Below are 144,179 nucleotides of genomic sequence, written 5' to 3' on the forward strand. Positions count from 1 at the left end.
TAAATAAGGCTAGGTTATTGGCCAAACAGGCCAAACAAATTCTTGGAGAAATGTTTCTGAGGACAGGCACTGCAACAGAAGATATACTTTCTGGATCCCACCAATAACATTGTTTACATGATAGGATCTGGAGCATGCCAACTCTTCCAGATAATAAGAATTGGCAGAAACTACAGATGGCAAATGATCCCTCAGATGACAGCTTCTATGTCATTTATAAGAGCATTGGATGCAATTCATAAATTGTCGGCTCATTTCTGATGCTTGAAGTATAACGCTAACCCTAACCCTTCCTCTTTCAGAATGGAAGTACAATAACAAATAGGGATTTGAGTGATGTAAGTTGCATCTATAATATAATATGGTCAATTACTTTTTGTAATATGGCTGCTGGTTTTATTTGACATTTGGAAGTATTTCTAATTAAGGGATATATTAAGGTGTTGGAATGATTGGAGGTCTTGCCCTAAGTCTTATTTGTACTTGGGGCATATTGTATTGTGTAACTGGTTTGTCTTTATGGAATTAGTAAATAAATAATTTTCTCTGTTTCAGCATTCCTATGGAATGTATGAATTGACTTGCAGGAGTCACAAATGCAACTTCTGTCCAGGATTTAATGCCGTATATCTTGAATATGAAAACCTGTGATGGAATTCTAAGGAAATTTAATGACATATATTTAGAACCCATTCTGATTTGGAATTCACAGGTAAAAGAATTCTCATCTGGGAATAATCTACATGGACACCCCCATGTTTTCAGAATTCTGTTCAAGATTCTCATGCTAAACACTAAAGAGACCTGTGTCCAGGAAAGAGAAGAATGTGGATTGGGTTGCGTATTTAATTCACTTTTGGTGCCTCAGTATATCCCTTCCAGCTAATAAAAGCAGGAACAAGTTGGCATAATAGCCCTATGCCTTTCAAAAGCAGTTAATTGCATTGCACTTCATGTCTTCATAATCAGTACCCGAGATGTTCATAACTTCTTGCTAAAATTATCAAATAGAATATTTTTCTACAGTAATTTTGGCAAATGAAAATTAACAGATACAAGTTATCTCTACAATCTCTACAAACATCTATAATAGATGTAGAGAAAGAGTGTTATATTATAGATTGATATTTACTGATGCATATAACACTTTAATGCAAACCAAGTAAAATACACGAAGTATTGCTCAGAGGTATATTAGTATATTAATATCTGCACTCAATTTACAATTGTTTAATTATAATCCCCATGTTAACATTAAACATGAAATTGGCAGTGGAAACTAGTACTAGACTAACCTTTTACAATAGGACAGAGATGGGGAGATAAGACTATTCATAACAGTATCCAATTTGTATTTGGTGTTCTAAAATGTACACAAGCTTAAGTGTTCAGAGGTTCACAGGCTAGTTTAATTGCTAAATTTCCTCCCTCCAGCGAATCGTGTAAAGAGAACAATTTCTGCACTCAAGAAATCTGAAATATGATGAACAAGTACTATTTTAAAAAAAAAAACATTTTTATTTAACAGAGTGAGAAATACTTAATAGTAAGAGAAATTGCAGCGGGTGCCTTAAAAGCTGGAAGTTTTGAAGATCGTGCTGCCTGAAAATTAAGGAAACTAAAGTCTAAACCTCCCGGAATGCATCAAGCCCGGACGTTCCCATTGTTTGTACATAAGCATGTGAAAACATTGAGACGAAGTTAGAGGTCCTTGACGCGGATCATTGGACGATCAATAGCCGGACTTTGTGACCTCATAAATGCGTGCACTCTAGTCCCGCCCACTAAGAGCCTATCCGGATAAAAGGTCCTCGGGGCTCTTCTCTAACTTCAGAGGAGGCTCCGGCAAGGGGCGAGGAAGGAGCGATCTCGTCGCTGACAAGCGCAAAAAATTTTAAAATAGAAGGTTGGGGAATTTTCAGGACAACCGCGGGACTGTCGTGAGAGGCTTGCTCGGCCTCTTACGCCTGGCACGGTATCAAGAAGGAGGGAGGGCAAGCGGGAGAGGGAGGCACAAGCCGTGGGACCCTTTCGGATGGGTGTGCATGGGCGGAACGGGGGAATGTGCAGCAGCAAATATAAGAAGTGCCACCCGAGCCAGCAACGCATACAACCGCTTGGACACGCACACTTGCCAAGCTACGATGGCTTGGCCCGCTAGACACTGCGCTGGTGGCTTGGCTGGTCGACGTCTATTGCAGGAGTTCCCGCCTTCGCAGTTTAGCGCTTAAGTAACTTTGCGCGTTGTGTACGTTTCCGAGGGCAAAAATCCTGAAACCTTAAATGTTCTTTCCTAAGCTGGCATTCTCTAGAGCCGTCGCACAATTCCCATCATCGGTATTCTGGGGCCCATCACTGCTGAAGGATCGCTGGGATAGAAAGCTTTGTATCTCAGGCAGAAAGCTTATTGTAGTTGCCAGATAAGCTTGGGTGTGTGCGCCTATGAGTGTGACCAACTCCATAAAGTGACCATTAAGAAGGTAGTACTCGGAGTTAAAACAAAGTGCCAGTGTTTCAGGAATGTGTGAGAGGCAATTTCACTGCCCAGAGTCATTGGGTGGTAAATACACTTCATAATAAATAAAATAAATATACTCTCGGAAGAGTTTTACCTATCATGAACACTAATGACTATAAAGGGTATGATCTGCTCCAAGTTTCTTGATGTACCACAGTTAGCAGTTATAAGACCAGATTCAGAATTGAAAAAGAACATTTAAACTACTGAGTTCCACTCTGTTCCAGGAAGAAATCCAAATGAAAGAATCCTGACAGATTGTAGAAACTATGTAGTTTCTGCTTAAATACTTGCAACGTATAGCAGCACCTCAAAACCATTTTGAGTGGTTCCATTGTCAAACTGCTCTTACAATTAGGAAGGGTTCCCCCCTTACAATAAAAAAACTTCCTTTGCGTAAGTCAAATCACTATTCCAGGTCTTATCAGGGATGAAAGAGTACAGATGTTGACATTCATATCCTTTCAGGTATTTGAAAATTGCCGTCATATCCCATCAACTTATTCCATCTTCTGAGGGCTAAACATTTATAGGCTTGAGTGAATTTCAGTCAATCTGCTGCACTGAAATGCTTGGCCTCATGCAGGTGTGCAACTGCCTCAACATGCAGAAGTAGAACTGGGCTGTTTGTCTATACAATATTGCTCCATATCTTGTTGGAATGTCTGTGGTTTTCTTTTAGAAAGCATGACCCATATTTTCTCCTTGGTTAGGGGGGTAATAATAGACTCCAACAAGAAATTTGTTTTTATTTGTTCCTCTATTTAAAATCCAGATAAACTGTCTGTCTGTCTGTCTGTCTCTGTCTGTCTGTCTGTCTGTCTGTCTGTCTGTCTGTCTCTATCTATCTATCTATCTATCTATCTATCTATCTATCTATCTATCTATCTATCTATCTATCTATCTATCATCTATCTATCTATCTATCATCTACATTCACACACATTAATTAATTTGGGGTTTTGAGCAGGGTTTATTTTATATAGCAGCTTATAATGCAGTTTCTCATTCTTCTACTGCGTTTGTTCCTCTGAACAGGGATGTCAAATTTGCAGCCCACAGGCCAGATTTGTCACACGCTGGCCACCCCACCGCCATTTTAGTGAAGGGGAGGAAATAGCAATATGTCATGTGACAACAACATGATACCACGAGTGTGACACCCCTTCTCTAGAATATATTTGATTGTTATATTCCAGTAAGACTTATCTCAGCAGGTTTGTTTATTTATTTGATTTGTCAATTGCTTACAAGATACAGGAATAAGAATAAACATAGTTTTGAATACATCAGATAGATACTTATAGGAAAAATAAAAAGAAACAATAGGACAGGGACGGTAGGCACGATTGGTGTGCTTGTGCAGGTCCCCTACAGGCCTCTTGGGAAGGGGGTGAGGTCAATAGTAGACAGTCTAAGATTAAAGTTTTGGGGGTTTGGGGAAGAAACCACAGAGTCAGATAGAGTATTTTGAACATTGTTGCTGAAGTCGTATTTTCTGCAGTCAAGTTTGGTGTGGTTAATCTTGAGTTTGCATCTATTGTGTGGTCTTGTATTGTTATGGTTGAAGTTGAAATATTCATTGACAGGTAGGACATTGCAATGTATGATTTTATATACTATATTTAGATCGGACTGAATGCGGCGTAGTTCTAGGTTTTCTAGGTCTAGAATTTAAAGTCTGGTGGCATAAGGTATTCTGCAATGAGTAGAGGAGCGGAGAACCCTTCTTGTGAAATATTTCTGGACTCTTTCAATTGTGTTAATATCAGATACATGATATGGGTTCCAGACTGATGAGCTGTATTCAAATATATGTCTAGCAAATGTTTTGTATGCTCTAGTTAGTAGTGTGATATTACTAGAGAAGAAGCTATGCAGGATTAGATTAACAACTCTTAATGCCTTTTTGGCTATGTAGTTACAGTGGGCTCTAGCACTTAGATCATTAGAGATGAGTACTCCAAGATCCTTGACAGAGTTTGGATCTCAACAAGGTCTTGACTATTTAGCTTGTATTTTATTTTCTGATTTTTTTTGCCAATATGTAAGACAGAGCATTTATTTGTTGAGATTTGAAGTTGCCATTTGATTGACCATTCTGATACATAGCCAAGGTCTTTTTGGAGGGTAGTAGTATTGTCTGTGGTGTTGAATAACTTTACAACATCAGCGAAGAGAATGCAGTTGCTCTTAATACGATCACAGAGGTCATTTATGTAGAGTATGAAGAGAGTTGGTCCTAAAACACAGCCTTGGGGGACACCACTGTTGACAGGTACAGAATTTGATAGGACGCTTCCAATTTTGACCACTTGTTGTCTGTTTGACAGGAATGCTTCTATCCAGTTATGTAGGTGTCCAGAGATACCATAAGATTTTATTTTTAGGAGTAGTTTGTCGTGTACCACTGAATCAAAGGATTTACAGAAGTCTATGTAGATTGCGCCTATTGCTTTGCCCTGATCGAGTTGTGTAGTCCATATGTTTTTGCAGTGTAAGAGTTGCAGATTACAGAATAGTTTTTTTCTGAAACCAAATTGTTTATTTGAGAGTAGGTTGTTTGTCTCTAAGTAGAAGATAATGGATTAGTTAATAATTGATTCCATGACTTTACGGGTGACGCAGCATAAGAAGATTGGTCTGTAATTTTCCACTAGGCTGGGGTCTCCCTTTTTGAAGATGGGAATGACTGTGACTTGTGACCATAGTTTTGGCAAGGAGCTGGTCCTGAAAGATTTTTCAAAGATTATGCTTAGAGGTTCAGCTATGGCAGTGGATAGCTTTTTTAAGAAGTAGGCACATATTTCGTCCAGTCCAATAGATAGGGATGGTTTTAGATTGCGCAGTGCTTTTTCAACAATGTCTTCTGTAAAATCAATATGTATTTGATCATTGTCTGTGGTTCGACTAGGAAGCACTGGGCTTGCTCCATTGCTATTTACAAATACTGAGCCAAAGAAGGTATTAAAGAGGTTTGCTTTGATGGTGTCATCGTTGCAGTCTTTGCCATTAGGTCCTTTCAGGGGTACGATTATTATGGGTCTCTGATTATTATCATATTTTTCTCCCTGTGATAAAAGTTCTTCCATTCTTTACTTTCCATATTCTGTATATTCAAATGTAAGCCTTAAGCTTTACAAACAATTTTTCCTAATTTTTCAATTTGTGATTTAACTACAACATCATTCACAATTCCTTTTAAATTTGTGATTTTACTACACCACCACCAATTCCTTTTAAACCGTATATCTTTGTTTGATATCCTAATTTCATTGTTTTTTTCTGGGTTCACTTTAATGTCCTCCTGATCAAGTTCTCTATGCTTCAGTTCCACATATTTTAACTGATTTATTTGCAATTGTTTTAATTATTTACCATGTATTTACTTGCAATTTACTGCCATATTCAGAAGGCACTTATTCATGGGAATTAGATTGTACCAAAAGTAATGAAACATTGGTTTAAAAATTCTAAAGGAATTCTAAAGCCATTAAAGTTGGTCCTGTCTTATTGTTTCTTTTGTTTTATATTATGTACAATTTCAAAAAGTAACACTTTCAGTTTAAATCTAACTTTTGAAAATAATATTCTGACATATTGATCAACTCAATCTGAGCTAACATTGAAGTTACCTTATGCCTCACTGTGATTTTTGAAATGATTTGTTAAATGATGACAGAAAACAAATTTCCACCCAAAGTTTGTGTGCACTAGGATTTTTCTATCAGTCAATTCATCAGCCAGTAGGAGAGGTGCATCTAAATGCACATGAAGCCAACTTGACTGGATTTGATTCATAAGAGCTCTTAGGATAAATCTTCAAGTTATATAAAGATGAATCCACAAATACTATAAGGCTAGATTAATGCTTCCTGATCTGGTACTTTCCAAATATGTTGGATCTTAAAGTCCTCTAATCTTACAATCAGTCTAAGATTATAGCAGTTTAAACCCAACACATCTGGTACTACTGGCTTGGGAGAGGCTGAAGTACAGATTGTTGGGGTGCCACAATCCTTTTTCATCCCTCTTCTTTCCTTTCAGTTGTGAATTTGCAGTTTCATGTTCAACTGGCAACAATGCATACTGCAAAGCCCAGGATGGTGGTCCCATATGGCCTCAAGACTCTACTTGAAGGAGTGAGCAGAGCTGTTCTCAAAGCTACTCCCTCCAACATCACTGAGTTTGCTGCTGAGTATTTCAAAGAACTGATAAATTTTCGAGAAGGTTTGTCTTTTTTGTTTGTTTTAAAAGGTTAGATATCCACCAGTATAAAGCAAACCAACAATCATTCAAACTAGCATGTCCTTATATTAGCTCTGATAGGAAATGTGTTTCACATATCAATTTTGTACAAGCAGAGATTTAGGTCCATAAATTGATTTCCTTTCTCCATCTTTTCTTTCCAGAACATCCTAATTTAGATATCAAAGAACTGGTGAGAGAATTTCATGTGACAAGAGGTATGAGATTAGCACTAAAAATGATTTGTGGCCAGGCTGTACATTATTTAATGTAGCTTGTTTTCTTTTAAGGGGATATTTTAAAGAATATATAAATATAGTTGCTGAGGCTGTGATTGAAAGTGGAAAAGAAGGCTCTCCTCCTCCCTGACATAGTTTTTACATTAAAAACCATCCACCCTTCCATCCATCGTGGTTAAGAGTATAAATCTGAAAAACAAAAAGTGACTTAAATTTGTGTGAATTAAATATAACAAAGAAATTCCTAATTAAAAAAAGATCAGCTGGGCAGTTGGTTGAAATAGCAGTAGAGTGAAATTGTTGGTTCTATAGATTTGTGTATTTGTCAAAGCCTAATGCTTCATACTTTTGTTCACTGAAACAAAAGATGAGAGACAGATTGGTCAGACAGAGAATCAGTGGTGGGATTCAAATTTTTTTACTACCGGTTCTGTGGGCATGGCTTGGGTATGGCGTGGCTTGGTGGGCGTGGCAGGGAAAGGATACTGCAAAATCTCCATTCCCTCCCTACTCCTGGGGGAACGATCCTGCAAAATCCTCATTCCCTCACCACCCCACTAACCTGCTTTCCATCTCCCTTCTCCTGTGCAGGGCAACAAAAGAAGAGCCAGCTCGAGAGGCAGAGAATAGATGGGTGTGAGGCCAGTCAGAGGTGGTATTGGCCAGTTCTCTGAACTACTCAAAATTTCAGCTAGCGGTTCTCTGAACTACCCAAAATTTCCGCTATCGGTTTTCCAGAACTGGTCAGAACCTGCTGAATACCACCTCTGTAGAGAATGTAATTTTAGTGCAGTCCAGGGATGTCCTGGAGACTGGAACAATTTCTTGAGAGAATGTTGAAGGGTTGTTAAGCAAAGCGAAAAATTTCGAGTTTCTACCAGGGCTGAGATTGTACTGTATCACTATGGGAAAACTTTATGTGTTCACATATTCCTCATCAGTCCACAGTTATCTAACTGAGACTTGGGGTGCTAGGATGATTAAAACAGGGGAATTCCATCACTGTGGAAGTGTGTCACTCTTCAGGCACCCTGCAAATCTAGAACTCTGTGATTCTTCTATGTTTCCTATCCAAACAGTTTTTGAAAGCCTTTTAGCTGTTCTGAATTTTTCATTTTGACTGCAACTCTGAGGATGCCATGCAGGGATCCCACATTTTTTGAAAACTAGTATTTTTACTTTAAATAAAAATTGAGTATCTGGCATCCTGTAAAATAGGGATACCAATCTTCCTTGCCAAAAATGCCCCTGGATTCCATATGGGTCCCAAAGACATTCACCTGATACAAAAATGCTTTAGCCGCAGCCAAATGCAAATATGGCTTCTGTCATCCATGTTGAAAAACGACATTTTGTTTAACAGACTTGGGTGAGCACAAACTGATTTATATTGGTGTGTGAACCCGATTGGCCAAGTATTTCCCCCCTCCTTCTCCTTGCATCTTGCTTATGGTTTACTAGGGATGAGGCTTATACTAATTGGTTTTACATTAAATGATCCCAGCAATTTAGGTTAGCTAGATACTTGCATTTAATAAAGTAATGCTAGCTTCAGACTGGGCAAGATTCATGGATGGAGATAGGATCTCAGTAGCCATAATATTGCTGTCCATGAAATGCTCAGCTCACAGAAAGACTGGTGTGATTTGTGTTTGTGTATGAGGCAAAAGGAGTAGGAGAAAGAAAGTTGTTTACATTGTATAGAACACAGTCCTGCTGAAGATATCTATTCCACTGTTCTGCATTTTAGACATGGCAATGTTGCAGCTTTTTTAAAAAAAGAATCGGCATATTTGGAAAATGAATATTTCTCTTTTTTTAATTCAAATTTTTATTTTATTCAAAAAAAGATTAAAATACCAAACTCCCCCAAAATTAAAGAATAGAAAACAAAATGCTGAAAGTAAGATGGATGCCTTGACTTTTGGACCTCTCCCAAAGGGAACTGAAATCTTCAAGACTCCACTTCCCAGATGCGGTCCATGGCTGGGGGAATATTGGGAGTTGAAGTCCTCCAGGCTTAAAGTTGTCAAGGTTGGAGACCCTTGGTCTGGGTCATTCTTAAATGTTCCCATTCACATCTAGGGAGCAACACTGCTAGAGAACCAGTTCTGGCAGCAAAATCAGCAGATCATTGGCAAGAAAGAGAAAAATTCCTACCATTTAGCAGCCATCTTGGGTGTGGGGGTGTGTGTTCTTTTTATCTCTTTGCACATTTCTCATTTCACTTCTCAGCTCTATACACTACACGTATTCTCTTTTTTGACTACTGTACTAGTGACAGCTGCCAGGTTCCCACACCATGGCGGGCAAAAACACATTTGTGACTCAAGATAACACTGTTGAGACACCATGCCTACTCACAACTTTTATCTACTTAATATTTCTGGATTTGCAAAACACACCAAGCATAAATTAACCAAAAATAACTTGGTGGTAGGACAAGCTAAACTAGTTTGTGGTCTGTTGCAAAAAAACAAAACAAAACTCCTGTGATCTTGAATTTGTCTTTCACTCTGTTTCTGGTAGAAATTCCTGGATACTTTTATTGCTCTCTGTATAATGTAATAGCTTAAATCAAAAACGTTTTGTGGTTCTTTGATTGGCTAACCTTCATGCCTGCATGCTGTCTTGCTTCCCTTTGCTGTTTTCCCCTCTTCATACTTCAACAAAACAAAACAAAACTTTCTCCCACCACCAGAGGGACCTCAGGTTTAATTGATCTCAAATACTTTCTCCTTTCGTCTTGTTCTGCCCTGTCATATTATAAAATCACTTTCTCCAATTTATTGCCCTTCAAATAGGTTGAGCTATAACTATAAATCCTCTCCTAGTTCAATGGCTGGCAGTTATGAAAGCTGAAGTTAAATACATTTGGGAAGGCAGCGAGTTTTTTAAATATACACCCGCCCACCACTGAGAACTACCTGACATTTTAGGCATGGTTTTTCTAAAACCTGAAATCTTGTATATAAGATATTTATCTTTGCCATAAGTTAGTACTCATAATTGGGCTAAGATGTGGCAATAGTTAAGCTGGGTTACATAGCATACTACTAAATCATTAATGTTTCTGTCTTAGCATAATATGATTTGTAATCATCACTAATGGTTTAAGGACAGTTAAGTTGAAGCCTGGTTAAAGAAAACATTACAGTCAGATGTGTGAACCTGGATTATAGATTGACCCATAGAAATGAGCAGAGCTTAAATTAATCATATAAACTTTCCTTTTGAATCCAACTGAATTATAAATTGACCTATAGAAATGAACAGAGCTTAAATTAATCACAACAAACTTCCTTATTGATTTCAAAATTTTCCCTCAGTAAGACTAAATCTGAACCATAATTGAAATTATAGCAGGTGGCTGTACCAAATTGACTCTAGCTGACTTTGAAAAAGTTAAGTAGGGTTGGGCTTGATTAACAGTTGGATGAGAGACCATGATGCATTAATGCTATGGCAGACCACATCAATATTGTTGCCAGGAAAAAACAGTGGCATATCCTTGAGTTAATCAAGGGTTAGGATTTTAGGATTGAGCAATTTTTACAGCAATATTGAGAAAATGTCGAGGTATTGTTCATTACTCATTTACCTTTTGGATTATCTTGTGGTTTATTTTCTAGAAGGGTTTCCATCTTCACAGAGAACCTTACTTTATATTTATTCCAAACTCTTAGGATGGGATTTCCAACAAAGTGATTAGTGAAATCAACATTTATTTTAACTTTATCATACCATAAATATCCATGCCATCCAAATCTTAATTCATGGCTCTCCATTTCAAGTAACCTTTTATTTTGAAGAGCCATCCATTCATTTAGTCAGACCAAACAACAAGCATCAAAATACAATTTCAAATTGGGTAAACCGAAACCCCCTTTTTCCTTAGCATCTTGCAATAATTTATATCTAATTCTTGGTTTTTTCCCCTTGCCATATAAATTTAGAGATTATCCATATGCCATTGTTTAAATAGAGTATCAGTTATAAATATTAGTACTCTGAAACAGAAAAACTATATTTGGTAAAAACATTCATCTTAATTACAGAGATTCTACCTATTAATGATAGTTGCAGTTTATCTCATAAGCATTTTTTAATATCATTCCAAAGAGGCACAACGTTATTTTGAATCAATTTAGCATTTGTATTTGTCAATATAACCCCACTTTTTATTTTTTTTCTCCACCTTAAAACTCGACGTTTTAGTCAATATTTTATAATCCTGAGAGATCATATTCTTAACAAGCACTGTTATTTTCTGCTTATTTATTATAAAGCTGACTAATGCTCCAAACTCATTTAATTTCTTCATCAGACATTATATATTGGGGTTTGGGTCTTACAAAAATATAACCAAATCATCAGCAAATGCTCTCAATTTATAAACTTCCTTTTTGATATTTATACCTTTTATTCTCTCATCTTGCCTAATACCCCTATTCAAAACTTCCAGAAAACATTAGAAAAATGAAGTAAAAACTGAAAGGATGTGTTCACCAAAGCATAGCAAAGGAGAGACTAACTGTAAAGCATAGTATATACAGAAAATAGCTGTAGAAACAGTGAAGTTCAACAGAGGACTACAAATACATGAGAAAATCTCAGTCTTGTTCAGTAACTGAGAACTCTTCTTTAGCAAAGATATTCCCTGGATTATTCTGGCTATAGGTCCTGGCTATAGCACCTTTCCCATATAGATTTGTACTGAGCTCATCCCAGGTAGGTTTCCAAAACCTTATATAATATGCTCTAGCAATTCCTCATCCTCCTATTAATGCACATTTCTTATTTATACTTCTTGCCCAGTAGTAGTTATAATGATTCATCTGATTCATCTCCTCTCTGCCAGGTGTCAGTCTTTGACAAAGCAGTTCTAGAAGAAAAGATAATCTTCTGGAAGTAAACTGCAGTAAAATGGAAAGAGTTCTAAAAGCCTTCATACTAAAACTAAAATTACTGTGACCAACTGTCAGAATAGATAGGAAAACATAAGGAAAACTGGGTTCCGCCATTTCAACCTCCTCTTCTGCAAACGTCTGGTTGGCTGAATAAATATGTAGGATCAATCTGTAACCTCTAATGATAGGACACAAAGTAAGAAATGGTTTGCCAGCATGGAAAAATCTCTAATCATTTCCAGGGCACATAGAATATGGGGCTCCAAAGATATTTCATAAGAACTTTAAAAAGAGGTTTCTCTATGCTGAATCTGATGGAATATAAACAGTGATGCTGTTGGTTTGAAATCTGAGCGTGGCAATTTGCTTGCAAATGTTTTGTCACCATTCAAGGAGACATTTTGAGTTGTGCTCGTCTGTGAAAACTCAGATCTTTAAATACATTTTTGTGAGATGCAAAGTAGTCTGACTGTTGTTTGTTTGGATATTTCTGAGTCATGGTCTGATTTCGGACTGCTTGATTGGCTGGCTGTTGTTGCTGGGCTATAGTTAAGTACTGTCTATGTGATACAGATTAGGATTAGAGTTGTTTATCGGGGTGCTTCTGACAAGCACAACTCAAAACGCACTGACGATGTCTCCTCGAATGATCATGAAACATTTCCAACTAAATTCCCAAGCTCTGAGTTCAAACCTACAACCTAACTACCGTGTTTCTTAGAAAATAAGACAGGCCTTATTTTTTTTAGACCCACCCCCCCAAAACGGCTAGGCCGTCTTTTTGAGGCGTGTCTTAATCTCCCTCCCGCATGCCTCATCCAGCCACTGGGCTGCTTCTATCCCAAGGAATGCCCCACGTGCCTTGCCTCTCCAACGGGGCCCCTTCTTTAGCAGCTAAGAGCGCCCCATGCGTACCCTTGCCTCTCCACCAGGCCGCTTCTGTAGCAGCCAAAAGGAGCCATTCCACAAGCTTAGCACAGACTGAGGGAAAAATGGCAGGCAGGAAAATTCCCCCTCCCCATTTTTCTCTCTGTTCGCCAAAAAGTCTCAATTCCAAAACTTCAGCGTTCGGAATGGAGGGTTCTTGGCAAACGGGAGGAAAATGGGGAGGGGGGATTTTCCTGCCTGTCATCCATTCCTCAAGCTCCTTCTCCCTCCCTATTTTCCTGCCTTTTGCAAAAACGGCTCCACTCCGAGCCTTCAGCATATCCCAGGACCCTGCAAGGCTTGTTGTAGCGTTGTGCATGCGAGTGGCGGTATTGCTGTGAGGTTCCTCACATCGGAGCAGCCTCTTTGAACAGGACCCTGCAAGGATTGCTGTGCCGTTGTGCATGAGAGCGACGGCACCGCTGCGACTTTGGATACACTGGCGCAGCTGCTCATGGTAGGATGCCAGCTGCACCGGTATGATGAAGCTTATGGAGGTGCTGCCATTCATGAGTGCAACACCACGATAAGCCTTGCAGGATCCTGCTGTAAGAGGAATGGATAACAGGCAGGAAAATGGGGAGGGAAATTTTCCTGCCTTTCACGACAAACGGCTCCACTCCGAGCCTTCAGTGTATCCCAGGATTGCAACGCAGAGGTTCCATTCCGAATTTTCAGCATTGCAATCCTGGGATATGCTGAAGGCTCAGAATGCCTCTGCTTCAACGCTGAATGATTTTCGCCCCTCTCTGCAGCCGGACACTTGCCTCCCCCCCCCATGCCCGCGCCACCACTCATGCCGGCCATGCCCATCCCCTGGGCTTATTTTCGGGGTAGGGGTAATATTAGGCCCACCCCCCAAAAATTAGGATTGGGCTTATTATTGGGGTGGGTTGTGTTTTATGAGAAACATGGTACCAACCCGAGCTACTAATACTTAAACACATTTCAATAAACAGTTACGTTTATCGTACCTAGCAATCTGTCTAGGTCATATTTCTCAACTTCAGCAAGGTTGAAATGTATGGATTTCAATTCCCAGAATCCCCCCAGCCGGCAAGTCAACACTTTTTAAAATTGCTAAGGTTGAGAAACATTGCTCTAATTTTTAAAGAAGGCTTTTTTCCAACCTACCTCTCAATAATAGGCATTAAAATCCATTTCTAGGGCAAAGCTGGCATTCGCAGCATCTGATTCTTCTGCTTACATTTTTTTCAATACAACATTTGAACATCTGGTGGTCAGACACCAAATCTCTTCCCATGTGCTTTATGTATTTTGACTTCTTTTTAGAATGGAGATTTAATTTTTGTTTGTGTTTACTTCTGAGCCATGCCACCCAGAGTCACCTTGCTTGCATCGATTGGTCTTATAAATGTGTGAAATGAATAATTAAAGAAATACACAGAATGAACGTGAGAAACAGCCAACCTTGCTGTGTGATGGGTTATTAGAAAAGCCTGCAGACATTTTCTCATCTGCAGCCATAGACCAACGTGTGCAGTTAAATGAACGAAGTGACCTCTGGTTCCACCAATCATGTACAGCCTTGTATTAGCAATAGTAATAGACTTAGACTTTATATACTGCTTCACAGTGATTTACAGCCCTTTCTAAGTGGTTTACAGAATCAGCCTATTGCCCCCAACAATCTGGGTCCTCATTTTACCCACCTTGGAAGAATGGAAGGCTGAGTTAACCTTGAGCCTGATGAGACCCGAATTGCCAAACTGCTGGTCGCCGGTGACCAGAAGTAGCCTGCAGTACTGCGCTTTAACCACTGAGCCACCACAGCTCTTACATGCTTTCTCTAATGGCAGATGAAAGACAGATATTTAACTTCCAAAATTGACATGGGAGTCAGTGGTTTTTCTTTGTGTTGATGGGCATCTCTTTTTACCTCATTTCCTATTTATCTTCCCCCAGTGGAGGGATGGGCAGAAGGACCAGGAGCAGCAACACAGATGCCCCGTTCTAAAAGGGCAGACGTTGGAGATGCATTTCGGTCAGATCTTGACACGATTCCAATTCATGATGAACCCAAACGGAAGGAGAAATCGACAGACACAGAAGAGGACCAGATAAGCGAAGAGTCTCGTGAACTGAGCACCAAAACTACTCAATTCCCATCTACTGTTGACGAATTTGTAGAAAAAGTTGGAGATGACAAGGGAGCAGGACTCGCTTATATCCCAGCCGATCCAGCTCAGCTAGCATCACAAATGCTAGGTAACGTTGAAACGATGGGTGCTGAGCCTGAGTTGAAGGATGTGGCCATCTCTGTGCAGACCCTTCCTACGTTGTCCCATACTCCCAGTGAGGCAATGGCCGCGATTGCACTTGGTCAACTACCTGCTCCGGCACCTGCCCTAGAGCCTGCCCCTGAGCCTGCCCCTGAGCTTGCCCCTGAGCCTGCCCCAGCAGAAACAGAACCTGCTGAAGAAGAAGCACCTGCCCCAGCAGAAGCAGAACCTGCTGAGGCAGAACCTGCTGAGGCAGCAGCAGCAGAACCTGCTGAGGCAGCAGCAGCAGCAGAACCTGCTGAGGCAGAAGCAGAACCTGCTGAGGCAGAAGCAGAACCTGCTGAACCTGCTGAGGCAGAAACAGAACCTGCCCCAGTGGAAGCAGAACCTGCCCCAGAGGAAGTAGAGCCCGCCCCAGAGGAAGCGGAACCTGCCCCAGAGGAAGCAGAACTTGCCCCAGCGGAAGCAGAACCTGCCCCAGAGGAAGGGGAAGCTGCCCCAGAGGAAGCAGAAAACAGAACTTCTGCAACTTCTCTCAGGGCTGGATCAGTCACTCAAAGTCAGACCGCCGTCCAGGAGGAAATAGCTATCTCGGGCAGCCTGGCGGAGCAGCCACCTGCTGACCTAGTAGAACAAGCTTCCTCAGATCCCTTGCAGGAAGGAGAGCCACCCCCGCCGCTACCACCACCGCCTCCTGATAAAGACCTGTTGCCAGAGGGTTGCCCAAGTGAAATTGAGCTCACATCAGACATACACATCACACCTGCGGGTGATGATGACCCCAGCGCTGGTGGAGAGCCTGTACCACCACCTTATGTGGAGCAGTTTCCACAGCAGATAGTCATTCCTTTCGTAGACACAGTAGCCTGTCTCTTAGATCCACTAACAGCTTCACTAAATTCAGGCCAGTTTACTAGTATTCTAGATCCATCTGCAGATGATGCAGAATGTGACCCTGACAGAATGGATACTACAGAGCAACTGAAACCAACTGACCCAGGTTTTATTATGTCAGGTAAGAAAGTCAAGATATTTCTGAATCCTTCCTATTCCATGTTGTAATATTTTAGCTCCGTAAATAGTAATCATTTCCATCTCCTTGGGCGCATTTATGTTGGTAAAAGCTGGCAATAAATTAGCAGGAAAGGGGTAAGTTCTCCAGCTACAGCTGAACTAGAATTGCCAACAGTCTCAGCCGTTACAGTCAGTACTGGGAGATGTTGGATATTGTAGTTCAGCAATATCTGGAAGGCTACAAGTTTCTCCACTCCTGCAGTATGGCTTTGGCCAAGAAAGTGCCTCAAGGACTGGAACGTATTTAAATGCAAATAGCCATGCCACTGCAGGGTTGAAGTAAATGAAGGTTACTTTTGTTTTGGGGTGTTAACAGGCCCACAGCACTTGTCAGGCAGATTGTGCATGTGTGGAATTTTTGCCTGTGGGATGCTTCCAGATGTGCAGTGGATTGTGAATAAGCCCTAAAGTTTTCTTTGCACAAGTTTGCCCTAGTTTCCTGTTCCTGTATTATATTCTTTTTGTACAGAGACGGAGAAGCAGCATGGGATGAAATTCAGCAAGGGAACACTGGTATAGAAGATGCTTGGCCTTTCATTTTCCTACCAGAAGACTTGCTCACAGTAAACTGCACAGCTCGAATCAAAATTGCACACATGCCCATGGCAGCCGAAGGAAAATGAGGTGGTGACTGTGACTAATTTCTTTTTTAAAAACATAGTAGACTCAACTGTGGCATTGACATGGTTTTTGCATTTAAAGGAAATGGTGGTGGTTGCCTTCGCTTGTCCCGTTAGGTCCAGTCTTCTCCAGATGCCTACAGAAGGTGGACTAGTGGCTTCTTACTTAGAAAAGTGGGATTGTTGTAACAGGAGGCCTTGCTTTCCTCCCTGGCAGGACCTGTTCCAAATGTTTTCTCGCCTCAGTAATAAGTGTCTAAGCCACCATTGTTCACAGCTGGAGAAAGATTAATGTTTTTTTAAAAATCCATTGACCTCCAATTGCCAAATCTCCCAAGAATCATGTTCCGTTAGAGAGATAGGTAGGTAAGAAACCAAAGCATGTTAACAGAAGAGAGAATGCTGAAGGGTTAAAAGGATCCTGAAGCTTGTCATGGATGGATTTTTTTCAATATTTTAAGCTGCCAGTCATTTGAGTTTGAGTTGATCATCCAACAGCTTTTGCACTGACTCACTGGAGAGCTGATTAAAATGAATTCATACAAGACCCTAAGGCTTCACCTGTGGGGCAAGCCTGGAAAATCTAGCTGACTGAAGTTATGCTGACAAAAGGACTCTGACACATGTTGAATATTGGCAATTTCTTGTAATGAATGAATGGCTTGAATTGAAAATGTGCCCTGGTTAGCCAAATCAACATCTTTCTAAGCTGAACTGCAGCTTCAACCCCACGGCACTTTGCTGTTGTCCCTCTATTTTCAATAGATCAAGATCCAACGTTTTGCCTCTACAGACTCTCTCTTCTTTGTAACATGCTTCTTTGCGGCATAAAGTTGTTTGTAAAGCTATGCATTATGACTGCAGTTCATGCATCCTAGTAGATGGTCTTTGATGCCAGCAAATTTTTCTTTAAATTTTTATTTTATAGCCATGGCAACAAGCGAACCAGGACAGCCACCACCATATTCTAATGTGTGGACTCTCTATTGTCTAACTGATTTGAAACAACAAGGTCGTAAGTCACCACCACCTCCACCACCCCTTCCACCTGTTGGAACTGGTGCTACTGTTCCCCAAGCAACCCTATTCATATCTAGTGGTAAGGACCAACCGCAGTATCTACAGCCGCAGATGTTACAACAAGGTCAACCACCACAAGTGTCCTCTCCAACTTATGTGATGATGGAAGATGGGAAGAAGGGAAATGCACCACCTTTCATTTTAGTGGGCTCTTCTGTTCAGAATAAACAGGACTGGAAACCTATCCCAGGCCATGCTGTTCTCACACAGCCGGACGCTGCTGGTACTGTGAGGAGGTTCGCTACAATTCCCGTACCAATCGCCAGGGCAGCGGATCCAAAAATGGCCAACCCCAATTTTAACCCTGCACAAGATAGTGGCAGGCCGCCAACTCCAGTTTTTCTTTCAGTTGCCATTCCTCTGGAAGATGTGATGAATGGGAAGAATGGCTCAGGAGCTGGGGATAAAGCAGCTTTTGCAGGCAGTTACGGTATAGCAGGAGAGATCACGTTTACAACTGCCTCCGTACGCAGGACAGAATAGCAAAACGGTGAGTGGATATTCAGGCTTTGGTAGGACCGTGAAGCTTGATAAAGTTTTCAATGCACACCTTTCAAACCTGGTGTTTTTCAGATGTGTAGCCTTCAATGTCACTGATCCTCAGTCAAATATGGACAGTGAATATGACTGGAATTATATGAGAGATGAAATCTGACACATTTGTCTGAAGAGGGCTCGTAATAAAGATGTTCCTTGGTATACTTGCTCTACTGCCTTTATGAAATCTTTGATTGTTCCCAGATGCCATTCTAAGGGCACAAGCCAAAGATCAATGCCAATTTTAAGGCAGAGCAAGCAGCTTTTCTTTTCTTTTGCAATTGAATAATACTTCTACCTTTGAGGGGGAGGAGGGATGCTCAAGATTTGACAGGGTGCTGACATGTTATGTCGAGTTCCTCCGTTTTCTTAGGGCAGGGACTGAAGCAAGTGCAGCTGCTTTAGGATGAACAAATATCAGAATATAATGTTTAGAGATAATGCCCCTTCCCAGAAAGAAAGTTATAAAAATATTTCTAATTTTATTTATATCCCACTTTGTATAAAAGAGTGCAGGGCAGCATACATAATCCTCCCTCCTATTTTTCTGACAAGAATCCTTTCAGATAGGTTGGGCCAAGGGAGACGGTCCAAAGCCACCGCAAGTGTATCCATTAGATCAGTGTTTCTCAACTTCAACAACTTTTAAGATGTGTGGATTTCAACTTCCAGAATTCCCCAGCTGTATCTTAAAGTTGCCATGGTTGAGATTCCTGCACTGAATTAGTACTAAATTTCTTTAAAAATCTCACCTTTTATATATAATTCAAAGGTGCAAACAAAACTCCTAATTGCCTAATTTTCTCACAACTGAAGTTGGGTTAAGCAGGGACAAGACCCGGGTCTCCCTGCTCCTAGACCATGCAAAACGTTACACCGAACCGGTACTAATACCGTTTGAATCCCACCCCTGCCACTTAGTGTTAATGGCTCACTAAATGTTAAAAGACGTATTAAATAGCACTATGAGGCTCTGGGTTTGATGGTGCACCGGTCTGCAACCTATTCAAGCAGCCATATTGTTTTCCTGACATCCTAGGGCTGCCTTCCCAGTTGTGCTTTGATTGCAAGAAATACATTTTGATTGAGTTGCAGAAGAGCACTTTATTTGGGCCTCTTTTCAGTGTCTTTTTAAAACTTAGGCTAAATCTGCTTCCTTTGAATTAAAAACATGTTAGCTAGCTTTCAACAGAAGCACTGATACATACAAACCTTTGGGGTGCATTTTTACCATTGTTTTCCTTTCATGCATGGTGCTCTTTTACCAGACTCAATGGCAGACTCCTGCAAATTTGTTTATTTCCAAGTTTAATAATAAAGAACAGCTGTTCTAGCTTGATTTTCCTGCCACTATTATAGGTAAACGAGATAAGTAGGGCTGTTTGTAAAATTGACTGAAGGCCCCAGCTTACAGAGTGTTTCTGCACCATATTGATGGCAATAGTGTTCTCACACTAATTGATATATGTTTGCTGTATAGGTCAGAACCATTCAAGCGACACTTGTTCAGAAGTGTTTTTCCTGAAAATACTATTTGCAATGCAGATTTCAGGTTTTGAATCTTGTCATTGCATACGGTGTGTATGTGTGTGATGTGGTACACTGGCTAAAAAGATAGAATAGAAATATGATTATAAAGCAGTGGTTTTAGAAGATCAAAGCATCTAAAACCACAATGAAGGTTTAGTGGGTTGAGCCATTGCTAAATGTACTGAGCTAATGTTTTTTTCCTCCCAGATTGAGAAGAAGTGCTGTCCAACATTTCACCCCAGAACGGAAAGCTGCATCTTTAATTTAAAATTGATTAACTAGTACAACCAATAAAGCAGTACAAGGAATCTGAATCTAAAGACATTTTTTTCCCTATTGCTTAAGACTGGTGGCCAATTGGCATAAAACTAAAACCAGGAGTTTCCTTATGTTGATTTCCTGTACAAATTGAAAATTTAAAAATGATTCTTAGTAAAAACATGGTAACTTTTACTTCAGACATCTTCAGTAGAAATATATTGTTACCAGACCATTTTATTAGATTTATGGAAGCTTGTATATAATTTATCAGTAAGACGAGAGACAATTCTGCTTTGAAGTAGCAAAATAGTAAACAGTGTTTCAAGAATGAGAATGAGGGGAAAACCCCCCAACCCAGATGGAACCAGAACATCCTTGCAGGCTTGAGCCCCTCTCAATGCCATCCTTCCAACATTGGGCCAAGAGACCAAAAAGAGGTTTTGCTTGTAATCAATTGAGAACAAAAAATCAAACGGCACCTGTCACAGGACAGAGAAAGCCTTTATTTAATAGCAATAAAATATTCAGTTAACACTATTTCCAAACCACAATTAAATTATACAAGAGCAGCAGTCTCTCTGGAAGTTCTGTACTCCATATTGTACAAATATATAATTTCATAAAGGTTAAAGCACCCCAAACATAGGGGTAAATTTGCTCTGTACAGTAGTCTCTCAACTGCTTTTGAAATGTACACACTTCCTTCTAGGATTTGCTATCACAGCATAGACCCCGGTGCATTTCTTTTCATTGTAATGTCCCCACTTAATCTCATGTAGCGCGGAGCACTTTGTGTGCGGATATGGACTCTGTGGCCTTCCCGGGTTGAGCCACAGCTCCCATCATTCTTGACCTCTCAATATGCTACCAGGGCTGAAGTCCAACAATATTTGGACAACCACTAGTCCCACATCATATATTAGTGCACTGCAGGCTTTTTTAAAAATATAATTACTTTAGTTCAAATTAAATTTTTAAAGATTTAAATGGCTCTTAATTCCTTAAAGATAGCATGGTAATAAAACATGAAAGAAAAATTCAAAACACTGCACTAAATAGGAAAAGACATTGCTAAGTGATTTTATGCATTAATCCAATTTTAATTAATAGTAGTAGCTTGGTGCTGAGAGTAAAAAATAAAATTATAAATGAATTATCTATGATCCTGTATTCTATTAATTAATGGAATGCTGTCTTTAGGAAGTTGACTAATTCTTCCCCGAAGTGTTATGCTCTTCTCATGCTTTAAGCCATAGAGTATTATAAGTCATGGATGTTAATTTGTTACTGAGTTGAGAAAAAATGCCATGTTTTTCATTATATGCTGCTATAATTATTATTCACCAAAGAGAAAATCAAACTCAAAGGCATTTTTATTTTCCATTTAACCTGTAACTGATCTTTAGTTCGCAAATATGGGTAGCTCCCTGTCTCTCCCAAGTAAAGCACCAGTGATTATGTGCAAATACATCTCGCAATCTAGGGAAAATGCCAAAAACCCCAGCACTCCCAACAACAGCCTTGAGCTACGCTGTGACAGGAGCACCAGAACCATATTCAATTGCAACCTGTCAGATTTTAATATTTTTCTAGGAATATAGGCATAAAAAAAGCACTGAAAACTGATTTAAGACTTGTATTAGGCTCAGAATTTCCAATGCATTTTAATAAATATCTGGCAGACTGAAGTAGTTTCTGTCCCAGTAGTTCCCAGAGTAAATCCAGTCATGTCCACCAGTGTAAGGATTAGGACCTTGATGAAACCACCTGAAAGAGAAAAAATGCTTAAGGAAAGGAAACTGGTACATATTCTCATTTTTGAGAAAATTTAAACTTCCATAGGCCCACAATAACTGGAAAAATCAGTAAATAATCATCATCCTGATCCTTAGGCTTTCTGAGCTATTTATTGCTACCGATCTGTTGAAACAAAGGAAAGGAAAAATACAAAGGAAACTTTTAAGGAAAACGTGCAAATGTACAGTGTACTGTGGTAAAGATAAAAGGCCTTTGGGCTAGTCCTCATCTAGTAACTGCCTTGGATAGGTGATTGGAAATACAACAGCAATAAACTGTAATAAAATTAATATCCCAACCAAAGCAGGCATTTACAACAAAAGCTTTCGGTGTCAATTTCAGGCACAGCAGTGGCCAGAAGGTTCTAATGAACTAATTAAATTCACATAGCTGAGCTTGTTAACTTTGGATTAGTGCTTCTTGGAAACCTGGACTGTGAAGAAAAGTAGCTCAGGAAAAGATAGCTTGTTTAATGTCTATGGAGATTCTCAGTCATCCAGGTCAAGGTTCTTTTTTCAAGAGGCAACTGGACTTGTTTTTCTTTGAAAACATTTTGCCTCTCATCCAAGACTGGCTCTGCTCAGCTCTGACTGGATGGTGCGGAGGATTCCTTGCAGACAGCTGGTCATTTTCATTCTTTTAGAGAGTTCTTGAGGCCACTTGGAGTTTTATCTGTCCTCAGGATCACCTGAGTAGTGCAAATGGGTATAAAGCCTTCTTGGAACTACTGAAAAACAAAGTCCAGTTGCCTCTTTAAAAAAAGAAACTTTGGGATAGATTGCTTAAGCAATCTCTCTGCCTTATGAGGAAATAATGAATAAACAAAAAGCCAAATAGTTTAGGCACAGGACGCTGTACCAGAGAACTTAATCTGAAAGAGAAAATCTTTGCAGTCTTTCAGTCACATGTTCACTTGATGACTATTTTCCTTAATAGCTGAGTTGCAAGAACCAACTGAAATCACTAAATGAGAACTACCTGTATTTTATCAAACTGGTAGAGCGGGACATTTTGGCAAAAACTTTGCTGTGGAAGCAGCTTTCCCTTGTGAGTGCTGGCTTTACTTTTCCTTTTTATCCACACACTAACCCCCAAGAGCTGGTAGGGCAGGGAAAAGTGTCAGCTCTGAGGCCGGATTAGGAAGAGAGGCCACAGAAGTTGTGGAAGCTGCCTGAAAAAGTCCACTAGATAATTTTAAGCTAGTAATTCAATGAAAACCAAAGAAGCGAGTTTCTTCTCACATTGGGAGAACAGAATCTGGTTTCAATAAAAAAAAATGCATCCATTATTAAATAGAGAACCTGATAGGACAACAAAGATAATCCTTGGAAGAAACAGTAGGAGGACTAGTTGATCAGCAAAGAAAAAAAAAACTTCACGATAATCTCAGCTGAATGGGAAACAAATAAATTAGATAAAAGGAACTTTATTAATACTCATGGTATCACTTGTTATAATCTTAAGTCTTCAATGAAAATCCAAACATGTCAGCATAATAACAAAATAATATTAGAAGAGAGTCTGGGCCACTGGTTGGCAAAACATAATACATAATACACAAGATCAAAACATAACACACTGAATTTAACAAAGTATTAATAAACAGCTAAGAGTACAGCCTGTTGAGAGAAATTCATGCCAACCTTTTAATATGGCAACTTTTTTAAATATGAAGGCCAAGTCAGAAAGGCACATAAAGCTATTAAATTGAAATTAGGTTCTGACATAGAAATAGAAAAACATACAGAGGCAAAAAAAATGTTCAAGACTGTCTATAATAAATTGCTAATTTATAAATCAGTCCACCCCAAGAATGTCAAACTCGAAGTGCTTAGATCTGGTCTGCGGGGCCACCTTGGAAACAGTGAAGGACCGGCCCATAGTCCCTCTTCCAGCGAAAACGGAGCCAGGGCCACATCTGGCCCTCCCAAGCTCTGTTTTTGCTGGCAGGGGGTTTTAGGAGCTTCTTGAGGCTGAAAACAGCTTGCAAGGGCCACGCACAGCCTTCCCAAGCTCAGTTTTCACTGGCAGAGTGCTCGGGCCACCACAGGTGCCCCTGACACTGATGTCGAGCTGGCCACACCCACCCCAGCCATGCCCACTCGGTCCCACTAGGTCAAACAATCCTGGTGTGGCCCTCAAGGAAATCGAGTTTGACAGCCCTGGTCTACCCCATATACTAGAAAATAAAAAGAAGCCATGCATTCAGCAACTCTATCCAAATCCTCACTTGAGGCTCCTGAAAGAGAAATTTAGATTCCTACCTTATTTCTGGATAAGCCTATTTAAACTTTGAAGGTTAAAAGACCTGCAAATGTGCCTATAGGCTTCTTCTTGGTGCCAGGGGAACTGAAGCACCAATGTCAATAACACTGTGGTGGTTGTAACACGCTGCTTCAGCAAGCCTATTTTTCATGTTCAAGCTAGAGACTGTTTGCTCCAAACAGCAGCATTGCATGTAACATACCCAGCATAACATATTACGGGCTGAAAGAAGAGGCTAATCTCCCAGGCTATTTCCAACATCCTTGTATAACATCTGTAAACAGATATGCTCTGCAGCATTATGAAGGATTAAGAAATACCCTAAAAAAACACCTTTTAGAAGTCACAACTCTGCAATTCATAATAATGAATAAGATATATTTATTTACTTATTAAATAAATTAATATGGCCACCCATTTCATACACCGTGACTCTAAAGTTTGGAGTTTATTTAATACAAAGAAGTTCGTATAAATATACATATTAAGGAATAGGTTTGCACTGGAATAAGCAGGGCTTTTGGAAACCTTAAAATGATAAGGCCATTAAATTTCTTGGCAGATGAGGGCGTGAACCTTGATTCCAGCCTTCCAGCCCACTTTAGAATGCTTGGCCCTTTGTTGGAGATGACAAGAGAAACCCACAGCACAATCAAAGTAGTCATGTTTTTGTGGAAATCAACAATGAATCATTGTTTTAGTCGCCTCCTGATTTATTGTAATCACGATGAACTTGTGTCCAAACCTGAATTATATCATGCAGTACTAAGAGTAGCACAAAGGCCACATTTTAAAAAAATCATGATGAATGCTTCTCTTCACCAAAGTAAAAACTAAGAACATCTTCCACTGTAAAGGCAAAGGAAGCAAACTAATTCCAAAATAAATGTTGAGTGCTAAGCATGGCACTGAAATGCTAAAAAGGCATCTTTTCCACATGATGTTTCTTTCAGTTGTTTTGCAGTTAAAACTATTCATCCCAGCCAGGATTATCCTGTTACGTCAGCACTATCTGCAAGCAGTTAAAAGGCTGCTGAAAGGATTGAAGGAAAAACAATACCACTTCCAAGTCCAAATTGAAGCCGCTTAAAAAATGGAGCATAGGAAAGTATTTGAAAAAAGATCAACGGGCCCCTCTTTGGTTCCCTATAAATATATTGTTTTTTCTTATTTTATATGGATCAATATATTTCATACATGGGGGTTTACAATATCACTCTATGGTTTTATCCTTATAACTTCTCTGCAGAAAGAGATTTCAGTTTCTGATTTTAAACATTATGTGATCCTCCTAGAATTCTGCAGAAGATTCAGAAGATTACTATTTTGCAACACTTTCTATTCCCTATTGCACCGAGGAAACACTTAAGAGCTACCAATCTGGTAACAACCCCCAAACTAGATCTGAATAAAAATGCAACCTGACTGAAATATTTTATAATCTACTTTATCCATAACAGCAATATTAGAGCAAAGGCATGAGCAAATGGTGGTAATTGCGTAACTATGAATTTTTTAAAAGAAACCTTAAGCTATTAATATTGTACCTTTCTAGTGAAAAATGTACAGATAGTCCTTGCTTAAAGACTGCCTCATTCAGCAACTGCTCGAAGTTACAAAAGTGATGAAAAAATAATTTTATGGCCAAAGGTCATATTTATGTCCCTTGCTGCATCCTCAGTCAAGTGATCACCATTACAGTCAATACACCTTGTCCTGTGATTGACAGTTGCTTTTCTACCTCTCCTTGCAAAGAGGAGTGGAAGGAATGGAGAGGAAGGTATTACAAGAGAGTAAGCAGGCACACAATGGGGAATGCACTGGGCTGTTTGCTAAGTGTGCTGATGCCTGTCAACTCTACCACATCAATGTGTAATGTTTGCCTGCTTGTAATCTCTTCCTTTCCAATGAATGCTAATGCAATCACATTAATTCTCTTCTTGCTAATTCTTGCTAATTGTCCCAGTGAAGGGAGTGGATTAGGAGACATACAAAAGACAAAGACAAAAGTGGAAAACTAATTAATCTTGTTAAAGTTTTGAACCAGTATTTCTGGGGTGAGTATTCAAAGGGCAGGGTAATGGGGGAAAGAAAAGCATCGTCTGGTCGCTTAATATCCCATTTAGTGATTGTTTCACTTAACAATAGAACTGCTGATCTCAACTGCGGTTGCCCAATTCAGACTACCTGTACTTCAGATGCTTAAATATAATGTTTTAACCTAAAGAGCATTACTAGAGAGATTCAGAAGTGCCCCTTCCAAATATATCATGGATTGAATGCAGAGTAAGATAAGTTTCCCAAGAGAAAGCTCTTAAAGGGGTAGCCAAATTTGTTATTTTAAGCAGTACATTATTTAAGCAGATAGTCTTGTTACCCCCATAACCACAAATCAATTATAAAGTCCAAATTTTAATTCGTATGATTGTGTACAATTACATAATCACACCAACTGTCCAAACTCAATCTTATTTAGTGGCCTTCACAATTAAATAAGAGTGATTTTCTGATAAATAGCAATGAAATTCAAACTTTTCTCCACTGAATCTGAAATCCATTTACCCGAGTTCCAATAAATTCAGGGTTTATAATATTTCCGTAAGTTCTTGAGTAATTTCACTATAATAAGTGATTGCGTATTGCTAACCAAAAAGTTAATTCTTTTCCTGAAAAACCAGAAGGTAATGCTAAATCTAAACCTTTTAAAAGCTTTACGTGAAGCAAGAGTTACTATATCAAGAAGCTCTGGATCAAAGGAACAGACTATTGACCAGCTATTGTTGCACAATGTTTAAGATACCACAAGAAGGTGAGTATTGCCATTGTTTAGAATGATAATTCCAAAGAGCACAGCACCTCACAAGCAATGCATCTTTTAATGGTAATATTAAACAATGGTAATATTAAGAATATGCAGGCAAGAGGCTAAGTTCAAAGCAATTTGTCCATTATCTTATCATAAACATAACTCTTCTCTGTTTACTAACCTTGTCTTCCAGTCTTCCTCTGACTTGGACCTATTTTTACGAGCAGCTCTTTGTTTTTCTTCAAGCCTTTTCTTTTCTTCACTGGCTACATCTGCCAAAAGTTTTTAAAAAGGGGGGAGAACAGGATGTATCAATTATAATACACTAGAGTAATACTTGAGTGATAACAATGTATAAATTCAGTAATAATTCATAATTTTGATTAGTATAATTTATATAAGATTTCTGCATATTTTCACAAACTTTATTATGTAGCAGATAGTTCAACAATAAATTAACCTTTTTATCTTCCATGCTCCAAATAAATGGGTTGGCTAATTTGAAATATTTGGTATGTACTCCTCTTTTCAAGATTAAATAACAGCTTTTTTCCTTTATTCATTTACAATATTTTGTACAATATGCATTTTGTTTATATAAAAGCAATAATTTTAACAGCATTATTGGTACCAAAAAACCAAACAATCCCCAATAAAAAAAAATATCAGTTTTTCTGTTTTCATGAGAAAGGCAAGCTCGTGCAATGTTTCTCAAACTTGCACCCTGACCCAAAAGTTGAACTCATTCTTAAAATTGCAAAGTTTGAGAAATACTGAGCTAAATTTCCCCCAAATAGGCAATACTTTATCGTTTATATATGAAAAAACACAAACAAGCTGCCTTCTTGATTCTGGCCTGGAGAGATCCAATGCAAATATTCTTAAACAAGGCTTCAGGTATTTCCTAATAAAAACTAGAGATAGGATGACTGCAAATTCTTTGCAGGGAAATTGTAGAAGCATGTAAAAAAATAATTAAAGCAGTTGTGTCTTTTTCCAGGTTTATGCAGCTACTTCAGAAGTTGTTTCCAGTTTCTTCTGTCAAATGCACATATGGAAAAACAGCAAGGAGCAGCTGTGTGAATTCAAAAAGATGTGACTGTTTCAATTATTTGAAAAGAAGAGCCTTGTGTTCCAAAGCTCACTCTTATTGCATTACTTTTTTATTCACCATTGTATCAACAAGTTGCTCTGTAAAACATGATTGCCACAATAGACTTAAATATTTCAACATTCTTATGTCAAGAAACTTTAAACCCAGACTATTGAGTTACCTATTTCACCATTTTCCATAGCTCTTACATCTGGCCTTAGCCTGCAGTCAGTTTTAGGAATAACACTTTCCATTTCCTGATCCAATTCATTCAACATCATAGCAAAGGTGGTAAAGTTGTACATCTACAAATAAAATAAATAGCTTTAGAATGTTCCATTTATAAAGAAATATTAGTTGTTAATATGTTTGCAGCCTGTAAAGAAAGTGTCCAATCAAATAGTTGAGGAATCAGTTCAGGACCTTTTTCTATATTCATTACATTAAAGTGGGCTAGAACAGGGACCCCCAACCCCTGGACCTTGGCCCACTACCGGGCCATGAGCCATTTGGAGCCAGGCTGCAGAAGCAGTGGGCGAACATGCACACATGCAAATCTCCACTTGTGTGAGCAGTGAGCAAGCATGTGCTCCATTTGCATGAATGGGGGGTGCGTGTTCCCTCCAGTCCCACAAACGGAGCTGGGTGCATGCTTGCTAGCTGCTTGGGCAGAACCATCCTCTTTTCCTCTCCCCGCTGGTCTCCAAAGCTGGAAAGGTTGCGGAACTCTGGGCTTGTTTATATTCCACCTTTATTATTTTTACAAATAACTCAAGGTGGCAAACGTAACCAACGTATCTTCCTCCTCTTATTTTCCCCTCAACAACAACCCTGTGAGGTGAATTGGGCTGAAAATGACCAGCCCAAGGTTACCCAGCTGGCTTTCATGGCTAAGGTGGGACTTGAACTCATGGTCTGTGGCTTTCTAGCCTGGTGCCTTAACCACTAAACCAAGTTGACTCTCTATTTCTATATATGCAAAATATGCAAATAAAATCAAAGTTATTGAAGAGGCACGTTAACCACAGAAAAGGACAAATTAGACGAATCAGAAAGTGGTAGCAGGAAGGGGGTGTTCTCTTTAAAGAAAAAGTGGGTAGGATTTTAATTGTTTTCAATTTTGAGAAAGTTTTTTGTATGCATTAGAGCCCAAACAAAATATATTCCCCTCTAACACCCAATTTTATTTATCTTCCAGGAAAACTGCATCTTCAGAGTTTTCACTTTGGAATTTGGCAACACAATTTTGGCAGCTCTAACAATAAGGTTCAAAGGTAACCCCTGGACGACTTCTCACAAATGAAGAATGGGCTTTCCTGCATATACTGCTGTTTCAACTCTCAACGTTAAAAAAGTATAATCCTAACTAATATTAAGAGGAAAGAAAAATAATTCAAGTGATAATCTTCAGACAAGAAGGCTACTAACGCAATTCTACTAGTAACTGCTCCCATGAAATAAACTAATTATGTTTAGGTAAAGAGTTCACTTTTTTCCACTTTCTTCACTGTGTAATTTCCAACAGCAAGACTGACAAAAATATAGACAAATGTTTCTCGACCGTGGCAATTTAAGTGGTTTGGACTTCATCTTCCAAAATTCCCCAGTTTGTTGACTGGGGAATTCTGGAAGAAGTCCACATATAAACTGGCTAAGGTTGAAAAACACTGATGTATACTATTGAATTCAAGGCTTCTCTCACCTCTGTCGAGTTTGAAGGCCTTGGAGCTATTTTCCATAACAACACACTTCCAGGGATCACACACATACTCTCACATTCTGGCAAGGGCATCTCATCCGGCTCATCAGAATTGCCTGTCTACAATGTAGTGTGAAAATCAGCACATTACATCCAGAAATAACATTTTAGTGCAGCTCTGTAAACATAATGCAGCTCTATATACAACTATATAAAAAGGTTTCCCGTGTCCAGTTGTGTCTGATTCTAAGGATTGGTGCTCATCTCGGCTTCCTAGCCAAGGAAACTAGCATTGTCCAATGATGCTTTTGTGCTCATGTGGCTGGCATGATTATACTGTTACCTTCCCACTGATGTGGTATGTTTTTATCTACTTTGCATTTGCATGCTTTTGAATTACTAGGTTGGCAGAAACTACAGCAAGAATGGGAGCTTCACCCTGTCACATGATGCTTGGGTCTCTAACTGCCAACTTTCTGATTGACAAGCCCAGCACCTTAACTGCTAGGCCACTACGCTTCTATACAACTATACAAATAACTGCTAAAAGAACATCTAGAATGTCTTAATTTTTTTACTGATACCATCTTTACAATGACAAACCAACCTTTAAGGCAAATGGATAATAAAAATGAATAATTCTGAAGATTTGATGAGAAGATCTCTCTTTCCCTCTGAGGAGGCATGTCCAAGTTTAGAGTATTTCACTGGTTGGCTGCAGTATTGAATTATTTGCTTTGCCTCTACTGGCAAATGCACAAAAAAGCAAACAAGTTAGCAGAGAAGAAAAGGGTCCTTTTTCATTAAGCAGGACTAACACCGTCCTTCCTACGGCCAGCAGAAAAAGGCAATTGATTGGCCCTCAACTAGCTTCTGAAGAAGCCAGAGAAAGATAAGCCCCTCCTTGGCAGTCAATTCAGAAATCAAGAGTATATGAAGACTGTGACTGACCCCTTCATTAGATAATTAGACAGTGGGTATGCTCTAATTCCAAGGTGAACATTCCCCAAAACAAAAGCACTGCAAAATGCTAGTGGGATATACTTGCCTAATCTGATATAATGTAATTGAGAATAACCAACGCATGTTTGTAAATTTCAGCAAGTGTTTTGCCACACTCTTCTACTTGCATTTTTTGTTTCTCAATTCTTTCTTGCTTTTTAAACCTTTTTGTTCTGCAGGTCCCAAACTAGAAATACCTGTCCTGCTTTATTTGTTTTTGAAGTGTTCAGTTCCTCCCAGGTTTTAAGAAACAGCTTAAAACGCCTTTGCTTCAATTAAATTTAATATGTGCTGGTACTGGCTTTTTACTTTTTCAGATAGCAGAGCCATATTTATAAATAATTTAGAATAGTACTTGGCTCTATGAAAATATTACTAAACAAACATCTCTGCTTCAAATTCCAAGTACTTTGGTTACTTCTTTTGTTCATGGACCTTTATGTAATGTGGTGAAAATTTTGGTGTCATATAGCTTATAGAAGAGATATCTTTTTGCAATTACTCTTCCATAAAAAGTCATGTACATCATTAGACAACGCTTACTCAAACAGCCAATTCCCATGGCAAATTATTGCAACTAAGAATTTCAAACATGAAATTTTATTATAAAAGCCATGACCCAAATATATAAAATGCCTGTATGTACCTAAACATTTTGAATATATAATTTTTATAGTCTCCATGAAACAAACAAACCTCATTTATCATACTTCATGTATATGGAATATGCAAATTTAAACTCCCTCAGTTATAATTTATAGAGTCAAGTTATGGTACATTTAAGCCTTTGTAGTGGGCGATGAAACTAGAACACTTCAACAATTTCTAAAAGAACTTCAACTTTAAATCTCTCCCATAGATTGAGCTGTGATATTCCGTATCTTTTCTGACTATATAGTACTTCAGGACCAAGTCAATGCTCTTATTGTGGGTATTTTGCTCTGAAACTAGCAAGTTTTTATTTAACCATATTTGTCAAAGTATGTAAGAAGAAAAGCATAGTATGTCCTTATTCCCCTGGAATCAACAGAAAATTTTATAGTCTTTTTGTATTTAGAATATCATTAATATATGACTGATGATACAGCTACCAAGTAAAGCAGCATTTAAAATGAAGACATTCTAAATGGACATAAGTAAATACCCAATTTGACTGAAAACATAATCATCCAAAAGTGAAACCATTGAAATCAAAAAGAGTTAATCAGCTTTTGGCTGGATTACCTTGGTAAATAAAAATTACCTTTATTTTAAATGTACTTTGAATAATGTCATAATCTAAATGCTTGAGGTCTTTTATTTATTTATATCCTGTGTTTATTATTTTTACAAATAACTCCAGATAGTGAACATATCCAACACAACATCTTTCTCCTATTTCCCTCACAACCACCTGGTGACTAGAATTGGGTTGAGAGAGTCGAAGGTTGTCCAATTGGCTTTCATGGCCAAGGTGGGATTTGAACTCAGTCTCTGCTTTACAGCCCAGTGCCTTAACCACTAGACCAAATTGGCTTTTTTCTGCATTATTTGATGAACCCCATAGCAGACATAATCTGGGACATTTAAGAGTACTACAATCCCCTATCTTAAAAAAGAACAAAGAAAAAAAGAAATTCACAACTTTTAATGATAACCTATCTTGCAATAATTAATCTATGGTCAAAGCAAATAACATCACAAATGTAATGGAAATAAGGCCATTGCCTATTTTGAAATATTTCCAAAGGTTTCTAAATTTATACTTACTAGGTATTAAGCAAGCCATTCAAGCCACTAGTTTGAATGACTATCTGAAGTTTATTAATGTGAATGCTAGCATTCCTCTTACCTGTTTTCTGTTTTTGTCTTCAGTTTTTATTTTAATTTTATCGGAATAATTTAATAGAAAAAATGTAAGCCAAGTTCCATGTGCGTGTGTGCTTCTGTCTATCATCTATCAATCTTCTAATCTAATTTGTTTACAAGATTTTACTCTATTGCTCAAAAGTTTTCTTCCTGGCTACTATGTCAAAAAGCCATCCATTCACCCATTAATTACAATATTGGCACCAAATTTGCTGGCTTTCATGAGGAGTTCCAAACTAGTATGATATAGATTTTACAGTATATCAAAAGTGGAAAGTAGTCTGATGTTGGTTCACAAGTGAGATGAGAGGAAACCATGGTAATGAAATCTCTAGTGGTTATCTGAATTGGCCTACAGTATGTGATAAGTCATTGGAATCCCAGAAAAGAAAACTTAACATATCTGGAACTCTTTGAGAAAGTATGGAGTTTATGGAATAATTTTCAAAATCGTACATATCTTCCAACAGTTATTTCAGAACAGAATACTTATTCTTTCAATATTTAAAGAGAAATTATGGTTGATACTCTATTTTTAGTATTATTAATACCTGTTTATTGTTTTTCTTCTCTTCTGTGTTTTTCTTGTCATTCTTTTTGTAAGCTTCAAATGTAGCAAGATCGACACTGTACAAACACTCAGTCCATTTTCCATAGAGTGCACACAGTTTCTTTTTGCTGTCAAACCACCCAAAAACAATTCATTTTAGAAATATGACTGTTTTGGATTAGCTAAGTTCCTATTTTGTACCAAAGTTACACAAAGCAGACTCTACAGAATGTTATCAATACTGTATTTGAACCACATTATCAAAATATTTACATCCCTGAAATATTTCTCCCCACATATTTTAGTAATACATGGTTTTATTTACCTTTTATCTTGAATATAGCCTTCAACTTTGTGTAGTTCTTTTCCAAAAAGGCCACAGGGCTTGAAGTTTAGCATGCATTTTTCACCAGTTCTATGAAAGAAATATTAAACCGCTTAAATATATACATTATCCTTGAAGTGTACTGCTAATGGAACTTAAAAAAAACTACTTTGATGTTCAGCATGGATACTGGTTTTCTAATCTACTAGTGGTTACTATTTCTTTACAGTGACAACATTACTTGTTGTTTATTGTTGCCTTGAAATTAAAGTAGTTGTTCTATTAATGTTTAATATGAAGCAAATTTAATTTTCAAACCAAATAGTAAATTTCCAACTTACTTGTGATTGGTTATTTCCATATTTCCATATTGCTCAATCCAAAGTTTGCCCACAATAATATTATGTACACAGCATGTAGGATTCGTCCATGTATATGCCTCATTGTGTCTGAAAAGGAAAATAATAAAACTAATTAAGATTCATACAAGGCTTTTAAAATGACCATATGGTCTTACAAAGTGCACAAATCAAGATATTATTCTTTCCCATTATCAATATAACAGCAAATGTGATACTATCAATCACACACAAATGTTTGTTTTTTATTTTCCACACCACAGATAATCCAGGAAAAAAAAGATCCACTGATAGAAGATTGTTTTATTAATATAATAATATGAATTCCTAAAAACATGGCCATTTCAGAATAGTTCAGTTATTTTCAAGCTACATATGTTACTGTATGTAGTTTCCTGCTTGTCAAATATAGATTATTAAGGTCAATTTATTATAAGTCACATAAAAGCGATTTTAGTAAAACAGTCATATATACTTTACTATTATTTGTGTTCACACAATGGATTAAATTCCATTCATTCTATGTCTGCATTGCTTGCAATTTCTAATCTAGTCCAAGATTAATACTGACCAACTTACTCAAGAAGCTTTAGAGTTATTATTCCCTTTGGTTCTGCTTCAACACTCTTTCCCCAAAACTTGAGTTTAGGATATATGGAACCATGAAATATGAAGTCATTATTCAGTCCTTCAGCATAAAAAGCACTGATTGGTGGATGATGACTAACTTGTTCCGAAATGAGTCTGAATCCAAGATCCTCTCTATGCAGGAAAATAAAGTGATAATTAGCAATGTTTAACTACAAAATGGGGTAAACACAAACATTTCCATATCAATTTTTATCACACAAAAAAAATCAAAATTTTAATTATTACTGGAATATTTGAGGGCAAGTTATGTTTTCTTAATATACCAATAGTACTGAACTACACAGAAAAAACACAAAAGATAATTCTCAAATGAAGACTTTAACTAATCTAGCTACTAAGTACGGAATCAATACTTTTAATACTGCATAAACCACAGCGGGCTAATTTTGTCTTTCCACTTCATGCCCAAGAAAGAATACCCGGAAAAGTTTAATCATGCATTTATTACCTGACAAGTTCATATGTCTCTCCAAGTAATGGATTGAATGGCTTTCCTGTACGTTCCCACTGAGAGGCTACAGCTGAGACAGCAAAAGCAGCTACACACTGTTGAAAAAGCAATTTTATAACTTATTTCTATTGACTTTCACTAGAAAAATCTTATTTAATCTGCAGCTTTTGGAGCATTCATTCTCATGAAGTCAAATCCGTCTCATTTGACTCATGTTCAGCTTCTAATGACTATACAGACACGTTCTGGTTCTCTTCTCATATGAAAAAGGTAGTGAGAAACATTTAAAATGTTAAAAAGGGAGATTAAATTATCACCATTACTTTTTAAGAAGATAAACAAACCTGCTTAAAGCTAAATTGCAGGTCAGACATTCAGTAGCTTCACTTTTATAATATCACTGTAAAGAAAGATCTAATTATAATTTATTTCTTCAAATAACCTTCACTTAAATTCATAAGGTTTTCTAGAAATAAACAACCCAATTGTTTTCCAACTCTTGAGATAGAAGTACCTTCATTCTTTCAACTGGGTCAGGAAGCAAGCCGGCTTTATGAATTAAGTATGTATGCTCCATGTATTCTGTCAGTCGCTGTAGGAAACTCAGGGGCTCATTAAAAATTACTGGCATAGTGATCTTGGACAGCTCCTAGAAGAAATTTAAAAGCAATATTACAAAGTGTGTGTGAAGGTTTATATAACTTATCCCAGAATAGTTTTGGTTTACCATAAAAACAAAGTTAGATTATTAGCAAAAGAAGTAAACATAAACCTAGATATAAATTTATACTACTAACTTAAAGAACAGCCAATATGGCCTAATGAGTATCATATTCAAGTCTAGATAAAAGAATTGTATATCCATACTGAATCTGAAGATTGTGATTTTGGACCACTGTACTCACAATCTGATCTCTTTCACAGGGTTGTTGAAATGATAAAATGGATAAGAGAAAAACTATGTATAGCATGAAGGCAAGTTAATATATACACTATACTATTGTAAAACCAAAGTTACATAAGAATGGAAAGATCAAGCCCTTATTAGTCTCTGCTTTACAGTGTCTAACAACTACTTGAGCAAATATTTATCTTTAATATGTTATTAGTGCAAAGAATCAATACTGACTAGGTGATTTCACTTAACAGGCACTATATACCTTTTTTTAAAAAAAAAAATCCAAAATATTCTTCTATTAACATGCATGTAGGATATTTAATATATTCAAACAACTTCCTGGCTGGCAGTACAAATCTACAGTTTCTCAGTGATCTTGCCTGAAGCTAATGGAAAATGGAAGAAAGTATATTGAAAGACTGTACTCTCACTCCATGTTTGTAGGAAAACACTACAACGCCTAGTAAGTATATTAACTTTCTGAATAATTCTTCTCTCCTTATATCTCTTTACACTGCCAATTAGTTTTCCTAAGTTTAAGTGGGCTGAAAATAAAACACTGGAGATTTTATAAATGAGTAAATAAATGGACAAAAAGGATTTGACAATGTGATGGAATGGACTAGAAGCACTCTTTAATGCATTCTATAGGGATAAAAAATACACAATAATTTATTTCAGAAATGCTGTGATTAAAACATAATGAAACCATAAACAATACAAATTTGTTAGTATAATAAGGCTCTGTTAAAAATCATATTTACCTACCATTCCAATGCACTTTCTCAAGATACTCCAAATACTGAAGTCATTTCTTGAAAACATTGGAGAGGGCAAGCTTGTCCTAGATTGGAGTGGAGGCAAGAAAGTTATTTAATATGCTTCCGGATTAATTACACAGAATATACTTTATACTATTTAAAATAAATCGTGAACACAGGCCTATGTACCTTAACACTAGAAGCCAGGTTTTAACAACTTTTCTTCCACACTTCCTCACTCATGACGAATACATTCTCAAACCAGTTATGCATCCTATTATAAAACTTCCACCTGCTTTGTGGGAAGCAAAAACACACCTCTGGTTTTGAGACAAGTGCAGATAAGGGTTTTGATGTGAGCCTTATATATTGGAGCACTGGAGACTCCTTCACCTTCCTTATGTGGAAATCAATTCCCAGAATTCTCAGTCTCTTGTGCTAGCTAGAATTCTAGAAGCTGCTTTACACTACAGGAATTTGTTCAATTTTAATTACTTGCTTATAAAGACTTCTACCCCATTCAGTTCCTATTCCAGATTGCTTTAGACATAAAAAGTATTCTAAAAACTTGTAAGTTACAGATGCCAACATGATTATTGTATTATTGGAGCCTCCCATGAGTGAGTGAGCATGTAGTTAAATAATTTAACCTTTTGGCTCCCCCCGCCCCAACTGTGGGTAGGTTATTAAGGGCTTAAACTAAATGCTTTTAAAAGTCTGAGCTTCTTCAAAGCACTAAAACAGTTCCTCACTCCACCCAATTTTGGAATTCGGTCTTTGACATAGTATGCAAAGCTTTATGGAATACCTCCAAAAAAGAAAACTGTCCATTCCTGAAGTAAAACTGAGGATCACAGAGACTTATCTGAGACTTATCTTAATGTTGATTCCCCCAATGTGGTTGCAATTTACTAAATTGTAGGATTGGTAAATTGTGTTAAATTCTTTGCAATCAAATCCTTTCAGTGGTATTTAGTCACAGTTAATATTATTAACAGTCAATAGTAACTGAATTCTATTACTGGAAAAACTAATTAGCTAGGGAATACCCACTGTTGGGAGGGCAAAAATAGTTCTGGATAGCCATCCCTGCCTCCCAATTTGAGAGGACTACATAAGTACATGTTTTTTCTTACATGTAAGTTTATAAAATCTCCAAAACTAATCTGAAATTGTACAAAAAATAACGACATTCCTGGTCAATTGTTTCTTGCAAGAGTCACTCCAGAACACAGATGAGCTTTGCAGCATAACTTGTCATGCAAGATAACTGCGACCTTCCCCAGTTATAGCTTGAAGCAGAGAAGCCCAGAAAACTAGTTTCATGGAGCCCATAACGGTCAGAAAAAATGAACATGCATTGTGCAGGCTGTAAAAGTTCTTTATGCCTCTAGCTCATCTTCAGAAAAGCTTCTTTTTTACTTGTCTGTACTGGGCCCAAATGCCTTCAACTTTTTGCAAATCAGGAAACACTGATTTTTTTTTCATCACTAGAACTTCAAAAACCCATCACTCATTCTAATAAATGATTAGCTTTTAATCAGGGATATTGGCTGTGTATTCCTATCTTCAAATGCTTCATTCATTCTTTAGATGGATAGGTTAAAACCACCATGAAACTATCATTCCAAGTGAAATTTATTTATTTACTTATTTATATGTTGCCCATCTCACCAATAGGGCAACTCGAGGCGGATTACAGAAAAATACAGAAAAGATAAATAGAAAAGCAGAATTTCAAACTATGCGTAAAACAATGCAATTGAAAGAGAGAATTTGGCCACAAATCCTTATGGTACAGAATACATTTGCAGAACTAATCTCCAAAATACATTAAATACCAAAATCATGGAATCAAAGTTGGAAGGGATCTTAATTTTTTAGTCCAACCATCTGCTGAGGAACAAACACTGAATGTCCAAAAAAAAAAAGTAAAAATAAAAAAGCAATATTTCATAAGCCAGGCATTCTGAGTATATTAAAATAGAAGATAACCTTGAAGAACATTACTTACAGTAATTTCATACATTACTATGTATGAAAAAAATTCTCTAAAGGATAATTTATTCTGTTTTTTACTATTTGACTTGAGGAATTGTATATACTATATTAATTAAAGTAACATAAATGAATTGCCTCCATATAATTCAACGGATGTTTTATGCTTTGGGATATTACAGGAGAAATGTACTGTTATTCTGGTTGAGTAATCAAACAATTTTCAGTCCCAGCCATTGTGGAGACATATCAAACTAGCCCGATGTCTACTGTAAAAAAAATATTGTTTAAGCCGCAATTACTCAAAATCTTGGAAGGGACCACATTTTTACACACATTATTTAAACTCCCGAATGGCATGCAGTCAACTCTGCCATCTCAAATAAGTCAAGAAGGAAGAGGTAGAGAAGATTTTCTACCATCTCTTTTAGAACTTCCATGATTATCTAAAACAGAACTATAATGCTCTGTCCCACAAATTTTCAATTTTTTGCCAAACCCTCCAGTGATATTTTTCTAGACTTCTCAGCTGAGGTTGAGGAAAGCTTCAAAAAACAGTAACCTTTTATTCTCCTTACTCCACAATTGCATTTCTGACTCTTGTAGGGCCATCAGAAAACCACCTTAATCCCACTGACCCACTCCTAATATTTTTTATAAAAAATAATTCCAACGACTTCCTTCTTAAGTTCAATACTTCAGCTAGCTCCAACCCTCAGCAAATGTCCTCCTTTGGCTGGTTTTTGTCCAATTACTAAAATGATCCTACTTACATTTTACTAGCAACACTATTGAGGAATCACAATGAACAGCTTACACTGTCACCTGTATCCTAGATGAGTACTAAGGTCATTCTCAAACTACTATTATACTACTATAACTCTATTCATTTCCTGCCTGCATGCTTCATTGCAGATGATGCATGTTCAAATTTTCATGATGTCATGTTTAGCACTGAGTAGCATAGGAGAATCCAAGATGCCAGAAAGAAAAAGCAAATGTGATGGAAAATATAGACGAGTTATTAGTTCCTGCAACCTCTGATTAGCAAAACTGTTAAGACTGCATTAGACTAAATAAAAAAAGAAACAACATCATTCCAAAAGTGAAGACAGAATTGATCAGTGAATGGTCACTTTTAAGATTGCATACAAATACAGAAATTGTTTTTGGCAAAATTTAATCGCAGGTTCTTTCATTCAAAAGAAAAAAAAGTTTTTATATTATATACCACATAAACTACATGTACATACAAGGCAATCCCTTGTTACATCTGTGTTACTTGAGTCCAATCAAACTTTATTCAAAGAATTTGATGGACACTGAAAAACCTTTGAAATGTTTAGCCCTTGAAAAATATAAACAGATCCAGGCTATGTAGGTAGAAGTCATAAAACCTATATTTAAACTGTGAGGTATCTTCTTATGAAAATGTCTTCCCCTTCCATTTAGAGGTTCTACCTTGAAACAGTCTGTTAGCTAATTTACAAATACTATATCTGTGAAAAAAGCAGTGGTCCTTTCATAGGATAGACCTGCATCCAGTAAACATTTTGATCTACTTGAAGACAGACAGGAAGTCCCTTTTATAGGACAAGTCCTTGATCCAGGATATCTGAAAGAAAATTCACAAGTGAGAGAAATGTTTTCCATTTCAGAAATAAGCTGTATGAAGATCATCAGAAAGAAAATTATTTGCATGTATTTTGAACTGTGGACCAAGAAAAAATATTTCTCATTTCTAGGATCAGGTTTTTAATGTTCCTTATTAGTATGGAAACATGACAGTACTTTATAGTTGGATATTTTTTTTCTTCACTATTAGAATGCATGAGAAGATATTATGAATCAAGATACTAACAAAATAAATTATTTATAAATTACTTCTTATGCCTAACTAGTACCAAAATAAATTTTGAGCTAAAGGTAGCTTGCTAAAACAGAAACCACATGTGCATTTAAGGTGGCAGAAAATGAAATGTTTTAAGTTTTAGTGCCTGTTTTAATGCTTTTAATCTTATTTATTTATAGTTGTTTTATATTGCTATTTACATTATAAGCTGCCCAGATTTGCTTGATAGTGAAGTGGATGGCATATAAATTTAATAAATAAACTATAAGATTATGTCTTTAATTTCAGGAAACACATTTTTTTATGATTAGTTTAGACAAACTGCCACAAAACTATGTTTTTGCAGTACAGTAAAGAACACACCTTAGTTTTTAGTATCCCAACTTGGAAAAAGGATGTTGTCCATTTAAAATAATACTTCAGAGGTGCTTCAAACTGAACTATTCCAAATATTTATGACAGTTCCCCATAACTATTTTCAAACCATTAAAAACAAGAATTGTGATAAAAAAATATTTCAAATTGGCTAGAAAGATTTGGCAAGCTAACATATGTTTAGACTACACTAAATTGAGCAGATCAATTTGATCAAAAAGATGGAATATAGAAAAAGCAAGGGAACGTTAAATTGCTAGTGCTCATGAGAACTGAGCAAAAAACATTCAGTTAAGTTAGTTTGGAGCTTAATGATCATAGAACTGAGACTCTTGATAGGAGAGTCCAATGGCGGGATATAAATGAAATAAACCAAAAAAGCAAAATCAAACAGCAGTGTATCAGTCATAAATTCAAGATCTGGTTTTAGGCGAACCTCTCTCCCTCTTTATATAATCACATTTGAGTGTTATTCCCATAAAAATGGGCCTCATCTTTTGATAGTAAAGAGCCACCTTCAACATTTGGAAGGAGTTCAGAGCCATGGAGGGTAGATATTCTGTGTAGGACTGTAATGCTGGAAACATATTTTTTTCATGGCTTTGGGGAAAGTTGTAGAGTTGTATACTTGTTTTCTTAAACTACTTCATTTTGTGGCTTACACTAACATTTTCATGCACTTTCTGCCTCAAAATGGCAGTGACTCATATCATCAGTCATTGGAGTCAAAGGGGATCCTGGGTGTGACAGAAAAAGGGACTCAGATATTTTGGGATGAAAGGCTCTTTAATATGTGAAACAGAACTATTCTTGTTTTTTCATTATTACAGAACAGAATCTACTACAAAATGTTGTAATATAGTGTTTTCAAACAAGTTGGTACCTGGTTATTTTTTTCAGGATATTCCATTTCATCCCTTTTATTTTTCTTCTTCAACTCAGAATTTATGGCCATTGTTTAGTTGCTTTTTTCCCCTTTTCTACCAACTTTGGAAATTTCTTTCTTATGTTTAACTCATGATCTTCAGGTCTCAATGGTAGTGCTATTCATAGAATAAACTTCTTAGTGCATAGACATGCCAAAAAGGCAAACTTCTGAATTTCGAATGAAAATTCCCTCTGGAAATAGTGAAGTTGGTAAGACAATGTTACCCATCAAGTGGAAAGTATTGGTTTTGTTCCTCAGGGTGGACATAAGATGCAGAACAGTAGCCATCAATGTTGGTCATAGTTTTAGTTTTGCAAGTATTCCTGGTATTCTTAGCTTTTTCAACCATGTACTTTCAATATTACATATGTAGAGAAAAATAGAACATGAAAACTATCTCAATAGCTTAGTAATGATCCAAGATTGTATCAGTGAGCCAGGAGGGTAAAAAAAGCACAGTAAATCAAATAAACCCTTCTTACATGAATTCAGTTTTAGCTCCACCACTGTTCGTATCCAAGTCCATCTCTAACATATATTAATTCAACCCTTTCAGGATGTCTTTTGCCTAATTGTGGTTTGTATGGTATCTAACTTTCCTCGACATAACAAACTATGTTTTTATTCTTGGTTGAATATACTTTCAAATCCTGATCTGCTTTACCATGGCTTGAAATATTTGAACTTAGAATTCTATCTTGATCTATTCTCCCCACCTCTTGCTTATCTACAAAGCAAGTGCAGCTTTAAAAAACTGAAAACTTTGTGTGCCTATTTCTTCTTGTTTCTTCTTCAGTATAAGATTATTCAATCTCTCTCTCCTCCCATAAAGTGTCAATTTTTATAGAAGGCAGACTAGTGATGCATAGACAGTTACACAGATAAACACATAAAATACATACTGAGTTCCCATAAAAGCATGTCCACATAAAAACCATTTCTCAAAAATATGCAGGAAAACACATGATACAAGTAAGTATTCTCTCTGTCTGTGTGTCTGTGTGTCTATCTAATCTATCTATCTATCTATCTATCTATCTATCTATCTATCTATCTATCTATCTATCTATCTATCATCTATCTATCTATCTATACACACACCTATATATACACACACACAAAATGGATACAAAAGGCTTATTCTACCCACTCAACCTCAACAAAAACTCCAAAGCCAAAACAACCTGCACATATGAACTTTACCTCCCAAAATGTATTCAAAGGGTGAATGGACTTTTCTAGCTTTGGGGCGTTTGGATACTAGTGGAACAAATCGATAGGAAACTGCTGAAACCATTAAATTTGTTTGGTTTGTTGAGCAATCTGACTTGCTCAGCAAACCTTAGTGACAAATCCTGACTTAGAATGATAAACATTAAAAGTGATTTCTTGCATTTTTTTCCATTTCATATTGCTCTACACTCAGACTAATCAGGACCAATCGTTTCACTCTGATTTTGGTCTTAATCTAGGTTTGAGGTACTTTCGAAAGTTAACTATCTTGCCTTCTAAACAGAATGGCTTGCTTCCCTGTTCTACAAACATTTTACTGCTGTGGCCCAAATGTGAAGAAACTAGCTTTATATGTTATAGTAGTAGTACTAAGTTTTCTGACAGAGCCTAAACTCCTGTCAATGGTGGAGCTTCAAGATGCACTTTCCCCCACCTTCAATTCTTCCTTTAAAATGATGTTGAAGAGAAAATCTGTCAATTCATCTCGGGTGAGGTGGAGGTTCCCATAGAAAGTGCTGTAATCTACAAGAATCAAAGAAGAGGAAGGCAGAAAGAACCTTATCCGTTCTACCATTAATTTCTGCTCTCACTGACAAATGGCACTCCTTCACAGCAGATAAATAAATCAACTACTGATACCATCAACAAAGCACTTGTAAACAAAGAAAGTGTGCATGGAAACTGTAAAAATCCAACTGTCTATTCTTAGGGAGTTCCTGGAGCAGTCCAGATTCAAATTTGAATGCTTGAGATAGTAACTGGCCAAAAATCACTCAATTTAATAAATTTCACAGAATTGTTTAGAAAACAGGGTAAGTAGGAAATATATGATCTCTTATCAAAAACAAATGTGACAGTTTTTACACAATCCAAGGAGAACCATTTTTTAATCCAATATAACATAAATGTGCACAGATAATTAATTGTATGTTGTTTAGCTAGTTTTCTATACTGGTTCAAGTCCTGCCTTGGGCAAGAAAGCTGGCTGGGTGACTTCAGGCCAGTGACTCTGTCTCAGCCAACTCACCTCACAGAGTTGCTGTGGGGAAAAGGAGGAAGGGACATTATGTATGTTTGTTGTCTTTATTATAAATTAATAAAGGTAGGGTAAAAACCTGAAAAACAAAAGACACATTTGGGAAGCTCATACTTAATGTGTTCTTTGGCTTATGTGTTCAGTACTTTTGAAGTAACATTATCCAATATGGCTTTCTTTGTAATTATTTTTAAAGAAGTGTTTTAAAAAGTTTTACAGTATATTTTTTTCTAAGTGAAATCATATACTTCTGTCAGTAGAAGAAGTTTCAATTTATAGGATCAGTGTCTATAGTCAGTGTCCCTGTTTATTGTGGGCTGGTGCCAATAGAGCAGATTTTGAGGGTGCATAAAAATTGTCTTCCCTAATAAAAAATGTCACAATAGCTTGAATCCTAGGTTGTGGCCAGATCTCTCTTTTGTATGGAACATAAACAATACTAAAGTTGTTGTCATAATAAGTATTTATTACTTTCACCCAAAATATGTTTAGAATTAAAACAAAACAGCTGCACACATGCGATAACACATCTTGCTTCAACCCAAAGACACAATTATAAATATCCCACCCCTAAGATAAAACATTCACATATTTATGTTATAAATGCAGTGTAATTAGATGACAAGACGAGCAACCCATATAAAAACCCCAAGATAGCCAGAAACACTGAACAGCTTTATCTCCTTGGGGAAGTTTTCTGCAAAGCAAAATTTAGACTTGTTTTCCCACAGAGGCATGACAATTGACATCAATATGCGTGCAGACATCAGTTCCCTGAGTAGTGCCAGATAAAGAGATCAAATACTGTAAATATAGTTTGGAAGAAGGCATTCAGCAGTAATTGAATTGCACACATGCGGTTCAATTTTACTTCTCAAGAAAAATCCTAGCTCAGTGTTTTCAAAATGCTACCCCAAGTCCATAAAAAGTCAGTAATAATCTTTAATTGTTGATAAATACAAAAGAAGAAAAAAGGGAAAAGGAGGAAAATATGGGTCAAGATTAGAGATGTGAAAACGTAATGATCCAAAAGCATAATGAGAGACACTGTAGTGGAAAGTAAAGGAACCTCAGAGGAATAGGAAACAAGAGCCTGGAGGCTCCAATCACCTCTTGTTTACACTTTTGGCAATGGCATTTTACGATGTTTTATGGACACTTGCCAAATTACTGCTTGCTTCTAATGCTTAAAACAACATTGAAATTACCACTGCTTGTTTACGCAGAAAAAGCAGCCAACTGACTTAAGAAACTTAATTATTATTTATTTAGAATATTGTAGAGGTTAGAGGATACAGGCATTTTAGGGATATCATTGGGAGAAAGAATACAGGATATTAAGGATGCTACCATAATTAAGTGAGGTAAGAAGAATTCCTGGCTTCATTCAACCATTTTAACTTGCTTGGGTTTAAAAATATTTATTCCTCCATCTCCACCAGCTCTATTCAAGATCATTAATGAAGAAGTCATAGTTTCACTTGTCTTTCTTTGTAGCTATACTGTTCTCTGAACAGAATGCATTACTGAGGCCGGCTATAAATATTCAGCTATTAATAGATATGAGACACAAGGTTAACTTGCTTATATAAATCCTATTTTCATTATATAAGAAAAAAATCATTATAAAAAGTAGAATAACAAATGACAAATAGAGATTCCTTTTAACTGTATGCAAACTGGAAGGGAAAAAGTACACATATTAAGTTCTCTCTCTAGTGAAACCTGAGAAACTGGGTATCGTTACATGTAACCAAGGAACGATTGTTCTTTGTTACAGATTAAAAAGAACAGATGAAGAGCAATATCTGAACGCAACTCTTCTACCTAGGGTCACTTTTTTTGTTCTTAATGTTTTTTTTAAACATACATTGAAATTATAGGTTAGCTCTAATTGGTATAAACAGATGAAGGCGATCAAGTTAACTGGAAACTAAAAAAGCAGCAGTGACACATTACAAAAACATGAAGAAATAAGAGACACTATTGATTTTAAATAAGACTAATTTAAATGAATTAGAAACGTGCATGGTTAAGAATTCCTCTATTTAGTTTGCATTATGATAAAATCATAGTATTTTTCATTTAAATTTTCTTCCCCAATATTCATAAAAAAAAGAAAAATGTTCTTGTTAAGGTGCAGCTGTTATTGTTCTTCACTGTTCTCCAGAGAAGAGGCAGCAGTATCCCCAATTATCAGTTAGAGATATTGGATGAGCTTTTGTCAGCACAGCAATAGAGGCTACCTCTCAGGATACTAGGCAAAACCATACCTGTGTTTTTTTATGCCATTTGATAGAGTCTCTCGGTTTTTATTTGATTTTTCTTCAGACATGTTAGCTGTTATGGTGTCACTAGAATCCTCGCTGTTTTCCAATGAGAAGCTAGTCACGGTTTCAAATCCAGTAAATGATTTTTCAGATTCTGAATCTACAAGATAGACAAGTGTAGATTTATTCAGCTTCAGGGTTAATCTTTCACAGACTAATTAACAGAATCTTCACACACAGCACAAGAATTTAATAGCCTATCAATGTGATACGGATGACAGCATTTGACCAAGTCAAAGCAGCATGACTGGAAGTTTTATAACATGTGATGGTCAAACTGTTCAGCATTAAGGACTATCACTTGAGGTTGCAGGTGAGTAATTATATGTCACAGAAACACAGTTTTGAAGGCTATTAAAAGGCTAACCTAGGCTATTGTGACCAATCCCTGCCCAACACAGGGAACCAAATTAATGCCAAAATCCATATTAAAATATTCCCCAAAAGGTGGCAGTTCAGCTTCTAATTGACAATAATTACCCAAGTTATTACCATACTTTTCTTGAGAAATGATTCCATTGTCTAAATGCATTTGGTACAGTTGTCTAATCCAAGAATAGAGAACCATTCTGGGCTTTTCTTTATTTCTCAATCATAGAATTAGAGAATGTGTAAGCTGGACAAGTTCTTATAAATGATCACGTCCAGTCCTTTGCCAACTGTAAGAATTTATAAAACCATCTCTGATAGGTAGGCATCCAGCTCCCATTTTGCCAAGGAAGAGGACTTCCCAAAACCAGAACAGAAACTTAGCTGGCCAGAGGAAATATCTGGAAGTGGTTATTTACATGAAGGGAAATCATTGAAAGGGTGCTCAAAATTTGCACATGCCATATTCATTGAATCTGCAAATTATTACACATACATAGTAAATATGCATTAGGCTGCAGAAAACATGCTATCTTTAATTTTGCACCACATTGCCACTGTGTCAACTTTTCTTAGAAAATTATAGAAACCCACAATTTGACCAAAGCTTCCTTAAATTTTACACACAACTGTCTGTACCAACCATGAATTCGGCACAATGCTTCTTTTAATGCACTGCATTGTTCTTTCTAATTCTGCCTGCTGCTACTTCCTAATGTTCAGCTGGTAATCAATAGTACTTCTAAATCTTTCTTATTTATAATACCATTAAAATATTGACAAAGTTTTCACACATTCCTCTAGAGAGGTTTGGCTGACACACACAACATATAACATTTTGAGGTCATGCTAAAGCAGTAGTCGCCAACTGGTGGGCCATGGCCCACTGGTGGTCCGCGAGAAAATGTTGGTGGTCTGCAGAGAAATGTCACCCCCAGAGCACCCCTCTAAGCAATTAATCCAGGCTGCATGGGAACACAAGGCTGAACCGCCCACATGGCCTGCGGAAACCCTCCCCGCCCACTCACTCCTTACCTGGCAAACTTGCTTGCTAAGTTGCTATTTTTCCTTTCCCCCCCAGACTATCAGCTGTTTTGCTGTGCTGGGAAATTTAAATTAAGTAGAAAGCAGGAAACCATTGGATTTCTTGCTTTCTAGCTCATCTTTAGATCTTCGGTTCTGCTTTTAAGCAGAGCTGAACCTCCCTTAACACTGAAGCTTCTATTATTCAGTGCAGACTCGGGTAGCAGATGGCAGAAAGATAGATCTCTGAATGAATCTGCCTGCCTGCTTTGCCTGATTTTGGGTAAAAGTTGCTCTTTTTTTAATACAAAACTCAATATTTACATACATGGTGTGGTATGAGTTAATTTTATGAGTTTGCTTGCAAGCAAATTTTATGTGACAGACTCAGATAGCCAATGGCAGAAAGATAGATCTCTGAGTGAATCTGTGATTCTGTGAGCAGCTCAATCTGCCTGCCTGTTTTGCATGATTTTATGTAAAAGTTGCTTTTTTAAATAAAAAAATTAATATTTAAATAAATATTTATAATATTTACATACAAGCCCTGTCCAGCCAGTCACATGTCCACCAAGACACACCCACAAATTAGGCCATGCCCACAGAACCAGTTAAGAAATTTGAATCCCACCCCTGCCTCTGTGTATTTGTGTGTGTGTGTGTGTGTGTGTGTGTGTGTGTGAGAGAGAGAGAGAGAGAGAGAGAGAGAGAGAGAGAGGGAAGGAGGGAGAGGGAGAGAAAGAGGTTAGATCAGATATCTATCTATCTCTCTCCCACCAATGTCAGTAAGCCACCATCAGTCAAAATTCATATTAGTGGTCCCCGGGATTTAAAATTATGAGTTTTAAAATTAAAATTAGTTAAAATTATGAGCTTGGTGGTCCCTGAGGTCCAAAAGATTGGTGACCCCTATGCTAAAGCAACACAAGTAGTCTTAGGGCAGTGTTGGTTGCTTCCTTCTTAATTGCTGCCCTTAATTAGGATTACAAGTTACTATGGCAGCCATTTGTTTTAACCATGTCCCTTTTATGGTTATGGTTGTTATTTACAACAATGTAAGGACTGCAACAACCACTACGTAGGACAAACAGGCAGAAGACTGGCAGAATGTATTCACGAACACCAAATAGCACTCAGAAGACATGATGAAAATTCTTTTAATTTCACAACATATAGACAGATTTAACCATAGTTTCAACTGGAAAATGTGACGATCCTAGTCCAATCTAAGTAAAAAAAACACCAGGGCATTTGTAGAAGTCTGGGACTCTGACAAATCAGCCATCAATAGATACACAGACATTAACAACATCTATAGACTAAACTAGACTGCAAAAGAGTCCCAAAAGGAACAAAAAGACCCAAGCACCTCCCCACCAGCACCCAGATAACATAGATTAACTCCAAGGTTAACATCAGACCATCAATCAAGTAAACAATACCACAATCAAGAAACTACCAAAGAAGCCAACAGCCAACAGTCCAATCAAATAATCTCTTAAAACCACCCCCACCAATACTGACATGATATAAATTAACAGCAAATAGCACTCCTTACTACTGGTAGCAATGATGATGTTATCTAGTATGGGTAATGAAACATCTGCAAGAAAACAGGCAAGCTTACAGAGCACCAAGGACCCCACTTATCAAATCAGTTATTTGGATCAGGTATACACTATATGGAATGGATGTTTATTTAATTAAATATAGTGAAACTATTCTTCACTCATCTATTTAACAATGTGCTCCCTTTTGTTACATTTCAAACCCACAACTTAAAAATAGTTTTGGGAATATATCAAGGTTTTCCAGGTTTCATATTGGCCTAGACCAGGGGTGTCAAACTCACGTCGTTGCATCACGTCACGTGACCTATCGGGACTTTTTCCCCCTTCACTAAACTGGGTGTGGGCGTGGCCAGTGTGTGACGCATCTGGTCTGTGGGCTGGGCATTTGACAGCCCTGACCTAAACTATTTCATATTGCCATGTCTTTGTTCTGAAATGTGAATTACTGGTAAAGTATTCTTTTAAACATATTTTAATGTACTCTTAGCATGTTAAATCTAAAGAATCCTTCGTTCGAATCTAACCAGAAAATCAGATTCTTTGATTCAAAAATTCATGAAGGTTCACATAATCAGTGCTCCTTGTTCCCAAATACACTTTTTTTGCACAGAACAAAATGGTGCCTAAAGGGATATCCTAAACAGCTACCAAAATGATAATAAGCAAAGAATAAGCCAAAATATGCCTGTCTGTTGAGGCATATTTGGATTTGATATTTGGATTTTTTGCAAAAGCAAAAAGCAAGAGCAACATTTGAATCTGGTAAGTGATTTTATTAGAGTTAAACTGATACATTTTAGTAATACAATCTTAATAACTACGTGCAACATGTCGTGATCCGTTTTCATAAATTCAGCACCATTTTTTAATTTGGTGCCTGAGCTGGTAGTTACTGTACTTAACTTTTGAATCTCACTCATAAATTTATTTTTAATTAAGCTCTTAATTTTCATTCAATAAATTGAATGGGGATTGCAGATTATACACTGCTCAAAAAAATAAAGGGAACTCAAAAATAAGACATACTAGATCTGAATGAATGAAATATTCTTATTAAATACTTTGTTCATTACATAGTTGAATGTGCTGACAACAAAATCACACAAAAATTACCAATGGAAATCAAATTTAGCAACCTTTAGAGGTCTGGATTTGGAGTTACACTCAAAATTAAAGTGGGAAAAAAACACTACAGGCTGATCCGACTTTGATGTAATGTCCTTAAAACAAGTCAAAATGAGGCTCTGTATGACCTCCCTACAATGCCTGGGCATGCTCCTGATGAGGTGGCGGATGGTCTCCTGAGGGATCTCTTCCCACACCTGGACTAAGGCATCCCCAAACTCCTGGACAGTCTGTGGTGCAACGTGGCGTTGGTGGATGGAGCAAGACATGATGTCCCAGATGTGCTCAATTGGATTCAGGTCTGGGAAACGGGTGGGCCAGTCCATAGCATCAATGATTTGTCTTGCAGGAACTGCTGACACACTCCAGCCACATGAGGTCTAGCATTGTTGTGCATTAGGAGGAACCCAGGGCCAACCGCACCAGCATATGGTCTCACAAGGGGTCTGAGGATCTCATCTCAGTACCTAATGGCAGTCAGACTACCTCTGGCGAGCACATGGAGGGCTGTGCGGCCCCCTAAAGAAATGCCACCCTACATCATTACTGACCCACTGCCAAACCGGTCATACTAGAGCATATTGCAGGCAGCAGAACATTCTCCACAGCGTCTCCAGACCCTGTCACATGTGCTCAGTGTGACCCTGCTTTCATCTGTGAAGAGCACAGGGCACCAGTGGCAAATTTGCCAGTTTTGGTGTTCTCTGGCAAATGCCAAACGTCCTGCACGGTGTTGGGCTGTAAGCACAACCCCCACCTGTGGACGTCGGGCCCTCATGCCACCCTCATGGAGTCTGTTTCTGACCGTTTGAGCAGCCACATGCACATTTGTGACCCGCTGGAGGTCATTTTGCAGGGCTCTGGCAGTGCTCCTCCTGTCCTTCCTTGCACAAAGGTGGAGGTTGTTGGCCTCGTCCACGTCTCCTGATGTACTGGCCTGTCTCCCGGTAGCGCCTCCATACTCTGGACACTACGCTGACAGACACAGCAAACCTTCTTGCCACAGCTCGCATTGATGTGCCATCCCGGATGAGCTGCACTACCTGAACCACTTGTGTGGGTTGTAGACTCTGTCTCATGCTACCACTAGAGTAAAAGCACCGCCAGCATTCAAAAGTGACCAAACCATCAGCCAGAAAGCATAGGAACTGAGAAGTGGTCTGTGGCCACCACCTGCGGAACCACTCCTTCATTGGGGATGTCTTGCTAACTGCCTATGCTTTCCACCTGTTGTCTATTCCATTTGCACAACAGCATGTGAAATTGATTGTCAATCAGTGTTGCTACCTAAGTGGACAGTTTGATTTCACAGAAATGTGATTGACTTGGAGTTACAATGTGTTGTTTAAGTGTTCCCTTTATTTTTTGGAGCAGTGTATATTTGTGTGTATCCACAATTAACATTATTAACATCTATATATGCCTACCAATCATAAATACATTAGTGCAATATATTTCAACACACTTACCAGATATAGCATCATAGAACTGTTCCTCACTAAGGATGCTAAGGGGAGGTGACCCTTTGACTAGCGATTGCTCTAATTCATGGTGTTCAGTGGCTAGTGTTTCCAGAGCTTCAGATAAGATCTTATTTTTCTCTTGCTCATGCTCCAGTTTCAGATTCCTTACCTATAAGTAGAAACACGTATGAATAAAATTTCATCACTCCCAAGAATGTGAGACTAGAAGATATTTCAAGAATAGGCTCCAGTTTACAAGCAAAACATGTCAACAAGCTTTTAAAAACCAGATTAAAAGGTAATGAGGTATATTACGCAGTTGTTTTATGATTTTGTCACACTGCAGCATTTCAGAACATTACAAAATAAAAATGTTTAAGAAAAATACTTCACTAGGTGAAAACTGATAACTAAATTTAAAGCATTATGAGAATACATATTTGCAGAGCTTAATTATACAGTTATTAACAGCTCTATGTAATGCATGGAACTACCATAGTGAACATCTGCCTCCCTCTGCCTGAGCATTTATCTAATGCTTTCATAAAGCAGACAGTTTGCCCATTATCAGTCTGTAAAACAAGCACACCCATGCTATTCTTCTAATTTACAAACACAACTGTAAGCAATTGTTATTGGCCTTGAGTATGTAACTCAATTCTAAATGATCTTTTCATCACTCTGAGCTTGGGTCACAATTTTACCTGAAGATTGATTTCATAGAATAGGCCAAACTACTGAATAGGCCTAACTTAGAATATACTCTCAACAGGAAAATTTCCTGCCATTTAATATGGATACTAAGGATATGGCTACTTTCACACTTCATAGCAAAGACATTTTCTAAATCATAATATCAAATAAATTGTATTATCATTAAACATATTATATTTGAAAAAAAAACACAATTTGTTTTGAATTCAGTTGTCTAGTTTTTACTGACTCAAACCATATTATGCTAATATTGTAAATAAGCGTTATTACCTGGCAGTTAATTTCCAAGCTCTATTCAGAATGTTGGTACTGATTTTTAAAACTGTGAAAAGGGAGCCTAACATATCATACTTTAGAAGCTTTCAGTAGGTGTGACCTGTAGGGAAACCCTATTTTCAAATTCTTATATACGCAGACCTAAAATAGCATTTTCCAAATGTAGGATCTTTTTAGTAGTGGTGCCTTCTACTTCTGGAATTCCACAAGATCCACCTCTTTTGACAGTATGGATTTACACTGTTTCTATGCATTTTAATAACACAATAACACTTTTATTCATGATAAAAACTTAAAAAAGCTTTAAGCCTGCTTAAGAAGCAAAAGCCCTTGCCTTTGTTTATATAAATTACCTTCTAAGTAGCTAACTATACAAAACATTTTTATAATTACAAATTATAATCTGTTTATAATTCCATTCCTAAGAGGTCTGTAAGGGGTGTGCAAAAGTACACAATCGTGCTTACCGTCCCTGTCCTACTGTCCCCAATTATTAGTTCCTATTTCTTGTATTTAAACTTACGTTTATCCTTATTTCTATCATATTGTAAGTGTTTGACAAAATAAATAAATAAAATAAATAATATTCTACCAAGCTATTCATTAAAAACTCAGAAAAATCTAGGGAGAACCTAGTTTGATGCCTAAATTTTAATAACTAGATGCATATTGCTGGAAAATAGTTATTTTAAAATGAAAATGCCTTCATAGAAAAGACCCTTTCCCTGTAGCCATTCATATTATGAAATCCATAATGAGAAACTGAAAGAATGAAAAGGAACTGAAACTTAACTGATGCTGATGAAGGAATTCAGAGTTGGAAAAGACTATCTTGAGTAAGATTAGGAGAAGTTTGCTCATAGTTCTTGGATAGTACTAGTCACAGTTTTTTAGTTTTCCTGTCGCAGGCTATTATGTAAGATGGCAAAAGTCAACAGCCTGAGCTCATAGAAAGGATTCATAATAGCCATATAACAGCTTCATTCATTTCCCAAACTATGGTTTGCAGTGAATGAACACTGTGTTTGCATACTCCCTTTTTTATTTTGTCCTCTTCCATATTCCCAGTATATTTCATTATCTAAATTAATCATTTCACCATCAGATCTAAAACTATAAATTACAGTTTGAGTTCTAACCTCAATTCAGGCTTGTAAACAAGGTCTGATCCTAGTTTCAATTCAGAAAGAATAGCAGCTTGATTAAATTAAGAATTAAGCTTTGAATGTGCAAAGACAACACATAATCATCTTCATAATCCTTTTGATATAGCCACTGGAATAACAGTTCTGTTTTCCTATAATACTATTCTAATAATCTCCAACTGCTGCTACTGTCAACCTATTCTATACAGCTCAAGCAGAAATAAGTCTATTTTCTGGCCAACAGTATGATGATCTAAATATAGCAAGCATCCAACCTAGTTTTCTCCATATGATCCTATACATGAATATATGATTCACTAAGCAGAAAACATAATATCCTTTAGTCACTGCTGTAGTAAACTGCTGCAAACTTGTACTACTATTTAATTTTTTAAAAATGGTTCTAATTTCTGCATAAAATAGTTACTAATTGTAGCAATTTTCACACCATTTTATTAAAGACTGCAAGTAATATTAATTATACAATTACCAGCAAGAGTAACAAACCAGACGTTATGAATCCAGGATAAATTCTAGTAAATTAGTGGGCATCTCCCATAATGGCCACATTAAGAAAGGTTTCTGCATAAGCTCAAGAACTTCTATAGGATTCCAAATTGGCCATATCCGCTATAGTAAATATTTTTATTTCCTATTAAATGAATCCTGAGAAATAAGAACCTACAGTACTAAATATCTAATAAAACCCAGGCAAATAAGAACCCACACTGGCAAATACTGTATTCAATATAATAGCTTAAGATATCTAAATATCTAATACAATATTTAAAGAAAAAAATCTCAATTTTTTCTTTAGATATTGTATTAGATATAAGACGTAACATTATACTGTATATCCTTCTTGCAAATGAATACCTTTTCATTTTTGTTTTTGCTAAATGAAGGATTTCAAGTAGTAATACTAAAAAGGCAGTGTGACCATGGAAAAGCACTTGCTTATTTAAATTATCAAAGCTGGAACAGGTGCCCTGTAATTTGATAATAAAGTTTTGTATATCCAGCCTGGGCATGAAATAGAAGACTAAAACAAAGCATTTTTCAAATAAACATGTTTTGTACGGCATTAGGTCTCAGAATTATCATTTTCTAGTAGAGGATTGTGGCATCTGAAATAGGCTCAAGACAAGCACAACAAATTTATCACTAAATATTCCAAAGCAGATTTTTAAACAGATTATGATTTTCAACCTCATTCTGGAGACTACACTAACAAAGATTCATTAGTAAAGTTAATGCACAGCCCAGTGAATACAGGTAGATTTCTGGGCAGATTACTATGTGAGTAACAAGCTTAGGGACCAGCAAGGTATAATTGATTTTTTCAGCCAACAGCTGAAATAGAATGAAATTAATTCAGCTGGATACTCAAAGCTGAAATATTAACAGCTGTTCCAATACTAGCTGATTTTTATTTCTAGGGAAAGTTTAAACAAGGCAATAAATATGTGATCAAACCTACATGTATGTATCAAATTTATGATAAAACAAAACTTGTATGCAATTCATTTTACATGTTGCTAATGAAATACAAAGTGGATAAAAATGAAATAAAAAAAAATAAAGTGAGAGGTTATTCCTAGGTACCTATAGCCTCATGTCAGTGTATCTTTTAGAATCCTTGCTAAGTGTTGACAGAGAACGATCCTTAAAGCACACAACGTTCATAGTTAAGAGTTTATTCTAGGAAATACAATAAATAACCCTACATAGTACAATAAATCAAGATATTGAACATGCTTGGGAGAATGCAAATGTCCAGCTGTCTGCAAGGAGTATAAATCCTTCCATTCCCCACCATCCAGCCAGAGGCCATCCTTGGATGAGAAGTGAAAGGTTTTCAAAGAAAAACCAGAAAGTCCAGTTGCCTCTTGAAAAAGCACCTTTGGAACAACCATGATCTGAATGACTGAGAACCTTCATAGATAACATGCTTGAGAGATCTTCATTTGGTTTTATAGATCTGAAATATTTTTTCCGAGGTTTCTGAGAGTTCCCTTTTTAAAACCCTTAATGCTTTTATGGGACCTTTTTGTATATTCTAAACAATTATCCTAAAAGACAGGATTCTACAAAGGGGAATGTAGTAATTCTTTAAAAAGTTTATAATCAATGATACAATGTTGTATTTACATATTCACATACATATGGTGGTGTTCTTATTTAGATTTCTACTCCATCTTTATTTTCTTAAATTTCAAGATGGCATGCCTGTTGCTACCTCCTATTTTTCTCTACAACATGTGTTCGACTGAAAGAGAATGATTGGCCAAAGTCCCCCGGCCAGCTTCTGTGCCTAAGCATAGACTAGAATTCATGATTTCTTGGTTTCTAATACAAAACAAAACAAAATGAATAAAAACTGGACTTTGCTTCCTACAATTTGAAAACAAAATTTGGAATCAAAGCATAAAAATGCTGTAAAGGACGTAACAAGAATAAATATAATATTGGTTAGTGCTGAGAGGCTTAAATGACAAAGGCAATGTGACCTCATCAGGAACTTTATAGCAGATCCCTTTGCCTTAGAATCATTTTCTGGTAAGCAGTAAATTATGTCCAAAGGCACAAGCATTTATGCAATCCAAAAGGGCTATATATGTTTGTTGCCAGCTGTGGCTTCCCATCATACGTGCATAATCTAGGGTATAATCAATCTATCTAGGAAAACTTCTCAAACTTTCCCCAATGATGAAAAAGAAGCATCTAGCCCTCACCAGACTGTGTCTATTTGAAAAAAAGGAGAGAAGATTTATAAATGCCCAGCCTTTTCTTGATACAGTTAAAAAACCTGAACTGCACCTCCTTGGATAATCATCCAAGTATCCCTCTCACCCCTTCCATCCAGAACAGTCACACACATGCACAGCAGTCCTGCATCTTTTCTCAAAACACCATTCTTTCCATTGAGACATCTTTATGTCTATCTAAAGCAGGGGTCTCAAACACAATTTACCTGGGGGCCGCTGGAGGCAGAGTCTGGGTGAGGCTGGGCTGCACATAGAAGTGTTTAGCCAGCTAGCGACGCATGGAGAATGCACTAATATTATACTTTCATATCATGGTGGGGGCCAGAGGATATCGTCCTGCGGGCCGCAATTGGCCTGCAGGCCGCGAGAATGAGACCTCTGATCTAAAGTACACCGCATTTGGGCTGCAAAAGTCTGGATAACCACCCATTGGAAGAATATTTAGCATATCCCTCTGCTAGTCATCTGGATATCTGCAGCTTGGATATAGTAGCCCAATGAGGTTTACTGAAGAAATGGACAAGGTGTGATTTCTATGCCACTGCCTTCCCTTCCTCTTGTATATTTATACCATCCCACGTAACGTAAAGAAAAAGCCATGCTATCATTAGTAGTGTAACAGTAAGTAGTTATCTGTGTAAGACATTCTTTGTCAAAGAAATGGCTACAAGACACCAGGTCTACAAGAAACAAAGAACATATAGTATCTGAAGGCCAACACCATCCAACATCTGTCTGTTAACAGTCAAATCTCCAGCTAGTTATGCGCTACTTGTAAACTGGCTATATGATTCATGAATATTAGCATACCGATTCAGAATCTGGAGGTCTTACTCAACTGTTAAATTATCAATATGTATATTATCTCATAACTGTTTCAACTTAGCTGAGAGAAGCGTCTGTTATCTAAAGCACTAAATAAAAAAAAACTTTGCAGAGGTGTCAGAGCACTCCAAAACAATGCCAAGGAAACTGTATGGATGGAAGCAGCACAAGATGTGTGCCACACTTTAATTTTTTTTAGGGGCAAGAATACACTACCAGAACAGAATTGGGGAGACTTGAATAAAAACATCTCCAGTCAGCCTCTTGCCTTTCATCCACTTAGTATGACCCAAATAAATCTATTACCAAGAAATGTTATAACACAGAGAGCAGGAAGTTAAAGGTGAAAAGTCAATGCAGCAAATAGAAAGAGAAGCTAAAACAAAATTTTGCTTATAAGTGATTAGAGAAAACTAGAGTAGATCAGATTAAGCAATAGCTTTTTAACAAGTAAAGCTGTTAGTACTTCTCATCTTTCGTTTCAATTTTCCAACTGGGAAAGAATACTATTTATATGGAAAACTCTAGTAAACAGAAATTATAAAGATTAAGAGTATAATTCTAAACACATTTACTTCCCCAAGACCCTGAAATTACAGAAAAATGCTTTTGAGAGGATATGGGCTTGTTACTTGATTTTTCTGCAATAATTAGAATGACATGAAACTGTCAGATTTCTAGTTTTCATTTCAGCACCTCTTTCAGACTTTTTAAAAATAAAAACCCATTAATAAACTCAACTTCTGGGGTGACTGCATCTATATACAAGTTTAAGGTTGGCATGTACAGCTTTCAAAAACTAATTAGTATAGCTCAATTCTACAGCTCCAATACACCTGGCAGCCTATTTTTCACTATCAATATATTCCTACAGTAATAAGACCAAATGATAAATGCCAATATTGGAATTTATCTTTAAAAACATCTTCCAGTTCTAGTTGAAGGAGACGAAGAATATGATATTGTGTTAGCCAACACAGCATATCATGATTCAGCCAGCACCCTAAGTACCTCTTCGTTACAATTCTGAAGCTTTGTTTGCAGCCAATGACTTGATTTTACAGTAGCATATTTTGGCTGTAAACACGTGTAGACGATATGTAATTTATGAAAACTAAGCCAGAGGTTATTTTTTTTTAAAAAGTATAATCACTCCAGTGCAGAGAAGAGGAACTCCAATGTCAAAGGAAATCCAAAAAGGCAGCTATTAACTTCCAAGCAGTTATTTGAAACCAAAGATCAATAAAAGACATTAGCCCCTCAATTTTAAACACGACCTTCCAGGAGAGGAAAAGACTTGAACATAACTTTTCCAAATAAACATGTCCCGCCTTAAGGCCTCCGAATCAGGTTAGTGCCCAAGTCTAGCCCTTCGTTCCTCCCATCTTCTTAAAAACAACTACTCCGCTACTACCGCAAAGTACCAGAGAGACTCGCACCCGACGCCAAGGCGGACTTGCCGTCCTTCCTCAGCACGCAACTAATCGCGTCACAACGCCGTCCCGGCCAGTATTCGCCCCTCCAACTTCGTCAGGACATTTGCTGACCCTGCGCGCAGCAGCCGGGGGGCTGCTCCTTCCCTGCCCGCCTCCCTCACCTTTTTTCTCCGTTCGCTTCTCCTCTCCTGCCGACCTCTGCCGCTGCCCCCGGACCGACACCTCTGCGGGGTGTATCGCGAGAGTAAACCCGACCGGTTCCCCCCCACCCCACCCCCGAGTCCGCCACGGATTCGCCGCTCTCGGGCGGCAGGAAGCCGGAGGGGCAGAAGGCTCAAGCAGGGCTCCGGACGCGCGCCTTTTGCCCTTAAACGAGGGAGGAGGAGAGTGATGTAAGCCGGCGCCGTTCCAGCTTCATTAGGATGCCTGCAATTGCACCACACCGCCGGTAAAGCCCGAACTCAACTGCTGCTTGCGCGCTGCCAGGCGGTCCCTGCTCCTCGGGAGGGTTGGCAGGCGCGAGCCGGAGCGCGACGCTCTTACAAAGAACTTAACTCCTCCGGGACAAGAAACAACGGCCGGGTGCATCAAAAGAAACTGGATAGCGTCGTCACTCAGTAACACAGTTCGGAGAGAAATATTCCTGCCGGGTCCTAAAGGGATATATAACAGACAGACATAGCATGGAAGCACCTGCCTTCTGAAGAATTGTTTCCCAGGTCTCCCGTTTAAAGGGACCCGAAGTAATTTGTTTTAGGAGCGCCAGAGTTGTCCTCCCTATTGCTTTGCGGCGGACAGTAAGCCGACTGGAACGACTTCCTTCTGAATGTGATCATAGAGGATCAGTCATCTGGTGAACACATTTGATAATATTGTAATAAAAAATAAGGTTATTTTAAGGTTATTTTAAGAGCTGGCCACATCACCAGCATATTATGGAATTCTAGCATAATCACAATACAGGTATGTGATGTTTGCCAATGCTGGCCACTTTAAATTGCGTGGACTTCAACTCCCAGAGTCCCCAGCTAGGATTTTTTTAAAAATAAAATATTTATTGCTTTTAAAATATATTCTTTTAAGATAATTTTAAAAGGATGTGTGTGTATACATATATGGGATATATGTTTTCTTAAGTTTTTAAGAAACTCTTATATCTATCTATCTATCTATCTATCTATCTATCTATCTATCTATCTATCTATCTATCTATCTATCTATCTATCTATCTATCTCCACACATACACACACACATATATACACATACATATATCCACACACACACACTCATATATCCACACACACACATATACATACATATACCGGTAGTCCTCGAGTTATGACCACAATTGAGTCCAACATTTATGTTGCTAAGTGAAACATTTGTTAAGTGACTTTTGCCTCCTTTTACAACCATGCCACAGTTGTTAAGTGAATCACTGCAGTTGTTAAATGAATCTGGCTTCCGCATTGGCTTTGCTTGTCAGAAGGTCACAAAACCTGATCATGTGACTCTGGGACACTGTAATTGTCGGAAATATAAAGTTGCCAAACATCTGGATTTTGATTGTGTGACTATGGGGCTGCTGCAATGGTTGTGTGAAAAATGGTCATAAGGCATTTTTTTCAGTGCTGTTATAACTTTGAACGGTCAGTAAATGAACTGTTGTAAGTCAAGGACTACCTGTAGATAAATATATAGACAGCTACATACATACATACGGCAGCCTGTTCACACCTATGATGTTTCCCAGATGCCCTGCAATCATCTGTTCATCGTTTGCAATCTTCTCTGCCAGCTGCTCCAGAAAGTCAGTGGGTTGTTCACAGAAGTGAATTCCTCTGCTGGGGTAGTGAAAGGAAGCAAGAATCCCGAAAAGCCAAGCTTCATTCCTCTAGCCCACTGAAGGAATTCCTTTGTATGCATGTGGGGTGATGGGAGTGTGCTGGGTTGGAAAACGAAGCCGGGGTGGGATTCAACCGGTTTTACTATCGGTTCGGTGACTACGTTTTGCACGCGTGTGTAAAAACACCTTAGACTGTGTCTCCCGGACAGCTGAAAAGCGCTGCGCGTAGATGCGCAGCGTTTGAAAAGCCTCTTTTTTCCTGCTTTTTCAACCTCAGCTGTGCCACACAAAGCAGCTGAGGTTGAAAAAGCAGGAAATAAAGGACAGGTAGGTAGGCAGGTGGGCCAAACATCAGCAAACACAGAACCTGCTGCTGTTCAGAGCTACCGGTTCTTTAGAACCGGGCAGAACCGGTAGAACCCCACCCCTGAAATGAAGGCAGAATTCTGAAGATCTGAACTTTATTTTTCCAGCCCAATGCAGTTCTCTTCCCCACATGGAGGAAAGAGGAAATCCTGAACCGGGCTAGAAAAATGAAGCAGGGATTGTGAAGATCCTCCTCCATGCTGCATCGAGAGCCCAGGATGGGTTGACTCCTTCCTATGATGTCATAGCTGAGTCTGTACTAAGATATAAAAGCCAGCCCCCGGGAGAGACCCCAGCTTTTGACTCAGCTCCTTTCAGACAGTAACTGTGTCTCTGAAAGCGTTCTGTTAGACAGCACTCACCAGCTATCTTCAGTACTTTTTTCCTCTCTTCAAGCAGCTCCCAGGAGAGCAGGGCTCTCTCTCTCTCTCTCCCTTCTCTCCTCTCACATTGGAAGCAGCTTTACAGAGCTCTGTGCAGGCAAGCTGGGCAACCTCTGCAGACTTCCCCCACGCCTGCAGTTTGGAGCGATCGTAAACACGATCGGCAAACTGATAAGAGCTCAAGCCAGCTGATCATGTAGCTGGTTGCTGTGTTTTTCCCTTGCTGACTTCGCTCGGGGCTCTGTATAGCCTAAGGAGCGATTCTTCAATCTTGGAGCCTGTTTTCCTGTAGTCAGCGGCCATCTTGGATTCAAGCCTTCCACCACGAGGTGAGAGGCCATTTTGTAAGCCCGGGGGCCATTTATACCCTAAGGGGCTTAATTGAAAAATTTCTAAACAGCTTATTTCCTACGCAAGAGCCTTTATTTTACAAATGGAGCAAGATAAGGCTCTGGCAGAGCGTTCCCCCCCAGTGGAACAGTCTCTTAAGCCCAATAGCAGAAAAAGATGTAGGCAACGCACCCAGTCAGTCCAGAGGGAGGTGGCTGCTAAAATAAAAGCTAAGGCTCTAGCCCCTAAGAGGGTAACTCAGGCTGAATTGAGGGCAGAGAAGCGCAGACATGCATCTCTAGAGAGGCAGTTCAACAGAACTATTCAACAGAAGGGAGTGCAACTACAGCATGTTTCAGGTGATACTCTTGGGGCCCAACCAAGCCCTCCCAGGGGAGGAGAAGTTATCTATGAGCCTTTCCATCCTCCATCCTGGTCTCCTGAGGCTCTTGCTGTACAGTCAGATCCTCAGGATTTAAGCAGATCTGGGCCTTATTTCCAACAGGCTTCTGTGCCCTATGGTCCTTCCCCTCCCTCCAGGCCTCGAACCTCTCCTCAATCTAGGCCTGAAGCCAGCTTCACTCCCACAGCAGCGGGCCTTCTGCCTCTACCTTTGAGCATAGACCAAGGGATATCCAAGATGTAGTCTTATCAGCCATTAGGCAGGGATTGGCTGAAGGCTTCAAGCAAATTTTTCAACCTCTGGAAAGGGTTCAGGCCCTTCTCCCTTCTCAATCTATAAGTTCCTTGCCTCATCACCCTGATTTACACAGGCCTCAGGACCTCAGGGTCCATTCTTCTCTACCAGAATGGGAGGAGGTTGATGAGGAAGGAAGGCCTTCACCATCTGAACATAGTTACTCTTCTCATTCAGAGTGTGAAGAGGGTGAGATTTTTGACCAAAATCTTTCAGAGGAAAAGGATTCTCGCCCAGAGCAGACATCCTCTGCATTGGTCTTCAAACGTACTCTCCTCAGACCATTACTCAGCAAGGCCTTGGTCACTGCCAAGCTGTCGCCAGAGGAAGTGGCTCCCGAGCCACAAGGAAATCCCTCTAGCCAAGGGGATTCGCTCTTCTCCAAGCCTGTAGTGCATGCAGAGGTTTTGCCTTCTCCCATTTTGTTCCTGGACATGGTCAAGGAACAGTGCGCTTCTCCTTCGGCAGGTCCTCGCCCATCTTCTCTAGATAAGCGTTTTTACAATGTCAGCGCAGCTCTGGACAATGCCCTGGCAGTGCCTTCTGTTGACATTCCGGTTCTGGCCTCGTTCTCATCTTCTGGCACTCCCACGGAGCCAGAAGATATCCTGAAACCCGATGATAAACGTTTTGAACAGACCCTCAAGCGCAATCACCAGGCTGCTGTTTGAGCTTCAACAGCAGCATCCTTCTTCACTAGGGCATCCATACGGTGGCTGCGCCAACTCCAGAATAGATTGCCTGCTTCTGACCTTCGGTTTCACCAAGACCTTAATAAGATTATTGCAGCGGCGGAATTCACTGCGGATGCCACTCTCAATTCCGCCAAATTTGCATCCAAGGCCATGGCATCTTCTGTAGCAGCAAGAAGACTTTTCTGGCTCTGAAATTGGCAGGCGGAGTCATGCCAAAAATGGAAGCTGGCTTCAGTTCCTTTTGCAGGCGATAAGCTTTTTGGCGATGTTCTGGAACTTTATCTCATCGAAACCAGAGATAAACATAAAATTCTCTCTTCCTCTGGGAAGAAAGCCGACTATCGCCCTGCTCCTTATCGCCCTCCTGCCTTCCGAGCGGAGACCTCATCTCGCTTCCCCCACTCTCACAGGCCATACTCCCAACACGAAGACCAACAGGTGGAAACATCTACCAACCTTCTCCTGGTAAACGGCCCTTTCGGGGGGGAGGGGGTTGTTCCATCACTCTAAGTAATCCCTCGTTCTCCCCACCCATCGGAGGTTGCCTAGCCTTCTTTGCCTCCAAATGGGAGGAGTCAACGACGGACGCCTGGGTGCTCAGCACTATTAGGTCAGGGTTACAATTGGACTTCCTAACACCACACCACCCCAATTTTTTTGATCTGTCCTGTCTCTCGGGACATTTCCAGGCAAGCCCTCATGAATCAGGCCATTCAGCACCTTCTTGAAATCAGGGCTATTCAATCTGTTCCCCCATCTCAACGAGGACGTGGGCTTTACTCTCACCTTTTCATCATTCCCAAAGCCTCAGGGGGGTGGCGAGCCATCCTTGATCTAAAATTTCTCAACCATTTTGTAAAATACAGGCGATTTAAAATGCAGACTCTGCATTCTATTTTAGAGAGTGTTCAGGAGGGCGACCTCCTCTCTTCCATTGATCTCACTGAGGCTTACCTCCACATCCCAATTTGGCCTCATCATCACCAGTTTCTCTGTTTCTGTTTTCAGAATACCCATTACCAATATCGAGCACTTCCCTTCGGCCTCTCTTCGGCTCCAAGGGTCTTCACAAAGGTTCTGGCAGCATTGATGGCATCTCTACGTTCTATTCCAGTGAGGATCCAATGCTACTTGGATGACATTTTGATTCTTTCGTCTTCCATCCTTGCGGCCCATCCGGATCTGCAAATTACCCTGTCATGTCTCCAGAGCCATGGATTTTCCATCAACACCCAAAAGAGCCAGCTCTCTCCTACAACCAAATTGCAACACTTGGGAGCAGTCATCAATACCATGTCGTGCCAGGTTTTCCTGTCCCCAGCTCGTGTAAAGAGCCTTGCAGAGATCATCATCCAGATCTAGCAACATCAAATTGTCCCCCTGTCGCTGCTGTCCAAACTTCTGGGGAAGATGGTTTCCTGTATTGTCATTGTCCCGTGGGCTCGGCTCCACTTCCGAGCCCTCCAATGGTTCCTGCTTCCCTACCAATGAGCAGGAACCACCCACTCATCCATCAAGGTCCCACTCCCGCCACAAATCCGGAGATCTCTCAATTGGTAGCATTCCCCATCTATCTGGAGGGGACTCCTGTTCAGGGACCCAGACAGGCTAGTGATAACCACCAATGCCAGCCTCCTGGGTTGGGGTTCCCATATGCAGGGCCAGATAGCTCAGGGTGTTTGGTCCAGATCGGAACAGACCCTTCCCATAAATTGGCTGGAGCTCAGAGCTATTTTTCTGGCTCTCAAGCATTTCAGGCAATCAGTGACCGGCTCTCATGTTCTAGTCCTTACGGACAACATGGCCGCAAAGGCTCATGTCAAACGGCAAAGGGGGAACAAGGTCCAAAGCCCTCATGAGAGAGGCTCTACAGTTGGGGTTATGGGCAGAGAAACACCTGTTATCGATCTCGGCGGACCACATCTCCGGGGTCGGCAACTCCCAGGCCGACTGGCTCAGCAGGAGCCTAGTCAACCAGGCAGAATGGTCCATTCCTCCGTCTCTATTCAGGGATCTTTCCCTCAGATTCAGGACACCGGAGGTGGATGGTTTCTCCACTCCTCAAAACACCCAAGTCACCAGATTCTTCACCAGGTTTCCTTGCCAGGGAGCGGAGAGGACCAATGCTCTTCGGTGCAGATGGCCCAAGGGTCTCCTCTACGCCTTTCCATCATTCTGGCAGCAACTCAGAAGATGTAGGAACGTGCGGAGCTCCTCCTCCTGGCACCCTATTGGCCAAGGAGGCCCTGGTTTGCAGACCTGGTCAACCTATTGGTGGCTTCTTCTTGGAGGATCCCTGCCCATCTAATCTCCCTTCACCAGGGGCTCTGCTCCACCCAGAGCCCCAGAGGTTCAAGCTGATCATGTGGCACTTGAGCAGCAGCGGCTAGAGGAGGCTGATCTTTCAGAAAGAGTCATCCTCACTATCCTGGCTTCTCACAAACCACCTACAAGGCGCATCTATGATGCCACCTGAAAGGCTTTTTCCCGATGGTGCCTCAGGGAGGGTCTTTCTCCTGCTTCAGCCCAGTTGGCAGAAGTTCTTAGCTTCCTTCAGCATGGGCTGGAGAAAGGTTTGGCCCCCAACACCTTACGCAGGCAGGTTGCGGCCCTCTCCTCAGTCCTTTCATGAGGTTCGCTTCCTTCCTTATCCCATCACACTTCAGTCAGGAGGTTTTTGAAAGGGGCTTCCAACCTGCACCCTCTGGTGGTTCACAGGTATCCTTCCTGGGACCTTCATTTGGTCCTTAATGCCCTTACAAACCCCCCCCCCCCCGAACCCCTTAGAACAGTGTCTCTCTGTTTCCTGACTCTGAAGGTAGTGTTCCTTGTTGCCATCACTTCTGCCAGGAGGGTTTCCGAGCTTGCTGCTCTTTCCATCAGACAGGACCTTTGTTTCTTTCACAATGATAGGGTTGTTCTTCGTCTGGACCCCTCATTTATTCCGAAGGTTAACACTTGGTTTCACAGGTCCCAGGACATTGTTTTGCCTGACTTCTGTCCTCTCCTGCACCATGACTTAGAGCAGCAGTGGCACACGCTAGACGTAAGAAGGGCTGTTAGAATATACATTAAGCGCACTTCCTCCTTCAAGAAGTCGGAAGCCATGTTTGTTTCCTTTTTCCCTTCTCACTTGGGGCACAAGGCCTCTTCTCTTACCATTAGCAGGTGGGTCAGGTCTTGCATTGAGCAGGCCTACAAAGCTGCAGCCCTTCTGGTTCCCCGAGGTCTGACGGCGCACTCTCCCAGAAGTGCGGCCACTTCTGCTACCTGGGCGACCCAAGCATCCTTGGAGGAGATTTGTTGTGCGGCCATGTGGACATGCCCGTCTCCTTTCATCAGACACTACCGTCTGGATGCTTTTGCCTCGGTGACTGCAGCCTTCGGCAGATGGGTGCTTCAACGAGTGGTTCCACAGTCAGTGTGATGAGCCAGACGAGGACCCGCCTGTGGACATGCAAGCTTTGGTATGTCCCATCCTGGGCTCTCGATGCAGCATGGAGGAGAATGGGCGCTGGTAGAAGTTACCGTGAATGCCCTTTCTATCTATGCTGCGAGAGAGCCCAGCCCCTCCCTTCATTCGTCCGGAGAGGGTAAGACATATTTCTGTATTCATTTTGGGCTTTCAGAGACACCTTTCAGTCTGTCAAGTATCTTCACCAAAGCTGGAGTCTCTCCCAGGGGCTGGCTTTTATATCTTAGTACAGACTCAGCTATGACGTCATAGGAAGGAGTCAACCCATCCTGGGCTCTCTTGCAGCATAGATAGAAAGGTCGTTCATGGTAACTTCTACCAACGCCCATTTCATTCCCCCAGCCTGGTGGAGGAGTTCACTTCTATGCCTGGAGAGGAGAGGAACTCCTGCATTGAACTGGAGAAACAAAATGGGGATCCTGAAGATTCAAGCTCTGTTCCTGCATCCCACCATAGGAACCCCCTTCTGGGCATGGAGGGAAGCTGCCTGCCCTCCTTTGGCAGGCAGATGTTTCACTCCGTCCACTTAACTATTGTAATTGGGAGATGTGGGCTCTGTCCGCTTTGTCCAAACCCAACATTCCAGTCCCAATTGTAGTCACAAGTGGAGGGCTACCTGTAATTCTTTATTCCATTTATCTCTTAATTTTTGCATATCAAATTGATTTATCAGTAGCAAATATCTATAAAAATGATTAGTCAATTTTTCAGTTTTAAAAGATTTAACTAGTTGTTTTAGTATCTTGGGTGTCAGAAGCTGAAAATGCTGCTGGCCCAAATAGTGTCGTTAACAATTGTTTGCAATTCTCAGGGAATACACATACATTTTGAATTGGTGATTGCACACAATAATTGACAAACAGGCCCAGATAGATTCATTGGATTGCATACCAGAATATATGGTATTGCTTGAAAAACTAATTACTTTCCCTTGTTGGTTTTAGAAGTTGCTCAGCTCTCAAACAACACTTAGACTGCTTAGGAAAACAGGCATGAGACAAAACCAAGTTCTGCACAATCCTAAATGTTTCAATAACACATTAAATTCAATGGGTTTACTCCATAGTGAATAAGTTTGGAACTGTAATCACTTACAAAATTCATTATTTTTGTTGCATGCTATTTTTTCCTGTAGTATTTTTAAAATTCATTTTCTGAGATAATAAAACCTTATCTAGCATTTCTCTTATTTTTTAAAAAAGGCACTAACATCAAGTCAAGGTCAACAATAAGGGCTATGCTACAGGAAGACATCAAGAGAAAGTGCCGTGGTATATCAAATTTATACATTAATGGGTATGAATAGCAAGAGCTGGCTTAATTACACATTTTAAAATTGATGTTAACCACATCTATATTTAGTCTGTCCTTTAGCATATGCAATCCTATGAAACATTACATCAAAATACAAAACATGAGAATTTGCCTAATTTTTTTCACCTTAATGGTTGTAGAAAACCAAAGGCCATTTGAACAGATGGAAATTTTCCTTTAAGACCAGTTGTGGCTCAAGGAAAATTCTCCAAACCTGATCAGGCTGACAATGGCAAAGCTATTGCAAATCAAGGATCCAATATGCCATCAGGAATTCAAGACAAAAAAATGACATCAGCAAATGTATGCTCAAGAAGGCAAAAATAGTGAGGCAGGACAGTGTATGAGTAGGAGAAACCTACATAAGCATTACATTTACACTATTGATCTTACTTTACTGTGGAGGCACAGCATAACTGACTTCACTCACTTGTGAATCCATAAGAAAAACAAAGAGAAAATAAACTGCATGCTGGGAGATATATCATCCCTACAGTCTTAAACAGCAGACTTTACAAAACGATAGCATAATTACTCCCCTTTGGTCCAGTAATTAACTTCCAATTCTATTGTCAGGAGGATACCTACATTCTGTTCTCCATACATTCAATTCTACTTTCATTTTAATGTGCCTTCAACAACTCTTCAGACCTGTTTTCCTTCCTCTAATCATACAGCCTTGACATAATCTAAACAAAAACTTCATTAGTATAGTCTTAACCTTTATTTCCAACAGCAGATTCAAGCCTTAGAAGTATATGCATAATATCTCAACCAAAAATATGCTTGCAGCAGTTTGATGACACATGATTTACACCGCAGACTTACCATACATATTTATATAGCATGTACTGTGCCTTCCTTCTCTGCTGTGCTGCCTGCTCTATGGAACAGCCTCTGCCCTGAAATTTAAATGATTCCAACTTTGTTGGACTCTCAAAGGCTGTTAAACTTGTTTTTCTCCTAGGCATTAGGACCAGCAAGTTGGTTTTCTGTTTTTTTTTTTTTGTATTGGCTTATTTCCATAGGTTATGGAGGATTTAATCCTGTTTTCCTATGGATTGTTTGCTGCCCAGAGTAATGTATTTAAGATGGGCAACTATATATTGTTATTTATTTGCAATTATGTATAAATTATTCTGGCTAATCCCATACAAATATTTCCCTAATTTGCTTTTAACAGGATAATATACATTCATATTTTCCCTACTCCAGCTTTTCTGGGTTCACAATGAGTTCACTCTATAAACTGCATTGTCATGTGGTCACTAGTGCAATTTGCAGTGAATGCAAGCTTTCTCATTTCCACATCCTAATTATTCAAATAAAATCAAAGCTGAACATGCATCTATTACACGATGATGAATGATTAATTTAAAATCAAACCATATCCACTAAAACTAAGCTTAACCCCACACCGAAAAACAACTCTATTTAAATCTGTAATTTATAAGGCTATGTACATTTTATCACTATATCTCAAAAAGTATATACTAGAGCAAGAAAAGCTGAGAAAATCAACCAAAATGTTCAATGAACTATTAATTTCCTATGAGGAAATGCAAGTATTTGGGACTATTTAGAACAAGAAAATAAGCGTCTCGATTTTTAAGAAAATAAACAAATGTAGTAGACATATTTAAAATTATGCATGGTGTGTGGAAAGCGGAGAAAGAAATTTGTATAGCTCTAATAATATAAACCATACTTTTTCAATGAAATCAAATGAAATAAGATTGAAGACAAACATAAAGGTATTACACACAGCACGTATTTAAAACTGTACAATCACTATAAGAATATACCAATTAACTTGGATAGCTTTTGTGGAGGATCATGAGCAGCATAATTAATTTGCTTCAAAATGACCACCGAGCTCTGAAAGTTGTTAGCTCTTAACCCTTTATCTTCAATTTGTAACTATGTACCATGTACCATCCAATTTTTTCCTTTATCAATGAGTTATTATTACAAACTTGCTCTGCTATGTTTCCAAACATTTGGGAAAGTTTCCCAGGCTATGATCTTGAAGAATCTCTATTTAATGCTCCCCATATGTTTTAGTCTACAGTCCCATTATCTAAATGGCTAATAATCAGTTCAAAACAGCAGGAGGGCACAGTTGGAAAAACTTAAAATCTTATAGTACATAAACACAACAGTGAGAAATAAGTTACCAGAGTGAAGAACTGGACTGAGAGAAAAAGTATTTGTGTATATAACACTGCTATTCTTGGTTTACAGATAACTCTGACTGTTCTGACCCATTTTTAAAAGTATGGCATACCCCTTCTTGTCTAGTGAAGAGTTTGATACAGTTACTTAAGACTTCACAAGTCTCTCTTGCTGTTTTAGAGATTTCTTCCGCTCTTTTGAGAAACAAAGTAGGTAGTCCTACAAAAAAGAAGCATAGGTATTAGATTTATGTTTTCAGACTGCTGTTGCTTTTATATTCCATACAAAATAGTACTTACACTTCTTATAGAGGCAGAAGCTAGCAATGTATTCTACTACCCCACTCTGAGAATTATACAGAATATGCTTGAAAAAGGAGAAGTTTGGCAGACAAAGTAGAAGTGATTTATGTTTATCAACAAACAACGTTGCCAACTGGATTTAAGATTAAGATTTCAGATAATCTGTGTAGTTGCTTATTGATTACAAAGGTTACCTTGGGGATTATCAGATTGAGTAATCATAGATTGGAAGCTGGATATTTCTTTATCTAGTCGTTGGTGGCAAGACTGTGCAATCTGCAGAGGGAAGAAAAAAGGATTTATCATAGTACATAAAAGCTTCACATAATCATTACCAGAAGAGTACTACATTCCTCTGTTCGCAACAGAATACCCTACAGCACCAGACTTGAGATTCTAGGCTTAGACAACCTTGAACGACGCCGACTAAAATTAGACTTAAGCATAGTACATAAAATCATGTTACAACATCTTACCAGTTAATGAATATTTCAGCTTTAACAACAACAACATGAGCACACAACAGATATAAACTAAATGTAAACCACTCCAAACCTGATTGCAGGAAGTATGATTGCAGCAAGAGTGGTCAATGTCTGGAATTTACTACCTGATTCTGTTGTCACCTGCTCAAACCTCTACTCCTTTACCCTCAAACTAATCTCTGTTGACCTCACCCCATTCCTAAGAGGTCTGTAAGGGGTGTGCATAACCGCACAATCGTGCCTACCATCCCAGTCCTATTGTCACCAATTATTAGTTCCTATTTCCTATATTTAAACATGTTTATTCTTGTTTCTGTTATATTGTAAGCTTTTGACAAAACAAACAAACAAATAAATAATAAAGATACCATATTGGAATTGCATGATTCCAGATGACCACTAAATGGCAGTAAAGTGATACTGAAAACTAATTCTTTTCAGGGAGTAAAAATTATACATGCTCTTAATTTCTGAACAAAGTATCCTTATTCATTAAAAAAATGTCTACTACAAGATAGTCCTCAACTTACAACCAGTGACTTAGCAACTCATTTGAAGATAAAACAGCCAAAATAGTTACCCAAGCTCTGGATTTGAAATTCCAATGGCAGGGCCACCTTATTCCGGGTCACATGATTCTATTTTGGGTGCTTGGCAGTCGGCCTGCTTTTACGGATGGTTTCAGTGTCCCATAATCAAACAATCACAATTTACCATGGGTTTTTTTTTTGCCTAAAATAACTGTTTACTTTGCTGGTTTTTGGCCAAACAAAAAACACCCATTGCAGGCAATGTGTTCATTTAACAACCATGGCTTTGCTTAATGATTAAGGATTTGCTTAATGGCCATGGTGATTTGTTTAATGATTACCATAAAAAATATCATAAAATCAGGTCAGTGATGATCTGCTTAACAAATGGTATGATTTGCATTGTAATTCCAGGCTCAATTGTAGTGTAATTTCACAGAAATACAACAGTTACAAGGTGAAATGGCTGCCGTACCATGTCACCATCAAAACTATATTTAGGTGATGATGGTTTGTTATAGTTGTCCCATTCCAAAAGCTGTAGGACACGGGTATCAAGCTTGAGGTGTCACTTTGCCATCAAGTGACATTTCGTGACGTTTTCCCCCTTCACGGAGCTGGTGTAGGTGTGGCCTGCATGTATCTGGCCTGCGGGCTACCAGTTTGACACCCCTCTTCTAGTATTTACGTTAAAAAGTCAGTCCCTTCTTTGATCAAATACTTATTACTAAGGAATGGATAATACACATAACCTTGTGTTCTATTTTATTGCTAGGAACACTGCAAGCTCAGCATATGCAGCAGCTTTCTATTATTAAAGCTCCTGGTTCTACCCAACCAAACATTTCTGCATTGCTTGACAGAATTAGAAAAGATGGGTGAGGAGGCAGGTACTTTCCAAACAAATGACCTCAACCTTCTCTATACCACAAGAGAAAAACCATACACTACTTTTTTCCTGAAGGTTTTTGCTATTACGGTAGGTATACAGTACCAAAACACACTTCCTCCCATTAAAGAAAAAGGACACAACTATTCTGAGCTGATTCAATTCATGGACAAAGCTGGTATACAGAAATTAGAAAAGAGAGAATTCTATGGGGACTCAAGGAGAGATAAAGATACAAGATACAATGAACCATAAGTAATTTCTCAGTTGTTATATGATTTTGTAAAGCCGATGTATATTAATGTAATAATTCTTCCAGTCTAGAAAGATCAATGCTATTGGCAAGACAGAAACAAATTTCTGTCTTAGATAGTGGCTATTTGCTAAACAGCTGTTGATGATAGACACTGACATGGAATCTAATTAACAGAGTATGATACTGTATAATTTTATTATGGTTTAAGATTTAATCAGGAGGGATGAGCTCGCTCTTCTGCCTAGAAGTAGCAACAGCAAAACAAAACAAAACAACCAATCTAGAGCAAGGGATCTCCAGCCTTGGTAATTTTAAGACTTGTGGACTTCAACTTCAATTCTGGAAGTTGAAGTCCACAAGTCTTAAAGTTGCCAAGGTTGGAGACTCCTGATCTAGAGTACCCTTGTCTTCTTTTCCATTGAATGCCAGAATTATTTATTTCCCGCCTTTATTATTTTTACAATAAATCACAGTGTTCCCCCACAGTGATATGGTTGCGATTCGACACTTGGCAACTAGCTCACAGTTGAAATGCAACAATTGCAATCCTGTGGACACTTGACTGCCATTTGCAATCTTTCCTGCTGACTTCCAACAAAGCCAATGGAGAAGTTGGCAGGTTGAAGATGGTGATAACATGACATTGAACTTAATGACCATATGCAATTTGCTTAGTGACCACAACCTGGATTGCAGGAACTGCTGTTGTACATTGGAATGGTCAGGTATGTGTGACCATTGACATGAACACACTACTTTGTGGTAGAGTTTCCCAGTTCTAATTATTGATGTTAACCAAGGATTAATTATATATAGTTTAGCTTTTTGGCCAAACAACACCAAAGAAAGAAATTCTAGAATCTAGCCCTGCCACTGAAAATGTCTTTCTGTAAATGCCTGATGATGATGTGCTGATGGACAGTACAGCCATATATTAAGACCACAGTCTTAGAGCTGAAGCAAGCCCTATGAAGTCAGAGTACAATAAGTCCAGAATTATGTCCAGAATATTTCCCTATATGCAATCGTCTCTTCAAAGCAATGATATATTAATCTAGAATGTCATTTTAGAGGTAACACTCAAAATATTGTCTTTGCCAAACTACAGCTTCTACATCCATATCTGAAAAACCTATTTTGGACTTGAAAATTATTATAAATATAAAGCTATTTTGCACATAACTGGGTTTATGGTTTTATCTATGTGCATTATGTTCTACTAGTATTGTGCTGATATTTCATAGGAAGAAATCCAGAATTCTATACATATAATTCTATAAATTGTCAGACTAGGCAAACCTGATGCTTCTCAAATATTTTGGTCTATAACGTTTAGTGACTTTCACAGTAGATTGCTTGAAATAAATAAAAAAGCTTCTTCTCACTTACTTTTAGGGAGTCTTGTAACTCAGCAATAGATGTTGCATCAATTTCTTCCTCCTCATCACTTTGTTGTTCCTGAGTACAGTAATGTGTGCTATATGCTGAATGATCTTCTATTGCATGTATCCAATTCTGAAATAAAATGGGGCACAAAAAATCAGTTTAGTAGAACATGCACTTGTGATATGATACCTTTTATAGATTGAAGGATACAACTAATTTCTGGGCATGTGCCAAATGCTTTATTCCAAGATGTGGATGGTCTCAGGACAAAGACTGATTTTGAATTAATTATTCTGCTTAATGATTACTCTACCTATATTTAATTTTTTCCCTTTTTCTCTCACTTAAGATTTTAGAGGCAACTTTTTGTAGGGCTCTGGAAGGTCACGTGAGATTTAAATTCAATTCAACTCTGGTACTATAATATGCATGACATTTAAAAAACAACCATATTGGCTCCTGTCATCCATTTAGAGGCAATAAAATATGATGGTGACAAAGGTATTGTGAGGAGATTTGAGTTGTTGAAAATTGGTTCCTTTTTATGAAATACTATACTCTGAGATACTAGTCTTAAACCAGGAAAAGTGCTAACATCATGTGGGCTAGAATGTTTTCTACTATTTCTTAACTGCAGATTTTACTTGGTCAATCAAAAAATTGAACACTTATTCAATGGAACTTTATTTTACAAGTTAACTAGAATTAGATAAAGAGGGACTTACGTCTCTTGTCTCTTGACTGGCCTTAGGAACTTTAAAACTGTGAATTGTATTATCAAAGCACTTGATGGAGAAGAGGTAACCATCTGCATTTTTCACCTGCAGTAAACACCAGGAAGCAGATATATAGATTGAATAGATGCATCATATGATTATTTGCAAAAGTTGCAAAAAAAATTGCCTGAGCAATTAAGAAAGCATTAGAGTTAAGTTTAGCTTTGTTTCAACTTGCCTAGATTTTCTGTGTAGTTGCTTCCAGTAAAAAATGACCAGAGTGTAAAATAAAAATGAATGTTTATAGAAACAAAATGTGTATTTCTATTTATCTCCCACTTGCCTGTGCATGCTAAAAATTTCTCTTTGGAAAAACATGAAATAAAAATTGGTAATATTTTAAAATGTTAAAAGACTATGGTCTCCTGCACTAAAAAGTTACAACCAGAAATTCTAGTTTAACCCTTCCCTTCCGCCTACCAGATATATTATGAATGCAAACTCCAGAACTCTACCCACGGAAAGGGTGCATTAGGAGAAACAACACCAATGTAGGGTTATGAGTACAATTCAACAAACACTCACAGGTGTGGGTGTATGCCTGCAGGAGAGGGAGGCTTACAGAACAAAATATTAGAATTGAATATTCAGGATCCTGGGAACTTTAAAAAATATAATAAGCATAACTGCAAAGGTTGACTTGAAAATACATGGAGAATGGCCGATGTATCTGTAGTCAAGAGACAGTACATACAGTTTCTACTGGCTGAAAGCAAATGCTTCAGTTGTTGCCTTTCCATTACTTGCAAATGTAAAATGGAAATCAGGGCAATATGCTATCGGCATCTGTATATAGAACTTAACATACAAAAAAATGCAGTACTCATTTGACTTTACTGACTGCAAAATTGGTGCTCCCGCCTCACTGTGTGTGTATTGCAGGCTTTAGATCAAGTTTTGGTTTGACAAAGTATAAATAAATTCTAAAAGTACATTTTATATATTTAACGTTAAGACTGCTACAGCACTGGGAATCATAATCAGATTGATCATTCGATCATTCATTCATTCATACGTACACACACACACACCTGAAACATAAATTATATAAAAAGCTGTATTGTCAATAAAAAATATTCTCAAATATGTAAACACTTATGTTCTACATTTTCTTGTAAAGTTTAAGTTGATCACAAATAGGAAATAATACTGTAAAACTAAAGACCAAGTTATAATATGCCTGGAAGGTATAAAAATAAAAAATAAAAATAAAAATTAAATTGTTCTGAATATATAGCTTGATGATTTGAACATGACCTAAATCTACAACACAAATCCATTTTATTCACACATAAAATATGTATTTCTAGGTTTGCTTACTGTGCAAATGGCTTGTGTTAAGTGCTTGCATCCCTGACGACGGTTAGTGTTTCCAGCATCAGCCCTTCCAAAGGAAAAAAGATAGAGGGACAGGAGGAAGTAAGTAGTTGATCACAACAATTTTCAGTATACCAGTCATTGAGATGAAGTTTTATACTTACTGTTTTTGATACCAAGAGAGGACGCCATGTTCTAGGACCACCCAATATGGCTTCCATCCAAAAAATCTTGAACTCTTTAAAAATAATTTTAAAAATCAACATAAAATTATCTGCTTGTGATATATGCAGTAATCAAAGCCCACCACACAGTTTAATTATAAGAGATAATAAGAAATGCAAGTATGTCCATACTAATGCAAGTATATTGCTACCTGATTTACATTTTCTCAAAGGATAGAAATTTTGCAACCACTTGCTTCCTTGTAAAATTAAAGTCTAGTCAAAATAAGGAGGCGATATGGGCTTCTGGGATCTACAGGATTGAAATGGAGTACATAAATGGCAAGATTCTTTTCCTCAATATCTTTGGTTTCACTTATACAATGACTGGCAATGCTATGAGAATAATGCTTACCCTACTTCTAATTTTAGATACATTGTTTTAACTCCGGAAAAAATGTTTGAAAAAAAAAAAAGGGCTGGATCAGCCTATTTCTCAGGCAACTAGCCTGGAGGGAACTACCAGCAATGAAAGGCAATGCTAGGGCTTAAATCCATGTAAAATATTTAACTCCCCCCTTAAAGAAAGGCAAAACTAAATTGGAATGATCTGCCCTTGCACTATTTTTTTTTGCTTGTCCAATCATAGAGAAACAAGTTATTCATTTGGAGTCTCTCAAGCTGCTGCAATTAATCTTTGCCAGCCCATGTGCCTTTTTGATCAGGACAATGTTCGCATTTTCCAATATTTTTTTAAAAAAGTGTGTCTTCTTTTGGAAGCTTTTAGTAGCAAACACTAATAGTTAATTCTACTGCTATTTAGCTCTTATAGACACAAAGTTGATGATAGGACACAGGCTTCTGTAACAGTAACAAGTTCCAATTTTCGACTGAATGTATAAGAAGCAAAGTTTCAAGCTGCGTGTATTACATACAATTGCTTCAACTGGTGAGGATGCATAAATAATTGTAGCAGCCTAGTTCAAATTCATTGGGTGAATTTGGTTGCTATCTCCCTGAATCATCTTCTACTTAACAACAATTGAACAGAAACCCTGAACTTCTTGAGGAAAATGCAATAATAAAGCACATAGTGGGGAAAAATAATGCAAAGAACACATATTGTATAATTTAACTATTGAGCCTTGTTTCTGCTTCTTTGTCCTTTCTTAAAACTACTGTCTTAGCAAGGGCAATTTGCTCAGGTGATTGATAAATATTCTATATTTCTTTGGATATTAACATACAAAATCTATTGGTTCTCTCTCTCTCTCAGCTTACAATAAAGGTATGGTATTAAAAGTTTATAATAAAGCTTGAATATTAAACCAACAGTGGAGGGAGGAAACTAGGCACCTTCCAGAGTAGTCCTTCATATCGTTTCAGGATCTTGTTGGTCATCTATAAAAGAATAAAGATGTTAAGACTCACGTTTATGAACAGTAGTCATAGTTTTAAGAGATGATCTGTGGTACCCACCTTTGCAATGACTTCTCCAAGCACCTGCTTCATTTCTGCACCTTGGGCTAAAGCAAGAGGTGTCTGACCTGTTTAACAGAGTAGATTGATTTATCTTCAGAGATCGGAATTATAATCAATATGGTAACACCAACAGCGCAGATACTGTTTAACAGAAAAGACTGGTTTTTTAAATAAAAGCATAGGTTACTTGTAGGTGTCTGCAACAAACCAGAAGGATGTCAGAATGGCAATGCATCATGACACTGTCACACAAATGGTGAAATTATATACTTGTGCCATGTCTACGACCTACACATAAGATGAATCATTGACATGAAGATGTTGTAATTTCTAGATGACTGCTCTTCTGCTTTAAGGCAGAATTTAAATGACATTTTATCTCAATCTCCTCTTAAATATCTCCAAAATATCACACAAACGTATACGATATAATTTTAGCATCTGAAAGGTTTCACATATTAGATAAAGTAAACAGCAAAATTTGTTTCAGCAAGATCAAAATGTATTTGATAAAATGTAAACAATTAAAAGCCAGTTTGGTGTAATGGTCAAGGTTCCAGGTCAGAAACTGGGAGACTGTGAATTCTAGTCCCGCTTTAGGCCCAAAGCCAGCTGGGTGACCTTGTACTAGTCACTTCTCTCAGTCTGAGGAAGGAAACAATGGCAAACCACTTCTAACAAATCTTGCCAAGAAAACTACAGGGATTTGTCCAGGCAATCTTGGAAAATCAGATATAATTGAATGGAAAGAAAAAACCTTACTCAGTTCACAAGCATTGAGGTGGGGGATAAATTGCACAAATAAAAACTGAGCACATTTGTGGAATCAAAACGCAGGATCCAAACCAATAATTAAAGCTCACTTCAGTATTTATTGAATACCTGGAAGAACTCCTGCAGACCCAAGGATGCACTCATTTTTATGTATTTCAGAAAGGAGGAGAAAATGATAGTCTCACACACACACACACACACACACACCCACACAAGTAATAAATACAGATAGTCTTTGACTTAAAAGTTCATTTAGTGACCATTCAGAGCTACAATGGCACTGAAAAAAGCAATTTATGACTATTTTTCATTTTATGACCATTGCAGCATCCCCATGGTCACGTGATCAAAATCTGGCCACTTGGAAACTGACTCTCATTTATGACTGTTGCAGTTATCCTGGGGCCAGGTGATCCCCCTTTGAGACCTTCGGACAAGCAAAGTCAATGGGAAAGCCAGATTCAGTTAACAACCTTGTTACTAATTTAAACTGCAGTGATACACTTAACAATTGGGACAAGAAAGGTCATAAAGTGGAGCAAAATTCACGTAACAAATATCTTACTTAGCAACAGACATTTTGGACTCAATTGTGATCACAAGTCTAGGACTAGCTATATAAGTAATGCATTCATAATTAACAAATCTCAAATTACTTTTACTGTTGCCATCTTCAAGAAAGAATTAATTGTTTTAATAAAAATAACCAATTACATTGTTTTAGAAACTTTGATAAAATTTACTAAAATCCAGGCATTTTAAGACGGCCTTTTTAATGTACCAATTAAAAAATTTAATGTACCATTAAAAAAAAAAACCATATGGTTTTACATTGTGTAAGCTGCCTCGAGTCGCAGCAATATACAGTAAATTAAATTAATAAATTAGCACATTCCTTTTGTGTTTTTATTTTGCTAACAGGTTCCTACTTTTCTAAGAATTTATTTTCCTCAAACATGTTTTCATAAGAACTTTAACAGGATTAAAAGGAATTTGTGTTCAGCAACTAACATCTTGTAGTTATTTACCAAATTTAATTTCATACTGATTAATATTGTATAATACAGTCACAAGGTCTTTACAGTGCCAAAATATGTATAATTTGCTGAATTGTAAGCAATATACTTTATTTCTATTTGCTTTACTTTTAGCTTTATAGGGGACAGCTGAACTCATTAAATGAAGGTATGTTACGTACCATTTTTGTTCTTTATATTAGTATCTGCTCCACATTTTAGGAGCTTCAAAGCACAGTGCTTATGGGCACGATATGCTGAGCAATGCAACGGTGTGTTTCCCATCTGATCAGTACAGTTGATGTCAGGAGGATTTGATCTGTTTAACTACAGAGAGTTATAAAAACATTATTTATTACAGCCATACACTTTCAGAGTGCTATCTCTTCAAATACTCTAAGGACAGCCAACCAGGATTAGAGGCAGAAACCTTAATTAGGCCTCTGGATAATTCCACTTTGTTTCACCTCTCATCTAGTTTTCATTAAGCATTTAGCATTATATCTCATCTAGTTTTCATTAAACATTATATTTGATTATGATGGCATTGTGTATAGTATACCAGTGCAGTAACTTTTCCAGTTTCTCCTTCTCGGGCAGCTTGTAGAAGGAGTTCCTCGAGTTTTCTTTCTTGAGTCCTTTCCACAGCTAAATAAAAGTAATCAATTAAAAGAATATCAGAGTTTTGGATTCTTGACTTTCAGGAAACAGTAATCACTTCAATAGTGTCTAGCATAGAAGCGGGAGATTAAATTTAAACTTTCTACTCTTAAAGTTTGTTTCCTTTTGTAATAACAGCTGTAGGATCAGTACCATGGTGAACTACATGGTTTGCATACATGAATTGTCAAACTCAGAGTATTTCCATCTGCATAAACTATTTATTAGCAGTGCTTGGAGAGCTCTGGATCAATTCTTATGTTGCATCTTAGGTTACTTGGATGCATATCCTGAGCTGATGTTTTTAAGCACTAAGTTAACCACCAAGGAAACAACCTTGTATGCAATATATGCAAATTACTGCCATCGCAACCTGACAAAACCACCTCTTCCTGGTATCAGTCACATCATATTGTGAAACTCAATAGCAGATTCAAATTATTAATGCTAATGACATATGAAATTCCAAACTATAAGGGCAAATGTAAAGGAAGGCAAAATTGAACAGAAATCTATATGCAGTAATATTGAGTAGGAAGAGAACTGGCATCAATTAGATGCTATATTATAGTTCTGAAATTATTTCATCAGCTACCTGTTTTCTCACATTAGAATGTGATCTTTATATGAATAAAGAACAGCACCACTAGACATGGTGTGATCCTAAGTCACATTCATTTATGCCCCCCCTCCTGGCAATACAAAGTCTTGTGGTTTTTAGAAAACCGCACTCCCGTAAGAAGTTAAGTTACACTACTGTATATAAACAGGAAGAAAAGCCTACAATCACATGGATGTTACCTAGTTGGGTAATGAAATGTCTCAAGTCAACAATTAGGCTCCAAGAGCACCAACTTTAGAATGATTTGGAAGGAAGGCAGTCTTGGCATCCCCAAATTTGATGCCCATGGTCACTTACTCAGTCTTAGCCTGAAACTAAACCCCCGGTTCAGAGATAGAGTTTGCTTTTCCTTTTTGTACATTTCTAACTCTTCAAACCTTCCCTGTGAAGTCAGAGCTCTCAGCCAACAGGAAATCTGACAATCCAGGATTTGTCAGCTGATGGAAAAGCTTCCTATTAGATATGTAAAACTAACTTGTGTAACAAGCCAAACAGCTTCAGTTCACATCCATGGTATCCATGGATTCACCTACATTATTGCAACAGTAAACCAACAAATCCCTTTCCTTACTAATCCCTTTCCTTACTAATGGAAAGGATCTGAGTAAATATGCCATATACTGTATTTACTATTATGCTTACATTTTGTTCCTTGTACATCATACAATAAAGGGTGGAGGATTTTTAAAGTAATTACAGATCGAAGAATCTCTGTACTTTCATACATTCTGACAGTAATCATCTAATCTTAGATCATGTTGCCAATGGATATTAGCTTTTAATCACAAACACATGGAAGCATGAAAGAAAGTGGAAATGAGCACTGAGTGGCTAGTATGTAGATGTTTGCCTGAATTTATATTTTGGTGCTAAAAGGGAGAAGATTGTGCCACACATGATGATACAATGCAAACTCAGTTTCCAATTGCCTTTGAGTAACCAGTCCTCAGTCTTCTTACCCAATTATTAGCTAAGGGAAAAAAAGCTCTTTTTGTACTGAATGAGACTGAGTGAAATAGCTTTAAAGAGTTCTACTAGAATTTTAGTTCCAATTATCTCAAATTCATACATGATACAGAATGGATACCTTCCAGCATCTCTCGTATTTCTTTGTCGTGGGTAACTTCTTTTGCAGTTTGTCCATTGCCGTTCACAATGAGAGTATCAGCATCACATTCTAAAAGCAGCATAACCACCTCCTGAAAGACAAGGGTAGGGCTCACTACCTCCTTTTATCTTGCTTCACATATTTTTTTTTCAAAGAATGAAGACCATTAGCAATTTAGAAGAGGCTGGGTTCACATATCATGCTAAGCAGCAATAGAGTTTGCTTCCACTTAGCAGTGTATATAAATCCACACTTGTTTTTTTATTTAACAAACCCAATTAATGACTCCATAATTTGAATCTGTGTGAACCAAGCCACATACTCACTTCTAAGTGCTACTTGCTAGGTTTGAAGCAGAAAGTTAGTGAATGAAGCATCCAATAAACAAGAAAGCCTCAAGGAACAATAGCAGAATTCCGAATTTTAGCTACATATGTGAGAATGAACTCAGTCCTTTTACCTTGCGTCCTGTGAAGGATGCACGATGCAGTGGAGTATCCCCCATATCATTTAGCACATTTACATCAGCACCAGCCTATTAAGAGAGATTGTTTTTCAGGAGGTCTGTCATTCAAGGTAGTGATCAATAAAAATCTGGCTTTTAGTGATATGATACAGGTAGTCCTTGATATATGATCATTATGGGGCCTGCCTGTGATCTTTGTACATTGTAATGGTCGTAAAATAGGTTGCGGAAGCCCTGGTGGTGCAGTAATTAGAATGCAGTATTGCAGGCGAATTCTGCCCACAGCTTAGAGTTTGATCCTGACCGGCCTCGAGGTTGACTCAGCCTTCCATCCTTCAGAGATCAGTAAAATGGGAACCCAGATTGTTGAGGACAATACGCTGACTTTGTAAACCACCCAGAAGGTGCTGTAAAGTACTACGGGAAAGTACATAAATCTAAGTGCTATTGCTATTGTTCATGAGACTAACCCGATTTGATGAACCTTTTTGCACGAGTGATTCAGTGAATCACCATGGTCCTTAAACAAACACCATGATTGTTAAACCAACCAATAGTTTGGTTTGAATGTGATTTTGCTGAAAACTGGAAATGGCAATACTGTCATAAAATGTGGTCACTTGGCTGTGGGATGCTGCAAACAGCTACAAATGCCCAAAGTTTGGTCATGTGACCACAGAGGGGTCCTGACTGTCAGTATTTCAAAACCAAGTCATAAGCCCCCTTTTTAGGTCAGTTATAACTGTGACTGTCGCTAAGCAACTGGTCATAAATCAAGGATTATTGGTAGATCAACCCTCTTTGGAAATCCTTTCTTAAGGCAACAAATGACCTCATTTGTTTTATGTAGATATTAAATTGGTAGTGGGGTGAACCTTCAGACACGCCACCCAAATTTCTTCATTACATGATTATGCTTTGGGGAATATTAACTTTCCAAATTGTTTCTCTTTAAAAAAAATCTAGGTCTTGGTAGATACTTGATATCTAATCAAAACTGTCACATCTCCATTTCTATTTTTATTGCATGTAGATATTAATTATTGGAGATAATAAGCTGTTCTACCTCCAACAAATCCTTGACAACATTGGTATGTCCAAAATAGCATGCAAGATGAAGAGGTGTCCAGCCGAAGTTAGATTTGCTTCTTCCTGGGTACACACAAGTAAAAAAACCCTTATTAGATCACCCTTTTTAACAATATGCCAGCAGGATTTGGATATTGCTGTTTACATGCAATTTCACAAACAGGATGCAAAACTGGCAGTGAAGTCAAAATTTACAACAAAATATTATTCAGAACCTGAAAACCAAAAGGAAATTGAAAGGATTTTTTATGGTAATTGTTTCAAAATTAGGCAATAACCAGACATTAGGAGATAACAATAGCAAAACATTAAATAGATTCACGCAGACAAATTGCTGCCTGTACTGTTCAGTCTAAGATAAAATCAATAATCTGGGTAGTCATGAGTTGAGTATTGTGATATAATTATTAACTGGAATACCGGATTAAAAGGAAATAATAACCAACCTGCCTCACAATGTGGTAAGAGTAAAACTGAAGCAAGAAATATTTGGAAGTAAATTTTAGAAATATAAAGGAAGTATTCTTTTCATAGTTAAAACTGTACTTCCATCAGATGTGGTGGTAGTCTATAATTTAGACTAATTTCAAAGTGATTGGACAAAAATATGACCAATCTGGCTATCACTATCTGCCAATCTGATTGGCTGCAGTATAATCTAAATTAAAAGTGACAAGTCTTAAATAAAAACTTTCAGTAAGCAGCAGAAGGCTACATAGGTAGTCGACACATGACCGTTCATTTAACAACAGTTCAAAGTTATGGTGGCCTTGGGAAAATGTATTTATGACCTATCTTCACACTTAGGAACATCGCATTACTCCCTATGGTCACTTGATCACAATTCAGGGGCTTGGCAACTGACTCCATGTTAATGACTTGTTGCAGCATCCTGGAGCCATGTGATCACAATTAGGTCACCTTTCCAGTTTCCCCCAAAACCCTGTCAATTGGGAAAGGTGGATTTGCTTAATGATCCTGTGATTTGCTTAATGATCCTGTGATTCACTTAGCAACCACAGTAAAATGGTTATAAAAATCAGCCTAGACTTGTGATGACTCGCTCTACAACCATACTAATTACAGAAATTCCAATCCCAATTGTGCTTGAAAGTCGAGGACTACCTGGGCTCTCCTACTCATGCCTGTACGCTCCCTGAATGCATCTGGTTCACTGCAGTGTTAAACAGAATACTAAATTATATGGCCTTCAAGACCTGATTCAGTAGAGCTCTTCTTACTTTCCCTTTGATATACACAAGTTCTAGAAATCAGATGTTCTTCCATCCATTCTTAAATTGAAGGACTTTGGATAAAGGGAACCTTTATACTTAATTACACCTAAGCATGAAAAATGAACATGCCTCAAATATGTTGTAATAATATATCTTTCACTGGCCACGATGACAAGGAATTAAGGAAACTAAGACTTAGTGCATTTGGAAAGCCAAGAAAAGCCAATTATGTATTATGTTCTTGACGTATAACTGTAATGGGAGCCAACCGATTACAGTAGCAAGAGGTGATGCCAGTTAAGTGAGACAGCCTTACTTAATGACCTTTGTTCTCCCTGATGCAGTCATTAAATGAAGGCTGTTTAGTGGAGCATGGGATGCCACGGGGAGGGAGTCCTATCCTTGGCCCAGACCCGCCTATCCCAGGCCTCTTCTACTTGAGATACCTGTGGTCTGCTTCCTGTCCCTTGGGGGTGTCCACAGCCTTTGGGCCTGCTTCCCCCCACCAGGTCCCCATAGAAGTTTCACCCTGATTTGGATCTCCTTCCCACTCCAACCTCATCACCCATTACCTTTTGAAAATCCAGAGCTCCTGGAGCTTTCCATGTTGAAGTGGTCTGTCCCTGGGCCACATGGCAGCTGCCTCGAAGTAGCTGCTATTATGGCATGATTGTAAGGAATTGTGGGCATGCTGAAAATGGAAGCTGCTTCAAGGAGATGGCCATGTAGCCCAGGGATGAGTGACATGCCCTCTTTCCCAACATGCCCATGGGGAATTGGTGAGTTAGGATTGGGGGGAAAAAGAGGCAGGAGGATCACTATAGCATCCCTGCAGTCAGTTGTTAGGATGAATGACTAGAGGGCTGCTGCAGCAGTCATAACTGCAAAACCAGATCATAAGTAGGGAAGTCTGTTGTAACTTCAACTGGCTACTAAGTGTTGTTGATACTTATTACGGTTGTTAAGTGAAGAATATCTGCACTATAACAACATATCTGGCAACTCTAAAACAGGCACAGGAATGGCCTGCAACATTCAGATTTAGATTGGCTAAAGACTTGTAAAATTGTTTTACTTTCAATAAGTAATAAGATATTATAGTAGGCTTCTTCCAAAAGTACAAAACATACATAACCCCCCCACTCCCTAGCCTTAGCACTTCTACTTATTCCAGGTAATCTTGTACGGTAGTTTATACCAACCTTTGCAATTTATATCAAAAATAATCTCTCCTTTTTTCATGTTCTCCAACAGCTGTCGAATTTCTTCACTTTTACCATTTCTAGCATCGTGCAGAAGCTGCTGCTCTGCTTCTGTGTTCATCTTAGCTAAAACACAAATATTGCTTTATTTAATTTCTCAGATGTCTAATATCCCAAATGTTGTTCAAGGCTGTTAAGAATTACAAAAAAACCTCCAGAATAATTAAAACTTCAAATATAGAAAGAACATACCTAATAATTAAAATATCAGTTAGTCTAAAAGACAACATGAACTAAAATAGGAAGGCTATGAAAACTCAGCCCAAACTTGGTAGTCTTCACTTGGCATAGAAAATAATCTTCACTTGGCATAGAAAACTACTATTTTAGTTTTTGTAGACTGGAATTAACCAATTAGGACCCAAAGAATAATTTCTTACAGATAACAAACTGGGATCTAAATAAACAGATACCAGCAGGTTCATAAAATTAGGTTCCTGTTCACTTCCATAAGTACTATTCTAGAATTCACAAGTTTTTAAAATGCTTTTTGTTATATTATGAATACAGGATAATCTAACCTGTTGTGAATGCTGCTCATCATATATCTAATATTAATTTTTAACAATTATGTTAGTGGTATCACACATTTTAATTAGCTTCTCATTCAACAGATCTAATCTTTTGGGGAACATGTAAGAGTATCTGAAAGTAATACTGGTCATGAGAAAAGGCTCAGAGACTTCTTATGAGTTGTATTAGTAGGATTTATAGCCAAATGTTTTTCCTAGAACACTGCTAATAAAAAGCAATTTATCAGCAATTCAGAAATTTTATCTGAATTACCAAAGGCTAATCCAAATTCTATAGAGTTTGACATGGAACTGGAAAGCTAATGATATTGATTGCAAATCAATATAAAAAAAAACACATGATAGTTCTTTTTTAGTCTTTTAAACATCTTTAGAGATCAACATGGCATGAATTCTCACCAGTTAGGTGAGAACAAAGAAGTGCCATAAAAGGTTTCACAGGTGACAATTCAGCTTCATGAATTACATCTAGATATCTATTAGGATACAGGGCAGCCTGTGAATACCAAGGTATGCTCATAATTACTTCTGAACCAATTCTGATTTCTGGATAATTTTCAATAGTAGGACTATGACTGTCATCTGCAATTCCAGAGAGACCCTAACCCAAGGGCTCCCCCAAATTGCACTTCAATTCTACACAGAGCAGTGTAACCTATATTGGATAAAAAGTAGAAAATCCCCAGAATCGGGCATCTAAAACCCCACAGCCACTTATACTTAAGATTTAGCTAAAGGCCAAATATTGTACGAATCCAGCCGTAGCACCTGGGTTTTCCCACTAGCAACATGGTGGGCAATTCCACTATTAGCTCCATCAAGCTCTGGGATTCAGAGATAAGACCATTTGGCAATTATTGCCCACAAGAGGCCTGTACACTGATCTGGGAAAGGGGAATGTGGGCAAGGAGCTCTGGGGTATGAAATGGCAGAAACTTAAGAGTGCCAGTGGCAATGATGAGAAACGACTATGACTCAACCAAGGCATGAGCCCAGGTCCAGCTAACATTGTGATAAGGAAGATAGCAAATCAGCACCTCTCTGCTCTTATTGATAAAGCAAAATCTTACATTTCAGCAAAATATCTTCAGCCGGGGGAAAGGGCCTGTTTTACTTCTCATCGCAAATGCAAACTATTGTATGTATCACAATAAGCAGCATTTAATAGGAAACCCATCAGAAAACATCAAACATCTAGCTTGTTATAATTGCAAAACATTAAAACCCTGTGTCTTTGGCAGAGCTTGGAAGGTCTGTCAATTAACTAGTATGCCAGCAGATGATGTCACCGTCTTTCCAAATGCTTAAAATCTATTGTAATTTTATTGTATATTTTCTATGCTAAAATGTTAATCTTTTGCTACTGTAGCTTTAGAATGGGGGGAAAGGTTAATAAGTTTATGAATTTCCAGAGAATTAAAATTCTTATGTGAATTAGCAAGTGAAATTGAATGACTTCTATAACCTGTACTTTCTGTTCTCAGACCTATAATTAAACATTTCCTTTTATTTCAAAACATGCCTTGGGGCATACTTGTAAACTCCCAAATCAGCACTGTTGAGGATAATGTAAGCCAAAGGAAATGGGGAAAAAAGCAAATACATTTTATTTCTTAACCCGTCAGCTTTCATGCTGTGGGAAGAAAAACCATGGTCAATACATAGCCAGAAGAAAATAAAATACATATTATTTCAATGTTTACATATAAGAAAATCACTATGCCTTTAATTTGAGTGTTTGGGAATATGACTTATAAACTTAGTGGCATAATGAATATCTCACTGTTATTCATTTGTCTGCTTCACATTGTACCTACTCTAAATTTCTTAAAGTAACACCTTTTGTCTGGACATATCCAAAACAGCTTTTGCTTTATACTACCTCTCTTATAAGATGCAGAATTTTGTTTACCCTCCAAATTCAATTTTCACTTTTGACTTGAAAGTACACTGTCAGGTCTTACACTCCCAGGAGAATCAGTCTCTGCTGTTATCCTGTATTTCATCTGTAGAAACTGACTACAATAGTAATGTTTCCACAGTGTTTACCAAAAGAGGGAACTGGGAAAGTTAGGAGTGGTAATGCCCCCTCTGCTGTAAACAAAACAAATTTCTGGTAAAAGCAATTGGCTAAAAGCTAACAGCTTCTGTATGTTGCAAGACAGCGTTTCTCACACTTTGCAACTTTAAGATACATGGACTTCAACTCCCAGAATTCCATTGTAAAAGAATTATTTTGGATGTTGAAAGCGGGGCTGCTAGCTTTATCTTCCGTCAGTGTGGGAAGTTTCATCACTTGTCTAATCCCATGAAATCCTACAGCCTTTACAATAAAGAAACACTGAATATAAAAAGAGGGTGACTCTCTATTTGCAAATACTGAGCATAAGCACAGCAAATGCTGAGTCCTCTAATACGATTATGCTGAGTAGCTAAAGCTGCAAGATTGTGGGTCTGCTGAAATCCGTTCATGTCCACTTAAACCTTTTGGTTGCAATATCATCCAGCACCAATACAAAATAGATGGAGATTCAATTAGCTTGTAATTCATGCTGCTTTGATGGTAGCACCAGACAAGCAAGTATACTTTCACCCGCAGGAAAGAAGGCATCTCCTAATCCTGTGAATTGTATCAATACAATAATTTGCAGGTCAAATTATTTAATTCCATCTCAAACAATTTCAGGGAAGGAAACTAGAGACAATTGAAAGTGCATTTTATTCCAAACCTGAAACAGGTCAATCAACTTGTGATGTAGGGAAGATGAAAGACAGACGGTTTTCTACGATGGCATTTTCTGAATTCGGGTCTTTGACCCGTCTACATCCAGAAGCAAATAGCACAGATGCAGGGGGAAACTCCGCCTACCGACAAGTCTTGCGCTCGAAGTTGAGCTAAAAGGGGAGGAGAAGGGGAAAGATAACTAAGTTATTTTAAGCTAAACTTTACTAACTGTACTGTGGGCCCCTAAGTTTTCACGACACAGCCGGCCCTAGCAAACAGCTGATAGTGGTTTAAACCAGAAATTAGAACAGCAGACCCTCTCAGGTGTGGGGAAAACGGTCAGGCTACCTTCACCCACGGCATAGGATCCCTCCCTCCACCACCAAAGCCGCTGGCTCGGTGTCCACGCAATCGGAAGCCGGGAAGCAAATTACCGCTGTCAAACCTGGCTCTTAGCTCAGGGGTCTCCAACCTTGGCAACTTTAAGACTTGTGGACTTCAACTCCCAGAATTCCTCAGCCAACTTTGCTGGGAGTTGAAGTCCACAAGTCTTAAAGTTGCCAAGGTTGGAGACCCCAACACTTAGCTTATGCAAAGCCGCTAAGACGACGCGCTATCCCGCTTGTCAGGTGTGGAAAGGGGGAAAGGAGTAGAGCCAATAACTAGATCCTAGGCAAATAGTAAGACGGAACCCCTTCCTCCCCCCCCGCCCCAAATAGCCCGTTCCAGCAAGAAGCGCTCGCCGCTGCAAACGCGAACCTTTTGCAACGCTCCATGTTTGGGGCGCAGCCCACCCAGCCCGCTAGGCTCGCGGCGTTTGGGGCACCGCGCGCGCGCGCAAATATCCCCCCACTTCCCTACCCAGACTTAGTCGGTTTTCTCTCTTCGCCCACCCCGCCCCCTCCTCAGTCCTGTTATTGTAAGGCTTCCCGCTCACCGCTTCGGGCAGCAGCCGATTCTGCCGGGCCAACCAAGGACTCGCTCCTTTCGCGCACCCACCCCCACCGCCGCCCCTCCCGGGCTTTTATCATTTACCCTCCGCTGCACGTGACTTCGTGCGCCGGAGGATTCCCAGCCCCTCCTTCCCCGGCCGCTGAAAGGGAGCTGTGAGAGAAAACGGCGAGGGCACAGCTCCCCCTGGCGGGAAGCCCTGCAAGGCAATTCGCCCGTTGCCCAATTTCTCACGTGGGGACCCCCAACTTTCTCGCAGGAAACGGCCCACTTTCCGTTAAGCAAGTTCCTTGGTAGTTCAGTACTGAGTAGTCCTCGACTTGCAACACTTCACTTAATGACCGTTCGAGGTTAGAAGATATTGGGGGGAAAAAAGTGACTTATGAGGTATGACCCCTTTTCACTGTTACCACCCTTGTAGCATCGCTATGGTCATGTGATCAAAATTCAGCCCCTTGGGAACTGACTCATGTTTATGATGGTTGCAGTGTCCTGGGGGTCAGGTGATCACCTTTTAAGACCTTCTGACAAAGTCAATGGGAAAACTGGATTCACTTAACAATCTTGTTACCTGTTTAACAACTGCAGGGATTCAATGAACAACCGTGGCAAAGAAAGGTTGTAAACTTAGCAAATGTTTCACCTAGCAACAAAAATATTGGTCTCAATTGTGGTCGTAAGATGAGGACTGCCTACAGTCTAACTTATAACATGCATTCTGCCAATCTCTTTAAGATCAAGATGTCTGAGGTACAAATAGCATAGAAAATTGCTTGTTTATATGTAAGAATATAAATGATGCCTTCATTTCTCTAAAAATCACTTTCTTGTGCACTAACACAAATAAAAATGGGGATAATTTAGTGAAAAGAATAAAACAGTATTAAAAATGGAACAATGAATGATAACACCATTAATAAATGTTTAATGGGTCTTTCTTAGAGGTTGAGGGGGATGACAAATTGCTGCTACAGTTAGAAATAAATGGTAATTTGATTGCATAACTTTGCTCATAACTGGTCTGTGTAGTTTCTGCATCAGATTCAATCTGCCAAACATTGAGACTTAACTACAGAGGGATAATTTTGTAACAATTCCATGATAAGACTAGGACTCAGATGAAGCATGGATGTATTAAAAGGGGTTGCTAATAATTTTGTCATAGAATCACGTCAGAATGTTGAAACAAAGTTAACTTTCATTTTTCCTCAGACAATCTTGTAAAGTAGGTCAGAAACAATTGTTCAAGCATAAACTAGCTATCTCATGATCATATTTATCTATGCAAATTTTTGCACATTAAAATGATGCATAAAAGAGTAATGCATTTATTTTTTTAACAATCGCTTGAGTTATAGCGTTTATATTTATATTATTTATATCAACGACTCAGAGAGGATTTTAAAACACATGTTTTACCTAAATTATTTGAACTGAAATAGTTAAAATAATGGCAGCCTTTGGTTAAACTCCAATTTCCAAAATGCCTGATAATTTGGCCAGAATAACTGGCTGATAGGTGCAGTCCAACCAACTTTTAAGAGCAAGATTCCATACGCTGAACTAAAAAGATTATATTTTCAGCTTTGAACATAGGTCTTTATAAATATTGGAATAAAAATAATTGTGTATTGCAGGCAGATAATGCAAGTTTCATGTCTTTCATGTTCACTTCCTATCTTAACCCAAAATCAAATACAACTTACTTATATTGTTTCTTCTAAATTTATGCTGGCTTTTGCAACATACATGGTTACATTAATCCAAAATAAATATTTTGTACAGTTGTGCTCATGAGCAAAACTGTAGATCCTTGTTCAGTGAAGCATATGGATTTTGAAGAAAGAGTTCTATTTCAACATAGATAATAAATGTATTTTAAATTTGATGAAACATAAGGACAGGAAATGTTCTCCTGAGAGTAAGATGAATAGTCCTAAATTTGATAAATTAATAAATAAGGCTCTTTAAAAGTTTTGGAAGAACAATTCCACCAGTGGAAAAATAGTGTGTGATTGTGAATATGTAAAAGATAGGTGTCAGGAAGATGAATACTTGGAAATAATTGATTCATGTCAAAAGTCAGGTAAATACCTGGATATTATTTCCGATATCTGAATAACTACTTCCACCATCTAGACCAAAGAAAAGTAAAATAAAAACATATTTCCGTGTGCATAAAATAAATTATGGAAGCTGCATTTTCACATGCACTGTAATATTTAGGTACACTTATGATCCATGGCCATTTATTCAGGTACTACATTATCAGGCATGTATGTATGAACTAATGTATATAATTTAAACACTGAAGGCAAATATCTATCAACAACATATGGAAAAGATCACTGAATTTCTACACATTTACAATCAATGATTCTATAGTCTTACAATCAGATCTGATTATATGGTTAGTTGCATATAACAATAGAGAAAGTGCCTGTACCATTTATTATTGCCAAGAATATCACTTAAGCTTTATATCATCAGGCAAAGTTGTTTTCATTTGCATAGACATGTGACTCCTCAGTGTTATTTATTTGTGCAGACATGTGCATGCAGGCAGAAAGATACATGGTTTGCTACTTCTGATTTTATTGCATAACTTAAAAAGATTTTTTTCCCTACTTGACACATTTTAAAAAATTGCCCCACACTGCAGTGAAATAAGTTGTTTTTAAAAATATAAGATGATATACGTTTTTTAAAAGAAAATAAAAATAATAACTTGAAATGTGAAATAAAAACAAAACATGAAAGAAACCAGTATATTCTGCTAATTCAGAGTGGCCCTTATTCTGAACTGCTTAGTTTCCCAACCTTCATATTCACCAACTACTAGATAGACAGTATTCTGAACCAATCCATGGGGGAAGAGTCTCTCCTTTAACCATTATTACAAATAGATATAGAAAAAATCTTAAGTTTTTATTATAACATGTATTGCATTTTCATTTAGGCCTATTTTCACTGCCTGTAAATGGGTGGAGGGTCAATATTTGTCCTGAGAATAAGTAATTGCAATACTTAAGTTTTAAAGAAGCAGGACTTCTAGTTTGTTCCTCATCAGAGTCGAGGATAACTATTGAATTATGGGCACTTAAAGGGCATAATTAAATGCTGAAATTGAGTGTGTTGAAAAGAAATAATAGCTAATGATTGAAATTAGCGAACTTAATAAAAGTATTATATTTAATAGAGAGAGTTAAAGGTAAAAAGACTCAAGAGCGCCAGGAAAACTTCAGTACATTTTAAAAAGTGTCTGGTCTTCTCAAGAGTTTGGATTTTGGAACTTAAAAGAAAATAAAAGAAACTTTATTATTGTTATAAAACCATCCAAACAATTACTCAAGAATATGGATTGTTGAACATAAATTCAAAAGATATTGGCTGAAATAATATATTGGACTCTGGGATTGAATATATCTATTAAAGAAGAGGATTTTAACTATTAAGGAAGAGGAAAGAAAAGGAAAAAAAGAGAAGATATAATCGAGAAACTATTTGTTGATATAAGATTGGACTTACAAGAGTCAAGATTGGATTTGCAAGATATAAGGGACATGATAAAAATTAAACTTGAAATGTGCAATTATGTACTACAGAAATTAGAAATGGTGACTCAGCATACACAAGAACAAAATAAACCAGAGTGGGAGGAGTTCTATAAAGAAGAAGCCAACACTGAAGGAGAAAAGTGGGTTGGGGGGAAGAATTACAATTAAAAATTTGTGGTCTGATGGGATGATAAAAGGGAGAATGGTTGGGAAAATGGATAAAGGGAGAGAGAAAAAGCAGAAAAAGGAAGGGCAAAAGAAAAATCATAAGAGGGAGAGAGAAAAGTTTCATAACTGGAATGAGAAATGGAGGGGAATAAGAATGGGAAAAAAGGGAATTAAGAGAAAGGACCAGAAAACAAAGAGGAACAGGAAACAAACAAGGATGAAAAGAAAGTACATTGTCCAAAGAGTGAGACATAATGGGTGAAAAAAAAAGGATAAGGAAGGAGATTCCACAAGATAATAAGTTGTGATGTATAAGAATATATTGAAAATAGTATTTTGTAATGTATAGATGATTCATAATGTGTTTGAGATTGATAATAAGGTAGAATGAAGGTGGTTAGCTCGAATGATTAACCAGAGGGGACAATTATATTGACAGATAAGAATTGATAAAATGACAAATGTGTCAGAAAAAAGTAATATAAGAAATGACAACAGAAATGAGATGAGAATTTTAGATAACATTGTAAAATAAGACATGGGAATGTATTAATATAACATGAATTGGAATTGGATAAGATAAGCTTAATATTTAACAATAATAAGGATGATGCAATATGAAACCAAACAAATATAATGAACAGGTAACTGTGGTCATGTTTGTATTGAGATGTGAAACCTGGAACCACACTGCTTGCCAAATGAGAATTTTTTATTTTAAAAAATAAAATAAAAGCAGGGAGAAAATTGAATAATGGAATTACTAGGTATGTTTAACTGACATGATGGTAGGCATTTGGCGAGTTTTGAAAGGCTGAAAATAAGCATTGAAGGATTATGAATTAATGTGAAATATATGCATTAAGAGATATGATTAATAATGTTAATTTTGCCTAAACTAAAATGTATGATATATTGATGCCACACTATTAATGTATTGTTGTGCATATTCAGATTGAAATAAAAATTTTTTTGGAAAAAAAAGTTTTAAAGAAGCATAAGTTTAGAATCAAGTTACATCAATTTATTAAATTCTTTCCTTGCGGTTTGGTCTATTATTCTATGCTGACTTAAGAGTTCTTTGCAATTGTTTTTTTCTTTTGTAGAAAGGTTTCCATAACCGATTGCAGAAAAGTATCACCTCTCCTTTTGGCATTTTTTTTGTTCCCTTTTGGCATTTTGTGTTTCCGTTATATTTCCTTCTTACTCAAGCCAATTGCAAACTCAGGTCCGTATTCTTGCTCAGAAAACTACATTTAAATCACATCTCACCTCATCCCTATTAATTGAAGCATGGATCCCACCAGGGCTGCCAGGGTTTTTTTCTAAAAAAGGCAAGAATTGGTATTCAAATACACTCAAATACTACATAACCCCCTCCCATAAATCAGTTTTAAACTATGTTATACTTATTTGATACATACAATATAATGTAATGTACAGAAAAATAGATTTTTAAATAAAAACCTGGAAACCCAGATAGACATCGAAACCCTAGATCTGGGTTTAAAAACCCAACACCGGCAACCAAGCCACCCACTTTGTACCACCAACTAGCCGACCTCGGTTTACGAACTCAGTCCCTTTCTCACAATCATCCGCCCCAAGCCTGACGACTCGCAAAGCGTATCGGAAGTTTCCCGGCCGCGCTCAGCGCAGCTCTACTCTGCTCTCAGGGGGTTTCCTCAGTTGAAATGCAGGAGGAGGCGAAGAGCTTCAATCGCACCACTGCGCGTGCGTGGAGTGCAGAAACAACTCGTCCGGCCTTCCCTTCAAAGGGTCTGTGGAGTTCCGTAGGAGTTCCGTAGAACCATGAGATCCTCCTTTCGTCGGAGGAATGGCGGCAGCGGCGAGCGACCAGGAAACAATGCAAAAACAAGTAAGCAATACTCGGCTCCATTTGATAGGAAAGTGGTGTTGATGGTTCGGTTTCAGCCAAGAGGCGACGAGTCTCGTTCTGCGAAGATGACAAAGTGGGTGGTCAGCTTTGGGATTCTTTCCCACATTAGAAACATCCGGCGACCAGGTGGCCACGGAGGGATCAGACATAATTATTCAAGGAAGTTCGTAAGTGGGGAGTTGAAGCAATAAGGCGCTTGCTGCCCGTGCTCTGAGGAACGCTGCCTTTGAACATGGAAGTTCTATTTAGCTATATCATTGTTAATGGTTTTCAAAGCATCTATCGTTAATTAAACATAGGCAATCTGTTGAATGGGTGGAATCTGTCAGCTTAGACTTAGGCTTAGAATAACTTTATTGTCACTTTAAATGTACACTAATCAGCATACATTAAAATGAAATTTAGTTGCATACAGCTCTTAAAGGTCACCAGCCCCAATAAACTAGATAAACATGACAAAAATATTAACAAATAAAAATTATGCATATACTTACATACATTATTATATGTATTATTATGTATTATTAGCTTATTAACTGGTGAATTCTTTGAGCATTTTCTAATAATCTGCTTGTGGAGAAATGGATAACCTAAATACGTGGATACACTGTATAAATGTTTCATGAAGAAAAAAAAATCGTATCCAGTGGGTAATGTGCCTGTTCTGCTCCAGCAATTCTTTCCTATGAGTTATTATACTGTATTTATATATTACTTGCTGCAGATGGTTTACACTATTCCATCAAATCAAATAAACCAAATGGTAATAATGGTAATAATAAAATGGTAATAATAAAACAGTGTACAGTTCTCCATCCACCATGATGGCCACAGTGTAATGTCATCTTACTCCTTGATAATAAAACCTCTATGAAATAGTTCTTCTTAACATGCTGGCTATATTGAAGGAATAAAGCTGCCAACTTATACTTTCTTCCCAAGAAAAAATACTATCCCTTTGTCCATCCCTTGGCAGAAGTTCATCCCATCACAGAATTTACTGTCCGTGTTATTGATCCCTATTGTGCATTTATTCCCTCTGCTTTCACTTGTGGCTGAATGGTGTACAGCAATTGGTAAAACTCTGTGACTTGACTGCTCTCTCCTTTTGTGAAGATCACTGCCCAGAAGAAAATTATTCACAAATCAGTAAAGAAATGCAAAGGCGATTCAAGTTTTGAGAAATGTTTACTACTTCTCCTGCTTTATTATTAATGTCAAGACAGAAGGTTGCAACCGTCAAAGCATGTAAATTTTACAAGTCCACAGTTTCTATGGGCTTTCTCCACTCAGCATAACGTAGCAATAGCACTTAGACTTATATTCTGCTTCACAGTGCTTTACATCCCTCTCTAAGTGGTTTACAGAGTCAGCATATTGTTCCCAACAATCTAGGTCCTCATTTTACTGATCTCAGAAGAATGGAAGGCTGAGTCAATCTTGAGCTGGTGAGAATCAAACTGCTGGCAGCCAGCAATCAGTAGAAGTAGTCTGCAATACTGTATTCTAATCACTGTGTCACCACAGCTTAATGTAATAAAAATGTGCTTACACTTCAAAAACAGAAATAGATGATACTTTGTGCTGCAATGTACAAAAACCATACACAACAGGAAGTAAAAGAAAACCAATGTTTGTTAAAATGTGCATATTTTTACCCAGTGTTTGAAACTAGTGAAAATATCAAATATTTAAAGTCTGAAGTGACTGAATTGCTAGATTCTGTTGTAGCTGATTCTGTTGTAGCTGATCTTTATGTTGGGAGCTTTTTTATATCTCTAATAAAAACTAATTATATATCTTCCACTGCAAACACCTTCAAGTTTCTAGAGAGATACTTATTTCCATTCTCTTTCAGCTATAATTGCAAACCATTTCTGAAAAAACTTGCCAAGAAAACTGCAGGGATTTGTCTTAAAGAATTGGACACGATTGAACGGAAAGAGAAAAAAATGGTTCAAAGTAAAATAACATAAACTAATTATATATAACATAATTTTGCAGACCGAAGAAATTGAAGCTCTGTCAGCTATTTATGGTGATGAATGGTGCACTGTTGATGAAGATGAGAAAATTTTTTGCATTAAAATTAGTGATTGCTCAGCACAGCCAAAGTGGACTCTCAATTTGCAGGTAAGTTTATAGTTATATAATTGGGACTATAGTTTAAAAGTAGATTTCATCAGAGTATAGGGTTTTTCTTTGTAGGTTTTTCTTTTTATTTCTCTAAAACAGTTTTAGTGTTGGATATAATTGTTTCCTTTAAAAATTACTAGTAGTGCATACAGTTTTCCAGAGAATTGGGAAGGGGGAGAATTAAATGTTCTTTATCCTACTGGAGCACCATCTTGTTGATATTAAAAAAGTTGAGCACTCAGATCTATTTATAGAAAAACAAATCATACTGTCTTTATTGTATAGGATTGTATAGTCTAAGACAGGGCTGTCAAACTCGTGGCCCGGGGGCCAGATGCATCACACACTGGCCATGCCCACACCTGATTTTGCGAAGGCAAAAAAAGCCACGTTATGTTACATGACACCACCGTGATGACGTGAGTTTGACACCCCTGGTTTAAGACTATACCTTTTTGTGTAGTTTTATAATGTTACAGTATTTCCAAATTGATTTTATGGATATTTTTCCCAGATATTTTTTTTTAAAGATACTAGTTGACCATTAAAATCTTGCAGGTGATTCTGCCTCCTGACTATCCAACTTCAGCACCACCTATTTATCAACTTAAGTAAGTACATGCTTTCCAGAACAAAATATCATTTTAATAATAGGCAACTCTTACTACAACCCTCCCCAAATAATTTTGTTATGCTGTAACAGAAACTCTGAAATATTTTCATCTTTTAGCTTTCCCACATAGCAGCCACATCTGTTTTATTGCCAGACACCAATAGCTGATAATATGTAGCTTTAATTTCTGTTTGAGCCTTTTCTTTTATAATAGCTATTTTGTTTTGCTTTCAATATTCAATAATATGTTTCTGTTTTATTTTGTACTCCTTTTATTTTGGGCTGTATTATTTGTTGGTTCTGTTGTTAAACTTTGCTGGCCAGTCTATAGGTTGTGAATATATGATATAAAAAGGAATACAATGAATGAATAAAGAAATTCATATTTTTAAAAGAGTTGGGAGAAAAAGGATGCAGTTATGTAGAACTGATATAGAAAATACCTGAATAAAGAGAAAGATCTTCAACAATTGTTCAAAAAATACTATGGGCACCTCACACCTCTCAGAGAGGGAACATTTCAAAGTGCAGACATCAACCAAAAAGACGTGTACCCATATCTCCAACGTCTCATTATCAGATTGATTACTAGAGTTCTTGGGAAGAGAAACAGAAGTTATGTGACTCCCCTTATGGTATAATTATCTGGATTAATTTCAGTCTAGAAATGGTATTGATTACTCTAGTAGATGATTGCTGTCAAGATTTAGATGGAGGATGTGTATCCTCTTCTTAAGTTTTCAGTGACATTAAATACCATCAGCCACGGTATTTTGGGGGTTGCTTGTCAGTGTTGAGGATTGGAGACATTTTGATGTATGGTTCTTTTGTTTACTGAGTGGGTAGTCCTAATCAATTGTCATCAATCAATCAACTGGCCTTGCATAGTCTAGAGTGGGGTACTCAGGGATTGGCATTTCTATTTTACGTATGTGTGAAATTGCAAGGAGAGGTCATTCAGTAATTCAGGATGTTGAATAATGAGTAGGTAATATAGTCAACTTCTCATTACTTTTATTTACTACTATCTGATCTAGATAAATTCTGTCTATCTAACACATTTAGACCAGCAGGGAACCTTGTAGGTTCCTTCCCCTTGAGACATGAAGGTGGTGGAAACTCCAAAGCAGACTTTCTCAGTCATAACTTCCTTTCCCTGCAATAGTATACTTCCCATGGTCAGGTTGGCTCCCATCTTACTTTCATTTTACCAGCATGCTATAACAATGTCTTTCTGAAGAGCCTTTGGTAGAGGGGTATTACCTGACCGGAAGCAGCTGCTGATGGAACACTGAAAGTTTAGGTCATAGTTTCTGAAGTTCAGCAACTTTAAGACATGTGGACCAACTCCCAAAATGTCAGAATTATTACTTAAACATAGATGCAATCCATAGAATTGGGGGGCATACGTGTTTATTGTAATAATTATATTCCATACAATATAAGTTAAAAAAATAAGGGTACATATTTAATAATTATATTGTAATTATACTTATTAATAACGTGTAATTTTTATGGTACATAAATAGGATATGGTTTAGAGAATGCTATCAATAGAACCTGGCATGTTCATTATGTTCCAGTGCTCCTTGGATTTTACAAAAGGAGTATGCAGAACTGGCAAATCATCTAGAAGTAATCTATGTGTAAGTACTATATATTTCTGTCCTGTTTTAATGTACAGCTTTAAAAACGTACAGTATTTGTATTTTCAAAAATCTAAATACTCATAATTCCAGCAGGTGGCAGTACAATGCAGAAAGTATAGTAAAACAGATACCTCTCCAAAACATTTAGATACCTAGATTTTATACAGGGAGAATGGGCCTCTTTTCTTTCATGATCAGAATTTCTTCAAGAATAATGTTTGGGATCCAGAGATCTACACGATCAAAACCTATGTCAGTTAAATTTCATACATTCTTGCAACAAAGTACTGCCTACCCCAAATTGCTTTTGCAAGCCCTCTTAAAGTTACATGGTGATAATAATGGCATGTAATAAAGAGGCATTTTAGAAACTCTTTTGTTTGGTGCAGCACAACTGTGCATTCTAAAGATTCTAGTTAAACCCATGCTGAGAGATCTGAATAGACTCATTTTGAGAAAGCCCCTGTTGAATGACATAGGTGCTGATCGGTGTTCCCTATTTGGATCATTACTTTATATAAAAGTGATTATCTAGGAGAAAGTTTAGAGAGAAAAAAATGGTATTTTACATAAGGTCAATTTACCAGGTGCCTTGGGGGAGGGGCTTATTCTGTGATATTAAAATATAGGATTTTTCGCACACAGTTCTTATTTTTACACTAAGAGCTTCTTGATATATCATCTGTAATTGGCTTGTTTCAGACAGAACCTTGGTGAAAGCATTCTTTATTTGTGGGTGGAGAAGATACGCGAGGTTTTGATAGAAAAATCCCAGTCATCAGAATCGGGTAATATGTGATGTGTTGTTTGGCCTCTTTGTATAGCAGAAAATTGGCTTGTAATTGAAGATAAGTAGAAGGTCTTTATGGACAAAATGAAATGTAGCAATATGAGGGGCATTATGGCAGCATAGCAAATGGGCCAAACTTTTACACTTTGAAATGTTTGCTATCTTGCCCGTCCACTTACCTGCATTTTAGTTTCTATATGTGATTTGCTTAGTCATTTTAATATTGACACCGGGTCACGTTTAGGTGCATATTGTTGGTATTGCAGTTTTATATTTCAGAGAGTGAGCAGGTGAAATATGCAAGCTTTATGAATTGGATAGATAGACAGATAGACAGGCAGGCAGGTAGGCAGGCAGACGAAGCGTTACATATTTCAAGTTTGATAGAAAACACATAAGGGTCAGGAAAATACTACAAGCACCTGTAAATCTTTAAATATAAAAATTAAATAAAGATATATTTGGCAAATATCATGGAAGTGGAATTTTAATTACTGATTTCTTTAGAGCTGTTTCCACTGAAATACTGTTAAATATTAACTGGCATCATTTTTTTTTACCAGTAGGCCCAGATAATAAAAAAATTACAGAAGAAACAGATGTGGATTATGAAGAAGAATTTGCACTGGAATATCAACCTCTTCCAGATTGTACAGCTATGATGTTGAATTTTGATCTGTCTGAAAAAAAAGGTAAAAGGTATTGCTGTCCCATTATATTTCACTTAAGCTTATATAAAAATAAAGAGGGAAAGCAGCTGAATGGATGTGATTACACGAAGCCCCTGTGAAGAGAATGAGATCATAACAACAGAGAAGTTGCTCTATATTGAGACAAGTCTCTGGTTCATCTAGTTTTGGAATATTAACACAGATTGCCTTGAGCATTAGGTAATGAGAGTGCTTTTTTCTTCTTTGATAATGGGATGGATATAGACCTCCTACTTGTCAAACTTTACCATTGTACAAAGGTGTGACAGGGCCGTGCAGTTTTCTCTGACCCCCTTCCTTATGTCCCTATGTCAGATATGAATATCTGAATTGGGGAAAATGTTGAAATAAATACTGCTTCGGGATCTGCATAGGATTCCAACATACATGTGCATATGCATATACATATACTGTACATATACATATACAGTTGCTTATGTTTCCATATCTCAGATATTTGTTAAGACTATATAGTCCTTTGATTTCTAGGAGATACTTCATGATGCATGGGTTCTAAGCAAATATGTCAGTTTCTAAAATTTAGAGTTCCTGTTAAAATGAGAAAGGAACAAATAAGAGAATTCTAAGATGGAGGAACCTTAGTTCCTTAACCTGGGTTATCTTAATTTTTTTGTAAACAGTACAGAGAAATACTGGTGATTAGATTATATGAGCTAAATGTGAACTACAGTCTGTCTCTTTGCATTCTTCTATCTTGTTTCCTAGTTTGAGACAACCCGTGCTTTGCATTTGGCTGAAAAACAGGATTAAAGTCTTGAAAGCAATAAGTATAGAAAAGGAAAATTTTAAAGATTGATGAACTTGACTAGAAATCATTGTTGTTAATATTTAAAGAGCCCAGAGATAATATTTGTGAAGAAAATATTTCAGAAATTCTATTTGAAATAGGTAGAAAAAGTTCAGTAAGCCATCCTGGCACAAAATCTGAATTTTTCAATTTTCAGATGAAGAGTTACCTCCAATCTATCATGGGAACCCAATTACAGACCGAAGAAGCACATTTCAGGCACATTTAGCACCTGTTGTGTGCCTCAAACAGGTTAGTAAAGCCTGCTTTCAACCAATCATATCGGTTTGTTATTCAGTAGGTTATACCTTTGGGTTCAGCATATTCATATCTATAAATTAACTGAAAGAACATCAGATAACTGCTTGATAACTTTCTGAGTCTGCAGGCCTCATTATCCCATTCAGTAATTGATTCATCTAGAACTTTATATAAGGTGGAGATTCTGATTTTATTTTTTGGCTCTAATGTCTGTAAACAGTAGTATGTTATGATACCTGTTTGTCTCAGGTTGAGTGATCTTATGGGTAAGTTGTTGTGAAGAAGGATTTTTGATTATGTGGATTGGAAACAGGGCCATGCTGCTGCGGAAAAATACTATATCAATGCATTATGTTGACTGATGAACAACTGGAAGTGAAAATAGACTTGGGCATTTCGCTTGTAACCTACGCAAATGTGTGGAAAATGTGTAATCAAGAAAGGATATCTCAGTGCATTATACATTTAGCTTACTCTCTGGCAATTTATACTATACCACTTCTTTATGGACAGGCCCATTAATACGTGAATAGAAAATGAATGAAAGATTTGATATAGGCTGAAAGAAGATTAGAATGAGGCTAGAGAAGGCTGAAATCATTCTAAGACATTCATAGACAAGAATGACAGATAAGAAATAAAAGAATAGAAAATAATTGTCTGGGATATTAAGAGGCTTAATATTACTGAAACAAATATTAAATTCCAGGATTAACTCATGGACAAGCAAAGGAAACCAGTTAGAAACTTTTATTGTCTTATAAAAAATACCAGGCCGTGGAATGGGCAGGATAACAGGACTGAAGGAAAAAGAATAAAGGAAAAAGAATAAAGAATTTTGAATGCTCTGGGAGACATAGCAATGTGGCAAAGTATTCATGAAGGCAAAGTATGACATCTACTTTAGTGTCCACCAATTCAGATAGAACTTCTTTTCAAATGGTTAGTGTATAAGATGACATTAGGCACTACCTGCTAATTAGAGAATATTATTTTGAGAAAGCTCACAAACAACATGACTTTCTAGCTGCTTTTTCTACAAAACTCATCTTATTAAGCAATTTTTGTCTATTCTATAATAATAGCATTATTTTTAGTGCTGGTCTGATATCTGGACTGCATCATTATCTGTTGGTATCTAAGAGTTTATGGTAAATAGTTTATGGTAAATAAGTTATTTGGTGAGTCATAATTTTCTTTTCCTGGTGTGTTTTTATGCAAAAAAACCACCAATGTTTTAATTACAATTGTCATCTTTATCATTAGATGTTCAGAAATGTTTTAAACAGAAAGGCAGGATATAATTTTAATTAAAAACAGTTATAATTATTGTAAATGTCTTGTCTCAGGTCCTTATATTAGCAAAATATACAAAAATGCATTAGCCATGACAGGTAGGTAACTGGGTAGAAGCAACTATATTAATAGGCAGTGTTGCAAGTTGTCGTTCAGAGATTTTGACAATGCCAGTTTATCTACCTCTACTATCATGTCTGTGACTAAAGGATCACATAACATCTCACTTAAGGTTATTCAACAGTCACATAGATCAGAGAGCATCATGGATGGGCAGATAAAATATACGTACAAAGGTCATATTGATTAGAAATGGGTGGTCCCCAGTTCTCAAGTTGTTGGACCCCAGTGTCCATTATCCAGAACTGCAGCAATTAAGGTTTTTGTTGATTGGACTTCACCAATATATGGAAGACTATGGATTACCCGCTTGTGAGGCCTATTTGTTTTGGGATAAGTTCCATTACACTCAAAGTTTTTCATACACTGCTTTTCTTCATGCATGTGTCTCATGATGTTCCAATTTATTCCTTTTTACATGTGTTGTGGAACGTTTTTGTTATATACAAATGAACCACTAAGTAATTGTTGCACTGTTTATTTAGCCACCTTGTCCTCCTTGGTCACTTGTCTTGGCCTTTTAACTAAGATCAAATGTAGGAAGACAGATATTGTATATAGGGAATATGAGCTACGCTTCAGTGTTCTCACTGGCATAGTAAGAGTATTTGCTTTGAAATAATGGAAACACAACAAAAATAAATATTGAAGATGTATTTTGATAACTCTAGAGGAATGACTTTTCTCTTTTGAATTAAATGCTGTTTGCTTGCCAGACATGTTTTCTCAAGCTCTCAGAGTTTTAATATTGTTTTGCTGAAAGTGGTATTAATTATACATTGTTTATGAAAACAGTTTCTTTACTTTATTATGTAGGGAAGTGTAATCTCTCTGATAAGAATAATACAGTTGTTACTATATTTGAAGGGAGACAGGAGAAAGACAACTTAAAAATTACAGCCTAATTATTTATTGAAATCTTTTGTGACTGTAATGCAGACAATTGAAACAAATGTGTTAGGGAAGACATATTTATTACTATAAGCTAACCCATTGGATTCTGTAATTTACTAGGCAGGATGCAAGTAAAGTTAAAATATTTCAATCCTGTGCATTTTGATTTCTTAGAAGAAAGGCACTACAGAATATAGCGACTTAAGTATCACTAATGGGCTAGTCATACTTAGAGTGGATTTCCTGATTTGTATAAGTGTATTCTTACACATAGGCCTAAATCTAGATGCAACTCAACAATCTGAAGTATGAATGTTCAATACCAAAGATCACATACTGATTAATCTGCTAATTTAATTACTGCTGTTTCATATTTTTCTTCAAGGACCATTTGAGTTTCTATCAATTGGGTAGTTTTTTGTGCCATCTGTTGAGAATTGATTTGTTTTGATGACAATATTGGTAATATTATTTCTACCATTTAATGTGAAATCTGAAAGCTGTTCTGTTTTCTTTTCTTTTTTTTGAAAACAATTTTATTGGTTTTTTAAAACAAAACAAAACAAACAAAACATAAAAACATCAGCTCTCTTCCAAAAGCTGCTCTATTTTTATGAATATTAACACCGTCAATTTATATCTTGTTTTTACATCTCTTTCCATAATTTTTTGTTCTATAATTTTTGCCTGCTTGATTTCTTTATTTTATCTATAATGCTTTTTAAATATTACAATAAATGCCTTGCATCCTAAATTCTTACTCAGTTCAGTTGAGGAGAAAAGTTACTTCTGGGCATTTGTTATCTCCCTGTTGTCTATTGTATCATCTGTTCCTAAGGATTTACCAAATCTTGGAAGCAGAGTTCCCTGAAGGAGCAATTCTGTGATCTCTTTTCTGTTGAAGGGAAGGAAGTTAGAATTCAAGCATATGTTTCTGCCCCAATTGTCAGTGAAGACTGACTCTCAAAATGGCTAGAAAGTACAATCCATTCTAAGAGAGAGTTTGTTGGCTAAAAGATACATTCTATATTCTTCAATCAAAGTTGCACTAACTTGTATTTGAATATACAAGATTTAAGCATCAATAAGGAGTTAGTAAGATTTCCAAGTAAAGTACAGAAATCCTAATTATTATCTGAAACTTTTTCTTCCAAGGTGAAAAATATTCTTGCTGAGTTGTACAAAAATAAGAAAATAGCCAGTGCTACTCACAACATATATGCTTACAGGTGAGTAGCTAAGGTTTGCTAGTAATTACTGCAAAAATAATGAAGAGGATAAAAATCCACTAATTAATGTTCTGTTTCTTGGATCTGTATGTTCAGACTCAATGATTTGCACATGGTTATTCATGGATTATGGAGGTGGGGATTATTACTTTATTATTTTTCTTTTTATTTCTTTTTTACGGTGTTTTTATGACCTTGTAATTCACCTTGAGTCGCCATGTGTGAGTAGGTGGCAATATAAATTTTCTAAATAAATTATTCATGGATTTTAGAGAATTTTATAAAAGCAGTAGGTTGATAAGCAAGCAAATATAATATGATATAGAATGAGACACATATTTCCATTATAATCTAGTATTGTTCTTATTTTAAGGATATACTGTGAAGACAAGCAGACTTTTTTACAAGATTGTGAAGATGATGGTGAAACAGCCGCTGGGGGTCGTCTTCTCCATCTTATGCAGGTGAAAGGAATCAATTGGTAACAAGATATTTTTTATACTTTGTAGCCATAACATTTATGATCAGAAAATTCATAGCCTTAGCACTATAATCAGACAAATTTTTGTCAGTGGATATAGCCCATTTGAGAGTATTATTTGTTATTTAGAATATTTTGACCAATGATGAAATTGTGACAAGAGATCAATAATATTTGATATATTGAATGAAAATATTACTAATTTCCATAACTATAAAGTGGCGTGTTTAAAGTTCTCCCTCTTATATCTAACTTTTTCTTGCCTGTGATTCATATCACTGTCTGCACAGAATGAATAGTTTTAGAATGAACTAATATCCAGCTTTTCCAATAATTTCTTTGTGGACTATAAGTCCATCATCCAAAACAAAATTGTAGGTTACATTATCTGAAAAAACTTAGATTGGAAAGGCAATGCTATGGCAAATAGGTAAGATCTAGGTTTGCTTTGCCTTGGAAGAGTACGGAAAATAAATACGAAGCATCTAGCTATCTTTTCAATTGTTGCTGATGGTCTGGGATAAACAAGAGTTTAAAGTTACAGGAAAAAACTTTGAATTTATCAGCTTCCCCCATCTTTCTCCTATTAGAAAGCAGAAGCTCTGCTTTCAGAAGTTTTTGTTTAAAGCTAATATCAAATTTGCATGGTGTCTGAAAATGAATACCTGATAAAACGGATTTAATGGCATCAGCCACAACTATCAAGATGGCTTGCTTTAAGTCATGGATTCTATGCTGCAAAGGTATGTTTTTGGACAATGATATTTTGCAGATAGTATGGGGTTGCGCTGATAATTAAGAAATGCTCGTATGTAATAAAATGAATCAGATAATTGTGAATCATCTGCTAAATATGAATATGTGATTTTTAAAAATATAGATCCTGAATGTCCACAATGTTTTGGTGGTGGTGTCTCGCTGGTATGGTGGTATCCTTCTAGGACCAGATCGTTTCAAACACATCAACAATTGTGCCAGAAATATACTTGTGGAGCAGAATTACACTAATATATCTGTAAGTTTTTAGTAAAACATCTGTCGCATTAGCTTCCTTCTGAAATGTTCCTTTCGGTATGGGTAAGGGTAGAGCTGAAATGCACGCCTAACATCAGTGACAGTGAATGCTATCTACAATACATCCAGTAAGTGAATTTATTTTATCAAATTTATTTTTTATTTAAGAAAAAAATATGAAAACTTGGTTGTAAGTTTTTCTCATTTAAACAATTACAAACCTTTTATTACATTTATAACCATTTTTTACCCAACACAAATAATACTAAATAATTTATATATATAAAACTTTTCCCAAAGCATTCATGACAGGGATAAAGTAAGTGTAATACAATATTAATTTTAGGTAATTAACCCTGACTATATGCTTGCAATGTTCAGAAAAGCATGTGATCTATGTAAAAAAGTAACATTAATTAGATATGTTTATCTGATTTTTTTTATAATTTATTTCTCTAGCAAAATTCTTCTAAGCCTCTTGGAAAGAACAAAAGAATGAGAAAAGACAAGAAGAAAGCAGAACATTGATGTATTGTGCAGAATTACATAGCAGTATTTCATCTTTTGACTGTCACCACTCAGTGACTCTCTATGACTTAATATTCTAAACTTTTGTTCCAAAAGTGTGCAAACACTTTGCAATAATAACATCTTTTTTTGTAAGAAAATCCAGCAATTACAGCAGTGGCAGTAGACCCAGAAAACACCTTCAATTTGTTCACTGTTTCAACTGCTCAAAAATTAAAGTCTTTCAATATAAAAGCTTCCTTCTGAATTTAGTCTTTGATTTGTTAAAAAACAATAAATAAGTAAGAAAGAATTTCACTATCTTCTCTTTTTTAAATGAATCATTGCAGTTGTTAAAAGAGTAATACAGTTAAGTTAATCCGGCTTCCCCATTTGCTGCTTGTCAGAAGGTTGCAAAAGATGATCAAATGACCCTGAGACACTGCAACTGTCATAAATATGAACCAGCTGTCAAATATCAGAATGTAAATCATGTTGACCATGAGGATGCTACAAAGGTCATAAGTGTGGAAAATGGTCATCAGTCACTTTTTTTCAGTGCCGTAAGTTTGAACAGTCACTAAATGAACTGTTGTAAGTAGAGATCTATCTGTATTTAAGTCTGAATTTATTATTTTTTAAATTTTTGAGGTAATTATGCTAAGTGTTATAGACATAGTCATATTGAATACAATAGATCAGATTATTTCTGACACACTTTCTCAAATCCTAGTAAAGAATGTTGATCGTCTTCAACTACCAGAGTAAAACTACCTTTGGCAGTATTTTTTTAAAAAATATTAAAATGTCTCCTTTTTTTTTGGAATACTCTCAACTTTGAATGAAATACAACAGTTCTCAGGAGTCAAAAACAACTCTTGCAAAGAATCATTTACATCAGGGGTGTCAAACTTGTGGCCTGGAGGCTGGATGTGTTACGCTGGCATGCCCAGTCAATTGAAGGAACAAACTACTGGAGGTGTTGAATTATCTCAAAATAAATTAAGGTGAGGAAGAGGGGAGGAAAGAGAAAATAGTATCTTTTGTTCTAGATTGCTGCAACCAGGGAAGTTTTATTAATGAACCCTGCCTTAGAGCAACACTATGAATAGTTACTTATTGATGGAGAAGCCCTTGCAAAAGAAATAGCGCTGGGCTAGGACTCTGTTATCCTATGTAACAGCTCTCCAATTTGCCTTGAACTGATCCTTGCTAATCCACACACACATATCTCTACAGGCCTCCCAACTGAATATTAATGAGGTCTGCCTGCTCAGCATCTCAACCTAGACAAGATTAACCAGGTGCTCTGACCTGCTGAGATACTGAACTGTGGATTGGGCTACAAAAAACAAGGGGAATGTACACATGTGTAAATAAATAGCAAGGATATGCAGGTCTTTGGCTTCCATTCTGAAAATGTGTTTCAGAATGGGGATGGGTACCCACATCAACCACACTTATGGGGGTCTTTCTAAAGAATCTACATTTTTGCTTGGCTTGCACGGTAGCTATGCACTGTAAGAAAAATAACCTTTTGACTTAAGAAGGTTGCAGAGTTAGAAGGTACACCTGTTATACCTTGCCCCATCCTGATAATGCTTTCTAAACTCAATCAAGTATTTTCCCGGGATTGCATAAGTACCATTTAGCTTCTTTAAATAGGTATCTTTGCCTTACGGAGTTTCAAGGTGCTTCATATTCCTAATAAATTGCTATTGTGAAGAACAGCAGTAATCTTTAAATAAAACAAAAGAAAATCCATTACTGTTGTTAATTGGGAAGTTTATTTACTTTCCAAAATTATAAACAGAAGTTGTTTCTGTTATCTTACCATAACTGTAGATGCACAATGTATATATTAAGCAAGGGAGATCAATAGTTGTTTTTACATCAGATTTGTTCTTTTAAATCTGAGTTCACCCTGACCTCCCCAACTTTTGTAGAGCATTCCAAAAAAGAGTGGGCATTGTGACAGTTACACAACCAAATAGAAGAGTGCTAGCCAAGTAAGTCTCATGATCCCTTTTTTATAAGTAAGACTGTTCTCCTTAAAGCTATAGTACAAGGCCGGTCTTCGGCCAAGTGCCATTATATATAAGCCATTATATATAACATCCTCACTGTTAGAGAGGGTGAAACAAGTAAAAGAGATAGAATACCTATTTCCATAAAAGTGAGAATAGGCCTTAGAAAAGTAACTTTACATAAATCTTTTTTGATTGTCTTCGTAAATCTGAAATTGAACTGTAAAGAATTTGCAATTGTGGTGGGAATAAATAAAATAATCCAGTTTCTTAGCTGACAGATCTGGCCTATCTTGTGCAAGGAATATTTGGACTGGAAAAAATGAGCTTCATTAAGATTTGTTCAAAGCAGGAGAGATGTTCTTGTATGGCCAACTTCCTACAACCCCTAAGTATCCCCTGAGAAAATCCCACAGCTTGACATAGCATTATGCCCAGTATCCTTTAAAACTGGGAAAGGTTTGGAATTTGGATTTAAGAAAAAAGGAAAAATAACCAACTTGTTTTTGAAAGTAAGTGATAAATTCCCCCCATATTTCTTGGGAATAGATGTGTTCCCAAGATGCTGGTGATGACAGAATGGGATATTTGCACCTTTAATTAAAAAAAATAAACATGCATGGTATCATCAATAGCTGTGATTTAAAAAAACAAATTTTATAGCCACCATTTGTAAAGGCCACAGAAATTGTTCCTAAAGGAGCAGATTTTTTTGGAAAAAAAAAGGCTATTATAGATGCAAAAACTTGCCTTTAAAGGACCATATTTATCCTAATAAAGGAAAATGATTAATTACCCAACAAATCTTACTGAATTAGAGGACACTTGCTCCATTTGCTTATCTTTAGTATGCAAAGCTGCACAAATCTGCCCTCAGACAAACAACTGCTGGGAGACCCTATAGTTATGAATCTTGCATTTATAATTTTGACTCTTGCTATGAATCAACCATGCTTTTCACTTTGGGATTTACATTCTATTTAGGCTATGAAGTCTTTGGGGAGTGAACCGGTTTTGTAGCTATATTTTAGAGGAACAATTATGGAAGAACCGAGAAGATGATTAGATGATATGGATATCCTGTACTTCAAGTTTGATTCCAAAAAGATGCTTTACAGAGCATAGAAGAGTGAACTTGGGCCTACCTGCTCTCCTTTAAAGCAGCCATACCTTTTCTTAAATCAATAGGTAGCTGCAGAAGGCAGCTGCACAATCTGGGGAAAAGACATGGCTGCTTTAAAGACTTGGTGATAAACAAAGTCATTGGGGAAGCCAGATTCATTTAACAACCATGTTACTAACTTAGCAACTGTGGTGATTCACTTGTGGCAAAAAAGAGAATAAAATGGGTGCAAAAGTCATTTAACAAATGTCTCATTTAGCCCACATAAATTTTGTGCTCCATTGTGGTTCTAAATCAAGGACTACATGTATTAATTATCAGGAATTCTCCATTCCCAAACAGTTTGTCTTTCCTGATTAAAAAAAAAAACCGATAGATGCTCAATTTTAGCATGGAGAAATGTTGTCTCTCTGTCCCACTTTCCACAGTTTCATGGCTATTCACTCGAAATGGGTATATCAAGCCAGCTTTATACTTGTCTAAATTCTTGGGTTTGAAACAGGAAAGTTCCCCAACATTTTGTGGTTGTTTTGCAGTCATATGGGGATAAAGTAATGATTGTTATGTGCTGCTCAAGGAAGCTTCAAAGGGGCCTCCATTTTATCTCATCAACAACATTCTTGTAGGGTTGGTTGGGCCAAGAGTGACTAAGCCAAAGTCATTTAGAGAGTTTTCATAGTTGAGGGGTGCAGGACTTAAGTCTCCTATTCCAACACCTTAACTACTATACCACGCTGGCTTTTTTCCTGGTAAAGAATCCACAGGTCTTCAGTCAGACCACAAATTCTAGTTTGGCTTCAATGTGGCAAACAGATTTCATTGTGATCTTAAATCTAGTTGGACAACAGGCTCTGTCTTGCACAAGTATTTGAACACAGCAAATAGCACCTTCTCTTTTGTTGCAATTTAAAAAGGGGAACTTCTTGTCACATGTGGGATTAAATAATATAAATAGCTAGAAGAGGCATCCAAACAGAACTGCAATGCCCGAGCCTTACCAGCATTTTCTTCAAATTAACTAAAAGGCAACCCAGGTCAGACACCAGTTTTGATCACCATAATTTGCATTATGGATCTAGCAGTCCCAATTTCCTCATATTGATTTAGTATGAAACAAATACATGCATACCCACCCATTTCACTCTGTTTCAGCTTGAAATTAATCTGTTTGCGGAGGTAGATATTATTTTTGTTTCTTAAGAACAAGGTTCAAACAATGACTAGAGACAAAGATATTGAAAGGCCTATTTTGGGTTAGATTATTAATCTTTCAAACAAATGAATATGCCCAGAGAAAGCCTAAGAAAAAGTCTGCTGTCTTGTATTAACTAGTTTAGCAGGCTGAAGATATGAATAATTCAGCTAGGAGAGCCTTTTATTTTATTTTTTTCATGATGATGGATCACCAAGTCTCTGAAGAATTAACACTGAATCATGAAATGCTGGAAAGGGCCTGCATGTGTCCAGACTAAGTTACTGTAGGAACTGTGGCAGTTCATCCATACATGCATACCCATGTACATACCCATCATGTGTTTCCTTTCTGAGACAAGAAGTATTATGCAAAGAGAAGAAGGAGACTAAAAACAGGAAATCAAAGTAATGAATGGCATGAGATAAGAACACGGAAGCATAGCTTAAAGTAGTTTACAGCAACACTCTACCTCTCTTCACCATTCCATCTTTGCCAACCAGCCTTGCTTCCCCCAAGTCCACGTACCTCTTCATAAGTTCCTTTTTATTCATTGGCTGCAACAATAAGAAAATAAATAAGTTTTCTCTCAGTAACTTTTAGCCCTTGAGTAACTATTAACTAACGTTTGTTGTTTCTTGGGCAGCACAAATACTAATATAGATGCTCAGTTTGGAACACAGAATATTATTTTCATAAGGACACAGGTTACATGTCTTGAAGGCTCAGCAACTTGGAAATGCTGGAAACTCCCCCTTAGAAATTTCATCTTCAATGGCAAATTGGTCAATGTCCCAGGTTGAAAGGAGCCACAGAAATACAAACACAGTCAGGGAAAGTAGAGTTTGTGATGCATGTACACAACAGCACCCCTTTTCATTTTTAAGTTTTCAAAATTGTAACTTCCACTTCAGCACAGATATAATCATGAATTACTAGTATCTGGTGGAGTCAAGGAAACTACCGGTATGTAAAAGCAATAAAACATTTTTCTGTTATTTATGTTGTCTTTCTAGTCAACATAAATCTGGAAGAAATCATCTTTATCTGTTCTATTTTACCACTGACAATATCAGATTGGCTAAAATTCTGGTTTGTGTGATTTTTAACCAAGAACTAGGTGCATCTACAGATTTAGATGCATAGATGTTCTACCATTATCTTGCTGGCTAGAATTTTGAAAAATGGTGTCCAATACCCCAGGATGGCATGGAGAAGACTAAAATTTATTCACATCTTTATGCCTCCTGGGAAGACTTGGTAAAACAGAAACAGAGCTCTTACATTTGGCCTGGAGATTTGAGCATAGGGTATCTTCTAACTGCCTAGGTTCTAGTTTAATAAGCATTGACAGAATAACCCTGTCTACTGGATCTTGCCATTCCATGCACATCTATATGAGCTTATTCAATCCCTCTGGATTCAGTTGTATATATTATTGGTGCAACCACATCTTCTGGAAGGAACTTCAATTTTTAATTCAAGATGTGGCAATAACATATCTCATGGAAAGTTTCATGTGATGGAGAAAGTCTGTTAACACAGACCATGTGCTAAATGCTGTACATATACATTAAGCTCTGCAGTTCCAAGTTTTGAGTTGCAAACCTCCCAGGAATCACTAGAGTTGGATGACCATACAAGTTGAAAGAATGAATTAATGCATCAATAAATGGCAATATTCAGGTTTTCTATATCCTTCTACTACCATCTAGTGATCATCTGCAACCCTGCAGATAAGATACTTCACTGTACTGTTCAGTGCTCAAATATTAAATGTCAAAGATATAGAACTGTATCTGCTTCTAAAATATCAGTAGACTGGCAGGATAGACGGGAGGTAACTATTGAAACCTTCTTCTGGCACATACATTGTCTTTATAAAGATGCCTGTCTGGCTAAAATCTAAATTATTCAGCATATTCACTGGTTTTACTTTCCGGCCTTGTTATTTCAATATTGTACAAACTTGATTTGTTGTAATGTTCTTCAGTCTATTATTTACTCACTTTTGTAATTTATTTCATAATTGCTTTAAATGTTATTACTTGCTTTTGTAAGTCCTCAAACTAAATGAAGGGTGTAAAATGTTCTAAAAAAATAAAATGAAATAAATGAAACCCTTTAAGAGAAAGAAAGAAAGAAAATAAGTTCATTCAAATGAAGGATATTTTTTCTTCTCACAGATCCCCATCATCCTGCCTTTCCCCCCAAAAAACGCATGAGTATATCCAAAAAGTATGAGTATGAACACTTTGCAAATGTTAGTGATGGGCAGTGGTGGGATTCAGCCAGTTTGCACTGGTTCAGGTGAACTGGTTGTTAAATTACCACCACCACCAGCCACTATCAAAGTGGATCAAAGTGCACTGCAATGGAGAAATGAGGAATGGAGCAGCCGACACGTGTTAGGTTGGCCATTGCGGGAGGTTCATCCTGCATGTGTGGCAGAGCTGAAGGACGGGGATGGTCCACACCTCCCACGACAGCCAACCTGACCCTGGGTGAACTGGTTGTTAAATTATTTGAATCTCACCACTGGTGATGGGAAAGAACAACAGATTTCAAAGCTAGACTTTCCACTTCTTTGGATAAAACACAAGCCAATAATATGCCAGTAGAGTTCAGACATCAAATTAACAGATCACTTTAATGTCTAGTGTGCATTTCTTGATTTGTGTTTAATATTTTGACTAAACAAGGCCACTATGGCTAGTTAAAACAAAATACGGCTTAATATGAAATATAAATTGAAGATTGATTGTTAAATTTTAATCCTGGTTTTCCTTATCCTGAAGCAGATGTGTTTCCTTGCTTGCCTGTCTCTTTAAATTATTTCAGATAAGCCTGTCAATGCTGAGGGAAAAATGATGAGAATAATTTAGATTATTACCAGAGAAGGTGGATAGGATTTACAATATCTCATTATTTTTACTATGTTATCTGACTCCTTTTCAATATTCCACTTTGTTCTGATTAAGGTATTAATATTTTTGGTGAAAGTTTGTTTAATTTTTTTTTAAAAAAAACTCTTCGAAATGAAAATATCCTTAAATAAGAAATACATCTTTGCTTGGCAATGATTCCTCTTACCTGCTGGAATCACTCTGGCCACTAGGGGTCAATGTTGTTCCACAGTAGTCAGTACAGTTGCACTAGAGCTGTGGGAAGGAGGGGGACCTGGGAGTCTATTGTCCAGTAGTAAATATGGAGATATCATCCTTTACAGGACATTTGTTAATTAACAGGAATGACAAACTAATTTATACCAACAGGACACATGTATGAAGCCAGGAGTGTAATGATTTCTACCTGATAAGATAGTATTGTTGGAAACTAATTTTTAAGATTTGAAGGCATGGCTCAGTTGTCAATTTTTTTAGCAACTTTCTCATTGCAGTAATATTTAGCTACTGTCAAAATCAATGAAGTCTATGAAGAAAGATATTTACTACAAATAGGGACACAATTGCTACTCATCAGTCATGTTGTTTGGTGTTGGAATTTATTCACAATTGAATGGATTCAGATCCTTGTATCCGCAATATGCTAAGAACAATAGCAATTATATTTCAACGTGCTAGCCATAGTTTTCTTAAGTAGGAATTAATAAGTTAATTCATTTCAAAAACCAAGCACCCTTGCAATTTAGCATGTATGCAAAACCAGCCAGATGCCCATCTGAAGAATTAGTATCTGTGTTGTGCAGCAAGCGTTGAACACTTAGTTAATGGTGAAGATAATATTTACACTGCACGATAAGGAAGGGAGCAAGGAAATCAATCACAGAAAATCTAAAGTGGAAAGAATGTAAAAAAGGGATGGTTCTTCCTATATAGAAAATATGTGAATATAAAGGAAGATATAATTAGGAATAATATTTAGGGTTCCACTTTTGAGCATGTCATAATCTTTCTGCAGGTGTCATCTATAAAAACAAAATTCCATGACATTTTTAGCTGTTTGTCCATTCATCCCCAAACAAAGTCTTTGGTTTCAATTATACATTAGTTTTTAAACTCTTCTGAATTAGTATATTTATTTGTATCCATTTTTTTTGCCTTTTTACATGTCCATCATACATGATAAAAGGTATTTTCATGTTGTTCACATTTCCAGCATAGATTCCAAGTACCTTTATACATTCTAGATAATTTCTTCTAGTAACAAATACCAATGACACATCATCAAGTTCTGCTCAAGACTGGAACATAATGTAAATTTCAATCCTTTCAGCTGCTTACTTTCCCATCAATCAATTTATATATTGTAGCCAACATTTTCAGCCCATTTTATCACATATGCTTTCACTTCTTCTTCTGCCACATTTTTCAACAAATGGTTATACATTTTAGTACTATCATATCATGATTTGTAATGATTCTATTTCAAACTCAGTCTTGCATTGTTTAAACCATAAAATCTTTTGTCCGTTCTAAACCTTTCTGATAATTGTACACAAGAAAACCAATGACAAGTATATCCTTCTGTTGTCAAATCTTCTGTTGATTTTATTTTGCAATCCCCTTGAGAATATCCTAGTACATCACGATGAATTAACCATCTACGTTTAGTTAACATTTCTCACCTATAAAATGCTTCTTGTGCTGAGAGAGTCAAAGACCTATTCTTGACTTTAAAGGCTCCACCTTCATTCAGCCTGCATGAATAATTGGGTTCCTTTTCATTATCTGCCCGGGGTGGGTGAAACGTTACTTTTCCACTCTCTGCCCACACTACTCCTCTTCCCCTTATTAAAACATCCTTGCATTGCAACTAGACTCTTTCTGCTTTGTTTCTGTGAAGCTGATGCATCTGCTCTTCCTTATTATGAAACTTCCATAGAAGGTCTGAATGAAAGAACACATGTATTGCTTTGAGTATTGTAGCAAGAGGGCAAAAATAGTACCATAAGAATGTGCATGTGTCTGTGGAGATTCTCAGTCGTCCAAGTCATGGTTGTTCCAAATGTGCTTTCTTTCAAAAGGCCACTGGACTTCCTTGTTTTGCTTGAAGATGTTTCGCTTCTCATCCAAGAAGCTTCAGTCAGAACTGAAGAAGCTTCTTGGATAAGAAGTGAAATGTTCATCAAGCAAAACAAGGCAGCTCAGTTGCCTCCTGAAAGAAAGCACATTTGGGACATACGGGGGAGGGGAGAGAAATGGCCTATATTAGTGTCAAAGGAAATACCATGAAAAGAGGTGTGAAGGTATCTCTGTGTGGAAACATGTGGGAAAGCAAAGGAAGGCATTTGGGGTAAGAGAGAAGAGTCCCTCAAAGGAAAAGGCAGGCATTGGCAGACTACTTCCCAGAAGGAGCTGGCCTTCTCTTCTTTGCATGGATAGGAAGGGCAAGAAACCAAAGAACAACCCTTCAGGTCTGAGTCCCAGCCTGGACCCATTAACAACCCATTACGGTGTAGACTTCAGTTTCTGACATTGCCTAAAAAACAGCCAAGAACAGCATTTGAGACAAGCAACTTGACTGCAGGATTGAATTGCTCTTAATATAAAACCTCCAACTCAATTGTGGATTTCCAAAGGCAGTGTTGGCCAAGACTATCCTAACCCTCCAGGACAGTTAAGAATGCAATGATCAGTTATTAGAAAGAAAACCATGATATAAGTAAGTGAAAATGATATGGATATTATTCCACTTAAAGGCAATGGAAAAACACTTTTGAGGGAATTTGCAAGCCCTGAAATGGATAAATCATCTGAACATCAGTAATTTACCAGATATTCCCAATGGGAATTCCAGTGTCAAACAAATATAAAAGTGGGTAATCGTGTAATTCATGCAATTTCCCCTAATAGGAAAAGGAGGTAAATTTAGAGAATCACCGAATACAGAAACAATAGGCAGTAGTATTTTGGATTCTAGAAAATTTATCACACCATAAACTTTCTTAGTCCAGAATCTTCTTGAATGGCTATTTGAAGTCTAAGTTTAGAAGATGCTCATTGATGCAAGGAGTTCAAGGAAAATCTGAAAAGGTTAGGAAGAAAAAATATATCAAGTCCAACACGGTAAGATTTATTAGACACAGATGGCTTTTATACAAATATCCTGGCATAATATTAGGATCTAGAAAACTCACTGCTCTGATCAGATCATAGGCAATTGAATTGACATGAATATATTGCAACTATTTGTTTAAAAAAACGGACAAGGCCAATATTGAAATGTTTCTCCACTGCTTATTAATAATGTTAATGTCTGTCATGATCATGTTAATGTTGAATTTGTACCCATGTATTCTTTTGTGCCCATTTATTCTTTTGTATGGAGCAGGGGTCTCCAAACCTGGCAACATTATGACTTGTAGATTTCAACTTCCAGAATTCCTCAGCTAGCATGGGAGGAATTCTGGGAGTTGAAGTCCACAAGTCTTAAAGCTGCCAAGTTTGGAGACCCCTGGTGTAGAGTCTGAATTTTTTAGAATGTAGAAGCACTTTGTTGGAAAATAGAGTTCATATTTAGAAGAAAAGCAATTCCCTCCAATCATGTTAATGTTTAACTTGTACCCATGTATTCAGGATGTTATGGCGACTGTTATTAAATCTTATAGTAGTGTTACATCTATATTATGAGGTTTGAGGGTTTTCTAGGTTCCTGATCTTGTGTTTTTAAACCAGCTAATAAATTCTTATTTTAGATTAGGATATTATCCATATGCAATGAGTTAAAGATTGACATGGGAAAATATATTTTCATGACAGATTAGTAATAAGAGAAGATGATATTGTATTATTAGTGAAATAATAGATAATTATCAATAGTTCTCTAGATACATATGCTATGATAGAATAATGTACTTTTTTAGATCAGAAACTGAGTGAATTTGAGAGCTTGTTTTGCATCTTCTTACTAGGCAAGTATACAAATACAAAATAAAATTTATTGCTTGGCACATCTCATATATATTCTATCTGCCTCTATGGGAATTTAAGCTTTTAAAACTTTTTAAAACTATGAGTTTTAAGATGTGTCAGTTTTAAAAGAGGTTTTGTTGTAATACTACTTTAACGGTAAAATTGTTCTTACCACGAATTGCTCACCTTGTTGCTCTAGGACCCTCTTATCAATGAAAGCTAGGTAGAGATCTATAAATAAATAATTTGGGGAGGGGGGAATGGCCTCCTACTTTCCCCAATTATATCCATTTTCTTATAACAAGGTATCATCCTGTTTCCCAGGGGGAGCCCTTCTGAGCTCTAGATGACCTGGCAATATGCATTGGTCTTAGGCTGTCATCTTTGTTGGATCAAACAACTAATTGTTTGAGGCAGATGCCTCTTCTTAATGCTGCACAGTACCAAGTGGTACTGACTTTACAGGAAAATACTGAGCTTAAACAGGCACCATTTGGAGACTCTGATCTGTCAGGAAGTCCCCATTTCTTCCAGTTACTCCTGCCACCCCAAGAAAAACAGCTGCATTTTCCTGAGAGTGTCATTATTTCCCGAATAATTTTAAAACCGCGGTTGCAGACGGCTCTTACAAGACTCTCTTGGTGCATCCAAATGGTTGACTAGAGAGATCCGCATAACCTTAACTGTAGTGGCATGAACAACATAACCACTGTAATAATTCATTTAGAATGATGACACCTGAGACCTAATTTAAAAGTCCTCGATGAATACTGTTCTCACATTCAAGCCTCAAGGCTGCTGCAAACAGACCTGTGAAATCTGAAGAACTATAGTGAGCCTAATTGAATTGGACTCCAATGGACCATTGAGGTGGCCTGGCGGAGCTCCAGGGAATTTATATTGTCTATACTGTATCAGAATCACAGCTTGAACGGAATAACTGGTTACATTCAATCATGTTACTGTAACTCATGCTTGAGGAAAAGCAAACCTTAGCTATCAGCAAGGCTATACAGAAAACAATTTCGAATCACTTTAAACCCGGTTGGCAACTACTTTGCCAATTACAGAGCCAATTGGGAGAGGCATGTGCGAGGGCTCAGGACTAAATGATTTATGTCAAGCACCTCTGTCTCAGAGGCATATGTGGGAGCCTGCAAAGGAGGTGCTTGTGTGGCTAATTATTTCTCCTAAGAATACTTTAGCCAAGGTAATTTGTGCTTGCAGATGAGTCACAGGCAGGAGGAACAGACAAGGGTTAAAACAGAGGCGGTGGTGAAACGCCTGTACCCACAGGGAAAAATGGGAGCCGCGGAGGGCCCTCTTTGGAAATGGTAAAGCTACCGGGTAACAACGTTCCAGCAAAGGCTCAAATTTTCCCCGAAAAAGGGAAAATGAGAAGAGAAAAATGCATTTCAAGAGGAACACAGGAATTTAAAATGATTTTGTGAATAATGCCCACAATATTGTAGCCATTCATGGGAAAGGAAGAAGACTAGGATATAACTGGAACAGTTGGTGTGGGATGATATTCCCAGAGTAAAGGGAGAAGTTGCATTTTGTAAACTTGGGGCTTATCCTCAGGTGTCCCTAAACAAGGCACAATCTGCAGTGATTCACTTAACAATTGTAGCAAGAAAGGTTGTAAAATGGGGCCAAAACTCATTTAATAACTGTCTCACTTAACAACTGAAGTTTAGCCTCTAGAATCCACTGGGGAGTGGAAGTTACTGCATCGTCAACAACTTCTGGCAAAGCACCCACAACATTTACTTTTGATGTAGGAACATTTCTGCAAATGAGAGTCACAGAATGAAATTTATATACTGTAGCAACCTGCCAATGCATTATTAGCTTTATGACTGCTGTCAACTTTCTCCTGTGAAATCAGCTCTTTAAAAATAATTTTATTGAAGTTTTTAACAAACACAGTAGAAAGGAATACAGACTAAAAATTAAAGAAAAAAAATAAAGTTCAGATAGTTCAGTTAGTGTCCTTATAAAAAAATGCTGCTACTGAGGACAAAGATGTCATCTCTCTCTCTCCTGCCACTCAAAGCCACAAGACGCTGCTGTTTTTCATCTCCTTGGGAGGAGCTGCCCTTGGAGGCCTTGTGGGCAATCTCCCATTCTGTCCTTCTCCAGAGAGGACTGGTTGACTTGCTAGTTTTCATTCTACAGGTTGTTCTGCCCATTCAAGGAAATGTCCGTGGAAATATTTTCAGTCAGCCATGACTCATAGCACAAGCCTATGGTGAAATCAAACTTCTGATAATTTTATACTATGTTATGTATAAATTACAGGCAGGACAGGCAGAGTGGCCCTATATAAAATGTATACTTCAACTAGCCTGTGTTAAAATATAGGAAGGGAAAAATCATATTGAATGAAATGGTGTACACTTTTAAAGTTGTAGCGATGTTTCGGCAGAATCTCATCTGCCATCATCAGGCTTGTGTATTGTATTCCTCTGTGACTCTCAGACCCATAGTCAGCTCCAGAGGAGCACCACTAACAAAACCTAGCCAAATACCTAACAAAGCAGCTACAGCCCCATGCTGAAGCAGGAGCTTCACATGTACAAAACTCATACCACCTCTTGGAAATGATCAAAGATCTACACATGGAACAAAAAGGTCTGCTTGTAAATTTCGACGTGTTTTCACTATTCACTCAAGTCCCGATAAAAGAAACTCTAGAAATCATCAAAAATAAATACCATCACCCAAACACCTCATGGAACTAGCAGAACACTGCTTAACCAACACATATTTCATATACAAAGGACAAAGATACAAGCAAATTGAAGGAGCCCCTATGGGATCACCACTGTCACTTGTCATTGCAAACCTGTTCATGGAAGAATTTGAATCCAGAGCTCTAGCAATGCCACCCACAAACCCAAACTATGGTTAAGATACATCGATGACACATTTGTGATTTGGCCCCATGGAAAAGAAAACCTAAACAATTTCCTAACACACCTAAACAGCACACACCCAAAAATCAAATTCACCATGGAAACAGAAACAAACAAACAACTACCATTCCTAGATGAACTAATCTACAAAAAAACAGATGGCACACTAGGACACACCATATACCAGAAGAAAACACATACCATCCGCTACCTCAATGCCCAATCCCACCACCACCCAGCACAGATAAACTCCATGGCCAAAACATTAATTGCCAGAACCAAACGCCTGGCAGACAAGACACACATAAAGACTGAACTATGCACCCTGACTGAACTATGCACCACTGACAGCCAACGGCTTCCACAAAAGCAAAATCACAGGCCTGATCCACAAAAACACACTGAGACATAATGGAGACCTAGAAGATGAACAGACCTATGGAACAGCTGTCCTGCCCTACATAAGAGGTGCTACAGACAAAACCAGTAAGATACTACACTGGCATCACATCCAGACTGCCTTCAAAACAGACAGAAAAATAGCAGCCATCCTAAGAAACCCCAAAGATAAAATTGACCTGGAAAACCAAAGCATATATGAAGTCCCCTGTGCATCATGCCCGGCAACATACATTGGACAGACCAATAGAAGAATAAGTACCCGCCTAGATGAACACAAAAATGCAGTCAAAAAGCTGGAACACACTTCACTAGTCCAACACATGAAAGCCACAGGTCATAGCATCAACTTCAATGGCACCAAAACCCTAGCCACTATAGAAAACCCCAGCTACAGAATTATCAGAGAAGCTATAGAGATTGAAAAAAGACCTGAAAGCATGAATAGATGACTCCACCAGACTGTCAATTATCTGGGAACCTGCACTCAGAAACAAAAAAAATCTCCACACCACAAGCCAAGCAAACACCTGGGCACAAACAGACCCGCCTGATACCTCCAGCTCAAACACACCCCAATCAGGCACCCAGATGAAACCTAGCTTCCTAATAAATGATAGCTGTCTGTTTACCCAAAGCCAAGCTGCACTAAAAGCCTCCAGTACAGGAAACACAATGTTGCCAGCCAATCAAGACAAAAAAATGCTACAAAACAAACAGAAGATATTAGAAACACCAATCAAGCAGACCACAGAAAAGTCCAAGACCAATAAACACAGACCAAGACTCCCAACCAATCAGGATGAAGAAAAAACCATTCCGGCACAGCAGTAGGCTAGCCCCAAATTTAAAACAGAAATGGCTGTGAAAGCCTGACTCAGAGACGAACACAATACAGAATCCTGATGATGGAGATGAGATTCTGCAAAACGTCGCTACAACTTTAAAAGCCCAACTATAATGACGTGGGAAAATACCTGAACAAAGCTGAATACCACACACACACACACACACACACACACACATTTATATATAAATGAAATTGAATGAAATGGTATACACACACATACACACACATATATATGAAATAAGGCTCTTGTCCACCCAGTTTTTAATTATTCTATCTCTCAAGCCATACATACATACATATGAAATAAGGCTCTCGTCCACCCAGTTTTTAGTTATTCTTTTAGTTATCCTTTGCTTTACAAAGATCTGCTTTACAAAGATCTGCAAAGGTCATAAATGTGAGGACTTGTCTCAAAGATACTTTTCATCATCATTGTAACTGTGAAGGATCGCAAATGAGGGAGAACTAACTAAGGACTGTAACCATGTTGTTATAAGACTAAATACTTCCATCATGCTGGTCTAGCCAACAAATGGAACAGAAGTTGGAAAATGTTATTGCTATATATGCTTAAATCTCAAGAAAGCATAATAATATAATCTTTCCTCAGACTCTTATGGGATCATTAATTGTCAAACAGTGGATTTGCCCTGTGTAAGTGCCAAAAAGCATTTGACATCAATTTGGAATTGTCTTTTTTTCTTTTCCTTCTAAAGATTTAGCACAGCTGCTGGCAGCAAAATCATATCTGACCCCGAAGAATACAATTGCAATTCTGCCTCTTGGAGAAAATTGAATGTCAGATAAGCAGCGGGGGTACAAAAGCAGTTCAGACAGTCCTGTTAAAGAGTGCAGGCACACCCAATTCATATGGTTAACCTTAGAAAAAGAGCAGAGATTTGTGTGAGGCACAAAAGGTGATGGTTTCTCCACAGATCAGAGCAGATCATCTGTGCTCACTGCCATAAAAATGTTGCTTATTCCTACCTTGAACAGCAAAACACTAGACAGAATATGAGATCGAAAAAAAAAATTAGTTTCCCATTTCAAAAATAGGAAAAGGTGGAGGGAGGCAACAAAGACCTGCTAACGAAGTTTTTTTTTTTTTTTTTTCAGAAACAGGGCCAGTTTTAGCCCCCATTTTTCATGTTACAGTAATCCTGAACTCCAGGAAAGGTTGTACAGGCAGTCCTTGACTTATGACCGCAACTGAGCCCCAAAGTGTCTGTTGTTAAGTGAGAAATTTGTTAAGGGAGTTTCCCCCCATTTTGCAACCTTTCTGGCCACAGTTGTTAAGTGAATCACTGCAGTTGATAAGTTAGTAACCCCCGTTGTTAAGGGAATCTGGCTCCCCCGCTGATTTTGCTTATGAGATGGTCACAAAAGGGGATCACATGATCCCCCCCGGGGGGGGGGCACTGCTACGGCCATAAGTATGAACCACTTGCCATGCACCAGGATTTTGATCACATGCCCATAGGGGTGCTGCAAAGGTCATAACTGTGAAAAACAGTCATAAGTTACATTTTTCAGCACTGTTATAACATTGATCACTAAACTAATGATTGTAAGTCAAGGACTATCTATACCTAGGAGCAAGCAGAGTAGCGTTCTTAGGCGTCAAAGGCAAACAGGTCTCTGTTTAAGAAATCTGAGCAGTTTCTAATCCTGCGCTTCAGCAGTCTGAACATTTGCAACCGAGCTGGAGCCCCAAAGTGGGTAAGGATAGTCTCTGCCGTTCCCATCTGCAGCGTATCTGTATTTATACTGTTATCAAGTTGCTGTTTGTTCGGAGTCTTAAAACGTGCTCTGGTTTCGTTTGGAAGCAGGGACCAGATGGAACACAACCTCATCGTTTATTTTGTGCAGCATCAAGCTCATTGCGACTTTTTACACACGACAAGAGCAAAGGTGATGGATGAATGTAGCGCGTTGATCTTTTGGGGGATTTCACTGGCTTGCTTCCTCACCCCTGTGTTGTTTCTCAAATCTGCTCCTTTGCATGACTGAGCTTTGCTGATCACAAGGGCTGAGCTGATTGGAAACACATGTGGGTTATATAGCAAAGGTTACCTTTGACCTCAAGCTAGTTCTCCATGGGAACATTTAATTTTCTGTAACCTAAAGAATTGTTAATGGAATGTACTTCGCTTGGGGCAAACTCCACCGACATAGATCAGATGTGTTTCATTTCAGTCTGCTCACAGAATAGGACATTGATCCATTTTGCTCTACATCTGGAATTTTTTAAACACAGCACTGGAATTTGCTCCCCAAGGATTGCTTCTAATCAAGACTTCTGAGCAAAGGAATAAAAGGTAACATATGTAGGCACCCACCCACAAATCTTTCAGCTTAGGTTTCAATAAATTGGTAGTGGCTAAAAAAAAGGGAAAATCAGGCAAAAGAAGCTGACAGGGTTATTCCTTATGATGCCTGTATCTTATGTAACACAATTCCACTTTAGCATATTCTTTCTCCATAAATTGCATTTGCAAACATAATTGTAGCCTTTTTCAGACATTCAGCTGAGCCTCAAAGGGCTTCAAATTTAATAGTGAACAGGAGGCACATATTGATCCTGCTGCTTTCCCTATACCAAACTTTCACACATTCAGCCAGAAGCCACAAGGAAAATTGTACTTATAGTTATTTAAATCTGAGTACAGTTTTCAAGTATGATCCAGAATAATATTGCTTTGTTAAGGCCTAAGTTCCCATTTCAGTTCCAGCAAATGTGGCACGAACCTTCTTTAATGATCGAGTTGAATACCAGAGGAGGGTGGAGAATGGTGAGGAGGTGAGGATTGCATGTCTAGATTCTTCTCAGTTTCAAATTTTCCATGTATTCAGCTGAAAATCGATTAGGCTTATGAATGTTTATGATTGCACCAGCTCTTTAATGGTTTGGCTACTTTCTATTTGGTTTAGCATCAAATACAAATGATATTCAAGGAAAAAAAAATAGAATGACTTTGGCAAATGAAAGCAAAGGTAGTACCAATAGTAATGGGGTCTTGGGTGCAATCCCAAAATAACTGGAGTATCATTTGAACCCCATTGGCATTGAAAAATTCATCATCAGTCAATTGCAAAAGGCGGCTGTCAGGGTTCCAGTTAACACCACCCAACAGAATCAAAACTCCAAGGCAGGCATCTTCCTCAAAGTATAGATTTATTGTGCATGTCATATTGGCACATCTGGAGAAAACCTGCCTCTGGAGGGCCCAAGGTTTTCCCCACCCAAATCAAACCCCAAAGTTCTTCCCCTCAGGTCACAGGTCCATCACATGGTCCAACCTGGTCGTGGTCACCATCTTGGCTGGTTTTGGTCCACGCCTCTCCTGGTAGAACGTCCTTGGCTTCCACGAGAAAGAATGTTGTTTTTGGCTACACACCCCAGCTATCTCTATCTCCCCCCTTTGGTTCTCACAGCTCCAACTGGCCTGGCTATGGCAGCCCTGAAGATGCTCCCAAAATGGCTCTAGCATAAAAATCAAAGATTGAATGAAAAACTGAATCAGATTAAAAAGAAGGCTTATCTAAAACCATCAAGTATATTTATGAAGTCATCAAAATTATTCCAACCGAATGATTGACCCAGATGAAACAGCTGATGTATGACATAGCCTGTGTAGCTATTGAAGAATTGGAACTTAAAATTTGAAGGAACAAAGCCATTAAGAAGGAAAAACCTAAATGAAAAATTCACTTGGAATTGAGAATAAGGAAAATTTACATGGATTTGAGCAATTTGAAAAATCTGAAACAAGGAAATTTGAAAAATAAATAAATTAAAACTAGTCTGTGCATGAAGGATAGCTAGGAGAACAAAGGAATTTCAGAGTCTATAGAACATTCAAAACAAAGAGGCATAGCTATTGCAAAGAAAACTAAGTGATATTTATTTATTTACATCCTGCTTTTATTTTACAAATAACTCAGGGTGGAGAAGATATTCCACACACCTTTCTCCTCCTATTTCCCCCACAAATACAACCCTGTGAAATGGGTTGGGTTGAGAAAGAGTGAACCAGCTGGCTTTCATAGATAAAGTGAGACTTGAACTCACAATCTCCCACTCTCTAGACTGGTGCCTTAATTAGTAGACCAAACTGGTTCTTTGATATGACATTCAAATAATCCTATTCCAGCAGAATTAGCAGTTTAGAGCAAATCAGCATCAATTTCCAGAAAACCCTTGAAAATGCAGAAGAATCAACCACTAAAAAAACTGACAAAGAAAATTTTGGACAAGTATGTGGGAAAACAATAGGTGCCATTCTAGGAATACAACAGAATTTAAGCAAACTGAAAACACGATGAAAGTCCCTGGCATGTAAGACATCAGGACAACTGAGGAAGTGGTATGAAAGCAATCATAGAACATAAAGCACTATAGGGCTCCTGGGCCAGAATTGAGTGCCATCAATTCTGGATAAAATCACTCACAAATTTATGTGGCCTATCAAATAAACAGAGTTTGTGAAACACCAGAAAATGAAGAATGGTTAAAAACTGGGAAGATCTTCCTAATTCAGAAGGACAAGGAGAAGGAAAATAAACCTGGAAACTACAGACCCATAACCTGTTTGCTAACAACACATAAACTATTTACAGACATAATTGCAAATTAAGTTTATAACTACCTGAAAAAGAATGATTTACTCCCTATAGAACATGGGTGTCAAACTCGTAGTGTCACGTTGCCGTCACATGATGTTTCACAATACTTTTTCCCTTCATGGAGCTGGGGTAGGTGTGGGCAGCAAATGACACCCCTGGCCTGTGAGGCACCAGTTTGACACCTCTGCTATAGAAAAAAGGAAGCTGCAAAAAACTGAAGGGAATAAAGGACCAATTATTGATTGACAAATTGATTTTAAGAATTATCAATCAAGACAGGTCTTGAAAACATCAAAGACTGAATATAGAAAAGAAACAATTGTAAATCGATCTGTAAATTGGAAGAACAAGCCAATAGATAATCAATAATTGCAGAAGGAAATGCTGGTAACCTGCCCCCCCATGGAGCAGGTTAAAATTAGGAGTACTAAAAAAAGAAAGTGAAGGCTTTATTTTAGTGTGTCAAGAATAGGTTTTGCCAACTAATTGCATGAAAGTGAAAATTCAATATGTAACAAACAACAGCAAGTGTTGCCTTTGTACAGAAAAGGATAAAAGCATTGACCATTTGATTGGTGGCTGCAGCAAAGATTCACAAACGAACTACAAGCAATGTCATGATTGAGTTTCCAGAATTATTCATTGGAAACTTTGCTAGAGGTTTGGATTTGAATGTAATGAAAACCACCTTCAAGCTGAGGTTTTGGAAAATGAGAGGGTTAAGATCTTATGGGATTTTAAGATTCAAAATGATAGGCATCTCGTTCATAACATAGAATAGATAGAATTCTTTTTTGGCCAAAGGAATTTGTTTATTGGACACACAAGGAATTTGTCTTGGTGCAAATGCTCTCAATATACATAAAAGAAAAGATACATTCGTCAAGAGTCAAGAATCATAAGGTATAAAAAACATGCCTGGTATAGAAAAATAGAGAAAGTCTGATTCATTAATGTTGCTATTCTGGGTGATGCTAGGATTGAGGAAAAATAATTGGAAAAAAAAATCATGAAATACTGGGACTTGCAGATTGATGTTGAACACTTATGGAAAAAGAAATCGATTGTTATGCCAGTCGTGATTAAATCCCTCAGAGTAATACCTAAAGCACTTCCTTGATATCTGGAAATATTGAATTTATCAGACCTGAACATGCTAAATTTACAAAAATACAATTCTGCTTGGAACTGCCTATATTCTGATGATACCTTAATAGATCCTTGGTTAGGACTTGAATTATTAAGTTCCCACAAGTCTTAGACTGTGAATCTAACTAGAGATTACTCACACATAATAATAGGATTTTGAGGATTTCATTTAAGGTGGATACAGACATCCTTACACTCATGGAAATTGCAGATTCCTGTTCAGGATACTTACAAACAACATTAAAAAAGTTCAATAATTCTTTGAAAATTCTCATAATCAATATAAAACACAGCAGGTTTATTTATTTGTGCTTTGATACTGGTTTTTTTCTTCATCCTGATTGGTTGGGAGTCTTGGTCTGTGTTTATTGGTCTTGGAGTTTGCCATGTTCTGCTTGATTGGTGTTTCTAATATCTTCTGTCTGTTTTGTGGTTTGTGTGTGTGTGTGTGTGTGTGTGTGTGTGTGTGTGTCTTGATTGGCTGGCAACATTGTGTTCCTGTATTGGAGGCTTTTAGTACAGACCTATGGAATAGCTGTCCTGCCCTACATAAGAGGTACTACAGACAAAATCAGTAAGATACTACACAGGCATCACATCCAGACTGCCTTCAAAACAGACAGAAAAATAGCAGCCATCCTAAGAAACCCCAAAGATAAAATTGACCTGGAAAACCAAGGCATATATGAAGTACCCTGTGCATCATGCCCTGCCACATACATTGGACAGACCAATGGAAGAATAAGTACCCACCTAGATGAACACAAAAATGCAGTCAAAAAGCTGGAACACACTTCCTCACTAGTCCAACACATGAAAGCCACACAGGTCATAGCATCAACTTCAATGGCACCAAAACCCTAGCCACTATAGAAAACCCCAGCCACAGAATTATCAGAGAAGCCATAGAGATTGAAAAAAGACCTGAAAGCATGAATAGAAGAGATGATTCCACCAGACTGTCAATCATTTGGAAGCCTGCACTCACAAACAAAAAAATCTCCACACCACTAGCCAGGCAAACACCTGGGCACAAACAGATCCCCCCTGATACCTCCAGCTCAAACACACCCCAACCAGGCTCCCAGATGAAACCTAGCTTCCTAACAAATGATAGCCGTCCATTTACTCAGAGCCAAGCTGCACTAAAAGCCTCCAATACAGGAACACAATGTTGCCAGTCAATCAAGACACACACACACACACACACACACACACAAAGCCACAAAACAGACAGAAGATATTAGAAACACCAATCAAGCAGAATACAGCAAACTCCAAGACCAATAAACACAGACCAAGACTCCCAACCAATCAGGATGAAGAAAAAAACCATTCTGGCACAGCAGTAGGCTAGCCCCAAATTTAAAACTGAAACAACTGTAAAAGTCTGACTCAGAAACGAACACGATACAGAAGCCTGATGATGGCAGATGAGATTCTGCCAAAACGTTGCTACAACTTTAAAAGCACAACTATAAGGACGTGGGAAAATACCCAAATAAAGCCAAATACCCCCCCTCCAGATAGATAGATAGATAGATAGATAGATAGATAGATAGATAGATAGATAGATAGATAGATAGATAGATAGATAGATAGATATAGGTATAGGTATAGATATAGATATAGATATAGATATAGATATAGATATAGATATAGATATAGATATAGATATATAGTGTTAGACTTAGCCTTACAATCAATTGCAGATCAGTGACACTTTCAAATGCTTTTCCAGACAGAACTGAAACATTGCAACAGCAACAGGAGAAAAGCTTATTTCTCTCTCTCTCTCTAAAAAAAACAAAACACTTTCCAGCAGATTTTTCTCTTTGATTCCCTGCAGTATAAACCAAATTATGGCAAATGAGATTCTGATCTTGCAGCTCTTATTCAAGGAAGTTCTCTCTTTCTCTTATTTGATTCTAGGCAAGTATGATGGTGCCAAGTAGTGACGCGGAAGAAGCTGAATTAAATTGGTAGCCTGGGGTGTTCCAATTATTCAGGTGACTTTAGGGAACTCAGTACCAGATTTCTATATTAAAAGGTGAAGATCTCACCTGTGTAAATAATGAAGGGAGCGATTAAATTTTGTTCCAGCAGAGACCTTGCCACTCAGAGATCTTGTTAATGGCAGTTGAACTGGTAAATAATTTATCAAAGTCCATAGTGAATAAATATATGCCTCCATCCACACAACTTTATCCAGGTCACCAACAGGGCAATAAATTGTCCCCCACTTCTTTTCTAGTTTTCCCCCTTCTCTTCGTCTTCTTCCTTCTAACTCCCCTTCCTTTTTACATCATGAGATTTTTAAATTATTCAGGACATTCTCTCTAGTTTTCAGGAGGTGTAAAATTTAAAACTGATTTTTAAAGCTTTGTGTTCCAGGTTTAATAGAGATTCGTTGTACAAAAATCTATAGCAGTCAGTGGAATATGGCTCCCTATTAACTTATGGCTGAAACCTTTTAAAGTAACAGAACTGGCCGTTCAACCTACACAGATTTTTTTAGTCTTCAGCATGCAGTGGGGAGAATTTTTCAATTATTTATGCCTGTTAAAGTCAAGCTGAGGGGCCTGTTTAGACTATTTCTGATGCATGGGAACAATGAGGTATTACTCGTGTTTAAGCAGGAAATATGTCAGGTTCACAGAAAAAGTTGCTGCAAAACTATGGTATATATTTAACAAAGTGTATGTGTGTATGTGAACTGAGGTAGGAACAGCAACCTATGGTCCTGGATACTGATCAGAACAAATTATACACATACAAAGAATTGTTTTGTAATAAGAACAGACAGCAGGAAGGGATGCTGGTAGCCTCAGAGGAGCAGAAATGAATGAGAAATTCAGTCAATCAAAAGATTTATATGCATTTATTCAGTTCACATCTCCCAAAGTTGGAGGTGAATTGGTATGCTTGCATATACCCCAAATCACACTGAACATGGTGATGCATTTCACAGCTAAAGATAACAACAATATAGGGGAAAAAGATTAAGATACATGCCTAAAATTATTTGTTTATGTACTATAGGCATGATTCAAAAAATTCTCAAGGAACCATTCTTTAATTTGACATGGTTTAGAATAAATCCTAGGTCTATATAATAAATTCTAGGGCTTTTGTACAAAATTAGGCTAACCATTCATCTTTAGTCCAACATTGTCCACTCTGGCTAAAAGCATTATCTGGAGTTTCAGGTCAAACCAAGGATTGGAACTAAAACTATCACATTATATGTCTTCTTGCATTCCAACCCCTGACCAATCTTGCTTTGGCTTGGAAATTAACCAGGATCAGGTCCTTGGATAAGAGACATCCAGGAAATTCTGGGGCTGTAAGCTCAGCTGAAAAGCCAAAAAATATCCTAGGGAAAGGCAATGGGAAGTTGCTTTTGTATTGCCGCCATGCAATACATGGAATGGTCTATGAAGTCATATAAAAATCAATTGTTGTTTATAACTTATGATTAATGATTGTACCTATGATTTATTACTTGCTATTTATATGTACACTGTGAGATTATGCACCAGAGACAAATTCCTTGTGTGTCCAATCACACTTGGCCAATAAAGAATTCTATTCTATTCTATTCTATTCTATTCTATTCTATTCTATTCTATTCTATTCTATTCTATTCTATTCTATTCTATTCTATTCTTATTCCTATTCCTATTCCTATTCCTATTCCTATTCCTATTCCTATTCCTATTCCAAATATTTGGCTATGTTCCCGAGCCTTGGATGCTGAATCTGTCAAGAGCCTCATTTCCTGGCTGCATTGCTAACTGATCAACTATCTCAGTTACTATGTATATTTATTTTGGATGTTTTTATTGTTTTAAAGAAGTTTTAGTGTTTTAATTGTAGTATATTTTTTGAATTGTAGGTTCAAAAAGGGTCAGGGTCATTGGCGGAAATTGAAAAATTAAATAAATACATAAATCTGGGCACAACACTTCTACTCATATAAACTGCATATACAAATATTGCACTTCCTGTATCTTTTACTATGTTATTTTGTGACTTTATACAGTCATCAAGAAAACTTGGATACTTCCATTAGATATGTATGAGTTTTGGGACCTCACACTGAAAATGCGAATTTTTGAATCTCAAACATTGTCCTGGGACACAGAAATGTCTTTTCAATTGACAGGTTAAGCCATTAGGCTGGATGCGTCTATTTCCTTTTAGCAAGATGTTGTTTCCCTCCTTTCTCTACCAATGTACAAGCTCTGGATAAGTGGAATTTCCTTTTGTACCTTGCTCTAAAGCTTCATCCCCTTCCAGCTGTATTAAAATTAGCACAAAATCTAGGAGTTGCAATTGCAATGTATCTGAAGAGCATCATTTACAGGAATAATGGATTATCTCCACTGATCCAAGGATGTAAAATCCCACTTTGATTGGACAAAAGGTGGCATTTATGCTTAGAAACAGATTTGAGTAGACTATCTTGCAATTGCCAAAGGCATATAGTTCTTGTTCTGAGAATTGCTGAGATAAATATTTTTGATTGTAAGATTCTAGATATCAAAAGTTTACTGTAGTTTGACAAGAACAAAACTGAACCGTAGTTTTGCACATTAGGTTGTCATTTAGTTCATTTGACATTGGTAAGTAAACATACAATTCATGAATAGTTCATTTAGTTATTTTACTGTTAGTCATTTTATTTTGTTAATGCATCTTCTCTCCCTATTGTTGTATTGTTGAAGTCATGAATCTTGCTGGTGGTTTGTGTACGAAGGAGAAAAGAGTGTTTGAAGCTTATTTTGCTAAACAAGGAAGAATTGGTTGGACTTTGGAATGACAACTGGGGCAGGGACTTGATCCAAAGAAGAAGAAAGAAAGATGGTGGGGAAATTAGGTGGAAATTACTGTAGGAGATTGGTAGTTTGCATTCTGCCTGGACATTAATGTACTGTGAGTTTGTTCTCATTGTTTTTAATTGCTGTTTTCCCGGCTTTCAGGTAATTGCAGTAAAAAAATCCCATATTGACCTCAATATCTACAAACCAGGTTTATTCTGCCTGCATGGTATGGTTAAGAACAATTCAGGATGGCAGCTTTGCCTGAACATGGCAATATCAGAAACATTTGAAAAAAAAAACCCTTCTATCCTCCACCCTTCAGTCTGAGTTGAAGCAACTTCTTGGATGAAAAGCGAAACATCTTCAAAGCAAAACCAGAAAAGTCAGTTGAAAAAGCACTTTTGGGACAACCATGACCTTGGATGACTGAGAATCTCAATAAACATTTGAAAAAAAAGTCTTCTCTTCACTCAATATTTGGTTCATGCTAAACATGCATGTCAGAGCTGCGCTCAAACAAATCTCACAATTCCATGTTTCAGAATTTCTGCAATGAAATTGTTTCACTGTAACCATCTCATTCTGATTTTAGAAACAGCTTTAGCATCCCTGGTAGATTATTACATCAGGAATGAGAAGGAAAGAATTCTTCCTACCTGGTTTCATTAAACTCTGACTCAAGGTATCTTTTTGGTTTACCTAGTAAAGAAGGCTCTTGATGGGCAGGGTGCCAGATTGTCAGTTTTGAGACAGTAACTTTTCTCGAACTGATTTTGGGAGTATCTTCTTGGTGTCCTCTTCTGTGATGGATCACCAGGTTTAATCCCACTCCGACAAAAACTAAAATGGTAGTTAAAAAGGCCATCTATGTGTGTATGGTCACTCTATGCCAATGATATGTCATCTCTCTATTTCTCTCTCTTGGTCCTTTCCGTACAATTATAAGGAAGCTGTTGATACTAAGAGCTGGAAATTGATAGTAATGGTGGCTGGAAGAAGACTAAGAAACTGAAGCTTAATTGAGAGAAACCAGAAATGCTTTGAATGTTGATGATACATGTAGGTGATTTTGGGGCCAACATAGAGTTTCAGCTAGTGCTGGCCTGAATTGACAGTTTCTCCCACTCATCACAAAATTAGGTGTTTTGGCAATGGGAGTGGATGGGTGAGTAAGATGAAATTGTTCAGAGGAGAAGTGCAGAGCAGCTGTTGTTTCTTTCAACCAGAAAACTTTTATTGGTTTTTGTTTTTAATGTTGAGAGGCTGCTATTATAGTGGACATAAATTGAGTATCTACTGAAAAGGACAGTGAGTTTTTTTCCCCTTTTGTTTGTTTTATAGAGTAATTGAATCATTGGGATTTTTTAAAAAAAATGCTTCTCTTCTCTTTTCCTTTTAGGAATAGCATGCAAAACCTAAACAATGTTTTATTTGAAGGAGATGAAAAGGTGTCCCTTACTGTCTGTTTCTCTTTTTCCCCTGGGGAAGTTGATGGGCATTTTTTATATTGTCTGAGCACTCAGGAACAATTTCTGTTGAATACAGCAAAACTCATTCCCAATTAATTAAATCTGTGGATAAATCAGCAAAATGATCAGAATAATGAAACTAAAAGTTCATTTATCTTCCATTTATCAAATCAAATGTATTATTTGCTTTATGGAATTGTTTTTTTTTTAATTTTTGCTCCTTAAAGGAGGAAGCGTCATATGTGTTATATCTGTTAAGTCCATTAAATCCAAATTTATGGAATTTGCATGATTGATTGATTGAATGAAAGTACATCCTTCTGTGATCTAAAGATTCTCATTACGGTACAAGGGAAAAAAAGAAAGAAAGAAACATACATGGTAAGATTAAACACTATAAACAGAGATTAAATAAATAACTTGATAATTATGAACATCACAAAAGCAAACATAAAAAACAAAAATTAAACACAGTGGTACATTGGAACTCAACTACTTTGAAACTTATCATACTTGGTACTCAATGCATTTAGACATGAACATTTTGTCCCAGTGCTCATCACTTGTTTGGCACTCGATGCACAAGCTAGACTTGTCAGTGTTTGATGCCTTATGGGAAAAAATTATTTGGTACTCATCATTTTGGGTACCCATTGTGCTTCCCAGACCCAATTAATGATGAATAGCCAGTTATTGTATTGGTGCAGTAAGTGAAAATCACCAGAGTGCTCTCTGGAAAAAACAAACAAAAGAGTTTTTAACAACTTCTGAAAGCCATCAAGGCTAGCCTTATGTGCATCAGAAGACCATTTCATAACCCCAGCATGGCCACTGAGAAACATCATCTTTTAATCTTGGCTCATTTTCCATCCTGGCAGTATGGGACCATGAGGCATTCCTTCCTCAGTGCTCTAGGACAGTTTTTCTGAACCTTGGCAACTTCAAGCATGCTGACTGGAGAATACTGGGAGTTGATGTCCGCACATCTTAACTTTGCCAAGTGCTGATCTAATGTACTAGGTCTTACATCTACAGGTTGCAGGAGTTGGCTCCTGCAAATCAGAAAATCTGGACCAAGGCCCTTCTCCCAGAGCCCATGTGTCATTCAAGCAGGCACCATGGGTCACTTTTAAAAGTGACAGTGGAAGTATTTTACTTTCAGATTTTCATGATTGATGTCAGCTTTACTAGGTTGACCAACCTGGAAACACAACCAGATAAGCTAATTCTACTTTATTGTAAAGTTACATTAACAGCATCTTGCAATCTGAAAGTACAATTCTCCCACCATCATCTTTAGAATCTGATTAAGTGTGCGAGGGCATCCCAATTGATTTTCTGCGTTTGTTTGGAATTTTCATGTCCTTTGAAAAAAGCGTAGGATGAATTCTTTTTCCATCCAATTGTATGAGTAGTGATGGGATGTTTATTTTAAAAAAAGGTTTTCTCTCCCTGATACTAAATAGTCTTCTTAAATCAGGGATCTCCAACCTTGGTACTTTAAGACCTGTATTCAACTCCCAGAATTCCTCAGCCAACAAAGCTGGCTGAGGAATTCTAGAATTGAAGTCCACAAGTCTTAAAGTTGCCAAGGTTGGAGACCCCTGTCCTAAATAATAAAGGCTTGGCGAGTGAATCAAAACATGAAACCATGTCATGTTCTTCCTTGAGAATCTGGAGGATCTTCTAGGCTGGAGGATCTTCTAATCTGGAGGATCTTCTAGGATCTTCTTCAAATTCTGTAGAGTTGCTGCAGTTCTCTTCTGGCAGGGCGGAAGTGGCAGATAGATGTGACAAATATCAGAGGTGCATTTCAATTTATGTCGCTTTTTCTTGCACACATTCTTTGATGCTGTTGTTGAGGCATATTCTTCTTAGATTTTTTTTTATACTGACATAAAGACTATCCCTGCCAGAACAAGTGTATCAGATCATTGTAACCAGCAGGCTATTTTTTTTCAGAGTGTGGCCAGGAGTTTGGCTTGTGGAAGAGAAGTCTGGATTGCATCTACTCGATCAGCATCTATAATTTGAAAGGACACCTTTCTAGCTACTTGAGGAACCTTGTATATTGTCTTCACTTAGAGCCCAATTTATTGATGACCTTGCGTGCCAATGGGTCATCTCCAGTAAAACTGCAGCTAATGGATTACAGAAGTGGAGGAGTGGAGATAGGCATTATTAAGGCTGGATTTTGTAATTAATTTTTCAAGTTAATTAAAATGTCCAAAAGCACAATAAAACTGCAGGAAAAAAAAATCTGGCAAGGGAATGGCAGCCTGTCTGATTAATGCAAGTCAACTGTCTTTTGAGGGTAATAGTAATAATGATGAGATTATGGATATGGAAGAAGCAGCTAAAGAGATGTGAGATGCATGTGGAATACAAACTGTGTCCTAGTTACTATTTTATGGTGCACAATGGATCTTATTAAGGAGGAATAGCAGTAAGAATTACCACTGAATTGCTCCATAAAAGTATTGTGTAATTAACAGTGCTGCACTAGCAGCTGGAGCACTACCTCCCATTGATATTCCATATCCTCGATTTACTTTCAGTCTTTAACTAAAATATGTGAGTTTTCACTACAATTGCAGACAGCTTGAAAAATATGTTGAATTTTTAGTTAATGGTAACACTTCAAAAAAAGAGATACTATACTTCTCATAAGAAATATTATGCCTTGGTGAACAAATCAAAATGCTTCTGTTAGGTGATGAAATCAGAGGAAAATTTCTTGCTGGTTTTAATATGAGCAGGACATCAAATGAGACATTCATGAATGATGCAAGATAATTGGTGATTGATGTGTTCTCCTCTTTCATGTTCTCTACCTCATGATTATTCTTGGGTCAACAATATGGAATTGATTCTATTTCTTTTATTTATTTATAGTGTGTACTTGTACTGCTGGAAGTCTGCTAAAAGTTTGGAGGACATGACTAATTACTCCATGGTTTTGACCCAGTGATCACCAGTGTTAGTCATTACTTCCTTCATTTAGCAAAACGTCTGTGAAACTGTTGACATATTGAGAGGGGCTGGCACAAAGGCAGTGAAAAAACTTAACTGATTATCCAGAAATTAAAAGTGAAAGTTAGCTGGGCAGAGAAAGGATTATAAGCCTTTCTTAGCATCTATGAATATGTAACTGTCACATAATGTAAGGGATTGGTGTGCATGTAAATAACAATCTTGATGGAAATGATTATTTTAGAACAGTCTTTTTCAATTTCAGAACTTTAAGATTTGTGAATTTCCAGAATGCTGGAAATTGAAATTGAAGACCACACATTTTAAACTTGATGAGGTTAAGATACACTGGGACTAGATTTAAAGGATTTGGTACCAAGGGCTTTGTTTTTGTGTTTCAAAACTGAATAAAATTCATACTCTTCTCATACAAAAGCCATTAGTAGCCATGATTACACAAGCTTTCATTATCTGAGCAGTGCTATTTAGGGTGCAAGGTGGGGCATGATATTGTTGCTATTGTTAAAAGATTGGGAGTTGAAAATCCTAGGTGATCTGCAGCTAATCTTCCTCATCCATCCTTTATTATGCTACTGTCCATATATTGTAATCATCTCCAAGTGATAAGCAAATACTGTAGTGGTTTAGTATGAGAGTATTAACAATAGCAGAAGTTGAACAATTGGGAAGGTTCAAGACAAAGAAGTGATTGATTGAATATAATTTAAATGCAAATTTAAGTAATTAAAATCAGTTATGCCCCGTTAACATTATTCCCCATTCTGGAACTCTAGAAGCTTCAACCAAGGTTCCATGATGAATGCAAAGGAAAGGGGACAATCTAACTCAGGTCTGAGAGGACCTTTGGCAAAAAAAAAGGTGAAGCCCTTTGAATCTTGTGGATCTCTATTCGCTGACTTGTCCCAGTAGCCAGCTGAACAGCATGATTAGCTGCCTAGCAGAAAGCACATGACTGATTTTCTTCTGTCGTTAACTGCAGGAACCAAGTGACCAGATTCTTCCAGCCAATTTCTTACTAATCAGCTCTCAGATTGGGACCAGGTTACAGATTCTGTGTCATAATGATAGCAGAATCATTAATCTGCAGTGGATGCTGGGAATAAGAAGAAAGACTCATTGCTCACCTCTTTCTGCCAGTAAGTGTCCAACATCACTTGGATTGTGAGTGTGTTTGAGAATGTGCGAAGAATGCAACATGTATTTAAAGGGGCTGCTATGTTCATGTTAAGCTGGAGATTGCTTGTCCAACAGTAAAACCAAAAGCAGCCATAGAGCTTTTACATGCTATTCTGCTGCATAAAGTGTGCTTTTATTCTCAGAGAGGATAATCTCAGAGTCAAATGAAATGTTATTTGTCATTAAGCTGAAATTAATGGCAAGTAATAACAAAGGAATAATATACAATTATACTTTCAATTTCTACGGAAGAGAGCGAATGGAACTTTTCTGTTAGTAAATTTTCTTAGATTCCTTAGAGAAGCTTCCTCTGTGTAGCTGTCTTTGAATGTGTAAACCTATTTATCACAACACATCTTTATAACTCTGGATTGATTTTTATTTAAGTAATATAGGAACATTAGAAGTGCTATGGCTCACATGTGCCTCTGAACTTGGTAGATATTGTCTGAAGAGTGCATTCTTTGTTAAACAGTAGTGTGATTAATCTCTGTGTTTAAAGAGGTATTTTTAGAAAACTATGTTTAGAACTAAATACAGTCCAAAGGGACTGAGAACATTGCCTTATTTCTTATCTGGTGTGAGGCAATTTCAATCAGACATAAAATTCCCCAAACCACTCAATTTATTGAGAAATAAGTCCAAGTCTTTCCAAAAGGCTGGTTTTTTTTCATTTATTCTGCCCAAACTCCTGTCCCCTGTAGGATGCTGTGGATCTGCCCAAATCAACCAAAAGATAATCCACTTCTTTGTACAGTAGTCCTAATTTGAAAGGGTATAATTGCATTCCCTGCTTGGACTATACAAATATCTGCCCAGCCAAGCCAGATAATTGAGAGAGAGCCACAGACTGAAGCTAAATAGATCTACACAGTTGATAAAATCGTGCTGGGAAAGAATGATCACTATTCCAGAGCAAATCTCCCAACTGAGAAGAATCACTAATACAGAACTGGCTGTGGAGCTTTTTATTAGTTAATTATAGTGGTTGTACTAGACAGTCTAACTGGCTCAGACCGTGATGGTGAGCCACTTCTGCCGGTATGCAAGAGGTCGTCCAGAAGAGCCCCACTGAGCATGTGTGAGTGCCCCCTGCCAGCCAGCTGATTGTTGGGTATCTGCTGCGCATGCGCGGCGGGAGTTGCACATGTGAGAGATGTGCATGCATGCACAGAGGCATGCAGTGTGCAGGTGGGTTGCATGCACATGCGCAGAGGTGTGCAGTGAGTGGGGGGGTCATACATGCACACGCAGGGGGCAGGGGTAGTTGTGGGTGCATTGCATCATGGGTGCAGGCACACGAGTGCATGCACATGCGCACGCACATACACTTTTGACACACAACATGGAAAAGGTTAGCCATCACTGGGCCATCTATGAGCTTTTCTCATTTGCACCTAAAAATGCCACAAATATGTGTTGGTTACATCTTTTTTGGGTTGTGTTCCTGTGATATTGCCTTGACCTTGTCCTAGTCCATGAGTGAGAAAGATGTAAATTATAAATTAGCTGTATGGATATTAAAGTTGCATTTCTTTCCTTATCCCCAATTCTATCCCAAATTAAGGGATTACAGGGACATAAAAAGAGAGGTTTATTTTTTATTCTACACCACTCAAAAGCAGCTTCAAAATGTGAGATTTTTGCTACTCATTATTTTGTGGGAAGCCAGATGACACAATCACTTGAAAGAGAGGCAGGACAGGGATTAACAATGGAGAAAGCAGATTTTATAGTGGCACAGTTTTCTATCAGTTAAAGAATTAATAAAATACTACAAGAACAGTGGAGAAAAGCTCCAGGAATGACACTTCCTTCCGAAATAGAAGCTTGCAAATCTCTCTCAAATCCTTTCCATCAGGGGTGTCAAACTCACAGCCTGCGGGCCGGATGCATCACAAGCTGGCCACGCCCATCCCCAGTTTAGCGAAGGGGAGAAAAGTCGTGATATGTCACAAGATGACAACGTGACGACACAAGTTTGACACCCCTGCTCTACATAGTCTTTCTAGATCTGAGGTTTACTTTCAAAGACTGCATAGAAACACATATTCCTTTCCCATGTTCACCTGCTAAAGTTCCAGTATCATGTTTATATACATATATTGTATTAGTTTCAGATTTAAATATCTATTATATATGGCAGGTATGCATTGCCAGATTAAAGTGACTTTGTTTAAATTAGAAGCTGTTTCAAATGCTTTGTATTAGTGTATAGCTCAGTCTTTGTTGACTTGTCTTTCAGCTACTGTATGTTGAATTGCATCTCCTATCAACATGGCCAGATTTGGAGGGTTGAGGAAGAGTATATCAAATCAGGATTTTTGTTTAAAAAACAGAACCTAAACTTATAGAAAGCATTGCCATCCATCAGCAGAGGATCCTGCTCCCTCCCTAACTTTCTGAAACCCTCTAGAGTTAGGAACTAAAGGACAGAATCAATTTTGAAGAAGTTAAGTGGGACAGTCTTTGGAAAACATAATTCCCTTTCTCAATAGAGGGACATCTGGTCCCATTAGCTGAAGTTCCACAAAATCTCCCAATGGTCTTCATAAAATGCAGCAATTTTTAGAAAAAAAAATCCCTACAGTTGAGTATGCTGGTTGCTCCAGCCATATGATATGTGCGCCTGCGTGAGTCTAAGACATTCTGTAAACAGGGAACACTCTTAACTTGATAGCATCTTCCTAGATGGGAAAAGATAGATGGCGATCAATTTATTTTATTTACAAAGAAATGACTCTGTCCTGCTTTCATTCTTTATTTCATTATTTATTGAGTAAGATAATAGCTTATGGTATAAACACAGAGCCAGCTGTTTGCAGGATGCCAAGAGCAGGTGGTCGGGGAGGCCTCTGATGAATTGCAAAAGACACTTACCAGCTGCTCTCTCTGTGTGAAATGAGCAAACCTGCAAAATCTTTATTTTCAATTGGATTGTACTTTTAAATAAGCAAGGGAGACAGCCAGGATAACTACAAACCATGACCAACAGCCCACAAAAACTGTGTGCAAACACAGGTGATTAGTGTATCTGTATTTTGAAACACCGCAAGGCTAACAAGTCTAAACTTGTCAATAGGAAGGAGAGCCTGGATGCGGAGTGAGGAGGTGTGACAATGCAATATGGCAGCTGGGATCTTGTTAAGACTTAATGGCTTCAGTGGAATCCTCACAATTCCCCTACATTCTTCTCAGCAACCATTTTCACTTATAAACCAGAAGGCTGGGCTCAGAACTTCCTCCTTTGCATTTATGGAGGGTGCTTTTGTGTATTGCCGCACCAGGGCACAATCCTTGAGCACTCCCTGTCATCTCAAATGGTCACTGATGAGATGCAAGCATAATGGGTAACAAAGACAGACATTAATAAGGTAAGATAAGAGAAGGGAGGTTTATTAATTTTTCAAGTAAAGTTAGGATGCCCAAGGGCACCATAAAGCCGCAAAGAATCTAGTGAGGGATGAGGGAGGCCTAGCTGATTAATGCAAGTCAGCTATCCTCAGAGGGTGATAACAATAATGATGAGATTATGGAGGAACCTGCTGAAGACAAATGAGATGCATGTAGAATAAAAACTAAGTGTCCTAGTTACTCTTTTGGAGTGCATGATGGATTTTATTAAGGAGGAACAGCAATATAAATGATTGCTGCTGATCGAAAATCCAAAACAGAAGACTCAGATGGCATTGCCGGCATCCATTCCTTTCAGACCGTAGGCATATGAGACAACGTGGCTTGTGACAATTCCTGTATGCTGCTAGTATTATCCATTTAGAGATCAGGATAGTGCAATCTTGAATGTTGTATTTTCCTGTATTAGATGACCTCCACAACTAAGTTTGCAGGATCTACTGCATGTCCCTCATAACACCTCATAATTTCTTCTCTTTCTCAGATTCAGATTGGGTCTAACTCACTTTATGTTTTTAAATGGTACAAGAGGAACA

The 144,179-nt window shown here is 37.6% G+C and overlaps 3 protein-coding genes across 22 annotated transcripts; 2 read left to right on the top strand and 1 right to left on the bottom strand.

Moving 5' to 3' along the window:
- The first annotated feature begins 1,794 nt into the window (after positions 1-1,794).
- On the top strand, positions 1,795-29,626 carry CABYR (calcium binding tyrosine phosphorylation regulated). 7 transcript variants are annotated; one of them, XM_026699150.2, is made up of 6 exons: positions 1,795-1,906; positions 6,566-6,748; positions 6,931-6,984; positions 14,769-15,071; positions 17,708-18,349; positions 20,134-20,234. In XM_026699150.2, exons 2-5 carry the CDS (start codon positions 6,601-6,603, stop codon positions 18,340-18,342), a joined length of 1,140 nt encoding a protein of 379 aa, XP_026554935.1. In that variant the 5' UTR covers positions 1,795-1,906; positions 6,566-6,600; the 3' UTR covers positions 18,343-18,349; positions 20,134-20,234. The 7 variants fall into 7 exon arrangements, with proteins under 7 accessions (XP_026554935.1, XP_087787308.1, XP_087787309.1 ...); XM_087931182.1 differs by lacking the exon at positions 20,134-20,234 and adding an exon at positions 29,347-29,626 and having other exon boundaries at positions 1,797-1,906; positions 14,769-16,100; positions 18,209-18,349; XM_087931183.1 differs by lacking the exon at positions 20,134-20,234 and adding an exon at positions 29,347-29,625 and having other exon boundaries at positions 1,797-1,906.
- On the bottom strand, positions 20,670-95,868 carry OSBPL1A (oxysterol binding protein like 1A). Of its 11 annotated transcripts, XM_087931171.1 has the most exons (29): positions 90,456-90,515; positions 89,523-89,688; positions 86,201-86,326; positions 83,741-83,826; positions 82,669-82,743; positions 82,188-82,299; positions 80,381-80,466; positions 80,001-80,145; positions 78,026-78,093; positions 77,903-77,947; positions 76,547-76,620; positions 76,386-76,449; positions 75,015-75,110; positions 74,293-74,418; positions 70,938-71,019; positions 70,554-70,660; positions 52,002-52,164; positions 46,388-46,544; positions 36,700-36,775; positions 35,548-35,682; positions 35,031-35,128; positions 34,511-34,693; positions 33,914-34,021; positions 33,573-33,662; positions 33,249-33,375; positions 29,851-29,967; positions 28,330-28,453; positions 27,237-27,327; positions 20,670-21,954 (listed from the first exon to the last, which is right to left on the bottom strand). In XM_087931171.1, exons 3-29 carry the CDS (start codon positions 86,319-86,321, stop codon positions 21,852-21,854), a joined length of 2,859 nt encoding a protein of 952 aa, XP_087787297.1. In that variant the 5' UTR covers positions 86,322-86,326; positions 89,523-89,688; positions 90,456-90,515; the 3' UTR covers positions 20,670-21,851. The 11 variants fall into 11 exon arrangements, with proteins under 11 accessions (XP_087787297.1, XP_087787298.1, XP_087787300.1 ...); XM_087931172.1 differs by lacking the exons at positions 89,523-89,688; positions 90,456-90,515 and adding an exon at positions 95,757-95,868; XM_087931174.1 differs by lacking the exon at positions 89,523-89,688 and having other exon boundaries at positions 86,201-86,321.
- A 9-nt stretch (positions 95,869-95,877) lies between these two features.
- On the top strand, positions 95,878-108,915 carry IMPACT (impact RWD domain protein). 4 transcript variants are annotated; one of them, XR_015743183.1, is made up of 11 exons: positions 95,878-96,073; positions 98,099-98,227; positions 98,789-98,841; positions 100,427-100,489; positions 101,195-101,280; positions 101,849-101,974; positions 102,958-103,052; positions 106,527-106,600; positions 106,974-107,081; positions 107,962-108,096; positions 108,555-108,915. XR_015743183.1 is itself a non-coding variant. In XM_026699278.2 (11 exons), the coding sequence occupies exons 1-11, from the start codon at positions 96,032-96,034 to the stop codon at positions 108,621-108,623; spliced, it is 966 nt and encodes a 321-aa protein (XP_026555063.1). In that variant the 5' UTR covers positions 95,920-96,031; the 3' UTR covers positions 108,624-108,915. The 4 variants fall into 4 exon arrangements, 2 of the variants coding, with proteins under 2 accessions (XP_026555063.1, XP_026555064.1); XR_015743182.1 differs by having other exon boundaries at positions 95,920-96,073; positions 101,846-101,974; XM_026699278.2 differs by having other exon boundaries at positions 95,920-96,073; positions 101,846-101,974; positions 106,974-107,064.
- The last annotated feature ends 35,264 nt before the right edge of the window (positions 108,916-144,179 follow it).

Source organism: Pseudonaja textilis, chromosome 3 (assembly GCF_049901715.1).
Source record: "Pseudonaja textilis isolate UNSWEBS1 chromosome 3, rPseTex1.2, whole genome shotgun sequence".
NCBI lineage: Eukaryota > Metazoa > Chordata > Lepidosauria > Squamata > Elapidae > Pseudonaja > Pseudonaja textilis.

What these genes read in the sequence shown, in the direction of transcription:
- OSBPL1A (XM_087931172.1), bottom strand. Translation starts at nt 86,321, where the DNA reads ATGAACACAGAAGCAGAGCAGCAGCTTCTGCACGATGCTAGAAATGGT. An exon ending in ACCCAGTTGAAAGAATGAAG is followed by an intron (nt 35,129 to 35,547) that starts GTACTTCTATCT and finishes CTTTTTCAACAG; the next exon opens with TGTGTAGCTGCTTTTGCTGT. An exon ending in GGCTATATTCAAGATAAAAG is followed by an intron (nt 33,376 to 33,572) that starts GTAAATAAAACC and finishes GTGGTTTGACAG; the next exon opens with CAAAAAGAAACTGTGTGCAC.
- CABYR (XM_087931179.1), top strand. Translation starts at nt 6,601, where the DNA reads ATGCATACTGCAAAGCCCAGGATGGTGGTCCCATATGGCCTCAAGACT. An exon ending in AGAATTTCATGTGACAAGAG is followed by an intron (nt 6,985 to 14,768) that starts GTATGAGATTAG and finishes ATCTTCCCCCAG; the next exon opens with TGGAGGGATGGGCAGAAGGA. An exon ending in CCCAGGTTTTATTATGTCAG is followed by an intron (nt 16,101 to 17,707) that starts GTAAGAAAGTCA and finishes TTTATTTTATAG; the next exon opens with CCATGGCAACAAGCGAACCA.
- IMPACT (XM_026699278.2), top strand. Translation starts at nt 96,032, where the DNA reads ATGGCGGCAGCGGCGAGCGACCAGGAAACAATGCAAAAACAA. An exon ending in AGTGGACTCTCAATTTGCAG is followed by an intron (nt 98,228 to 98,788) that starts GTAAGTTTATAG and finishes AAAATCTTGCAG; the next exon opens with GTGATTCTGCCTCCTGACTA. An exon ending in AGAATTACACTAATATATCT is followed by an intron (nt 108,097 to 108,554) that starts GTAAGTTTTTAG and finishes TTATTTCTCTAG; the next exon opens with CAAAATTCTTCTAAGCCTCT.